The following is a 136990-nucleotide window of genomic DNA, read 5'->3' as shown; positions in this document are numbered from 1 at the left end:
AGTTTACATGCAAAACGTAGCGGTGTAAAATGTCTCCTCTGATAAAAGTTCAAGAATAGCTCTTTCTGTAACTAATGACTTCATTATCCTGTATAGACAAGGATGAAAGCTTAGCTGCATTGCTAGAAATGAGGTTTTCAGTCTCCTCTGCTCCTCTCTTCAACACAGCATTTTATTTTGGTGAAGGGCCAAGTTGGGGTTAAGTCTGACCGGCCAGAATGATGCAACACACAATTGAGCTTCTGTCCTGAGCCAAGCAGCTCTTACAGAGTGGTCCCTTTTAATTAGCTGCCCAAGATTTTCAGAACTTGGTAATTTCTGGATGGCATTCAGCCAATATCAGAAAGCCACATGGCCTGTTTTACTCTGGCTTTTGCTCAGTCTCATTGCAAGATGATTTGTACTTGGCACAGGTAGCAGCTTAGAAGAACCTGCCGTCTTAGGGGCGGAAAAGCACAAAACACATCTTCATATATTAAATCTCTGTATCTGCCCCACTAGTCCACCCATTATTCATTCCTCCTTGCAAGTGTTAACAACAAGGTTATTGATAAGTGTTGATAAAGGAAGAATTAGTGGTTAGTTCTTTACTAGCACTCTTGTGTGCACACACCAAATACCTCCAGGAGTAATGGAATGGACACTTTGCCTGGAGAGCTTTGGCAAAGGGCAGGCCCACAGCAATCTTCCCATGTACAAATTGAGCTCCCAAAATCTGTCTGAAACTATAGATGCCCACAGTGGTTTGAAGATGTTTTTCCATTGGGTGGTAGAATCTAATTTCAACCAAGTTCAAATGTCACGAGGCATTTCCATCTCCTGAGAACCAAGAAGACATAGGAATATGGTTAGCTTATTTTAGTCCTCTCAATCTGGGCAGTCCTATATGTACATTATGTAAATTAGTAATAATGTAAATCAGATTATGCTTGGGAAAGTATTTGCCAATCCACACACATACAGACCCACTCTCACATGAGTATGTGCACACACATACACACATCTGGCTCCAAATCACTCCTTTCAAAGAGATTTCTTTGCTAAGAAAAAAGCCAAAGTTTGTATTTGTGTTCAGTCAGTTTGGGACAACAGTAAGCTGCACAAAGCTTGCAGTTATAGTCCTAGGCCCATTTTTCTTTCATTATCCCCACTGAACTCAATGGGCTTCACTCTAAATAATAATGATAATGATAATGATAATGATAATGATAATGATAATGATAATAATAATAATAATAATAATAATAATAATAATAATAATAATAATAATAATAATAATAATTTTATTTGTATACCACCCTTCTCCCGAAGGACTCAGGGCGGTGAACAGGGCAAACATAAAAAAATACAAAAATACAAAAGTTAAGAAAGAATTAAACAAAATGCCCAAGTTATAACAATAGGTTAAAATACATTTAAAACAACAATAAAATCCAAAGCCATCCCCCAGCAGGCCAGGCCGGCTTGTTCGAATAAATAAGTCTTCAGATCGCGTCAGAAGGAGCGAAGGTCGGGCGCCATCTGAAGCTCAACCGGCAACCGATTCCATAAATCCGGGGCGCCCACAGAGAAGGACCTCCCCCTGGGGGCCCCCAGATGACATTCTCTGACCGGTGGCACCCTGAGGAGGCCCTCTCTGTGGGAACGCACAGGGCGGAGGGAAGTTGACGCCGGCAATAACTATTTACAGAATGTCAGTGTTTGTTTGATAGTGTAATCCTTAATTTACTTCCAAAGACTGCATGAAGTATTCTTTAAAATCTGCACCTCCTATTTTATATGCAAAGAATTCCTTACTGTATTTCTCTCTGGTGACATTGTATGATGTTTTTTACTGACTGTTTTAGATGGCCCGTTTATCTTCAATAATGACACTGTGGTACAGAACAATTCTGTTATTTAACTGCATGCAAACATTTCCCTAGCATTTTCAGAAAGTAAACAATTTTTTTTTGTTTCAGTGTACTTTTGGATATTGAGAAGGAACAGCTGACATCAGGTATTAGCAAGTGGGAAAAACAGCGAGATTAGATATTAGATCTCTGGTGGGTTGGATGGGATCCATTGGGATGTGTAAAGCTGATAATAGTTGTCTTATCTCATGCATCTGAAGGACCAAGCTAATTTAAGGATTCTTTCACTAGATGGAAAGGAGGTTAAGTTCTTTGCTCCCTAACTAAAGAGCTTTAGCAAAAGATAAGATTGTATATTTATAGGATTTTTGTTATGAAACTGACAGTGGCATAAATGCTTGAAAATATGAGCAGGGATTACCCAAGAAAGATCAGTGATAAGCACAATGAACTTTTGCCCCAGAAAGACAACATGGCTGCCTGCATGAAACGACTGCCAGATGCAGATTTACAGGCTAAGTATACTTTTATAAATAGAGCAGATTGTCATCATAGATAGAAAATTATTTTAAAAAAACCTACTCAAATAACAAAAGCAGTAGGGCAGTAGGAAACCTAGGGAATAAATCCCATCCCTAGCAATCTTCTGAAAGCCACCTTCAGGTGCCAGGTGTGATACAAATGTTTCCAATGAAAGGATTTCCGTAAGAAATGATAGCAATAATTTTATTTTATTTTTTTCTCATGTGCTCCTTTTGAATGCTTTCATAGACAATCCCAAGCTGCATTGAGTAATAATGGTTTAGTTTTAATCAAACACAAAGTTGGATCATTATGAATGAGAGACAAGAAACTGTGAGAGCTGGGAAATTATGAAAGTATTGTGTGTTTAAAAGATGCTTTAAAAATCACATCCTTGGGCCAAAATGGTTACAAGAACAGCTTTCAGAAGACCCATAATAACGATCTTTGTCTGAAGAATTACAATTCAAGACATAGGAAAAAAAGAGTTGCCAAATGGCCAAATCACAACCATTAACTCTTAGCTACTTAGTGACCCACTGTAGTTTTATCCGTTGGAGTATACCTGCCATCTCAGTTACTCTATTGTTTTTGCCTTGGACAGGGAATTATAAGTGAAGTTTAGAATCCTCAAATCCTATCTGGATGATTTCATTGCTTTATTTGTCAAATTTTATGGTACCACTTTATAATTCATACTACACTGGTTGTTAATCATCTCTTCTCTCTTTTGCAGCATATTACAGCATTTGGTTTTTAATATTGTTTTTAGTCAAAATTCTCCCTGTGAATTTCTCCTAATTATACTGCAATTGCTGATTCAGCTTCATATATTTGTATATTGTTTTTCTTTTTGCTGGTTAACAACCATCAACAGGGTTGGGTGGGAGGAGACAGGGATGAAAAGAGAGAAAAACAAGCAAATTCAGCATTCAAAAATTACTGAGAGGAAGTGACGGATGGGACTGGTTCCTTAGAAAGCTAATTAAGTAGAATTCACATTTTAGCTTGCTCTCTGCTATACCCAGCTAATCTTTTGTGAACCTTACTATGAATTTTCAGTGGCTCTGATGCTAAAATTTCCATTGGCTTTATATTATATTCTTCAACACAAATAATAATATATGAGGCAAGGATCCATCCCAACACATGTATACAAAAGCCAAATTTGCATAGTCCCTTTTTCTGAGAGAGAAGAATCATACAATTTGTGGTTCAGTGTGTATCATCACCTTCTACATAGACTGTTCTTCCCTTGCACTACATTGTAGACAAAATAGAGAGATTTAGAGTATATTGTTTTCTCTATCACACACTCAAATGAGATAATGAAATAATTGACTGTTGGTAAATGCCTTAACTGGACTGTTGTTTGCAAACCTAGCCTGGTAAAACTACCTCAGATAGCAAACAGTGTTGATTTGGAAGATACCAATATTGTCAGTTTTCAGAGATGCTTTTCAAGGATGCCTAACAATATGGTTCCTGTTATGTATTGGGCTTAATTGTAACACCACATGGTAAGCTGGAGCTAGCTAACAGCTCCCAGCAACTCAGACACCCCGTCTCCAGTGCTGTAATTGGCTGCCCCTAGGTGACAATGGGTTGCTTTAAACCTATTGGCTGCTGCCTAGGGGCCAGGCTATAAATTGCTGCAGGCTGCAGCTCAATTCCTCAGTTCAGATCCTGCAAGCAAATAAACATGTTCATTGCTGAACTCACTCACCTCGTCTTCATTCCTGCGCAATGAACTCACTACACAACACTGGCAACGAGGGTGGGATCCTGCTTCTCTGAAGGAGCTGAAAGTCACTAGGGGTGAGGCAGCGAACGCCTGGTGGGAAAAGCACTTCCCCCCCTGTGGTTGGCTAGCTAGACACGCTAGCAACCATGCGCTCAGTGGATCAGTCCCTGGGCAACGGAGGAGTGGGATCAGAAGATGCAGGAACCAGCTGTGAAGAAAAGAAGAATGCCCAAGGTTGGAAGGCTGCAAGAGTTCGATATCAAGCGACCAGAAGGATGGCCATCGTACCTGTCCCAGGTCGAAAACTACCTTCGGGCAAACCAGGTTACAGAGGATGGACTGAAGGCCGCCATGCTGCCCTGTGTGTGTGGCCCAGCAACATTTGAAAACCTGTTCATACCAACGCCACTGGAGCCAGTCTCCTATGCTGACCTAAAAAGAAGCTCGGAGAACACTTCCAACCGAAGATGTCAGTGATTACTTGGTGCTATGCTTACAAACAATGAATGCAGCAGCCCGGTGAGATGGTGTCGAAGTACATTGCAGCCTTGAGGCAGCCACACACCTGTGTAAATTTTCAGATGTCGAAGAGCGACTAAGGGACCAGCTCATTTGCAGCCTATGAAATCGAGAGCTGCAGCAGAAACTTTTTGCTAGAGCTAACCCGTCGTTCACTGAAGCCCAGGATGAAGTCATGGCAGATGAAGCCTCCAGGGGAGCCATCTGAACAATCCGGCCCGCCAAAACAATGCAGTGAGAAGAAACCATCCACCATGAGGACGCCAAATGCACCGAAGAATCAGATGAAGAAGATGCCAAAGTCGACAAACAACCCGACACTCAGCACCGTAGCAACAAGCAACAAGAGACTCCTTACAAGGCAGATCTCTTACCTAGATGTCCAGGTTGTGGCAGCCGCCACAAACACACAGACTGCAGATTCCGGTCAGCCACGTGCTGGGCCCGCAGCAAAACTGGCCAAATCGCAGCAGTATGCAGAGCTCGCCAGAGGGACCAGCCATTAAAGCGCCAGTCAGAAGATCTGACCAGGAGAGGTACCGGGGCCCAAGGGCCATTTAGTGTGGGGTTTTGTGCAAGACACAAAGGTGTATGCCGCACTGGGGCTCGATGCCTCCTCAGACCCAAATTTAAACTTCAGGTGGAGCTACAAGGCATCCCCTGTAAAATGGAGTTGGACACAGGCTCAGCCGTTTCCATCATTTCTCTGGACACATTTAATTTCGTGTGCAGTTGCAGTGGAAAATGGGCCAAGCTAAGGCCCTCTGACATAATTTTAACTGATTTTCAAAATGCTAAAGTCACAGTCAAGGGTGAAGCTACCTTGGCTGTTAAATTTAAGGGACTTTTTGGGCACCTGGATGTCGTAGTACTAGGGGGCCAGAGAATGAGTCTAATTGGACTCGATTGGTTTGATGCATTAGGCATCCAAGTTCATATCCTGCAAGCAAATAAACATGCTCATTGCTGAACTCACTCGCCTTGTCTTCATTCCTGTGCAACGAACTCACTACACAACAGTTCCTAACAGTGACATATTTTTGAACACTTCAGTGGATAGCTTTTTTCAGAATGCCACACACAGTGTTTTGAAAGACTCTGTCTTGTAAAGACTTATTTTCATGCGTATTAATGTGAAGTCATGATTTTGGTACACTTGGCAAATCTCACAGTGTCAGCCATCAAGTACTCTTAGTGTCAAAATTGGAGGGCAGCCAAAAATCCATCAGCTCCTTGGAAATGTACTCCTAGCAATTTAGAGATACTTTATTCCCAAGCTACCACAAAATGGGGATCAAAACCCAGCTTATATCTTTCCTGCATTGGCACAGTAGCAGTAGCAGCAATAACATGGAATGGTTCAAAATATAACTGTGTGTTCATGTAGAGAGACATTTCATGAGGAGCCAAAGAGGTTTAATTTCATTGGATACCCCTTTTTGTTGGAAGCAATGCCTTTTACAATACTTGGAAACAGCATAGACATTTTAAGAGCTAAAGGAATAAACGAAATATAATATCTGTAACTTACATAGGCTACATTACAAAGATGGACAATATCTATTTTTTCCTGCTTCTTTGTCATATAGTTAACAATCTGGCATCTGGAACTACATCAAAATCATGAGACAAAGAATATTTGTGACCAACTTTCCAAAATAAGCACTCTGCCTACTGACTACTAGGTAACCAGAGTGTAAACTTGCCATACAGCATTAACATATTTAAGCATACATTTTCCTCTAAGGAGTACAATACAGCCACATACCATGTTTCCTCGAAAATAAGACTCAGTCTTATTTTTTTCCTTCAAAAGAGGTACCAGGTCCTATTTTCTGGGGGTGTCTTCCACTCACCTCCAGCCACCCAGCCAGCCCACTTTTTCTGCAGACGAAGGAGCAGCTTCATTCTGTAGCTCAGGATGGAGCTCTGGCTAGCATTTCACAGTCAAAGGCCTCTCCAGAAGGTCTCTGCAGCTGAGAACCGAGCTATTGATTAGTTCTCAGCTGCATTGGCCTTCCAGAAAGGCCTCTGACTGCAAAATGCAGGCCTGGGGATGCCACAGAAGAAGTGGGCTGGCAAGGAGAGACCTGGCTGCAAGGTAAGTGTGTGGGGAGCCTTGGGCAGCTCCACCCACCACCCCCGCCCTAGCTTAATTTTTAGGTGTGTGCCTCACCCCAAAACTAGGGCTTATTTTTGGGTAGGACTTATATTAGGTCCACCCCCAAAAATCAAGCTAGGACTTATTTTGGGGGTAGGTCTTACTTTTGGGCAGTGCTTTTTTTTCTAAAAAAAAAAGGTGCCGGAACTCTCATCTTGTTAATCTTTTATTTATATAATTTTATTTATATATTTATTTATTTCTTAATTGGCTTATACTCTTTGGTTGTGCTGTGCCCTGTTTGCAATTCCGCTACTTACTGAGAGACAGTTGGTGAAATCGCTTCCCGGGGGCACAAAAATGAGGAAAGATTGCAGAGAAGTGCACTTACCTGTATACTGGCATTGTGAAGATTCTGGATTTCCCTCTCAGCCTTCCTATCCTAGGAAGATCCAGCAGAGGTTGACCAAAAAGTTCATCTCGGGTCTGAATTCCCATGCATTGAAAAGGAGAGGGCTTGCAACTTCTGGTTGTAGTTATCCACGTTTCTGCACACTGAGATAATTGGGCACTTGTACAAATACAGAGCCTATCATGCTTTTATATTTATATGGAACAGATACATTACCTGAAAATTTAGGGGAGAAAAAATTGTGTATATATGTATTTTGGTTCTCACTTTAGAAGCATTTGGCATGTCTGCAGTGCCAATTGTACTGTCAATTATATACAACACTTGTGACATAATTTTGGGAATGTGTAAAAAATTTGAACCAGCCCAGAAACTCATTTCCTATTGTGTATATATAGAAAGTAAACTCTGAAATAGATTTGGAAAGAGCAAGGACTTTGATTAAATGTAAATGTTGCTAAGCATAGAACTGTTGAGTTAATTTGCAGCTGTTTCTTCTGTTTTCTTTTTATGTGCTTATGATTTTACATCACATTTTAAAATCAGCTAAATTGAATAGGAATAAGATTGTGACTGAAAGAATACTAATTCTGAAATATAGTAAATATCTTTAACAAGTAATGTTAAATTTAGCTTTAGTGTAATTTGCTTGCTTACTGTAGCTAAAACTGGAAATTATATTTCTAAAGCATTAGTATGGATCATTGAAAAGAACAAAGATTTAATATTTATGATTCAAAAATATAAATGTGTGAGAAACATGTTTTTAAAGACCTTTGCAGCTTGTTCTCATATATACCCTGCCAAAGGAATAACTAAAATTATGAATTTTAGAATCTACCAAACTTCCCTCCCATAGACAGAAGACAATCCATGGGAAATGTGAATCAGTAATCCATAAGCATGATAGGCTCTGTATTTGTACAAGTGGCTGATTATCTCAGTGTGCAGAAACGTGGATAACTACAACCAGAAGTTGCAAGCCCTCTCCTTTTCAATGCATGGGAATTCAGACCCGAGATGAACTTTTTGGTCAACCTCTGCTGGATCTTCCTAGGATAGGAAGGCTGAGAGGGAAATCCAGAATCTTCACAATGCCAGTATACAGGTAAGTGCACTTCTCAGCAATCTTTCCTCCTTTTGTGCCCCCGGGAAGCGATTTCACCAACTTTCTCTCAGTAAGCAGCGGAATTGCAAACAGGGCACAGCACAACCAAAGAGTATAAGCCAATTAAGAAAAAGGTGTTCAAATATTTCCCTCTCTTCTTTTCTGCTTCGAGTGGTAGGCCTGCTTTCGGGGGGAAAGCGGAGGCATCTATTTCTCATTTCTCCTGATGCGAGAGCGGGGCTGCCTTTCCAAGTCGAAGCCCCTCATAGGAGAGAGCACGGTAAAGGCAAATGATTCCAGAAAAGAACCGGCACATTCGGGGTTGCTATAGCAACGGACTCCTCATTGGAATTCACGGCAGCCGAGAGGGTGCCAAGGCCATGCCCTGACAGCGCAGCAGTTTGACATTGCTGCGGGCTGGATGCTAAGGTCGAAATTGACATTTAGCCATGCAAGGTTAGGGATTCCTCTTTTTTTCCCAGCACTCGGAAATCAGCAGTCACACATTTCTACAAAAGTGAGGGAACAGAACACAGTGGAAGTGTGCATTGCGTTGAGGACCAGGCGCTGCAGGGCAGCCACTTAGGCATGCAGGGAGAGGCGACGGTGGCCCAGGTCCAGCACTGGGTAGGTCACCAGCCTGGCTGACACAGGTGAGCACAAGGAAGGAGTCCACATGAACTCTGCAGAACCCACCTCCCAGTCCTTGTCCTCACTTACCTACTTGAGATGGTGTAGAAGGGTGCAAAGTTCCTACCAACTCTCCTTTACTGCAGACAACTTGCCTGTCCAACGTTTGCTTGCCGGGTCTTTTGGCATGCTCAGCAGCATTTCCTATTGGCTTTCAAAAGCCAATAGGCTTTCAAAAGCCAATAGAGGAAGTAGCACAACTTGTGCAAAAACTTTTTTTTTATGCAAAAAAGGTGCCAGAACACCGTTCTGAGCATTCTATGAGAAAAAAAAACCCTGCTTTTAGGGAAACACAGTATTTTATTATCTCAACAAACTTGGTAATAATTGTTCAAAGATAAGTCAAGAAATTTTTGAACTAAAAAAAATAATCCTATCCTTTTATCCTACACTCTAAAACAACAGAATGGTTACAGCAAACTGTCATAGACAAAAATGCTCTAGGAGAAAAAAATCCTGAATAATTAAAACTTGGCAAGATTTGCTCTGAGTATATATTTCAATGTCACAGTTGTTATTCATGACTTTCCTTTGATAATCAAAGAAATGTTTTAAGAAAATTGAGGTTAAAATAAGTTTGTCAATTCTATAACACCCAAAATCAGTTTATACACAAGATATCATTTCTGCCTTTGTGTTTCTGTAGGAAAACTATATGAGGCAATTTCTTGGCACCAAGCAAATGTCTTAGAGTTTAGTTCTAGTTTACTAGCAGAAGGCAGTCTTTCTATATGTAATGAAAACACAATATGAACCATTGCTTACCTTCTCACTGATGTTTTGTTAAGTATGTTATCTAAATCTCTAAAACAGACTCCCTAGATTGACAGCAACCAAAAATGTTTATTTCATGAGGAATGCTGGCAGATTCCATTGTAGAATGCATCTAAGTCTTAGTTTTAGGTCCCTCTTTAATAGCTGGAGACTTATACTATAATAAAGTGAACAGTGGCTTCAGGAATTCAAGGCAAAGATACAGGTCAACCAAGGAATGTTCCCCACATTTTATTACGGTACTTATTTTGTATGTTTCAGGGCATCCAGTGATATGAGAAATATATGATAAATCATTCAACTGAAATAGGAGAGGAAATGTTTGTCTGCTATAACCCATCTAATTGGGGTATAATTTATTTTATTTTAGCCCTGTTCAAACATTCATCCTCATCATTTGGATGATCATATTTCCCAAATCTAGACCCTCAGTTACATTCATACTGATTGGACCTATATTCTGATTTTGACGGGATTGATTCCTTAATAATGAATGTACACATTTATTATTATTTTTATTTTATTTTTTTAATTCCATTTATATCCCGCCCTTCTCTGAAGACTCAGGGCGGCTTACAAGCTTAGCAGTAGCCTTCATTCTATGTATATGCCTGCTTATTAGGGCTTTCACACACACCCCAAGCGGCATTATTACAAATTCAGCTTAATTGCCCCCAACAATCTGGGTCCTCATTTTACCTACCTCGGAAGGATGGAAGGCTGAGTCAACCTTGAGCCTGGTGGGATGCGAACCTGCACTAATTGCAGGCAGCTGGTGTTACTTAAGGAGGCATTAGCCCACTGCTCCACCAAGGCTCTTATTTAAGGCATTTCCTGTTGTTCTGTTTTTTGCAAAGAAGTATGCTAAAAATAGGTTCTGAGCAAGTAGGAAGAAAAAGCACAGAAAAATTATCCCAGTGATTTGTACGGCACAGCATAGTTGCAGAGATTCCTTTTTAAATTCATTCATTGTTTTATTTTGAATTTTTTTTAAAAAATAGAATGTTTAGTCAATCTGAAAAAGTTGTAAACTGAGGCCTGGGAAACAAGTCCCCAAGGAAATGCTGTGGTTTTTAATAGTCATTCTTGTCAATGGAAAAACTGTAGATTACTCAATTCAGTTTAAAATTTAAAATATTTATACTGCAACTGATATATTTTTTTAAAAAATCAGACTAGTCCCATAAATGTAATGACAATACATGATTAAAGGAATCGAGGGGAGAGGGAGAGGGAGAGGGAGAGGGAGAGGGAGGGAAGGGAAGGGAAGGGAAAGGAAAGGAAAGGAAAGGAAAGGAAAGGAAAGGAAAGGAAAGGAAAGGAAAGGAAAGGAAAGGAAAGGAAAGGAAAGGAAAGGAAAGGAAAGGAAAGGAAAGGAAAGGAAAGGAAAGGAAAGGAAAGGAAAGGAAAGGAAAGGTCTAAGAATTCCCCAAGATCATTTATTTATAGACAAGTAAGTAGTAATATTTTTTTCACTGGAGTTGGGAGTTGGAGTTGGACATTTCATTATCTGCTAGGTTGGTATTTTTGCCTGCTAATATGCTGACACTATGTGTATTAATTCTAACATGGACCTTATATAGTCCAACAGAGTTACTTAAACTAAGCCTATGCAATGTCATTATGAGTTTCTCCAAGAAGACTTACTTGGGAAAATATTGAACCTGACCAAAGTATCATTACATGTTTTCAGATGAAGAGGGATAAAATACAAATTGTTCACTTTCTCTTCTAGCTAAAAGAAAGGGTGAGGCACAGGTATGTAGATGTGGTCAGAAAGCCAGGGGGTGGTGGTAGTGGGGTTCTGGATTAGATGTCTTCTTCACATATCCTTTTGGACACTGCACCCTTCCATTTTCCCCTCTGTCAACCCTTACTCCTGTTACTATTTCTCCTTCTCTCCCCTCCTGCTCATTCTGCTTCTCCCTCTTTCCTCCCTTCCTGCTTTGCTGGATAGTGGCCCAATCTTATTTCTTTCTCTTTCTAAAAAGTGGAGATCATACTAGGGATGATGCTATACAGCACCTTCATTTCTTCAGAGAGTGTCTAGGGGAAGGACCAAATGTGGATGTCTGTTGGGGGTCAAGGGGGGCAAATGATGTGACTTGAGTACATGTGTCCACTGTCATTATGTAATTATACAATTGTGCCATTTGCAAGATAATTTTTGTTTTTGAAATGGTAATGGCTTGTTATGAATGCCAATGAGTGCAACACAGGACATTTGCTACTGTTATTATTATAAGTAGGGCCCTGAACCTGAGAGGTCTGGACTGATGTCTGATGGCCCAGATCTAGCATCACTGCTGCATATAGGCATATATTTGACATGCTGAAGTTCCCAGGAATCAAAAGAAGTGACTTGGAGTGAAGTAAAAGAGAGAAGGTCAATCCTTAGAAGATATTGGGTGACCCAGGTTAGTGTGCTTTAAATTCTGTAGACCAAGCCAATAATCCACTATTTATAGCAGCATCCGAAGAGGACAAGATGAGAGAGCACCAGAACATATAGAATGATAAATTGGGAAGTTGAAAAAAAGACATCATGGAAGAAATTAATGGCAAGCTAAGATAACTACAAGAACATATTCATTTAGTCACCAGGATTTGAACTGAAAGGAGAACTTTCCACATAGATGGAATTCCAGCCTCTTTTTAAAAAACAGGTTTTGGGAAATAATCCAAAAATGAACTGCCTTTTGGAAATTCCAATATCTTTGCCTTTTCCATCACTGCATAGTTTGTTTCTCAGAGTTTGTTATGGTAAATTATCTTACATGATAAGTGAATCACCATTTAGTATTCTTTTCATTCTTTTTTTGACTTATTTTTTTAAAAAAATAAGTTGCACACTTCAAAAAACAATTTCTTAAAAACTGATAAGAGAACTCTTGGTAATTTTTTTTTAAAAAAGTCAGTTGTGAACAATAAATGTCTTTGAAATATATAGCCATCACCCAGCACCACTTTTTCTGCTACACGTGTTAGTTACAAAGGTATGTGGATCAAGGATCACATTTTATTCATGGTCGTAGAGAACAACACTTTGTGCAAAACATTAAGCAACAAACATCTAATAAACTATTAAGAGAAAAAGCAGCTAACTGTATTTTGACATGGAATAACCAGGTCTAATTTCATTAGAAGCAATTGTGCCTGAGTGGTATTGAACTTTGAAAAAGCAGGATAGGAAGGGTATTGATGCTTTCAAACTTTAGCTTTGGAGAAGACTTCTGTGAATGCTCTGGACAGAAAACAAAGAGATGGATCATCAAACAAATCAACCCAGAGCTCTCACTGAGGCACAAATGACCAGACTCAAATTATCCTACTTTAGATACATTATGTGATGATTCAGCTTCCTAAAGAAGCTTTAATGTTGAAAAAGGTAGAAGGAAAGAGAGAAGATAACCAACAGCAAGATGAATGGATTGAGGTACAGTGGTGATAAGCAGGGCTTTTTTTTCCTCATAGAACGCTCAGAACGGAGTTCCGGCACCTTTTTTGGGTGGAACCTTGTGGAGTAGGCAAGGCAGGTTGCATGACATGTGTGAGTTCCGGCACCTTTTTCTTTTGCAAAAAAAGCACAGGTAATAAGTACACCATTGGAGAACTGAAAGAAAAAAATAGGGACAGATATATTCACTTTCATGATACAGTTGGAGAAATTGTTAGTGATATATCAGTTCAGAGTACCATGAATGATATAATGGGCAGCTTAGCAGAATATGTGTTGCTGATTCAGTCCCACACTTCAACCAAGAGCAGATTTGTTTCTGTAAGGGAATGTTGCTATACCTTCCTTCTGGTTTCTTGATAGCAAAGCATTAAGCCTGGGAACAGTATAAGCTTTTCTGTTAGGAATGGAGATAATGTTATATAAATATTTAAGAGTAGATAAAGGCTTATTCCAAATGCCAAAATGACAGTGATCAGAAATTCTGTTCCTGTTTTTCTATAAGTCTGGATCTAAGATACATTACTTACTCTCTTGTAAGGCCCTCTCATTCTCTAGTGTTCCTGGTCATTGAACTGAAAATCTACAATAAGTCAAGGATGAGAGTTTGTTATTTTTCCCCATGAGTCAAATTCATAGACAAGGATTAACTAGGATAGAGATCAATATGAAACAAATAAATTTACTTAATTCTTCAATTGGAAAATCCCCATGCAGGTTTCTATTGATACACAACATAGTCTAGCCTTAAGTTTACACTTGAAATTCAGCAAGAGACATGCAATATTACTTACATTTTTGTACGACCTTATAAGTACAAATTTATGTGACATAAATATCAGGCTTAGTATTTTGGCCCTAAAAGTATGATTGCAGTGGGAAATATAATTGTTCCCTTGGTGGTTGACATGTCAAATTTTATTATGAATAAATTGTGTTATAAAGTGGAAAGCATGTGGACCTATCAGTTACCATTCTTTAAAATTTGTTTTGTTTTTTCAAAAAGCAGCTAAAAACTGCAAAGGAAAGCTCCTTAAAACTGATTAGAGAAGTTGAGTGAAAAGGTCAGTTGTGCACAAATGATGTCCTCACTACCAACATTTTTTTCTCTGCACAGGTTGCAGGGTGGCCTGCAATTTTTGTCTTTGCCTAAAGCATTCTAATAAAATAAAACAAAATAAAAGGCACACTGAAGTGGAAAAAAAGAGCCTGATAGAAATTTTAATAGAGAAAATAAGTCACAAGAGGGTCATAAACCTTACTCCTACAAACCAAAGCTCTAATCAGTTTTGCTGTCTTAAGCCACAGTTAATTTCTTCAAGAGAAACAAGCCTGAGAAAAAATGTACAACAAATACTGTCAGAAATATTCATTCTCCTGAGGAATAATCATAATAGGAACTTATGCCTCCAGTCCATATATAAGCTGCTGAGATAAAAAGTAAGGGAATAATCATTACACTGATTGATAAAGGGTTTTTAACAAGAGGAACCCTAACATGTAACTTGTCAATTCACTTGTTCTCAATGGGAAAAGAGATTTTTTTATTATTGTCATCAATTAGATATGGCTATTGGGTACAAAGCAGGGTGGTTTTCAGTGTCTTCTACCTTGAGTGGAGGCAAGATGGGGCTGGATGTTTTCTTTCAAACAATGCATCTTCATTAGACGGTTCTTAACTGCTTTGTCACCTTTGGCAAAGTAGCAAAAACTAATCACTCACCAGATTTCTTTTAATGGGAGGAGGAATGTGAGTATTCAAGTACTTTGTTTAAGGACCCAAATATATAGCACTAATTTATTTGTTGATAATTAAATGATTCATATAGCTCCTTATCTCACGAATGTGACAATTTACTGTTCACAGAAAAATGCAGAAACATCTAACCTTCCTTTCATTGGCTGCTCGCACAACACCTACTTTGGGTTTCCTACAGGGGGTTAAACAGTTTGTTGGAAACCTACATTAAAAGCAGTCATGCTGTCAGGAACAAATCTTGCCCATGATTGGGCAAGAAAAGACATCTAGAACCATCTTGAAACATGGTTTGTAATTTGTAAGGGTACATAAACATAAAATTGTCTTAGCTGGAAACCTCAGTTTCACTTAGTTTAAGCATACCTATCTTTATATAAAGCTGGCCTGTATTGTACCTACCGGTAACTAAATGAGTAGGGAAATATTACTGAAGTTAAGCTTTTCATGGTTATGCATACTCACACTGACACATTACTTGGTTTCCCAATGTAACCTCCAGAATGACCACAACACAATGCATAACACAAATGCTATCACACCATCAGTCAAGCCAAAACACTGAGTTCCACATCAATAAAGCTTCCCTCTGACACTGGAACACTGTGGCTTTGCATGTTATTTTAGACTGGCTGGGAAGGACAAAAGAAACCATACTCACATGCCACAAGAGCAGGACAGTCAAAGGGAATTTGTAGAGTTATATACACATCTGGACAACATCAACTTGGGGGGACTGCATTACATTGTAACATGGCAGGGGGTACAAGTCTAGTCTCCTTCTAGCAATAAAACTAACTCTATGAGAAATGGTTGTAGCTTTTCCTTCCATGGGGAATAGGAAATAAAAGAAAATTAATTTTCTCTTTTGAATTCAGTTTACCAATACTGAACAATTCCCCTCCACAAAGCAAGCTGCCTGACGAATCGTATATCAGCTGCAGATATTACCCAATGTACAGACTCTCCTTAAAGATAAATGGGGAACTCCCTGTCTTCAGCCCCTGATTTAAGTGTAAGACCACACAGAGAGGTGGGATTGGTGAGATCAGTTTCACATAATGATAAGCTTCTAAAGTTCCCATGGCTATCACAACCGGTCTGTTACACCTGGCCTGTGCAGAAATCCTGGGAGATAGTCATCTGTTTTGCTGATGTTGGCTGATATTGGTGTAGCTTGTTTCTTATCTAATGAATAGAATAATTTGTCCACTGCACAAGGAATTGGGGGGGGAGGTGTTTCACATGTGAGAAATGAAGCAGCTGCGAGATGAGTTCAGTGGAGCAAATGTGTAACTGAGATCAAAAATTGGCACATTGGTTCTAGACATTTGTGCATAGTGTATGATTTTAAAAAATTGTGGCTATTCCTCTTCAAAAAAAATTTTTTCCCCCTAAACAACCTTCTCCAGGCACTGAAGTCAGTAAAAGGTGGATATGCTTTAATGAATAACTGGGAGGTGCTATGCTTACATGAAGTGTGAAATGCTTTTTAAAAAAATAATTTCAGAATAGCTTTATTTTAAAATACAGTCAAGTTACTAGCTTAACTATAGAAGACAAATCGGTGGAGGAAATAGTCTATCAAGGATTACTACCTATGATACCGCTAGCCAAAAATAACTTATCCTTTCCCAAACCAAACATTCTGAGTCATTTACGCGAGTTTGACATGCCTGTTCTAGAGGGCAGCTGCTGTAATAGAAAAGGCACATTTTCTTAATCTTCACAATAACACTGTTTGATCTAAAGAACCTGATTAAACCTGAAGGGATCCATTGATATATCCAAAGTGTTTCATTGACATTCAGATTTGGGGAATCTAATTTAACACTACATTAATATTTTAAATTTTACATTTCTCCCAAGAAAATTGCTGTAATAATAACTAACCAGTGGTGCGATTCAGCTGGTTTGCACCACTTCGGCAGAACTGGTAGCTGATTTTTTGTTGCCCAGGCCCAGAATGGACTTCCGGAAGCGGCATCCACACAGAGAACCGGTTGTTCACACGTTTGAATCCCACCACTGTAACTAACCATAAAAGAATTGCAATAGAAATAACTCAGGCATATACATTAATGTCCCTTTAGATTTATTACAACTCCAGCATAAGAAAGATTCAAGTGTTTTTGAATATCTGTTTTAAAAATATAATATACTCAAACAAGTTGTTTATTTGATTAACCTAATTTTTAAATCCTCCAAAATATATTTAGTGTTCCTTAAAATTTGAGAACATTGCCATTGTTATATAGGTAAAGGTAAAGGTTCCCCCGCACATGCATGCTATTTGTTTCCGACTCTAGGGACCGGTGCTCATCTCCGTTTCAAAGCCAAAGAGCCAGCGCTTGTCCGAGGACGTCTCCGTGCTCATGTGGCCAGCATGACTGGATGCCAAAGGTGCACGGAACACTGTTACCTTCCCACCATAGTGGTCCCTATTTTTCTACTTGCATTTTTACGTGCTTTTGAACTGCTAGGTTGGCAGAAGCTGGGACGAGTAACAGGCGCTCACTCTGTTATGCAGCACTCGGGATTTGACCCGCCAAACTGCCGACCTGATCGGCAAGCTCAGCGTCCTAACTCACTGAGCCACCGCGTCCCTAGTGTTTTTATATAGATTATAACAATTTACTATTCCAAATTCCTTGCATATTATCCAGACAGGGAGATAGATAATACTGAATACTTTAGCTTCCACAAAAAAAAATATAATATAGTCAAAGGTACCAGAGTTTCAGATTTTGCAATAGCATCTGGGCCAAAAAATATTTTATCTGATATATAGCTATTCAATTTGGGGAAAATTTTATTCTTTTTAATATTTTAATATTTTCCAAAGATTTTCATAGTCTCAGTACTTATTAAGAGTAACCAGCTCATTTTCACTTCATGTTTTATTTTTGTTTCTTTTTCAACAAACAAAATAGAGTTATTAAAGTTATTATTAAAGTTATTTACTTCTATTTTTAAATTATTAATAATTAAATTATTCAGTTAAATTATTCAATTAATTTCTCATAATAAATATCAAATTTTAATTTGTTTTCCGATAAAGTCCAAATATGTCAAACTGTCTTGAGGCCTGGAATATCTCTGGAATTCTTATTAACACTGGAGCCAAGCACTTGCCAGCGTTTCAACAATATCAAATGTAATTCTCAAGTTAAACCCACAGTAGTATATATTTAATAACATTTTCCTTCTAATAAGTTATTGAAGTTAACAGCCTTGTTCAATGATACACTTTAAAATCAAGAAACTAACATCTTATCAATAGGTTATCAATTTACTTAAAATATTTAAGGAAAACCAACATAGGTACAGTTTTCAGAATAATGTATTAATTTTGAAACCATAGTCATTTTCACCATGTTTATTCTTCCTCACAAACTCATGGTACTTTCATCCATCATGTAGACCCCTTTTATCAGGGTAATACAGTTTGAAATATTAACTTTCACTAAACATTTACCTTCCAAATATCACTAGATATCATGAGCTAGTTTTATTAAACTTGCCAAGCTCTCCAACCTCAAATGAAGTATTAGAGTATTAAAGATCCTTCTTTGGTGCAAATTTCAGCAGAAGAGTTGTCATGTAACCCAGGGAAGGATAATGTTTTCCTGGTTTTCATTGGGTTTCCAGTCTTAGGGTTTATTTTGTTAGTTAGTTAAAACATTTTTATAACCACCCATCTTCTAACCAACTCTGGGCGGCTTCCAATCAGTTAGATGTTATATGCCCATTTGGATTACTTCAGTTTGCATCTTCTGTTCCCTCCACTGAAGGCACAGAGCAAATAAATTGTTCCGTAGCTGTAAGCATAAATAGGAGTTTAATGTTTTAGTGTGAGTTTGGGGAAGAGAGACTACTGAAGAGCAATTCTAATGCTGAGTCAACTATATAGTCTGTACAGACCCCAGCTCCCTCTTCTGGGTGAGCTCTCACTCCTACAAGGCAGCCAAGTAATGTAATTTGCCACAGCATTGAAAACTATGTCATGCCTTATAGTGTGCCAATTATTTTTTATTCTCATGTTTTTGGTTTAGTCAGCTAGTAAACAGGGAGTTCCATAGTACATAGCAGGTTAGCATCAAGGATTATTTTATATCTAAACATTTTTTTACTATTGTCTAGAGAAGTAATAGGTGGATGAACAACACATTTTTTGAAATCCTCAAAAACTTTTTTTTTTGAAAGAAAAATAAAGCAGGAGGCAAAAAAGGCCCCAAGAGATACCACCATTCACTGCAGCAAATGTTGCAGGTGAGTGTTACACTGATTCTTTAATGTGCATTTGGAAATAAGCCTCACTCAGGGCTTTGAAGTGGGATATGTCAGGTGGAACAGCTAGACACAATCCATTTCCAGCTGCCATTATAATAAATTCTTATATCTAGCTCATACTAAATCAGATTGACCTCCCCCCCCAAATCCCATTGCAACGCATTGGTACATTCCTTTCCAAGTAGTTTAATGCACTTTATTATATAATTTCTCCTACTTATCCCAATGCACTGCAAGCACTGTGCATGAGAAAGGTAATCTCCAAATCTGGAGAGTTCAGATTTACAGAAGGCCCTCCATAGCCATTGATAGAGACCTCTTTATGAATAAACTGGGAGGAAGGCAGAAATATTTGTTGTCAATATTTCCTAGTGTGTGGTTGTAGGAAGAAGGATAAATTCACAGAAAGATTCTCTCTCTGTGTCTCTGTCTCTGTCTCTGTCTCTGTCTCTGTCTCTGTCTCTCTCTCTCTTTGGTTATTCTAGTCTACTTCTAGTTGCAGAGTCCCTGTCTGCATGCAGACAAGGATCTCTACATCCTCTGTTGAAGAAACAATGATTATTTCAATGTAAGCGTGTATTGAAATAATTTCAATATATAGAGATGTCTACAACTTCGGGCCATTTTTAGAACTGTCTCTTCAAATTAATGTCCCAATGGCCAGCGAGAATGGCAACACTTAACAAATCTTTGCTGATTGCAAATGGCTTGTCCGCATATGCCCTCACTGTGACACAAACGTGTGTTGCTAACCATTCTTTAAGGACATGTGTTCATGATGTAGTCCTTGTCTCATATCCAGCGCACAGCTGAACCCCCTGCCTAATTCTATGAGAAGCTGATCAAATGTCAAAGTGGCATTTTCTATCCAGAAACATGCTTTACTATATGCTCAATTTTCAATGCTTTGGTTGTGGCCATGGTGATGATGCAGTCATGGACTGGGATCTGCCCAGCTTCGGTGGCTGATTTCAGCTGCAGCACAGACACTCACACTTTTCAGGCCCAGCCTGTGGGGTTTAATCTTTGGAAAGAAAGAACTATTCTTTTCCCTGGGCAAAATCGTCTCTTCCCATTTGTTAAACACTTCTGTGAAACAGTTTACTGGTTATAGGCTGCACACATGAACCTAGAATAATCCAAACCTTCCCACTTTTCAAAATCCTTTCTTTCTGAAGTGAGTGGTGCAGCTGGATGCTATTCTGGCAGCACAGGTGGTGGAAATGGCAAATTACAATGATGGAGCTAGGGAGATGGCAGAAATAGCAGGAAGTCTACCTTCCGATGACTATTAAGAGTCCACCTATCAGCCATATTTGAGAGAATGAGCAAGAACAAGCCAATGAGAAGAGTGCAAGAGAACCATCAACACGGACCAGGAAGGAAACCAAGATCAAGAGAGAGATAACAAGCAAGAGAGGTAATCTGCAGATAACAGAGGAAGAATGTGTATTGTAGCTCATAATCTGTGGATGAGCAGAGGCTTCTTGGCAAAGCAGGAGAGACCCATGACTCTAGACCTCTGTCGAAACTCATATTTTACACTAGCACCTCTACATGTTAGGTAGGAAGACCGACAGATCTTTTCCCTACTGGCAGGAAATCCAGCAAATGTAACATCCCACAAGGATGTTACAGCACCCTACTGCCTTGTTTCTGAGGGAGCAGTGGCTTCCGGGACGGGGAGCATTAGATAGCAGACAGCATTGTGATGCCCCTTTGAACATGCATGCAACTTCAGTGCATGTACAGAAAGGCTGGGGCCTGCATCATGATGCCACTCCTGCCATCTTACTCATTTTCACACATATACAGATGTCACTGTCAAGCAAATTGGGGTTTAACTGTCAGGACAGAGCAAATTATACTGGCATATTTTAGTGCTCCTTTACAAATGGGAAGGAAGCACATTAAAACGGCTGCCAGAATGAGGCCATACCTAAATTCACCAGAAAGAAATTGAGCTCAATTATTGATAGTAATTAAACCTGTATGCTGCCCAACTCTCGGTGACTGGGACTTTATCTTATCAATGGATCAAGATGAGATTTTTAAAAACTTTCAAGAGAATCAAAGCACTTCCAAACACTTCTGGTCAATGAAAACCAAGTGCAAGGACCTGCCTTCAAACAGAAAAGAATTACTTCACCCTGGCTTCTTTTTTCCCCCCTTCCATTTTAGTTTTTATTAATACTTTTAACCAGGGTAACTTTTTAAAAAGTTTATTCCCTCCCCGCACTCCATACCTTATACACATTTGCACTGAGGAATGGTAAGAGTTCAAATGTATGAAAAAAAAAATTTCTTTTCTGGTTCAGGCGGCTATCAGTCCTTTCTAAAGGCCAGAAAACCTATATGCCCTCTGCAGCTGCTGGAAAAAAGCACTTGCAGGGCTGAAGAGCGTAGCGAGCCCCGGGGTCCCGAAACTCCTCTCCCGTCCGCCTTTTCCCATACCTGCCCGCCTCTTTGGCTCCGCAGGACAAAGGCGAGCTAGGCGGACGGCGAGAGCAGAGCCCCGCCCACCAGCCACCTCTCCCATCCGAGCGCGCCGGTTATTCGCAGCAGCGGCAGGTGCGGGAGGGGCGGGGCCGAACTGACTGTCATTCAGCCGGAGCCGGCTGGTTACCCTCAGCCGTGCCGCCAAGCGGAGGTCCTCGCAGAAGCTCGCATGGGGCGACGGGCTGGAGAGAGACACCTGGCGCGCCAAGGAGCCTCCAGCCGTCTGTCCCATCCACGCCACCAGCAGCAACAGCAGCCGCCCCGCCACTTTTGGTCAGGCACCCTTTAACAGCCACTGGGCGTTCTCCTCGCCACGGAGCCGCCGCCGCAGCCGCCGGGAGAGAGATCTGTGCATTCCTGTCATTAAAGTCGCTTTAGGCTGCCTCTCTGCACAGCGCTCACACACACACACACGCAGATGCAGGTCTTTGCCACCCTGGAAGAGGGCTCCACTTCCCTTTCCAAATCAGGAGTCAGCCTCCCTCCGTCCGATTTTACCCACTGCTTACAATTCATCACTTCTCGGGAGGATGCTTTCACACAGCTTAGCGGGCCTGTGGTTTTGGCTTTTCTTTGAAATACAGGTTAAGGTACGTTCGCCCAGAGCAACTAAGGCTGAAGCCGTTGCCTCCCGGTTTTGTTTTGTGGTTTGTTTGTTTTTTTGTCGTTGCTTTGTTTTTGTTTTTGTTTTTTCTCGCATTAATGACGTCAAGGCGAATATCTCAGGGATGTTCTCTGAAACAATGTTAAAAGTTGTTTGTATGTTGCGTTCCCTGAACCTTTGCAAAATATTGAGGGTAGGGGAAAGATTGTTGCGCTCTGCCTCTCTTTCAAATTTGCTTGGTTTCTTCTTTTTTTAATTTCGTAGGGATGTGTGGGTCAAACAGCTGAAGGGAGCCAACATCTCCCGTTTTCCTCTTTGCGTTCAGAGTTGCTGCACTTCACAGATAATAGTGGTAAGTCAATAGAACTCAGGATATTTGTCAAGCACCTGAATTATACTAATTTCCTAAATGCTCAAGTTATGTAACCAAAGGTAGCAATACTGCATGTAAAGTGAGTTCCACCTGAGAAACAACCTTCTGACTTCCTTTGCAATCTTTTGCAAATGCACCAACTTTTCACTGATAGCATCTCCAGAGTATAAATGCAGTGCATGTTTACGTGGAAGTGAATTCCATAGTGTTTAGTAGTGTGGTTATAAGGAGTGCAATTTTAATGTGCTGTACTATGTTGTATGAACTTTCAGAGAAGCTAAACTAAGATTTTGTACATTAATGTGATCCTATGAGCAGTGCAAAAGCTTCTGTTTCGGAGCTAGGAGAACTGTAAAACTCGGGTTGTTTACATTGTTTAATCTTAAGCATGTTTGGCAATATATTCCAACATAATCACTGAGGGAAGTACACTTTCTTGGAATTTAGCCCCACCAAAATAATGGAACTACCTGTCAATTAAACTTGCATAATGTTGGCTGCCTCATTCTGTGGGGATTCAGATAAGAATAAGCTTAAATATTTAAAACAAACAATTAACCTGTTAAATCTAATTTATCCAGTTGTAAACCCACATGGGAGTAAATGATATTGAATTTTGAGACTAATTCCAAATAAAATGCTTATAAGTGGGCTGTTAAGAAATCTTGCTGCTTTTTATAGGTGCCAAATTCTGTATTTTATTAGTAAGGCTGAATCATTGAATTTATCTGCTGATATTTGGCAAGGTAATAATTGTGAAATGTGGGTTATATTTGATGTGTTTCATTGCTCTGTGTCAAAGGATTGAACATGACTTTCTTAAATTAAACTGATATATTTGTTACTGGCTTTTGTCCAGTCTAGAATTGCTGCCCTGCAACTTAAAACCTAACAATAATAACTTAATGGATGAGGAAATAACACCCACACAAACTGAAGCTAATGAATAACTGTTGCTCTCGGTGAGGTCTTATCACATAGCAATAGGAACCTAAATAAAGATCAGAGCCAATCAGTGACTTGCTCTGTTTGCCTTGCAAATATTTCAGAATAAGTGAGCAGCTATCCTGTGTGAGAACACAAACACATGCACCCTTTTCTCACATTCAGGATAGCAGGAAATCCAGCTTTTATTAAAGTCAAAAAACAACCAAGCAAATTAAATCCAACAGTAAAACTATCCAAATAGCAGTAAATAACAAATATACACAGATACCCACAGACACACAAAATATAAGTAACACCTGGCAGGTGTTAATATTAATGAATAGTAATATTTTTGACTACTCATCTGGTCACTTTAAGTGCCAAGGAGTATTAACCTAGTAGTGACTTCCAAAGGGGAGACCGATGCTTGCCCCATCTTCTACTGATATGCAGGAGAAGAACTGTGTCTTCCTTCTCTGGTATAAAAAGTGTTGAGATGTTCAGTCCTCCTCTCACAAGTCATTTTTAGAGTAGACAGAGAACAGTGGAATCTCCTTCTTCTCTGACAGGCGTAAATACCTAAAGCATTTATCTGTTGATAAATGCTCATAATATCTCCAATGTTATCTGTATTTTTATCATGACCTGCTCAGTTAAAGTCCTTGCAACTCACCGTATAAGTATGCATTACATCTGACAATGAAACAATGCTTTAAAAAAAAAACTTCACCCACTCTGTGAACTATGTTTGTAGAAGGTCAATAAAGAAGGAGCAAGCAAGTCTCAAGAGGCAAAGAGTTCAAGAGTGTGAGGCTAACCACAGAGAGGATTACTTTGGGGCTTACGTGTCTTACCCCTCTTGAACCCTATTCATGCAGGGAGGGAAGCCTCAGCAGCCCCTCCCTGCTTCAAGGATGACCTCATCCAAAGCTAACAATGGAATTGTTGTGAACTGGGGTGCCTCTGGATCAACAGCTACAGCATCTTTTCGGATTCAGTCTCAGTTTATTTCTTCCTATCCAGATCCTTACAGTTCTGGACAGAATTGTTGTTGTTAGCTGTGAAGTTGTGTCCAACCCATCATGACCCCATGGACAATGTTCCTCCAGGCCTTCCTGTTCTCTACCATCTTCTGGAGTCCATTTAAGCTCACGCCTACTGCTTCAGTGACTCCATCCAGCCATCTCATTCTCTGTCATCCCCTTCTTCTATTGCCCTCAATCTTTCCCAGCATTAGGCTCTTCTCCAGTGAGTCCTTCCTTCTCATTATGTGGCCAAAGTATTTGAGTTTCAACTTAAGGATCTGGCCTTCTAAAGAGCAGTCAGGGTTGATCTCCTCTAGGACTGTCCAGTTTGATCGCCTTGCAGTCCAAGGGACTCGCAGGAGTCTTCTCCAGCACCATAGTTCAAAGGCTTCGATTCTTTGGTGCTCAGCCTTTCTTATGGTCCAACTTTCACAGCCATACATTGCAACTGGGAAGACCATAGCCTTGACTATATGCACTTTTGTTGACAGGATGGTGTCTCTGCTTTTTAGTGTGCTATCTAGATTTGCCATGGCTTTCCTCCCCAGGAGCAAGCATCTTAATTTCTTGGCTACAGTCCCCATTTGCAGTGATCTTGGAGCCCAGGAAAATAAAATCTGTCACTACCTCCATTTCTTCCCCATCTATTTGCCAGGAATTGAGAGGGCCGGATGCCATGATCTTGGTTTTCTTAATGTTAAGTTTCAACCCAACTTTTGCACACTCCTTCTTCACCCGCAACAAGAGGCTCTTTAGGACAGAATTAGGACTGTCACAATTCCTACAGCCTGGCTTGAGGGGATGATGCACAAATGAAGGTTATCAGCAAAACTGATAATTCCTCAAACAGAGTTGGTGAAAGAGCTTCCCCAACAGTTCCATGTGGATATTAAAATGCAGGAGGAAGCATACCAAGCCTATAGTACCCACATTAGAGCACTCACTAGTTCAACTGCTTTCCCCTTCAAATGGAAATGTAGCATCTCCAACACTAGTAGGCAATCCAGCAAGATAGCATGGCCAATGATAACAAAAGCCATTGAGAGATCTGACAGGACCAAATGGGTCATACCCACACCATTGAGATCCTGGTATATTCTATTCCTTTATTTGGCTTGGTTTAGTTTGATTTTTATCCTGCTTTTATTATTGTTTATAAATAAGTCAAGGCAACAAACATACCTAATATTCTTTCCTCCTCCTGTTTCCCCCACAATAACAACTCTGTGAGGTGGGTTGGACTGAGACAGTATGACTGTCCAAAGTCACACTCTGGTATCCACAAGAGTAACCAATACTGTTTCTGCCCTGATCTGAAACCTGGCAAAAACTCAAATAATCATTTTCATCTAGGCTCCTCTATAACTAGGACATTGCAACTTTTTCAGCAACATTCACCAATAGGGGTATTGGAAACAACATATATCGAGGTATGGTTCTTTGAGAACACACTTTTTTCAAGGCTGAAGACATCACATCCTTCCCCCCAAAAAAACATAAATCATCTCTTGAATTCAGGCATGCATGCCTTCCAGATGGCTGAAGAGGATGTGGCTCTAAAGACATGTTGATTCATGCTGTAATCGTAGCCACTTCTCAGTCTCCACAATCTCAAATGAGTCCTATGTGACAGTGGAAGACTTTGCTCTGTGATTCATATCACATTCTATCTATGTACAATTTAATTACCAATGAATACGAATAATTCCATCTTCAGAAAACCTTGCTTCATTTCAATTCATTCATTCATTTCATTTTATTCATTCACTCATTCATCATTCATTCATTGTCTTCAAGAAAGTTACCAATGCCTTCGCCAAAGGCAAAGCACTCAATTGGCTTAATCCCAGGCACTCTTGTCCTTCTGTTTTGGGAACCACCAAACATCTGATCCTTCTTTATTAAGCTACCTACTAGTAGTATTAAGTGCCTACTAGTATTATAGTAGGCATAAATTCCCCTACCTGGCAAGAGTACATCTGGGCAGACAATACATGAACACATCTTGAGGACATCAGTCTTAAAAATATAGGACAGGAAGGATGATCAGAACCATGAATCGTGGCATTAGTATGTTACATCAACATAGCAAGAATTGGTGTTCTGCTAAGGATCCCTAATGTGAAAAGTCTCCAAGAGGGGTATTTATTTATTTATTTATTTATTTATTTATTTATTTATTTATTTATTTATTTATTTATTTATTTATTCATTCATTCATTCATTCATTCATTCATTCTTTCTGCTACTTATCTGTTCTGCATTTGTGTTACATATAAAACAGGGTTTCTCAACAACTTTAAGAGGTGGGACTTTAACTCCAAGAATTCCCCAGCCTGGGTTGGGTATAGAAATGTCCTCATCTTAAAGTTGCTGATATAGAGAAACATTAATGAAAATGTCTTTCATAACTGACGATAAAAGGATGTCTTCTGCATCTTTACTTTTCCTATGTGCTTGGCATGAAAAGCAAGTAAGCAAGAATACTTGATTTCTTCTCTGAAAAACATTGCTAGTTTGGCACTGCTTTATAAGAGTTTCTGGGGGGGGAAGGATGAACTCTCTGTTGAGAGTAAAAGGCAGACCAGTGAAAAAAGTTTGCAGTCCAATAACCTTTGGGTGATAATTTACTAGGATGTATTAAAGGAAAATAAATACAAATGGAGAAGAAATGTACCCTAAAGGGAGCTAAATGTGAATTTGTGTTAATATAAAGGAAAAAGAGAATGACATTGCCATAGGTGTACACTACAGACCACCCAACCAAGGAAATAGATTAACTTTGTGTTAATCAGTTAGCTAAGGTATGCAAGATGCATACTATAATAGCAATGGGGGACTTTAACTATCCTGACATCAACTGGGAGAGAAATTGCACATAGTGGGAGATCAGACTGGTTCCTGATGAACCTAACAGACAACTTTGTCTATCAAAAGATAAAGAAGGGAACTAGAGAATTGGCTATACTGGACTTAATTCTCACTAACAAAAATGAAATGATAGAAGGGGTTGACGTTATGGGAACTTTGGGAGACAGTAATCATCTGATATTGGAATTCAATATACTGTAATGCAGGCACAAGCAATAGAACAAAATCAAACTAGCTTTAAGAGAATTGATTTCAACAACTTAGAGTTTGGGCAAGATTCCATGGATGGTAATATTTAAGGGGAAAACGACTCAAGAAGGCTAGGAAACTCTGAAAAATGAGATTATAAAAGCCCAGTGTAGCACAATACTACTGAAAAAGAAGAATAACTGATCTCAGTGGAAACCAGCATTGTTACATAAAGAATTCTATGATAAATTGAAAGACAAAAAGGACAAGTATAAAAAGTAGAAAGAGAGTGATGTAACAAAGACAGAATATCAGCATATAGCCCAAATTTACAAAGAAGTCAGAAAAGCTAAGGACACAATGAATTAAGATTTGCAATAAATGTCAAAAATAATTTTTAAAAAGTTTCTTTCAATGTAAAAAACAAGAAAAAAAGTCAGAGAAATTATTAGTCTAATAATGGGAGGAGGTGACAAGACGTGACAGGCAGCACATAGAAAGTGGAACTGCTTAATTCATTATTTGCATCTGTCTTTACACAGAAGGGAAAAAAAGCAGTACAATGAAAGACAGATTACAAATGCAGGTCAAAACAGGCAACACCTATCCACTCTAGATAAGTTCAAATCACCAAGACCAGATGGATTACATCCTAAAATTCTGAAGGAGCTGGTAATGTGATTTCAGAATTACTGAACCATATCTTTCAAAATCCTGGAGCACTGGCTAATTACCAGCAGTTCATCTTCAAAAAAGGTGGAAAAAAATGGACCCAGGAAACTACAGACCAATGAACCTGGCATCAATACCTGGGAAGATCCTGGAAAAGATAATCAAGACACAGATCTACAAACACCTAGAAGCAAGCAAAGTTATAACCAGAAGCCATTATGGGTTTGTCAAAAAGAGATCATGTCAAGCAATTTTTTATTTCATTGTTTATTTCATAGTAGACCAACTTCTTGGTAAGGTAGAAAAATATGGGATAGACAGCATCACCACCAGATGGATTCCTAACTGGCTGAAAAACAACATTCAAGGTGTAGTCTTCAGTGGAACTCCATCTACATGGAAGCATACAGTAGGATACCCAAGATTCTGTCATAGGCCTAGTACTCTTCAACTCCTTCATAAATGATTTAGATGAGGGGATAGAAAGAGAACTCATCAAATTTGCAGACAGCACCAAGCTGGGGAGTACACAACACTTTAGAAGATAGGTTCAAGATCCAGAAGGATCTTGACAGACTTGAACATTAGGCCTTTTCCACCAAAATGCAATCCAGTGGTAAAAAAGAGTAAGTTTTACACTTAGGCAAGAAAAACTAAATGCACAGGTGTAGAATAGGTGATACCTGGATCAATAGCAGTAACTGTGAGAGGGATCTGGACACCCACTTAAAAATGAGCTAGCAGGATTTCCGGTTCTACCTTGTAGTGACATGGCTGAGGGATTACGGGGCTCCAGACCCCACAGCTGATTTCACCCTACCAGGGGACCCTAAAGTTGCCTTGGAGAGGCGACAAAGGAGGGCATCCTGATGATTGTGGAATGTTGACAGTTGATCTGCTAGATCTGGGGGAAGCCCTCCAACCTAACAGGAGAAAGGCTAGTTGCACATCAGTGTCTAGCCCAAACTACTAGCAGCCAAAGTCCAAAAGTATGAACCAGAACAACAGTGAACAGCGTGCTTGAAACTGGGTGAGAATATTGATCTTCTTTCTTCTATTTTGTAACTGATTCCCTGGAAACGATCCCCAAAACAAGAAATCCTTTGAAAGTGAGGGAGGGGACTAAATCCCCACCCCTTCGTAGACAGAAGTGGTGAATTAACTTCTAAGGGGAAAAGAAATATACTGAAATGAAATTAATAACACTATAGTCTGCATAAATTTGAAAATTAAGAAAACTGTTAAGATTTTACATCCTAAAGAGTTTCGATGAAATTATGGGGGAAAAATTTGTCTGAAAAAGTTGGAAAATAAATAATTACTGACATCCAGTGGAGAATTAGAACATAGAACAACAGCAACTCTGACTCAGAAATTGGCAAGATGCAACTATTTGGTAATCTGAGAAACTTATTTACACTCACTTTATTCACTTCAAGCTTTGGATCAAGAGGCATTTGACTAGTCCAGGGGTAGGCAACCTCGGCTCTTTTATGACTCATGCACTTCAACTCCCAGAATTCCTGAGTCAGCTGACTCAGGAATTCTGGAAGTTGAAGTCCATGAGTCATAAAAGAGCCAAGGTTGCCTACCCCTGGACTAGTCAATAAAATGCTTTGAATTACTAAGTCATGATTAAACTGGGCACAAGTTTGGACTGAATTTCTTTTCCACCCCTTCCACCATCATTCTGTGATTCTGTGACTTTGTTGAACCTTATAGCATTTTTTTATGTTCTTTCAGATAAAATGCTATATACAATCAGTATACCATAAGGTAGAAAATGTTTCATCCTTTATGCATTTTTGTTTTTCATTTTTCATCCAAAATGTTCATCCATTCTGCTGAAAATGGCTCAAGTGCTAATAATTGCCTATTTTCTGATTGCACATCTAAGTGAATCTCAAGAAAAGTTTAATGAAATCTTTTTGTCTTTGAATCTTGAACCTCCAATTTGCATAGAAACTTGCTATCTCCAGATCTTGATTTCAAACTTGACATTAGCAAGAGAGCATGTCTCTGTTAAGTTCAAACAACCCCCTTTAGAAAATCAGAATATAATTCCGGGAGTTCTGAATTAGAATTATTGCTTTATGAAATGAAATGAATAAGTAGTGAACCTGAAGATACCCCTATGCACCCAGTGAAAAAACAGTTTTCAATATAACACACACAGTTCTTTTGAAACCCAAGTTAGTATATGAATCATTTTAAGTATCTCCTAGTCTGGGATGGATGTTTTTCAATATAAGTAATATAACACAAGATTCTATTGCCTTTCAGTATTTACACTAATGATATATATTAACTAGTATATAACATTATATAAACAAATTTGTTGTGGTTTAATATTTTTATCCTCTATATTTCAATATAGGGTACATTCCAAATGAATTTTCTCTTGAAAATCTGCAGTGATTGCTGATTGCAGCTGAATGAAAGAGCTGCATGAACCCTTAAGCAGATCACTCTTTCCTCTTTAGCACTTACATCTCATTATCTCTGCTTTTTCATTGATATATCACTGACAGTTATCTGGAATTTTAATTTAATTTTAATTTAGATAAGGAGATAAGTTGCAAATTGAATTATATTTGTAGATGCTTTGAAGTGTGCCTGCATTTTGGGCCTGCCATTTGCAATCTGATTCTATGCCTTGACTGATTTCAGAATATGACATTGTGACAGCATATGAAGTAGACCAAAATGGAGATTATATAAGCCATGCAATTGCACACCATGAAAGAAGGAAGCGATCAACTTCAGGGAGATCAACTGATTCATTACATCTCCATCTCCAAGGATTTGGCCATGACTTCCAAATTGATCTTAAGACCTCCAATTTTCTTGTGGCACCTGGATTTACAGTACAAACTCTGGGCAAGGGGAGAATCAAGTCAGTACAGACATTCCCATCTGAAGACTTTTGTTTTTATCAAGGCATTTTGCGATTGCACAAAAATTCAACTGTAGCACTTTCAACATGCGGAGGCTTGGTAAGTAGAGATGTGACAAATGCTACAAATTAAGGGTATGTGAAAGTGAAATGGGAAAGAAAATGTTCTAATAAGTAAAATATTTGTGAGCATTTCAGTAGCAAATCATGCATATAATCATTTGTGATAAATTAAAAACTCTGTTGTCTTGGGTATACTGGACAAAGAAGAATTTGGATCATGACATGATCCAAATATATTTTGAATAGATTTTCATTTACCAGGAATAGTATTGAATCCTCCATGAAACTCTTCTTTTCAGAGTTGGAAACAAGACTGGATCTACTTAGATAAGCTCACCATCGTCCCACCCAAAAAGTAAAAAAATAATAATCCAAGAATGGTAGTAGTAATTGAAAATTAACCCTGTTTAAAAAGTCATGTTTCAAGCCTTCATTTAGGTAGAAGTTTTGCGGTATTTTTTTACCCTTGCCCATCCTAGCAGGTGGGCTGTTTGGTGCCCCCTTCTGAGCAAGCTGGCTCATTTCCATTTCATCTATGTTTTGACAATATTCAGATTTGTTCATTCCTTGCTTTTTACTGTCAGTGTGAGAACTAGTTCAGAAGAACTCTGTCTTCCTGTGAAGAATGGTCCTGTGGTAACCATGCCAATGCATTGGGGGCAGGACAGTTTGATTAGGTAGAATACCATACTAGGAAGTAGAAAAAGGGAAAGTATTGAATTTGGAAGTGACTCAGATCAGAGTATACTTTGTGATCAGACCACCGTTCATTCATTCATTCATTCATTCATTCATTCATTCATTCATTCCATTCATTCACAACTTCTTATGTGGGAAGGAGAACAAAGATTTGCAGACTGAAAGAAGTTCACAGTTTTATCAATCATTCCATCTTATTGTTACCTAGTCTCCCATCCTGAGCCCTTGCATGTTGCTAGCCATCTGATGCAACTGATTTGTTTTACGGAAAAGACAAGTGAGTTAAGTTCTTATTCCAGCTTTACTAGGGAACCACGAATTTAAGATAATTTCTCATAAAAAATATTTGACCACCCAGAAAACATAAATAAACAGAAATGTTCTGTAAACAGTCTAGCTTTCATAACTTGTTATTTAGAGTTATTAACTCCCACTGAGACCAGTCCTGGAGATTTTATTCCTCCAATTAATGTGTGCATGTGACATACTTGTATTGAGCTATCCATATGCACACTTACACTTGCCAGAATCCATGCTCCCAAAAAAGACAGGGCCAGCACAAAATATTAAATTACTATGAATTGTACTAATGACTGTCAGTTAAGATTAATTGCTTGTAAAATATAACTTTCCGTTTGCAAAATTAATTTAGCCCCATTTTTACAACTACAATCATTGATTCACAGATAAGCTATCCTCTCAACCACAAGTATGAATATTCTCGGAGGGACTGTAGAAATTAGAGTTCAGGAAAGCAAACAAATCTACATATGCTTACTCTTTGTTAAGTTATATTGACTTCAGCAGTCCCTATTCCCATTTAAGTATAGAAAGGGCTCTGCTACACTGGCTGTCAATCTCTTTAAGCTAGTGAAAACTGGGTAAGAAATCAGGTTTCATTTTCTCACAGTTTGCTCCCCCCCAAAAAAAAAAGTAGGGTCAAAAGAGGCATTGTAGTAGGCTTTCCCAATGCTGGATTATGATCAAACTAATTACTTTTTCCAGTTCCCACTCTATATTATGCATTGAGTTAGAGGGGATAATCTCTAGCACAGGGGTTCCCAATCTGGGGTGCAAGATAATATTCCAGGGAGTGTGAAAACTTGGGTTTTGAAAATTATAGTGTATATGCATAATTTGTTGCCATTATTTCAAACTTTTGTAAGGGGTGTGAGAATACATCAGAGGAATTCTAAGGGTGCGGGGTATAGAAAAAGTTAGGAGCCGCTGCTCTGATACAACCTGGGCCAGATATGGCCCACCATTTAGATTTGGTTAGTCATTGCAGTTACTTAGATGAAGTCCTATACTGACTAGTGTGCTAAGAGATTCCTATACACTATGAATGCAGTAGTCCTTATTTTTCTTTTTTTGCCCTTAGCAGGTGATATCTTCTATCTGGAATACTGACATTCAGATTGGAGATTATGGCTATATTCTTGATCCTAGTAGACTGATACTAAATGGAGCTAATTCTTGAAGTTTCTTTAAGGCAATTTCCATCACTGAGTATCTTGTGGCAGCAAATCCCCTAAATCAATTGTGAGAGAAGTAATTTTTTTTATCTGTTTGCAGAATAGTCATTCAAATCAGCAAGTAATCAAGTGCGATGAGGAAGATGGAAAATTTGCCTGTTTTATCTTCATTGTGCATAATTTTGTTAGTGGTATTGTTAGGGTTACACTTGTCTATACTGGGTGTACTGAAATTGGAATACAGACATGCCTTTTCATTACTTGATGACTTGATGACCAGAGGCATCCAAGAACCAAGATATGGTTATGGTTATGACTATGAAACTAAAGTTCTTGATTGACTGCCTGGCATCCTAACATCACATGAATATAAAAAGGGATTGTGTTTTTGAAGATACAATCATGACCATCATCCTGACATGTAGATGTTGACTACAGCATCAAACAAATATGATGTAATTTCAGAGGCTAATAGTGCATCCTAGTGGGGACTCAGCTGATATATTTGACTAGCAAATCATGGAAAATTAACTGAATGACATAATTTTTGAATATTATGTTCATACTTTATATGATACTTTGTTATATGGTTACTGAAGATATTGGCTAAAGTATTTGTGAACATCCATATATGGACCAGCATTGTGCTACCTATTTGTAACCAATGAATTGAAAGTAGGCATTCTACCTTAAAAAAAATACAAGTTGTCAGCAAATTCAGGAATTTTATCAGAGCACTAATAAGCCTGTTAATGTGTTTTCAACCTATTTGAAATTTAACTGAAATTCTTCACTTTCATAAAGATAATATTCTCAATCTTCAGTGGAGATGGGGAATTTCAGAAAAAAATATGTGTGTGAGGAAGATCTGCATGTTCTGCAATATATTATATTATGGTAATTATGAATTCATTTTAAAACAAAAAATGTTCTGCCCTTTCAGTCTCCTTGTACTGCATGTCTTTCCTGGAATTCTGGAAAATATAACATCACTTGACCCCATGGCAGCAAGGAAAGAAGTTGGTGCTCTGAAAGTTACTTCTATTTTAAGCTAAAAAGTTTTTTAAAAAAAAAATATTAAACTTTTTTTTTCTTTCTAGGACATCTTACTTTTACAATGCCCAAGGAATGGCATTATGAAATGGGCAGTACAAGAAGCATAGATGAGAAGAGATTTGTGAAATTATTCAGATTATGTAAAAAACTAACCCTCCCTTCATATTACTACATGTTATTCTTCAGTGTATTAATGAACTGCAGTTAGTATCCGTATATTAATATTAAAAACTAGTGAAGCTAGATTTAATGTTCTATAGGGAGATGACTTCACTTAATTACAGATATATTTTGACATGAGATAACATGATATCTCTTTATTAGAATGCCAGGATTATGTTATTTATTTTTACCAAAATCCCTTACTTCCACCCATAGGTTCCACCCAGGAAAGAAAGTCTAATTTATATTCAGAAGTGCTAAAGTTTCAGCTTATTATTTATTGAAACATAATGTTGAAGGTGATTTGGGACTTTTTCCACTTTCAAAGTATAAAAGTACTGTTACACCATAAAAAGGCAATCAATTAATTAGCCATCCCTTCCTACTCTTGGAGAAGATTTGTTTGAAAAGTGTTTCCTCTTCTTTGGTGACTATAAGTCAGTAAAATAGTTTCTTGCTCCCAGGGTTTATATTCTCAGTTTGATTACTTCATCTCAAGTTGTATTAATTAGAAAACTAAGGCAAGGAACTGACTTATGCTTAGTTGTAATAAGTTTCACAACTTAGTAAATGAGCTTCTCCATTTTGGATAGGGAAAAAAATGTCAGTGAATCTGTGATGAAACATCCACATAATGAAGGTAGTAATTAGTATTTTAGTAATAATAAGGATTTTGTAGTGTATCAAAAATATAGATAGCGAAGTACATCATTCACCACCATAGTTGGGACAGGAAAAATCATCATTAAGCAGTATGGTCAATAAGTGAGGCATCAAGTGACCTCACCTGATTTTACAGCCTTTTTTGCCCCAGTCATTAGGCAAATTACCATGGTCTTTAAAAAAGAAGATCATGTGACCACAATTTGCAACCTTCCCTGATGATTTTCCAGTGAATGAAGGCAAATGTACATGTCCCAGGATAATATTACAAGATCCAATCTGAGTCGGTCACCAGGACCAGAGATTTTTGTCTTCTGAGCTTTCAGACTTGTGCTAGAGCCCATCCTCAGAGAAAATCTCTCTACTGGAATATGCCGGACAGCTAAGAAGACTAAACCTCTGGTCCCGGTGACCAACCTAGATTGGGTCTTACTTCCCAATAACTTTACTTATCAGAAACCAACTGGAAAGGTTCCAAATGGCAATCACATCACTGCAGGACACTGCAATTGTCATAAATGCAGAGCCCAAATTGTGTTCTTGTGACTGCAGCGGTCTCATTATAAGTCACCATTTTCAGGACCAATGTAATTCGGAACAATCAGTAAATGAATAGCTATAAGTCGAGGACTACCTGTATGGGGAGGGAAACCCTAAACAATGAGCATAACATGGTATTATACGGACCAACTGGAAAATATATAGCAGAAAAAGCTTCTGAGTTCCAACATTTACATTCCTTAAGGTGGGCAATGAACAAAAACAGGAGGAAGAAGAGAAAAGGACAGGAAGGAGTTTCAAGACTAACAATTTGGGTTTTCTGCAAAAAAAATGTAGTAAAGAATCGATGGATTTGTCTTCAAAATTATTTGGATCATCTCTAGCATTATCAGAAAGTAAATTCCTTTGTAAATCTAGCACCTTAGTGTTCTAAAATGTCCTAAAAAAAATCTGAGGAACTATTTTTATTATTTACATGAACCAATCCTATGTCCAGGTAATCTTGTTCCTGAGTTAATTTACAATAGATCTAAAGACATACATGTACACCCATCCCATCTTGTCATTATTACTTTTAATGCTGTTAAAAGTGAATTCTTCAAATTTTGGACAAATATTTATGTATATGACATTTAATCTGAGGATGACCGCTTCAGCCTAGAAATATCTGAGCTATCTCATATCACAAGAACTAATCCAATACTTCCTGAAATCAAATAGTCTTTGGTTCCATTTGGAATATATTTAGTCAATCCGGATTTCAGGTTCAATTTTCTTTTTCTCCCTAGTCATATGTTTCCCTGGATATGGAACTTTCACTTAGTGTTCCCCAGTGCTTTTTTTGTAAAACAAAAAGGTGCTGGAACTCACACATGTCATACAACCCACCTTGCCTACCCTACAAGGTTCCATCCAAAAAAGGTGCCGGAACTCTGTTCTGAGCGTTCTATGAGAAAAAAAGCCCTGGTGTTCCCACACCATCATCAGGTGTATGCTAATAATGCAGCACATTGAGATCCATGATGTTTTGTAAGTTGTTATGGCAACACAATAACAAGTCTGAATCTTTCCTGATAAATAAGAGCTTGAAAACTCCAAAAGCTACTACAGGTTTGACCCAGCAAACAAAAGAACGCTTGACCTTATTATTATGAAATATAAATTCATAGTGGTCAGTGGTGCAAAAGACCTATTAGCTGGTTCACTCTTCCATTGTCATATTTTCCTTTGATAGGATTTTTAACACTGTCACCAATGTCATTTTGGAATTTCCAAATGACTAGGTTTCTACACTTTTCCCACTGCTCATATTAAATAGCCCTGTGCAGTGCTTCTTATTAAATTCCTAAACAATCCTTTGCACCAAACAAGGGCACAAGCAGAACATTTATCTGCTATATTTTAAAGCAGTTGCATTTTTTTTCTGGACCCTATGGCAGTGCATGGCTGCTTTTAAGTGTTGTAGACAGGTGGTACATTTGGACCCCTCACTCACTCTGGAAGGCCTCTTGTCAATCAAATCCCAATGGTTACATAACCCTAACATTACCATAATTATAAATATGAGGAAGATTCCTGCCACTTCAGTTTTCAGAAACATTAGATAACATTTTGCAGTAAATCTTTACCTGTTCCTGTCCGTTAAATGGAGAACAGATCTGCTACCAAAATTATGTTGCTCTGCAGAGCTTGTTAATGTAAGTTTGACCTAAATTCATGCCTGAAAATGATGTTAGATAGTGTTCCTTCTTCCCCACTGACAATAGGCATTGATATGGAATCAAGACAAAGAAAACTTATAATTCTGGAGATAACTTTGTAGTCAATATGTAATTGGTGGGTTCTGCCCAATTTGTTTTATTCTGAAACTATTCTGATTGCAGGTTAAAACCCAAGAAATACTACCTTAATCTGGAATGTTCTCAGATGTGATATTTGCCAAATTCAGGACACTATAAGAACAGACATGGTTATACTTAAGGCAGCTTTCACTTTTGGTCTTTCCTACTCTAGTAACAAATCTATAAAAAACATCATTGTGACCTTTTCCTGTACATGCTATGGGGATGTTTTCTGCTTCTCCTCTACAATTTCTGAAGCTGCCTTTCAGCTCCTTTGCCATCTGGTGTGCCATACTGCAGCAGGAATATAGTTGCTGGGTGGTAATCTTGGGCCTTACATGAGGACGAAGGTATGGTTACCTTTCATCACCACCAAAGGACATCTTGTATTTTTGAACACTATAAGAAACTAAAAGCTTACAAGAATCCTACCTTGCCAAACTTTGTTTTCTCCATTACACAGCTAGGAATCAAATAGGGCAAATCTTTGACATGTATCCTGTAAATCCACTTTGGGGGAACATAGCTCTTGGAACAGATCATATTAAAGAGAGGCTTTTCGAAAGAGATGCCAGTAAAGATGCTAGTACAGTAAATCTTCATTTTGGTTTTATCACTTTAGAAATCCTAGAAGTCTCCCTCAGTATCTGAAAAAGGCTTTGCCAACGTTTACATGCAGGCCATGCCTTCAGCATGTTTTGAAGGGAGATTTTGTAAGTGCCTTATTGAACGGTGGTGACAGTCGAGTGGAATATATTATTCACTACATCCTCCATTCTCCTATTTACAATAAGATTATGTACCAAATTATTCATGATAGGTTAACGCAAAGTCTCCAGCCTCAAAAAGTTGAATTATCTTCTTGGAGATAATGTAGATGTATTCCCACCTTTTACCAGTACAGTTGCTAATTTTGCATGTAGTCATTTAAAATACATGGAAAAGTAAACACATAAATATTTTTAAGGTCTTAATCATAGCCCTCCTTTTATCTTGTTTTACACTACACTACACTACACTACACTACACTACACTACACTACACTACACTACACTACACTACTGTACCCTAGTAATCTATTGTTTTGTGCTATGTTGCATCATTATGACCTATGATTAAAACAATAATGCAAGTCAATATAAACAACCCGGTCCTGTCCTTATTGCAGTTGCAGTCATAGCAAAATTTTCTCTTTTCTTGGCAGACTTCAAAATTTTCTCTTAACTTATCACATGTCTTGTTTCATGCTCTTCTCTTATACTCTTAACTGGGTAAGGGATGAAAGGCTATACATATTTGTCTCACTCCCATTGTCCCCCACCTCTGCCATTCCTCTGCCACCTTTGTCTCTGATCTTCACTTATTCAAAGTGATGGCCTGATGACAGCTTACACAAGTAAGAATTCCTATCCCATGGAAACCTAGAACTGCATTCAGGTGAATGCAGATAGAGTTCTCTCAGACCTTTATCCTCAAAGTGCAAAGATCTATGACTGAACTGGAATTGGGAGCTTAAGTGATACTCCAGATATCTTATATTTCTTACTATACCTTATTCAATCATAACACCTGTACAGAGCTACTGAAACCTGGGCTGGTGTAAATTGTGCTAGCATTGGAATAAAGATGTTAGATCATTATTACAAATAACCAGATAGTAAGAAAAAGTAGCTTAGAGAGGAGACAAAATTTATCCTTAGACTTTCTGCTTTGAAAATACTGGTTTGCATAGAGCCACCATGAGTTTTAAGAAATTTGTAAAAGGGGAAGCAGAAAGCTGAGCATAGGAAAAGAACTGAAGGGAACTTTCACTAGGATCATTAACAGTCACTGCCCTTGTTCCTAACTATGTTTTCTTTTTCCAGTCAGGTTTGATCAGGACGCAGGAAGCGGATTACTTTTTGAAACCACTACCTCCAAATATTGCACTTAAACATAACATTTCTGCTCCTGGTGGTCACCATACTCATGTACTGTATAAGAGATCAACTGAACCTAAACTAGTAATTAATAATAATGAGGTAATTGGGACTGATGAAAGTCAGCAAGAGGCTCACAATTATGTCTTTCAAGATAGCCAACCATCTCACAATTCTGAGTGGCATCAAAAACAGCACTTTTGTGGAAGGCGTAAAAAATGTATGTAAAGATGTCTCTTCCTCTGTTTATTACTTAATCTACGTATTTTAAGATTGCCAATTTGACATTCAGTTCTGCTTTTTCCAGCAAATAAATATTTTCCCACATAAAGATGTGATCTAGAAGTGAAGTTCAACTGAACATTTGCTACTGCTTTGTATAATGTAATGTAGCAATGGCTCTACCCAGGCTACTTGATGCCCTCTCGGGATTGGCGGTTGAATTTCCCAGATTTATGCTTCTGGGAGATTTTAATCTGCCTTCCCTGGGCAGTGCATCAGAGGTGGCCCGAGAGTTCATGGCTTCCATGATGGCCATGGACCTGACCCAAATTATTCAGGACCCGACTCACGAGGGGGGAAACATGCCTGATCTTATTTTTATCTCTGGGCAGTGGCTTAATGGTCTGGAGGGGGTTACTCCAACATCTCAACCCCTTTCATGGACAGACCATTATCTCCTGTGGTTGGGCCTCCGTCACATCACCCCCCACAGTCAGGAGGCAGAACTGACCAGATGGTTCCACCCCAGGCACCTGATGGACCCAGATAGGTTCCAGATGGCGCTTGGATTGATTCCTACCTCCCTCTCCCACAGCCCGGTCGAGTCCTTAGTTGATGCCTGGCAACAGGCTGCTTCGGAGGCTCTCGACCGCGTTGTGCCTTTGCGGCCTCTGACCCGGCGCAGGTCGGAGAAGGGGCCTAGAGAGCATTTGGAGAACCAGTCGGTCCGAGTCTGACCGAACACAGTTAAGATCCTTTTCTAGATCTTATCTTGTGGCAAAGGAGGTGGCAAAGCGTGCTTACTTCACCACCCTCATTGCATCTGCAGATAACCACCCGGCCGCCCTGTTTAGGGTGGCCCGCTCCCTTTTAAATCAAGGGACAGGAGAGGACCCCTTACGAGGACGGGCCGAGGAATTTAGTAAATATCTGGTGGACAAAATTGCTCAGATTCGGGCTGGTCTGGACTCTGACTAGACAGTATCTGACGAGAGGAAAATGATGAGTTTGGCCGAGAACATTTGGGAAGAGTTTGATCCTGTGACTCCGGATGAAGTGGACAGGATCATGGGGAAATTAAGTGCCGCCACGTGTTTGTTGGACCTGTGTCCCTCCTGGCTGGTCTATGCATCTCGGGAGGTTACATGAGGCTGGCTCCTAGCAGTTATCAATGCCTCACTGAGTGAAGGGTACTTCCCTGCCTCCTTGAAAGAGGCGGTGGTAAGGCCCCTCCTTAAGAAACCTGCATTGGATCCAGCTATTTTAAATAACTTTCGTCCTGTCTCCAACCTTCGCTTTCTTGCGAACGTCGTTGAGAGCATGGTGGCACGGCAACTCCCTTTGGTTCTGGAGGAAACTGAATATCTGGATCTGTACCAATCGGGTTTCAGGCCCGGGTATAGCACAGAGACAGCATTGGTCGGGCTGGTGAATGATCTCTGGCGGGCCCGAGATAGGGGTTATTCCTCTATCTTGGTCCTATTAGATCTCTCAGCGGCTTTTGATACCATCGACCACGGTATCTTGCTGCATCGTCTTGAGGAGTTGGGAGTGGGAGGCACCATTCTGCGGTGGTTCTCCTCCTACCTCTCGGGCCATTCACAGATGGTGTTGGCAGGGGTGCAGAGGTCAACCCCTAGGCCCCTTAGTTGTGGGGTGCCTTAGGGGTCGGTACTGTCATCTCTCCTGTTCAACATCTATATGAAGCCACTGGGAGAGATCATCCATGGCTTAGGGGTGAGGTATCATCAATATGCTGATGATACCCAGCTTTTCATCTCCACCCCGAACCAACCCAGTGATGCCCTCGATGTGATGTCCCGTTGCCTGGAAGCAGTACAGATTTGGATGGGAAAGAACAGGCTCCGGCTCAACCTGGCCAAGACTGAGTGGCTTTACGTACCAGCATCTCGTTTAGTCCAAGAGGTTCCATCTTTGGTTATAGGAGGAGAGATGTTACCTCCCGTTGATAGAGCACACAATCTAGGCATCCTCCTGGATTCACGACTCAGTTTTGAAGATCATATTGGAGTCGTGGCTAGGGGGGCATTTGCCCAGATTCGCCTAGTACGCCAGTTGTGCCCCTTTCTGGACCGAGATGCCCTACGTACAGTCACCCACGCACTCGTTACCTCCCGTATAGATTACTGCAATGCTCTCTACATGGGGCTGCCCTTGAAGACCACCCGGAGGCTTCAGCTGGTGCAGAGTGCGGCTGCACGGGTAGTGATGGGAGCACCCCGATACTCCCATATTACACCCCTCCTGCATGAGCAGCATTGGTTACCGGTTGCCCTCCGGGTGAGATTTAAGGTGCTGGTACTTACCTTTAAAGCCCTACATGGCTTAGGCCCGGGATACTTGCAGGACCATCTGCTACCGGTACGCTCACATCGCCCAGTACGCTCACACAGAGAAGGCCTCCTCAGGGTACCGTCGGCTAGACAGTGTCGGCTGGCGACCCCCAGGGGGAGGGCCTTCTCTGTGGGAGCGCCAGCCCTGTGGAACCAGCTCCCCCCTGAGCTTCGGATGGCCCAAGATCTCCAGTCCTTTCGCCGCGGCCTCAAAACACTCCTTTTCCACCTGGCTGACCTGGACTGACAGGGATTTTAATTATGTTTTTAATTTTTTAACTCTAATTTTTAATTTATTTTAATTTTAATTTATTGTACAGGGGCCTTTAATTTTAATTTTATCTTAACTTCTGTATTTATTGTTAGCCGCCCTGAGTCCTTCGGGAGATAGGGCAGCATATAAGTCCCAATAATAAATAAAATAAATAAATAAATGTGTGAAATGTTTGTTCTAATGTAATTCCGTATCAAATGTACAAGCAAATTGATATCACAGTATTTGTAGTGTAAACCTATTATCACGTTAAGCTTCACTGTTCAAAATTCTCTTTTCCTAATGCTTTAACTCCTTAACTGGGAACAAACAATCATGTCTTGAATCTAATGCTTTCTCCTAGTTTTTTCATTATTATTAGGGCCTTGAAATTTACATTGGCTTTTAAATACATTTGCATATTTCCCCATTTTTAATCTTAAGAGGAAATAACCTGATAGGAAAGATGTTTTGGATCCAAATCCCATCAGTCCCCAGCCAATGGGACAGAAGACATAGTTTAAATCACCTTGGAGGGGAAAAACAGACAGTCATGTTATACTTAATTTAAGTATCTTTGGCCCAACCCAGCCAAATAAAGCACTCTTAAGCTGCATTGATTTAACCAGGGAAAATGTATGTGCAATTTAAATCAATGGTAATTTGATTATCATTGGCCTATAATAATATTTCTGTTCTGCTGATTTCAATTAATACACAAAGTATGCTTTCTGTCTTTTGTTTTCACTTATTTTTCATTCATTTCATATGTTTAATGGGGGCTATTCAAGATATTAATTTACTTTGCAATTTCTATAACTGTTTGCAAAAAATTTTCACAATTCAACAAAATCAGGGGGTTTGCAAATGCCCGGACCAATCCTTATGCACATAACTTAAGAATACACTAAGAGGGCTCATCTTAATATTATAGAATGTTGAGATTTCTTTCCATAGCTTCCTTTCTATATCATTCAAGATAAATAAGAGCCTTGGTGGAGCAGTGGGCTAATGCCTCCTTAAGTAACACCAGCTGCCTGCAATTAGTGCAGGTTCGCATCCCACCAGGCTCAAGGTTGACTCAGCCTTCCATCCTTCCGAGGTAGGTAAAATGAGGACCCAGATTGTTGGGGGCAATTAAGCTGACTTTGTAATAATGCCGCTTGGGGGTGTGTGAAAGCCCTAATAAGCAGGCATATACATAGAATGAAGGCTACTGCTAAGCTTGTAAGCCGCCCTGAGTCTTTGGAGAAGGGCGGGATATAAATGGAATTAAAATAAAATAAAAAATAAATAAATAGAAACACACTGTGATTTTCTGTATACTTAGTATATACAAAGCATTGGTAGAAACAGGATTGCAGGTAGTCCTCAACTCACAACCATTTGTTTAGTGATCATTCAAAGTTACAATGGCACTGAAAGAAATAATTGTCACAGCATCCTCACAGTCATGTTATTAAAATTTGGGCACTTTGACAAACGATCTGTACTTAACAACAGTTGCAGCGTCTCCAGATCATGTGATTGTCAGTTGCAACCATCCCAGCCAGCTTCCAACAAGCAAAGTCAATGGGGGAGGATGGATTTGCTTAATGACTATATGATTCATTTAACAACTGCAGCGGTTCACTTAACAACCATGGCTAAAAAGGTTTTAATAATGCGGTATTACTTAAAAATGTTAAAAACTGTAAATTAGTGCAGCCACAAACTTGGGAATACATGTAGAGCTCCATATTATGACACTGTAAATCATAATATCCTTGACCTATCCTTGCTTATTTTCAGTTTGTTGGTTTGGTTTGGTCAACCTATATAACTGAGCGTTGTTTGAACATCTTTTGTCTTGTTCTTGCAGATATGCCTCAGCCTCCAGGTGGAGACACCTATATCTTGCCAGATGAATATAAACCTCTGCTGAGAAACAAGCGATCTCTTCTGAAAGTGCATAAGACCAAAGAGTTCAATGTTGAGACTTTGGTGGTGGTTGACAAAAAGATGATGCAAAACCACGGCTATGAGAATATTACTACTTATGTTCTAACTGTACTTAATATGGTACGGATGTTCCTTTAAGTTGATTACTGAACATTTTTACAGAATCCATATTCTAATTGTCTAAGACTCCTACATGAGAATGTATCTCCCCTTGCTCCCAGACAAAAGACTCTTCTTGTTGTGATACTGAAAACATTTGATTTCTGCGCTGCCCTTAATATCATGTCTGGGATATGAGTGACATTTATCAAGTATGTTGACACACCAGATCTTAAAGGTATAGCTTGAATACATAGCCCCACACTGATGCCTCACCTCTTCCTAACTCATTCCTCATGGCACAGTAAGATTCTTGCAATGACTCTTCTTAAACCTCAGCTCCCCTCCTACTTTTCCCTTTGAGAAAAGCAAGGAATGAGTACAGTCACTTCAAACCACTGCAAATCCTTGAAGCAGAACCTGCAGGGTCACTTTGACCAAAAGAAGGAGTCATGTCTCTAGGATTTTCATAACATTAATGGGTAGAAACAAGTATCAGGAAAAAGGAGGAACTTAGGGGGGGGGGGTTATCTGTAGCTATCATTCAGCTGGAAAGACATATCTTGTTTCCCATTGCTGACCTCAGTACACATGTGTGCCTGTATCTGCAGGTGGATGGACACAAGCACATGCAGGCATATTTTCAAATATCTTTCAATGAATAGGAACATAGTGATTGCGTATGGATAATTACAATGAAACATGGCCCTCTTCCATTGAAAATGCTATGTAAAACTTTATGTGTATTCATGTTTGAGTAACAATAACAGTCAATACACCCACAATCACACACACACATATACATCGTGTGTGTGTGTGTGTGTGTGCATGCACGCACTTTTTTCCTCCTTTTCTGTGCTGTTTAAATAAAGGCAAAAATGGGAGACTACATCAGAGCTATGGACAAAATCAAACATTATATTCTCATCATAATTTACTGATGCTATTCATTTAACAAAGTCTAATTGCTTCATGATTTCTTAAAAATATGTTTCAGGTTTCTGCATTGTTCAGAGATGGAACAATTGGAGGTAATATCAACATTGCAATTGTTGGCTTGATACTTTTGGAAGAAGAGCAGGTATAGCGTATTAAATATTTTAAAGTAAATTAAACTTGATTTTTAATCATGATCTTGGATTAAATTCTTGACATAAGTGCAGAAGCATCTGAGTAGCATTATAAGATTAAACCAATCTTTTCTTAACTTGGTGCCTGCCATATGTGTCAAATCACAATTTTTAGAAATGCATGCTGTAAGGCAACTTCAGAGAAATTATCTTTTATCATTGTAGTATTTGTACAATGTTGTATTTATCTTTATGCAAATGTAAATTTAAAGAGAATAAACATATGAAAAAGTATGTTCAGAATTGAGCTTGTTAGTTTTGTGTGCAGATACAATGTGATGAGAACACTTCTATACAGTGGGTGTGTGAGTGTGTGCATATTTATGTGTAAGTAAATAAGCTATCAATGGGCAGGACAGCCATTATATATGTACATTTTTAAGCACTTAGATGGAGAAAATCATAAATGGGCATTTATTTATTTATTCCACAGGTGTAATCATGACCCTTCCTCCCATTCTATTTCATCCATACATTTTTCTTTTGCCTGCATGTCATCTACCTTTTAATACCCCAATTATGTTGTACAATTAATTTGTATGTTTCAAATTACTCATTCCCATCATAAGAACTTGCCTTCTTTTTTATCCTAAATATTTGGTATTGAAACTTGGTCTTCGTTCTCGGGGAAGCTGCAAGCTCAATACTTCATCCACTGTCCCAGTTGAAGCCAAATGTAATCTTCTTGTCAAATTAGAGGCAGGGTATCAAGTATGGTATGGACATATCTCCCATCTCCTTGGCTACACTAGATCATTCCTCTGAGCAATGCACAGTTGGAAAGGAAGAGGCCAGGATCCCGGAGCACTATGCTTGTCAGGGCTATGGAAAACTAATTTTTAAGTGCTTTCAGGGTAAAGGAGTCCCATTATGACAGATCAAATTAAGCTGCTTGGCTCTTCTCTCATAAAAGTATCGATTTAAAAGCAAAAGTGCTTAACAATGTTCAAAGGATCTGGGCCAGACCACAGCATCACACATTGGCTGCTTCACAGAAGTGTTTAGCCAGAATCTTTTTAACCACAAGTCAACAAATAATTAGGGACTGATTCACACCTCTGGCTCAACTACGATGTGTGATATTTCACATCCAGTAAAGCCTGGAACAGACAAACCTCAGTATGGCTTTATGTCTTGTACGAAGAGCCATTCTCTCAGGGGTTAACCCAGGTCAGATTCTTTGTAGTCAAAGTTCAGAGAGAACTAGATTTCAGTCCAGTGAAGCCAGAGGTGAATAGGGCAGCCCTTAGCAAAAAGAAGAGTTAATTTGTGTAAGCAATAACAGTCAAGCAAGGTATCAAGTGTCAAAAGCTGCAACTGAAATTCAGCATAGCTAGAGGGAAACAGAGAACACCAGGGCAGGGGTCAAGTTCCAAAGGGAGAGACAACTGGGGGAAAGGGAATATCACCAGGTAAGACTGTTTCTCTGAGAAGACAAAAAAATGCATATTTACGTTGGAATATTGTAGAGGTGATAGAATCATGTTATGATTCAGAATTGGTTGACAGAGTGGATCAGAGTCAGTAGTGGGATTCAGCCGGTTCACACCAGTTCAGCAGAACCAGTAGCTAATTTTATGTTGCCCAGGCCCAGAATGGACTTCCAGAAGCGGTATCCACACAGAGAACTGGTTGTTCACATATTTGAATCCCACCACTGGTCAGACTGATGGGCTTCTCTGGCAGAAATGCTGCGTGATTCAAGACTTCTAGGTCAGTTCACTCACAGTTCCTCCTCATTTCAAAGACCATTTTGGCCTCTCTCATTCTAGGTTATGAGAGATTGCCACTTCTGGACTTGTTTGAATCAGAATTGTTAACCATGTTTCATAATTGTCATGCATCATGATTAACCATGGTAACATCACAAGCATGAAGGAATTTCAGATTTATTACAACCCTACGGCCAGATACAAACTTGAAGGAAAAATCTCCATATTAATGAGGAAAGAATAAGTTTATGGCTACTATTCAATTGCAATTGAAGGACTATATATGCATAGCCCCACCAGGAGACATGTTTTACGGTAAAAGAAAAGCCAGAACTTTTTATCTTCTTCCATTGACTTTAATGAACATTTTTATTCTAAGCGCATTTCTGGAGCATCCAATGAAATACTTGAAGGCACTAAAACGTGTTAGTTTGAGGTATCATCCTTTCCTTGTTAAGCCATGAAAGACAAACTTGAGATTATCATCATTCCAGCTGTTACAACTGTGTTGATGGAATATTAAAGTCTATTTTCCCATCATTTATTTCTCTTCTTCCTTGGTTTTTTTTTTCTTTTGAATTGATTCCAAACTCCTGTGCAGTAGAAAACTCTACTAGCAATGTAATGCTTCATTTTATGTGCTGAGCGATCAGGTTCCTAACTTGACAGCTTAATTACACTGAATGTTTAGATTTTCATGCTTGGACCATGTCCAACCTGAAAAAGTAGGAAGAATAATCTTTTGATCTTACACCTGTGACATAATTTTCCTTTATATCTCTGGCTTGGAAGTGCTACTTCTCTAAATCTTTTGCTTGCTATTCTGTTGCTTTTGAGACTACCCATAACCATATTTGTGCACTATTGATCATATAAACAAAGCAAAAGGAGCTAAAAAATTAACTAGCAAATGGGAAAAAACTTACAGTTCAAAACCAACCAAATTTTATAGTTCAGCTTTGAATTGATTAATCACTTAGAATTATACATTAGAAAATGCCTTTGGGTAGATCTTTCTCATTGTTTTTCCCTATTTTTTCTCTCTACATGTTATTCTAAGAGAAAGAAATAGTATTGGACAGACATAATATGATAATCTCTTCAGAGATTTGTCTATCTCCCTCCCTATAAAGACATTAAAGATTTATTTGACATTCTTTGCTAAAGTGAGGTGTGTCTTCTGGATTAATTTATGATTCAGTGTCTATGCATTAGCTTTAGTCTAATGCTCAGAAACCATACATTTTGGACTTGATGCTTTGGTAGTTGACACATTTGGGAAACAACTGATTTTGCTGTATAAATTACATTATGCTAATATGGTGGAAAAGATCCAGCAGTAGATGTGGCCAACTTTTAAGAGCTCTTAGTGGCTGATACAGATATATGTTCCTCAAAAGGCTTATTTCATAAGTACCAAGGGCTTGAATAGGTACAAAAATACCAATAAAGTGTCCAAACATGTCAATCTGTTTTATTGGAATTCTAGTCTTTAAAGTTAATTAACTCTTCATAAAATATTTTCTTTCTTATATAACTTATTCATAAATACAGACATTAACCCCATTTATGCAATAATGCTTTCCAAGATATTTGAACAAAATTCCTAGATAAAATGAAGTTCACTTCACCTCTTCTCCATGTAGCCAGTCGTCTTGCTTCAGTATTAAAGAAGAAGATGGCAATGGCTTCATATATCCTCTCTGCACTCAACACTCTTCTCTTCTAATCACAGATATTTCAGGTATTTAGGTATACAGAACAGCAGGCAAAGAGAGAAGAGAAGAGATAATCTCAAACCCAGTATGTTTTTCTTCCAGAGTTTTTGGAGTAAAACCTGAATGGCTTTAATTACCATAGTCAGCCATCAGCTGTGAAGGGTGATATCCTAAACAAATGGAGGTACCTGATCTCTTAACATTGCTTTTGAGAACTATTTCACAAACCTGAATCATGAGTACAAGCAAGCATAGAGGGATTAGCACCACCCTATCTGGCAGTCCTAATCTCAACATTTCTTTGCCACCTAGCCATATACAGGATACTGTGATACTCCATTTTTGGGAGCATGGTCCCTTGTCCACTATTATTAAATTATAGGTGAATGCTGGAATTTCCTTATTGATCAAAAATGAAATTATTTAGATTTCCAAGGAGAAAGCAAATAGTCCACTGCAATCCAGGTAAACTGTACATATCACAAACCTCACTGTGCATATACAATTAGCTAACAAAGAATTAGAATCTGTTGGAGTCTGGTAATTCCAAGGATGAAATTATGACTTTGGAAAGTCAAAATGTTTTCTGCAGGAAGTTTCTGGTAAATATCTGAAAATGGTGGAATAGTTTGTTTGTTTTCAATTGAGGAAAGTGAAGGTTTGCCACTAATCTTGTAAAAATAATAAAGATTCTAGAATTCCATACCTATTATCTCTTGTAATCATATTTTTCATAATCTTCATTAGTACTGGGTGATGGAAGGGTTCAGTGGTTAAGATGCTGGGCTTGTCGGCTGGAAAGCCGACAGCCCAGGTTTGAGACCCGAGAGTTGTACAATGGGGTGAGAGCCCATTTTTGCCTGGCTCCTGCCCACCTAGCAATTTGAAAGGATGCAAATGTGAGTAGATAAATGGGTACAACTTTGATGGAGAGGAAACAGCACTTCATGTCATGCTGGCCACATGACCTCAGAAATGTCTTTGGACAGCGCTGGCCCAGTGGCCTTGAAAAGGAGATGAGTGCCGGCCCCTATAGTCAGCCATGACTTGCAGAGTAAAATCTGCAAGGACTCCTCTCCTTTTCCTTTCCTTATGAACACTACATCATTTGGTGAAGTCAATGGCTGCAGTTTAAAAATACTACTCTATACTCTTGTTTCTCTGCTTCTAGTGGGGAAAAAAACTGTTGAGTAACTTGTAATATCGGAAAGAGAAAACAACAACAACGAACAAAACAACAAATATTCTGTGTTCCAAGATGCTCTATCGACCCACTGGATAAGCCATAACAGAGAGTTAATGAATCAGCTGAAGAGAGTTTGGGCAATAGTAATCAATGCTGAATTGTTTATTGATCACTTGGCAGGAGGCAAACCAGGCTTACCAATCTGGGTGCATCCAAGGCAAATACTTTTGCTAGGCAAGTCTGGTACTTTACTAAGTGCTTGGTAAATATACTGGTTTTCCAGTCCTAGAAAGACCTCCTGTATGAAGGCTCTGATGGATTGCCTGGCCTTGGCTGGTGAGTTGCATTAGGCAACACAACCCTTTCTAATGAGTTTACATTAACAATAGGTCTTTGAAGTTCCTAAAAATGTCAGGTTGATTTTGCAAAGTAGACCAAAGCGTGGGAGATCAATTTATTTTGTCTAAGCTGTTTTTGTGGAAGAAAAATATTGGTGTTCTGTTGTTTCTCAAATCTTTCCCCAAAGTGCTGGTCTGTTTTTATTCAGTTGCAAACTGTATTTTAAAAAAATAATAATCCCTGCTCATTTTTACTTTCCAATTAAAAAATAAAACTGAGTGGAGGTGCTTTTTTATTTGACTTGTCTGCAGCCAGGCCTTGTGATTAATCACCATGCTGACCATACCCTGAGTAGCTTTTGTCAGTGGCAGTCTGGGCTGATGGGAAAGGATGGCAGCCGCCACGACCATGCAATTTTACTGACTGGCTTTGACATCTGTTCCTGGAAAAATGAGCCTTGTGATACTTTAGGTAAGTCCTTTTATTTATTTATTTTGCTTGCATTGGACCACAAATGCACCAAGGAGCCTTTGGCAAGACTAATATCTTCAAATGCAGGTCCTGAATACCTACAGTCTGCAGAACGTAGACATCATCTAAGTCCTGATGCTTAGATGATGAGAAAAGCAGTATTCCCATTATTTAAAATATTTTTATACCTTTGTACAATGATAACAATCCAGCGATTGCAGTTCCAAACAGACGCTAAATAATGTCAAGTACATAGAGATTTCTCCATGCTCTCCTTGTGATGCTGCTTGGAGTAGCAATATCTGATAGGAAAGGACACAAATCTTATTAATAAATGAGAATAATCTGCTCCAGCATCTTTCTACTCAAAGACAAATCTGGTTTGTAATGCATCATTGGGACTTGTAATACATCTCAGTTGAAGCTTCTAGGGATTGCAGGAAATAAATAGGTGAATCAAACCCAATGGCTATATTAAATTTTACCACCTTTTGTGATTAAAAAAGGGAGGAGTCTTAATTGTCTAACCCCAATTCTTTCCCTAAGGCATGCTGTTTAATCTTTTTTCACTTAAACTCTCCAGGATTTGCACCCATAAGTGGCATGTGCAGCAAATACCGCAGTTGTACTATTAATGAAGATACTGGACTTGGACTTGCTTTTACTGTTGCTCATGAATCTGGACATAAGTAAGTCTGTCAACCTGTTTTTGGAAAAATGAAAGAGTTTTAATCTTTTTTTTTCCTGCCCAAAAATGACCAATAGATGATTCTTTTAGATATCCAACCATGCTATGATTTCCAAAAACTAGGATTACTGCTTACATTTTAATCACAGTTCGAACTTTAAGTATAAAAGGAAAAATACTGAGGCTATTGATCTGCCCCATGTTCCACCTTCTTAGCATTTAGGGTTGTCCTTTAGGGTGGCTGCAATGGCTATAACTAAAATATTAAAAAAAATCCTATTTAAACTATAGATACTGGCTCCTGGCTCTAATTTGCCATTGACATCTGTTATAAACACCTCAGTAACATATCTTAAGATTTTTACTGATTTTTTAAAAATATAATTCATTCAATTGTTATACTTTATCAATATGTAAAATCTCTGTCTCTTACATCCACAGCTTTATTGCAGAACAAAGCAAAAAATTAGAACAACTTGTGCCATTGTATCTGTGCTAGTGTATAAAAAGTGTTTTAAGCCATAATCTTGTCTGTCTGTGACTTAATGTATTTTGCAATCACCAGCAGTTAACCCTCATTAAATACACCATTGGATATCAGGTTTTATGATCCAATGCATATTATTAAACAAATTAAGCCAGCCCACTTAATGCAGGTTACAGTTCTGTAGGTGCAAATAAATCAATACGCTTGTCTGTCTAAATTCTTTCCTTCCTAAAATTATTTATAGCCTGTAAAAACACAAAAATTGATAAGCATATATAAAACTATGTAGTCAAAGCTCTAGGTTTATGCCGAATGAAATTATTTAGATAGAATGTTTAAAGGGCCCCTAGAAATGTATTGGAAAATCATTGTGTTTCATAAGTATATCCAGATTAATACTGAAAACAATAGTTAAGATTCCTCTTCTGCTCAATTTAAATTCTGCCATTATGCCACAGTACTTATAAAAGTATAAAGTTAACATTTTGCCTCTTACAGCTTTGGCATGGTCCATGATGGAGAAGGAAATATTTGCAAAAAGTCTGAAGGTAATATTATGTCACCCACACTAGCAGGACACAATGGAGTCTTCTCCTGGTCAGCTTGTAGTCGTCAATATCTCTACACATTTCTAAGGTACATGTGCCAAGTGAGTGATTTCAGTGAGGAAAAAGCATAAGCTATGAGAAAGTTGCTTTTGTCCCTTAAAATGAGGAAGTTTCATTATTGAAAGCTGTAGGTACCTATATACATGCAGTGAGATCTGGTGAGTTTCAGACTCAGGTTTAAAATTACACAAGGTGATAAATTTAGTATGATTCTATGGTCCATATAGAATGGATTGATGGATTATATTTCCTCAGTTTATTTTATTTATTTATTTATTTTATTAGATTTATATACCGCCCTTCTCCCAAAGGACTCGGGACAGTGTACAGGGCAATTAAAACATGGCATACAAAGTTAAAATAAATTAAATTAAATTTAGCCCCAAACCAAGTAAATCAAATTCTAAAATTTAAAATCCCAATCCCTCAGTCCAGGCCAGCAAGCTCGAATAACCAGGTTTTCAGGTCACGGCGAAAAGAGCAAAGGTCGGGAGCCATCCGGAACTCAACAGGGACCTGATTCCAGAGGACAGGCTCGCCCACAGAGAATGCTCTCCCCCTGGGGGCCGCTGGCCAGCACTCCCTGACCAACGGCACCCTGAGGAGGCCCTCTCTGTGGGAGCGCACAGGATGATGGGAAGTTGATGCCGGCAGAAGGTGCTCCCATAAATAATCTGGACCCATGTCATTTAGGGCTTTGTAGGTCATCACCAGCATCTTGAATCTCACCCGGAGGGCAGCTGGGAGCCAATGCAGCTCGCGGAGAAGAGGTGTTACATGGGAGTATCGGGAGATACTCCCAATACTGGTGCATTCTGCACCAGTTGGAGCCTCCAAGTAGTCCTCAAGGGCAGCCCCATGTAAAGAGCATTGCAATAGTCTATTTGAGAGGTCGCGAGCGCATGAGTGACTGTACATAGGGCATCTCGGTCCAGATAGGGCCACAACTGGTGCACCAGGCGAACCTGGGCAAAAGCCCACCTGGTCACAGCTCCTATGTGATCTTCCAAACTGAGCTGTGAGTCAAGGAGGATGCCCAAGTTGCGAGCCCTATCTACGGGGGGTAACACCTCACCCCCCATAGTTAAAGATGGAATAGGCTGGATTACTTAAGATGCCGGTATGTACAACCACTCGGTCTTGTCGGGATTAAGTCGAAGCCTGTTCCTCCCCATCCAGACCCGAACCGCCTCCAGGCAACAGGACATCACGTCGAGGGCATCACTGGGTTGATTTGGGGTGGAGATGAAAAGCTGGGTATCATCAGCATACTGGGGTATCATCACCATACTGATGATACCCCACCCCAAAACCACAGATGATCTCACCCAGCGGCTTCATATAGATGTTGAACAGGAGGGGTGAGAGGACCGACCCCTGAGGAACTCCGCAAATGAGAGGCCTCGAGGCCGACCTCTGCCCTCCTGCCAACACCGACTGCGAACGACCCAGGAGGTAGGAAGAGAACCACTATAGAACAGTGCCACCCACTCCCAACCCACTGAGGTGCCACAGTAAGATACCATGCTCGATGGTATCAAAAGCCGCTGAGAGGTCTAATAGGACTAGGACAGAGGAACAACCCCTGTCTCTAGCCTGCCAGAGATCATTCACCAGCGCGACAAATGCCGTTTCCATGCTGTACCTGGGCCTAAAACCCAATTGGTATGGGTCCAGATAGTCAGCTTCCTCCAGGAACAGAGGGAGCTGATGTGCCACCATGCTCTCAACAACCTTTGCAAGAAAGCGAAGGTTGGAGACCGGACGATAGTTGTTCAAAATAGCCAGGTCCAGGGCAGGCTTCTTGAGGAGGGGCCTCACCACCGCCTCCTTCAAGGTGGCAGAGAAGCTACCCTCCCTCAAAGAAGTAGTTATTACTGCCTGGAGCCAGCCCCATGTCCCCTCCCGAGCTACATACACTAGCCAGGAGGGCTACACTTATTCTTTTTAAGCTTGAGGCCTGCTTCGCGCAGCATTTGAAGGATGGCTCTAAGCCTCCTTGCTAGTACCTCAGTGGACTCACCAGCAATGAGCACATCATCAAAATAGGGGCAAACCCCCAGAATGCCCTTGAGCATCCACTCCATAATGCCTTGAAAAATGCCAGGGGCTACGCTGACCCTGAATTGCAGGCATTTCACTTTAAATGCCCCCCTGTGGATTACAATTGTCTGTGCCATGGCTGTGACCTCATCAACAGGAAGCTGCTGGTATGCCTGAGCCAAGTCTAATTTTGCAAAAATTGTACTGCCTTGCAAGGACGCCAGGATGTGGCTTACTACTGGTATCGGGTATGCATGCTGTTTGAGTGCACGATTGATTGTGCATTTATAATCGGCACAGATTCTGACCTCCCCATTGGATTTTAGTGGTGTTATGATTGGGGTCTCCCATTCACCCCCATCTACTGGCTGCAGTACTCCCTATTCTACAAGTTTATCTAACTCAGCATCTATCTTGTGTTTGAGAGCAAATGGCACTCTATGAGGTTTAATCCTGACAGGCATTACTGTAGGATCTAGTTTAAATGTTATTGGTGGGCCCGTGTACATCCCAAGGGCTGAGTCAAACACATCTGCGAATTCCTCGCATACTGTCGCTAGACTCACGACTTGCATCCGGTTGATTCCAGTTACTTGGATGCCTAGTGCATCAAACCAGTCGAGCCCGATCAGGCTCGTTCACTGACCCCCTACTACGACAACGTCCAGGTGCCCAGAAAACCCCTTAAATTTAACAGCTAGTGTGACCTCACCCTTGACTGCGACTCTGGCATTCTGGAAATCAGTTAGTATAATGTCAGATGGCCTCAGCTTGGCCCATCTCTTACTGCGACTGCAGACGAAATTAAATGTCTCAAGTGAAATAATGGATGCGGCTGAGCCCATATCCAGCTCCATCTTACAGGGGACCCCTTGCAGCACAACTTGAAGTCTAAACTTCAGCTTAATAGGGCAGCGAGCTCCCGTATGGCAAATGCTTCTGCCGCTGGAGCAAAACCCTATGCTATACTGTCCCGGGGCCCCAGTACCTCTCCTGGTTGGGATGTGCTACTGGTGATTTGATGGCCGGTCCCTCTAGCGACCTCTGCAGATGGACACGATGTGGCCAGTCTTTCCACAGGCCCGGCACATGGCTGTCCAGAACCTACAGTCCATGCGTTAGTGGCGGCCGCCACACCCTGGGCACCTAAGGAAGGGATCTGCCCTATAAGTCGCCACTTGTTGCTTGTCGCTGCGACACTGTTGGTTGTTGTGTCTTTGTAGCTTGTCAACTTCTGTGTTGTCTTTGGGGTCTTCTACGTGTTCGGCGTCCTTGTGCTGGATGGCTTCCTTGTGCTGTGCTGTTTTGGTGGACCGCATGGCTCATATGGCCCTGGTGGCGGCTTCGTCTGCCATGATCTCTTTCAGTGCATCTGGAAATGACAGAGTCTCTTTGACAAAGAGTTTTTGCTGTAACTCTCAATTCCAGAGACCACAGACAAGATGGTCTCGTAGCCTCTCCTTGACGTCGGAGAACTGGCACAGGCATGCGGCCTGCCTCAATACTGCAATAAATTCAGACGGTGTTTCCCCTGGTTGCTGAACTCTCTGTTCAAATGCATGGCGCCAAGTGATTACCGATAGCTTGGGCTGGAAGTGGTCTCCGAGCCTTTTCTTCAAGCCCTTGAACATTACAGACTCCAATGGCGTTGCCACGAACAAGTTCTCTGCAATTTTGAACGTGGCTGGGTCGCACACACACAGGAGCGTAGCAGCCTTCAGGCCGTCCTTGGCAACTTGATTCATGCGTAAATAGTTCTTGACCCTGGATAGATACGAAGACCATCTTTCTGTGTGAGCTATGTCAAATTCTTCCAGCTTTCCGACCTTTGCCATTTCTGCTGGTCTTCACAGCTGGGGCTCATTGTCTTCTTGTCCTGCTCCTCCGTTGCCCAGGGACTGGTCCTCTGGGCGCGCGGTCGCTAGCGTGGCTATGCTAGACTGACCTGGGGGGGGGGAATAGCTTTCCTGCCAGGCTTGTTCAGCCTCTCCCCTAGTGACTCTTCAGCTCAGTTGGAGGAGCAAGATCCCACCCTCATCGCCAGTGTTAGATACTGGGTTTGTTGCTTGATTAATGAGACAAGGTGAGTGAGTTCAGCAAAGATCATTGTTTATTTGGTTGCAGGAACTGAACTTACAAACAGGGCTGAGAATGCAGCAATTTATACCCTGGCCTCTAGGTGGCAGCCAATAGGTTTGAAGCAACTTGTTGCTGCCCTAGAGGCAGCCAATGGCGGCGCTGGAGACGGGTTGTCTGAGGAGCTGGGAGCCATTAGCCAGCTTCCCTGCTTAAGCAACCTTCCAGCAATTAACCCCACGTGATATTCCAAAGCAAGACAAAGCCCAATACATTACAGATCTGAGTCATTTAGCAGAAAAACATACATCTTCTACATATGCCTCATCCCAGACTTGGCTGCCTCCTATTCCTGCTTCCTTCCATTTAATGGACATATGTAGAAGGCAGAGGAAATGTTCTTGAAGGACAGTAGAAAGGAAATAATTAGATAAAAGGGGCAGGAGCCTGAATCAAGAAGGTAACATAAATAAATATCTCAGAAAAGCCCCTCCCTATTTTTCACAAGATAAAGGATTAAAGGGGAAAGCACACTAAGACTTGCAAGATTCTCTTATTATAATTTTAGAATAAAAGTAGTACTACCTATATGTCACTGGTTTCCTGGACTGGTCTATCTTGGAAGGCTGATATCATGTTATACTGAATTTCTATGCAGTTTGTGATCTAAAACTGTCCTCTTTCAGAAATGACTAGCTATTAGAAGAGTCACTGTTAAATCTGAATGTGATATAACCAAAGATGTCTTGTTTGGATCTCTTTAGCTCTCCTCAGTCCTTATGTCTTGCTGATCAACCTAAGCCTGTGCAGGAATACAAATATCCAGAGAAGCTTCCAGGGGAACTTTATGATGCAACTATTCAATGCAAATGGCAGTTTGGAGAAAAAGCTAAGCTATGCATGATGGATTTTAAAAAGGTATATCTATCTATCTATCTATCTATCTATCTATCTATCTATCTATCTATCTATCTATCCATCTATCCATCTATCTCAATATCTATATCTCTATCTATCTATCTATCTCTATCTGTCTGTCTGTCTATGTCTCTCTCTCTCATATATATATATATATATATATATATATATATATATATATATATATATATATATATATAGAGAGAGAGAGAGAGAGAGAGAGAGAGAGAGAGAGAGAGAGAGAGTCTTATTCTAGATTAAATTTAGTAAATTATTTAACCTAGGGCAGGAGTGTCAATCTGCCGGCCCATGGGCTGGATGCATCATGGTGAAACCACACCCACCCCATTGCCAGCAATGGAAAAAAGTCACAATAGGTCATGACACGTGACATTGCATATGTGACCCCTTGATCTAGGGGCTCAGAATAATGTATGTGTATTATTAGATCTTCTTCCTCATTTTATTCCCACAGGAAAGTGTGAGATACTTTAGTTTGAAAATAGTGACTTTCCTAATTATCATAAACTATTATTCCACCCAGATTAGAAATTAATAAACTGATTTTGATTTATATATTTATTTGCACGTATAAATACATACTATCAGATTTCATACGACTTCCCCATTCAAACTAGTTTTTAGATCAGCTTAAAATAGTGCAATAATGACAGAGAAAATAAAAACTAGCTAACAGTCTGAGATTTTCCAAAGTATTCATTTGTGCTGCAAAAGGCCTTGAAATAAGTAGTGTCCTGGGAAAGAGCAATCCAAAGTTGGACTGACATCCCTGGGGAAACCCCTTTCCTAATAGCTTTGTGGGATAGAAATCCAGAAAGAATCTCTTCGTTTGGTCTGAAACATTTGTATTGATCCTGTGTACAATATTTGGATAGAAAATCCGTTTACATGTAGTCCTCAACTTACAAGCACAACTGAGCCCAACATTTCCGTAGGAAGTTGACACAGTTGTTAAGTGAGTTTTGCCCCATTTTACAGCCTTCCTTGCCATCATTGTTAAGTGAATCACTGCAGTTGTTAAGCTAGTAATATGGTTATTAAGTGACTCTGGCTTCCCCATAGACTTTGCTTGTCAGAAGGTTGTAAAAGGTTATCATGTGACCCTGGGACACTGCAGCCATCATAAATATGAATCAGTTGCCAAGCATCTGAATTTTGTTCATGTGACCCTGGGATGCTGCAATGGTCGTGAGAAAAACAGTAATGTCACTTTTTCAGTACTTCAAACAGTCAGTTAATGCACTGTTGTAAGTCAAGGACCATCTGTATTTCAGTAACATTTCTTGTCATCAGGGAATTAAAATTCCATGGATGTTATACATGCAGAGGTTCTGTCGTTGCCATTGTTGCCCCTCCATGTAGTTCTCATCCTGTTTTAAGACAGACAAGAAAAAAACAATTCTGTATGTAGACGTTGTATGGTATGTACCTACTAACAGAATGACTTTGCTTCCTTCTATAGGCCATTTTTTGTTCTAACTATTCTTAATGCAGTATTTCTGTTATTGCTATTTTTCCATCTACTCTTTTACTCCACCAGGATATTTGTAAAGCATTGTGGTGCCATCGAGTTGGTAGAAAATGTGAAACCAAATTTATGCCAGCTGCAGAAGGTACAATCTGTGGTTACGATATGGTAAGAAAATATTTGATAGATGTTATTTATATAAATAAATGGTGGAAGCTATGAAGTGGAAGTTATGATGAAAGTGAGTTGAAATGGGAAATAAAATGCCCTGCATCATTATTTTAATTGAACTGAATGCAATTGAATATTTTTTTGGCCACATCTGCTAAGATATAAGGGCATTTAATATCTGTTAATCACTTTTAGTACATCTGAATCATTTGAATTTAGATATGTTTGTTCCTTTCCTTGCCTAGAGCTTTTCATATTATCCTATGAATAATGAGTATTCTTTTAATTATTGGATGTATTGAAGAACCAGACCTGCATGTTCATAATTCATGGAAATCCTCTTTCCTCAGTAATGCCACAATTAAAAATGTAAGATGCTGGGTAGGCTTTCCTACAGCTGATAGAAAGTTTGGACTTCCCCAAAGGATAGACTAGATTCTATGGAAAATCATTTTATTAGAATCACTGCACCCTTGGGATCAGGTTATGGTCCTGAGTATCCTCATGTGATCTTGGAAGTCACATCGAAATAAAGTTTAAATATCCTCTTAACTCCCTAAGCTCTAGTTGGCTTCTGGTCATTTTTGGTGAAAGAACACATCTATGAATATCTTATCACTGATTAATCCCAGGCTTTGTAGAACAAAGAATAGTTTTTCAAAGAAAAACTGCATGAGAAGAAGTCTGGAATAATCAAATGATAAGCATCTGTTTGGGTTTTTATTTAAAAATCTTATATTCTGCCCAATCCATCAGTGGCTCTGAAGATTCTTTTTTGTACATTGCTTATTTAAGAGGGCAAGGTCACAATAATATCAGTGAAAAGCCATGTTTCTTTCTTTTCATTTAACAATTCTTCCCCTCTCTTTAATCTGTTCAGTGTTAGCACTCAATCCTCCAACTTCTTCCCCCCCTTACATACCTTTTCTCTACATGTTATTTGCCATGGGGGGGGGTGGTACCATTACAGATCTCTCTGAAGTTATTTAGCTATTAATTCACCCTACCTTTTCCTAACTTATCTCCAATTAATTTTGCACCTTTGTCCTCCTTCTTTTCCAAATTCCATATCTTCCTTCTCTTGCTTTAGGACAGAAACCTCTCTGCAATCCCAATTCTCTTTTCCTTCCTGCCTGTCTGTCTATCTTCTTTTTGTGTGCCTATCTCAAACGGCTTCTTCTAATCTTAGTTAAATTTTAGTAGCATTCTCCCAGTACTTCTCAATAATTCAGCATCAAATATCAGATGTAAGTAGTTTAACCCAGATTGGACCCAGATAAGTAAGGGGAGCTGGCAGAGGGTTGGGGGAGTCTTAAACTTGCAATTTATTCCAGAAGGAGCTTCTGTTTACATGTGTGGAGGTTTTCATTCTAATGCAAGTAGCAGGTGTGGAGAGCTGATCTGTACCAAGATTACAGCAGAGAACAAAAATTAAAAACCTCTTTCCGTCATGGCATTACAAAACCATTTGCAAACATATTATTTGTGTGAATTAAATAATAAGGCTGAGCCTCAAACAGACATGCTGTGTAACTGCAACAAGCTGCAAACACTGCCTCTCAGAATACACAGATTTAAAAAATTAAATTTGTGAGGTGTAAACATTGTTACAAACAGTGGGATAGGAGATTTTTACCCTTCAGAAGTTGCTGGACTCCAGTACCCATCATCTGAAGATAGTATGGTCAATGAGCACCAGTGATGGAAGATGTAGTTCATTGTCATAGAGAGAGTCATAGGTTGCCTATCTCAAAGCAGCCAATCGTTTTCATTATGATTATTTTTAGCTTCAATTCTTAGAAGAAGAAATATCATATCAGGCTCTTTTTCCAAACCAAACTATAGGGTCATTTGACTCCAGACAAGATTTCAAGGATATATCATAAACAAGGAACATATCAAGTTGAATGCAGACAGACTCAGTTTAAACTTTCACATCAAAGCCAGTGTGTACTTTTAGGTTAAATGGGGTGTAATCCTGACTGACAGTCCCAAGAGATGTGCTGTGTGTGAGTGTGTGTGTTTGTCCAAGAATAACAGACAGGAACAATTAATCTCAAACAAATGACTTCATTTATAAATCAGATAGCATACACGATCTCTTTGCTTTCTTTACTATGTGCACATTTACTATTTTTAACATGTCACTTGCCATAAATCATTCTCATAAATATAAGGGGATACAATCTAGAACAATAACATAAAATCTGACAAGATGACTGTAGATAGTCTCTTTGAAATATAAGATTTTAAACACAGTACCCTGGTCCAAGCGGGGAAAAAGCCAGGAATCTAATATGGAAGCAGGCTGCTGTGTCCACCTAAATACATACTCAAATACTCTATACTCTTTTTACAAAGCATCCTTTTGAATATACAACAAAACAAACACTGAGCGTAACAAATAGCACCCATTCAGGTGTGCATCAGATTCAAATTCAATCTGATACATATGCAAAATCCTGCTTTTCTGCATGATTTATTGCCTCCATCCAGGATCAGAAATATTCCCAACAATGGTTAAAAAATAAAAAATAAAAAATAAAAACACAGAATATATTAAATGACTTATTTTTGTGAATGAAACATGTCTTTTCCTGCAAAGTGAATAAAATAGAATCATGGTCCACCTCCAGCTCCTTCTGTTGTTAAATTATCTCATAAGTATATATTATCTGATGCCTAAGCATATACAGTAAGATTAAAAAGATTTTCCTGGTTTAGCTGATGTGTGTTGATGTTATCCACTTTGTCTGATGCATGGAAAAATCTCACATTTATACTATGAAGCTTATGGGATAGAATTTGAGATATGGAGCTGCTTCAGACCTAAGTGCTTGATAGCCAACTTCAACTGTTAAGATGAAACTCACTCTCAGCAAATAAGCCATTAATTTCTAGTGTAACATTAATGCTTTGCCTTCTAAACTCTCACGATGTATAATACAATAGGCCATATTCACTCTTTTCTTTTTTGACTTTTAAGGGAGAGCATTTTTTATTTCACATATAAACTAATTCATTTCATGGATAAGAGGCAGAAAGCATTTAGTCGATACTCACTGTATAACTGGAAATAAAATATTATCTTTTCAGTACCTAGAAATTATTACCACAAGTAATAGATGAAGATAGGAACATATGGATTCGTGCAAATTTGGTTGAGGCAGTTATATCAATATAATTCATCAGTGTCAATGTGGGTTACAAGTCAAGAAACAGAACATTCAGCAATTATTATATAGAATTTTTTCCATAATATATTCATTTTATATTTCATATGTACATATTATGGCATATTATTACATATTACACAATTTTACATTGTTAAGTTATGTTTGCAGTAAGGCTATGATTATTCCAGCAATAACTCCAGGTTCTTCTCTCACTGTATATTGCAATGTTTGCCTGGCTAGTATGTTACAAAAATTTAGATAGGCTAGATAGAAGCTGCAAGAAATAGCATGAAAAAAGCACAAGATGATAGGAACCATATTGTTCAAGTTAATGTATTAATGAACCAAACATTCATTCATTAATATGAGGAAATTACAGGTGACAAGACAAACTTAAACAGAAAGTAATGATCTAAAGCAGGAGTGTCAAACTGCCAGACCATGGGCCGGTTATATCATATGGAGGCCACGCCTACCCCAGCTCCGGCAATGCAAAATAAGTCATGATATGTTGCAACATGTCACTTGACACGGCAAGTTTGACATCCGTGGTCCAAAGGCAATCAACTCTAGTCAACATCTGACTGGAATGAACTATTCCAGCCTTTTCAATCTGGTAATCTCCAGATGTGTTGAGTCTTCAACTCCCTAAATTCTCAACCAACTGTATGAGACATAGATATTTTCTAAGATTTAACTCTTTTATCATTGCCGGCTAAGATTTCTTTCTAAAAGAAAAGTGAAATATAGATATTGATAGTAGCACCAAGACTTTTTATAGACTGAGATCTAAAGTCTGAAATATTTAAACTGAAATAACTCTTTAAGTAGTTGACAAGAGTACTGAGTAGTCAAAGACCATAAAAAATGAATGTACATTTGAATTGTTTTTCCAATTGTTGTTTTTCTTCCTTTATTGCCATTTTAAAAATACTTATCTTTTCATATTTTTAGCATAGGGAAAAGTTAGATAATATACAGTAAGACACTTATGTTGTGTTTGTTGCATACCAAGGTATCTGTCTTCAAGAAAAATAATGTGCACCAACAATGATTTCATTTTAGAAGTGGTGATATATACAGGAGTACTACTTTTAAATTCTCACTTCCCAGAATTGACATTCTGGGCATTAAGTTTAGGAATAACCATAAAGATACAGAAATTAAAATCAACATTGACCACTATGGTAATCTATTTTTACACCAAACATGACTGAAGTCGAGACAATGGCAGTAACATCTCAAATGAAGGTGTGGATATAGTGAAAAGAAATGAAGTTTTTATTGTTTTGTCTACTGGACAAGCTGTGTGACCTTGGACATGCTGTAGTTTGTCACAAAGACCAGGTGTCTCAGGGGAAAACATAAATCTTCTTGCAAAAATGAACTAAACCCCAAGCATCTCATGTTTTTAGTTATTGCTCAGCTGAAGCAGGAATTCTGAATTGTAATAAATCAGTTTAAATGAGCCTAGCTTTTCAAAACCTTTTACATTAGAAATTAGGTATAGAACTTTTAAATTTTTTGAATATCGATGAGTAGTACTTGCTCAACATAGACATATCACCAAACATAATGCATATATTAGGACTATGTTTAGCAGCCAACATTTGTATTAATACTTGCTATTTCTCATGTTTATGTGTAAACCCATCCTTGAGAGAGAGATGGGCAGTCTACAAACATGACATATAGAATAAATAAATAACAAAATAAAGAAATAATTAAATAAATCAATAAGCCTTTTTCATGTTCTGTCACAAATGCATGAAGAGGAGAAAAGTGGTAGAGCAGAGACTTTTATTCTAGTCTACTTATCTTTTGTCACATGCCTTCATGCCTGTTGTGGGCATACTAGGAAGAGACTGGCACAAGTTGCTCTAAAGCTTTCTGCTCTTTCCACCTCCCCCCCCCAAAAAAAAATGCCTACTTGAGTAAAATGATGCCTGAAAATTAACAAAATGATTATATAAAATGTCTCCTATAACTGACCGAGGGCTTTGTTCTGCTTAGGAAACTGATTAAGAGTAAAGTGCCTCCCCCCCCGCATTTGCAAACATCATTATAAAGAATTGTATAATTATTTTAATATTAATATTAATTGTATTATTTTTATTGTTATTGGACTGCACTATTTAATTCCTTTTTAACTTTTGTATATTGTATTTTTATTGTATTTGCCCTGTACACCGCCCTGAGTCCTTCTGGAGAAGGGCGGTATAGAAATTAAATTAAATTAAATTAAATTATTATTATTATTATTATTATTATTATTATTATTATTATTATTATTATTATTATTATTATTATGAACTACTTCATAGCAAGAAATGAATTAGAAACAGGTTAAGAAACTGTTATCTTTTTTTAATAATTGCATGGTCAGAGGACTTCTTCACATGCGATGTGTTTTTGTATATACCTAAAATGAAATTTACCATACATGAGCAAACATTATTTTTTAAAAAGAAAAGTCTTTGTTTTCACTTATTCCCAGTGCTTTTTTTGTAAAACAAAAAGGTGCCAGAACTCACACATGTCATACAACCCGCCTTGCCTATCCTACAAGATTCCATCCAAAAAAGGTGCCGGAACTCCGTTCTGAGCGTTCTATGACAAAAATGCCCTGCATATTCCCCTCCCTACTACTCCATCATGGCATCAAGCTCATGAAAGGGCATTAAAGGCCATTGAAACAATGTGCCTTAGGACTTCCAGGAGACTTATGGTGTTTCACAACAATGGCTGGGCTTCTGTAAACCATCCAAATGTAATTTATCTGGTTCCTGACTTTTCTAATAATAAGTACATTGTTATTTATTCCCACTAATTCTAGCTAGAAGGAGCAGTGTAGAAATTTGTCCTTGGGCCTGTGTCTACTGATAGACAGCCTTATGGAAAAATCAAATTATATTTGATTTGGCTTGTTACAGGTTTATTATTAAGATCTCTGCTGGATCTAGGCAAAACTTGGACTTAGGTCAAGTAGAGAGCCTTAAATTGTGATACGCAAAGGAATAGAGTTGATACTCTATTCATTACAATTAGACATGCATCTGCCTCTTAATACTCTCAAATTCTTTTACAACATTTGTGTGCCTTCAAATAAAGAGTGTTTACACTGCATATATTAATGTTTTACCCTCAGGGGTGTCAATGGGGTGTTTTGTTTAACATCCTCTGCCAAGTTGTTTATATTCAGTCACTGAAATTGAATCAGTAGTTTTGAATTGCTTCATATTCTTGGAGATCATAGTTAATATCCCCTCTGACTCAAATTCTGTCAAATTTTGTACTGTAGTAATAGCTGGGATACAAACAAAATGAAGTCATTCTATGTTTAGTTTTTGCTATGAACTGTTGTTTTTAACGTTAGATACTTAATATTGGAGAGTTTTGTTTATGATTGTACACAGATAATATTAACAACTCAAATGCTGTAAATCCAGCCTAGATTAGACTGCAGGTTTTACAAATAAGATTGATTGATTGATTGATTGATTGATTGATTGATTGATTGATTTACTTTTAAAACACTTGTTCTTTGAAAAGTCCACCTTATTGCAAAAATCCAATGAGTGGGGGAAAGGTGTATGAAAATAATTGCATCTTATCTGTACGTTTATTAGAGATGTAAGATTACCTTATTTGCATGTTGATTGTAACTTAAAAGTAAACTCTTCTTTAAATTAAGCTTAACCCCTAGTGATTTCAGGAACAGCATTCATTAATATTCTTGGTAACGTCTGGAAGTGATTTGCCAATCTAGTCTTCCACCTGGCAAAGTTCACCAGACCCAACCTTGCCTAGCTTTTGAGCCCAGATAAAGATGCCTGGGTGCTTTTGCCAGATGATTATAAATTGGGTAGTAAGCTGGGCTTATTATAATTTTTTTCACTATTACATCAATGCATTGCATAGCCAAAACCACTTAATGCACTTTAAGTTGAGCCATCTCAAAAAAAGTCCAAAATCTGCAATTACTCCTGAATGCAGTAACTAGTCTGCTATCAGATGCTTATAGGTGGTATGGTATTATTCCATTACTGTTCAGTGTCGGAGGCCCCCATGTTGTTTCCAAGATAATTCGAAGTACTGCCAGGCCCTATATTATTTGAATTTGCAATCTATTAATAATTGCTTAATCTCACCCAAACAAATTTGTTGTACATTATAGTGGTGCCGTGGCGGCCAATGTGTGAAATATGGTGATGAAGGACCGAAACCAATCCATGGACATTGGTCCGAGTGGTCTAGCTGGTCATCCTGTTCTAGAACCTGTGGAGGAGGTATATCTCATCGAGAACGAAACTGTTCTAATCCAAGGTGACTGAGTATTACCTTGTTTTGGGTCTAAGCGCTATGATCAGATCAGCCAGTTTTGAAAAAAGATATATATATACTAAAATTGGCAGAGCTTTGTCCATTCTCCATCTGACTGTCATAAGTGAATGGAAAGGATACTTTCTCAACATCTTTGGAACAGTTTCACCACAATGAAACCTTAGCAGGGGGTTGGACTAGATGACCTCCAAGGTCCCTTCCAACTGATGATGATGATGATGATGATGATGATGATGATGATGATGATGATGATGATGCTAAGGACACAAGTGACAATAGGGAGCAGGAAATGCTTATATTTTAGTTGAAGGTGGCACACTTACAATATAATATACAGTCCACTTTAATAAGCTTCTCACTTGACTTTCCTTGGCACAAGGAGCAATAGCTGAAGAACATTTAGCACATTCTCCACACCCCACCCCACCCCCTCAACATGACACATACTTAACTGGAGAATATATATAGATGAGTTAATGTCACAACCAATGCTCAGGAATAAAACTTTGCATATCATTTTTCCTTGAATTGTATGGCTTTCCATTTCATAGAAAAAGAATCAATTCATGATGAAAAGAGAAATTCTCAATGTAGTGCAACACCAACATCACCTCTCAAAAAAAGAAATGAAAATTACTGACAGGTTTTTTCTGGCAAGGAAAAATGATATGCAAAATTTTATTCCTGAGCAAGTATCCTGTCATTGCACCACTTGAAGGTGCTAATTTCCCAACTGTCTGCAGCCTGTGAATTGGGTGATAAATTAGGGGCAATCATTTTGGCCTATTTCTAGATGAATCATGCTCATATGGAAAACAGTGAGCAGAACAGTGAGGACCCAGATTGTTGGGGGCAATAAGCTGACTTTGTAATAATGCCGCTTGGGGGGGCTGAAAGCCCTAATAAGCAGGCATATACATAGAATGAAGGCTATTGCTAAGCACATTGGTTTGTGCTTAGATTGTAAGCCGCCCTGAGTCTTCGGAGAAAGGAGGGATATAAATGGGATTTTAAAAAAAAAGAATGTGAGTAAATGGGGAACTGTCCTGTGCATCTCTCGCTGAACCTTGCAAATTTTATGCAGACAGCAATGACTTTGTAAAACTAATTTTTATCATAATTATATGCATATTATAGGGACGCGGTGGCTCAGTGGGTTAGGACGCTGAGCTTGTTGATCAGAAGGTCGGCAGTTTGGCAGGTTGAATCCCGAGTGCTGCGTAACAGAGTGAGCGCCTGTTACTCGTCCCAGCTTCTGCCAACCTAGCAGTTCGAAAGCACATAAAAATGCAAGTAGAAAAATAGGGACCACTACGGTGGGAAGGTAACAGCATTCCGTGCGCCTTTGGCATCTAGTTATGCCGGCCACATGACCACGGAGACGTCCTTGGACAAGCGCTGGCTCTTCGGCTTTGAAACGGAGATGAGCACCGGCCCCTACAGTTGGAAATGACTAGCACGCATGTGCGGGGGAACCTTTACCTTTTATGCATATTAGGCTGATGGGATAAGAACATTTCAGTCACAAAGCTTCTTCTGTGTGAATGTCTCATGCATTTTCACTGTCTGTTGGGTTATTTAAATTTATGTTATTAATAACTGATTTGAGGTAGCTTTTCCATTAATTTGTAGACCTTCGCATCGAGGGAAATTCTGTGAAGGTTCCTCTCGGGTGTTGAAGCTTTGTAACATTCAGAAGTGTCCCCCAAACAGCATTAGCTTTAGAGCTGCTCAGTGTGCAGAATTCAACAGCAAGCGGTTCAGAGGCTGGCACTATAAGTGGAAACCATATACTCAAGTAGAAGGTGAGTTTAAATATGTTTGAAAGTGTCAGAAGAATGACATTGCACATGTGATAGGACCAGCCCCCCAACCCAAGAAATCAGACCAGCTGCAGTCAGCCAGAGGGCTTCAGATTGTACACATTTCTGTTTTTAAATTGTGAAATAGTTCATTTTGCAAATTTAATTGTTAAAAATCAAGAGAATGCATTTTATAAAGATGACCTCTAATATTAAGCATTCTATCTAGGGAGTGTTTGGGATGTATTAGATGCACCACCACAAGGAAAAGCATAGAAGGAAGATCACAATCTAGGAGTGTAAAAGTTGTTGCCTTCCAGGAATCTCATGCATTTGCATATGTTTTTTCTCTCTCTCTCTTCTCTGCTTTATTTATTTAATAAAAGAGGACAAAGTGAAAAAGAATAACATAAGAGGAAAAGAAAAAGAATAAAATAAAGCAATGCAACAACATAAGCTTTGTTAATGTACCGTATATACTTGAGTATAAGCCAAATTTTTCAGCCCACTTTTTGGGCTGAAAAATTCCACTTTGGCTTATACTCCAGTCAACAAAAAAACTTACCGAGGACTTATGCGCGGCCGAGGCTTTGGTGCTTCCGGGATCGCGCGCACCTCTCCCAAGCCACCGCCGTCCGAGACCTGCCGAAGTTTGGGGAGGTTTGGGGAGGTGCGCGCGCACCTCCCCAAACCTCCCCAAACGTCGGCAGGTCTCCGTTCCTCCGCGCCCTGCCTGCCTGCTTCTTTCCGCAGCGGAAAGAAGCAGGCAGGCAGGGCGCGGAGGAACGGAGACCTGCCAACGTTTGGGGAGGTTTAGGCGCCTCCCCAAACCTCCCCAGGTCTCCGTTCCTCCGCGCAGACCTGCTGACGTTTGGGGAGGCCATTTAGCTGCCATTCAAAACAACCAACACCCCAAAACTACAAATAACCTCTTTCAAATTTATGACAAATGCAGCACTCCAGTGGTCATTCACACTTACCACAGACCCTGGGGATGTTGCGCTGTCCTCCCCTGCCCGTCTTCCCCTGCAGCACTTAGGCCTGCTCCCCAGGACTCCTGGAAGCAGCTGCGAACAATTCCTTGCTAAAATGGCGGCTACTTTCAGAGCCTTCTCCGCTAATCAGCTGTCTGCCCATCAGCTGTCCATAGGGATGCTGCAAAGCTCTCCTTCTCTAGGCCTTGGACTCCCTCCTGGCTGAAGAGTAGATGAACCAAGCCAGCAAGGAGACAAAATGTTTCTGCAGCTGTTTTTCCTCTGACTTTTTTTTTGTTTTTTGTTTTTAAAGTAATCTCCGAAGGTTATGCCAGAAAATGGAGGACGCTGGGTCTTTGCAAGCTTTAGCTGTCCGCCTGGCTGCCTGAAGGCCGCCCTTTTCAGGCAGTCTGACAGACAGCTAAAACTTGCAAAGACCCAGCGTCCTCCATTTTCTGGCACAACGTTTAGGGATTTATTATTATTATTCCTACTACTACTATTACTACTACTACTACTTCAGGAGTAAAAAGTTGCAGAAAAAAATTCTCTCCTTACTAGCTTAGTTCCTCTACTCTTCCATCTGGAGCCAAGGTAAGATTTTAAAAAGGGATATTGGTTGGAAGGCAGAGGGAGAGTTTAGTTTTAGCATCTAAAAAAAGGGGGGGGAATCAGCGAGTACATCCCAACCAGCTTTTTATGTTTTTGTTATTGAAGAAATATGGGGGAGGGGGAGGGGTTCTGGGGTGGGTTGGGGAGGGGATAATATTGTAACTTCAATAAAAATTTTCAATAAAAAAAAAGAAATATGGCTTTCTGGGGGAAGGTGGGGAGGGCGTTAAGGAAGGAAAGGGTTTTTGGAAGCTCGTCCTGAAGCTGCCTTTTGTGCAAGGGGCCTTTTCTCAAAGCCTAGAGAGGCAGCTTTGTTGCCTCCCCGTAGACAGCTGATGGGCGAACACCAAAAGCTCCAAAAGGCTAGGGAACTAGTCCCAGAACAAAACGGAGACCTGCCGTTTGGTTTGGGAGGCACCCAAACCTCCCCAAACGTCGGCAGGTCTGCGCGGAGGAACGGGCGTGTTTCCTCGCCTGCTGGGCGCCGCGATTTGCCCGGGGAACGGGCAAATATATACGGGTATATATAAGAAAAATATGTTTTAATTCTTCTTCTGAACATACATGGCATGAATTTGCATAATGTTCTTGGTTTAATGCCATTGTAATGGTTTGCCCTTTTCCCAACAGCTTTAAAATTACAAATGCATTTTAAAATCAAGACTTCAATGTATCCTTATTTAAATGTATTTATTTTACAATAAATAGCACTAAAAGCAGGGTAAAAGCCCTTATTCTTTCATTTAGGACTTAATCCAGCCAAATGTAAGCACTTCTTTAGCTAACTTATTTCATTTGGAGATACGCATGAGGTGAAATTTCTCATCTTTTAAGTTAATAAACACTCAGCTTTCAATTTCATCAGGCCTTTGATTTATACATATTCCTTCTTCTGTTTAGAGTTATTTTAAGTATTAAAAATCACAAATGTAAACAATCAGAAAAGCAGAAAGGCACAATTTATTTCAGTTACCAGGTTTACAATTTCTAATAAATAACTTTTGAAAATTGTCCCATTGGATCACTTGCAGTCTTTAGGTAGCTTTAGGTTTATTCATATTTTACTTCCAGCAATAGTGATGTAGAAAAAATAAAAGAAGGCTTCTTGTTCTCTTTCCATTTCAGATCAATATATGTGCAAACTATACTGTATTGCGGAAGGCTTTGATTTCTTCTTTTCTTTATCAAACAAAGTAAAAGATGGGACACCCTGTTCAGAGGATAGCCACAATGTTTGTATTGATGGTATTTGTGAGGTAATGATGAAATCAGGTACTTTTCTTTGTTGTTACTATGCATTTTGTATCTCTAATTAGTATTTACAGAGTCAGTTTGGTGTAGTGGTTTAGGCACCAGGCTAGAAACTGAGAAACTGTGAGTTCTAATCCTGCCTTAGGCTTAAAGCAGATGGGTAATCTTTGGCCAATCATTCTCTCTCAGCCCAAAATGTCTGAACCAAAGTCTCTCTTTGGTTCTAAAAATAACATTGATGATGATGTCATCCATTCAGTCATGTCCAACTCTTGGTGATTCTATGGGGCAGGTCTCTCCACATGTTCCGATCTTGCATGATGTCTTTGAGTTTTTCTATGGACTAGCTGGTGTCAGCTTTCATAGTATCCAGCCACTGTGTTCTTTGGTGGCCTAGTTTCCTTTTATAGCTAAATCTTTCAAACATAATTGTTTTCCCCAATGAATTCCTTCACATGACATGTCCAAAATAAGTGAGGCGCAATTTTGTTATTTTGCCTTCTAGTGACATGTCTGGTGTTATGTGCTCCAGTACTTGCTTGTTAGTCACCTTTGCTGTCCAAGAAATACACAGTAGCTTCTCCAGCACTGCAGCTCAAATGAGTTAATTTTCTTTTTGTCTTGCTTTTTAAAGTTCCAGCTTTCATAACCATAGGTAGCTACAGAGAACACAATAAAGTGGACCAACCTACATTTGGTTTCCAGGCTGATGTCCTTCCTTTTCCATAGTTAGTTCATGTTCATCATTGCTGTGCAACTGACATTGTATTTCTGGGTTGCATAAAAATAACATTACAAAACAGAAATAGAGCCAAATCACAAAGGAAACAGGGAGCCCACAAATATAAAGCTAGAATTAGGAAAGCAAAAAAAATTAAAATGAACTGAAGTTGGTGAAAGACACTGAAAATAACAAAAATGGTTTCCATAGATATTTTCAAAATAAAAGGAAATGGCAAAAAACTACATGCCAGCTGCTATTGAAGAAGACAAAATGATAACAAGATATTATTAACTTCTGATGAGAAATTAATTAAGAAATTGTATAATTTTTTTGTTAACTTTAGAGATGGAAAGTGAACAAATTAAAGGGACAATGATAAGGTGGGCAGAAAACTTTGGTTATAATATAGAATTAGAAAAATGGCACAAATTGTGGGAGAGAAATCATAAATTGACAATGTCAACTGCGTATAAAGAAAATTTGTATAAAATGTTTTATAGATGGCACTTACCTCCAGCTAGACTAGCAAAAATGTTTAAAAATGTATCAGGTAAATGTTGGAAATGTAAACATAACACGTACATACAGTATTATCATACCTGGTGGACATGTGACAAGGTAAAGGCCTATTGGGGAAAAATTCATGCTTGGCTAGAAAAAATATTAGGAGAACATGTAGTATTTAATCCTGATTTTTTTTATTAGGTATAGTACCAGAAAAGATTAATAAGCAAAATTTATACTTGGTTTATATTTATATTGTAACCGCAGCAAGAATACGCTATGTGCAATGTTGGAAAAATGAACAAATACCTTCAGAAGAAGAGGTAATAAAAAAGATACTGGAATGCGCAGAGATGGACAGATTAACTATGAGGCTGAAAGATAAAGAAGAAACGGAATATTACCAAAGCTGGAATTTATTCTACAAATGATTAGAAGAGAGAACCAAAGAATAGGATTTGATTATGTATTAGCATTTTATGAATCCAGATCGCACACTGTTTGAAAAACTAACATATGTATGTAGAGGTTAAAAAAAACTTTATACAAAAAAGAGTCAAAATGAAAACAGAGTACAAAGAAAAGGCAAAGCTCCTCAACTTCTACGTTGGTTCAGCTGTCTCCAAGAAAAAAAATGTGTCTTTCACTAGAAAATTGTGAAGAGCAGGAGGAAGGGCAGGAGTGAAGCTTGAGATGGATAGAAATGTGGTCAGACAATATCTTTTTACTTTGAAAGAGCTTAAATCTCCATGATCAGATGAAGTTGTTCAGTTAAATCGAATACATAGGGGATACCAGGAAAAAGTTCTTGGAATATTAATTGGCTACAAAGAGAATCTGAGTCAGTAGTGCAATAGGTACAAAAAAGGCAAATGTACTTTTAGGTTATATCAATAGAATTATAATTTCCAATTCTTGGGAATTAACCATTCACTTTACAGGTAGTCATTTAGTGATGATTCAAAGTTATGGTACATCCTCCAAAAGCTATTTACTACCCAGTTCCAGAGTTTCAACGGCTGCACACACCCCTGAAATCACATGACCACATTTAAGGCACATGGCAATTGGCTCACCTTTACAGCCAGCTGCAGTGTTCAGCAGTCACATGACTGCAAAATACTGTGACTTGTGCCAGTTTCTGGCCTTTTGGGCTGGTTTCCACCAAAAAGAAAACACTTATAGGAATACATTAATTTGCTTAAAAATTGTAGCATTTGCTTAACAACTGCTGGATTCACTTAATGACTGTGGCATTCAGTAAGTAACCACCACAATCAAAGTTATAAAATCAGGTCCAGTCACATAGATGCCTCAACTTATGGCCTCATGATTTATAAAATTCCAGGCTCCGTTATGGTCATACAATGACTACCTGTACACTGCTTGGGTTCTAAGCATCACAACCAAAGGACAATTCTAAGAAATTTGAATAGGCTCAGAGAAGGGCAACAATGATATAAACTAAGTCCTGTGGAGAAAGATTGAAGGAGCAGGCTATTTGGAGACATGACTGAGCACATGTAATTGCATTCTTCACGTACCTAAAGGATGTCATAGAAGGTCAAGACCTCTTCTCTCTCATTCAGAATTAGGACTCAGAATAATGGATTTAAGGTGCAATGATGGATTCATCTTCATTGGGTATGTTCAAGGAAAATATAGACAGCTCTGTTTTTGGGATGCTTTAATTTGTATTTACTTTCCAAGATTTTTTATTTATCTACTTTGTAATTACTTTGTTCATCAGTTTTGAAATTGTGTTGATCCTTTAATGTTGTTATATGCATGGATTTTTATTGTCCTTAATTGGTGTAGCATAAATTTAAAACAATTAAAAATGGATTCCAGCAATGGCAGGGAACTGGATTTAAGTAGCCCTTACCAGCACTATGGGCATGCAAAGAGCCATCTCTATTGTTCTATGAACAAACAGAGAATTTAACTTTCAAATTAATGGTTATTCCTATTTATTTCACAAAAACTGCTGTTTTTATAACTCAGAGTTCAATTCAATTTCAAAGAATTTCAGAACACCTACCATAAAATACCACATAGAAGGAGTCAACAGTCAACAGTGGAACTACTATATTTTTAATAGTAGGGGCTACGTAGAAAACAGCTAAGGTCTTTGTCCAGAATCCTGCTCCAAACTTTTACACAGAAGAGGATAAAAATAAAAAAAAATGGAAGTGTGAAGCCTCCATTCCTTCTATCAATAGCATCTCTGCAAACCCTTTTCCTCAAATATTTTTCTCCAATTTAGCTATTAATTAAGATAGGGGGAAAAATACTGAAGAAAAATACTCATGTAGGGTGAGGTCCTTTGGAATGAGCAGGGAATGGCGAAGGTATTAGCTATTTCTCTGTTAAACGGTAAATGAAATGTTCCGCACTGCGTTCTATTTTTTTATTTTTCTTTCACATTTAGACAGCCTAAAATGGCAAGAAGGGCCAGGTAAACACTTTGAAAAGACTCACAGTATATGCAAGAGGGAGAAGCCATATTTTAGATGTAACACAAATGAAAATAGTTTGGTATTAATAAAATATAGGAAAATATGTAAACAATGGGGATAATACATAAACATAATGCAAAAATATGTAAACAAAAGATGCAGGCTTTTTCTCCATAAGATTTCTTATATACCAAAATGTCCAGCAAAATGAAATGTTTTGATTCTTATCTGTAAACCTTTAGATTAAACTACTGTATGTTACGTAACTTTAGATGCATCAAGGGAGTCCCTTTTTTGCAGGTGGTTGGCTGTGATCATGTCTTAGGCTCCAGTGCTGTAGAAGATGCTTGTGGAGTATGCAAAGGAGATAATTCAAGTTGCAGAATGTACAAAGGGCAGTACACAAAACAACACACTACGAATCGTAAGAATTTAAAAATATTTTCAATATAATGAATAATTAAAACTTATCTACATGAAATTATTAGAGGAAAAATATTCCCATGCTTATTTACAGAAAAAGGCATACATGTCTATATAGATAAGAATGATAAAAACAAATTAAATGAGCAGTTTTATGAAGACTCAGCACATGATTTACTTGCATAAAAGTGACAATAAAGCTGCTTTCTAAACATTTTTGTCCTTTCTTCTCTGAAGGCTAGAAAACTACATTTAATACATGTCTGGGATTAAAGGTAATGACTTGTAAAAGATCTCTCCACCACCCAACTGGATAAAGACATTAATGGGTCTACTGAGGAATAGAGAGGATGAAGGGGTTCAGCTTTTTCAGTTTGCTTTCTTTTAAATTGGTCTGTTACTGATCATATCCTTGTAGCAGCCAATTATGCAAGCCAAATAGGGCAGTGCTTTTTACTGAAATTCCACAATATGCTTCCAAAAACATCAAATGAATCTGCTACCCTATGAGCTTGTACAGCCCCATGTGATACTGTAGTTTCCCTACTGTATTTTCATATTGACTCCAGGTTTCTGTTATCTTTTATCAAATGACATGATGCGTAATGCTCTTGGTAGTTAGTCCGTTATTAAGTTCTTACCCCTCTTCCCTGCAGAATAAGAGGCAAGAACATGGTTGGTGTAACACTGTGCTCAAGGCCCAACACCATTTCTTGCTGTCATAGGAGGCTATGAGCTTATCTGTTGGTTTCATTGTTGAAAATAATAGAAAGACTTGTTGTTTTTCAAGTATCTCCAAGACCCAGTATCCTTTTGAGAAAAGGCTGCATCCTTCGGGTACAGAAACAGTGCGAGATTCTCCTCCATGTTGCCTCTGTAATTTATGTGCCCAGCAAGATGATGAGTCTACAGTATTGCTATTTGAAACTTCAGGAATAGATGGCGTGTTATCCTGTTTAGAATATCACAGTTTCAAAACAGAGAGAAATCTAGGTCAGGTTGGCCTCAACTGAAACACTATGTTTCAGTTTTGCAAAAAAATAAATAAATCAAGGACAGGCTTTAATCCCACTCCAACATAATTGGTGTTGCTTTTATCCCATTGTTATTGCTTATCTACTTAAGAGAAACAGCCTATTTTTGAGGAGGCTTTAAAGGACGCTTATTTTTCCCAACAATGTGGCACTTCTTTCTAGATCTGCTTTCCAGTGTTTAACTAAAAAGAAAGAAAGAAAGATGATTTAACATGCATGTCTATAAACTTGTTTCAGAACCTGACTTCAGGATGGCAGGATCAGGGTTGAGAGGAAATTTGACCAAGACTTCAGAAACAGACTTCTCGGGATTTATTTCCTTATCCTCATGTAGGCTCTGCATCACCTTGGAAAGGGATTTATCTGGAGGACTGTAACCATTATTCGCAAGAATCAATGTCCTATATCTAAAGATGCCTTTAAAGTCTGAATTCATGCAGTTGAAGTAGCTCCCTGTAGAATGCTAAAGGGATGACTTTGGAGAAGCTATCATATGTAGCAACAGTTACAAAAACCTACTTCAAGCCTGGGAAATGAAGAGAGCATTATAAAGAAATTCACACTAGCTCTGCCCTAAGTCCTTGGGCTATAAGAGGGAGAGAAAGGAAAACAGTGAGACTTTCAGGATAGAAGCCCTTTGAGATACAGTAGATCGGATCAGGAAACAGACTCATCTAGAATATATTGATATAAATCTTAAAACTTGTTTTTGTAATGGTTATAATATAATTTCTACAGGCTCAACAGTGTTGGCCCTCTGCCTGCTAAAGCTGCAATTCTGAATATATCTCTCAGTGAACTCTCTACTGCAGGGGTGTCAAACTCACAATGACACGTGTCGTGACGTTTCACGACTTTTTTGCCATTGCCGGCAATGGGGTGGGCGCAGTTTCTCTATGATGTATCCAACCCACAGGCCAGCAGTTTAACACCCCTGCATATAGAATTTAATATAAAAGAATAATTATATCATGAGGTCTTCACTTTAACTCTCCAGATTCCTAGCAGAAACCTAAATTGAGGTTATTAGATCTTTATTTACTTATTTCTTAGTCCATAGTTTCATCTGGACCTGGCTATTGCATTATGAAGTGTCTCTGTTCTTCCTTTATCTAGAATACTACACGTTAGTCACAATACCTGCTGGAGCAAGAAGCATTCATGTGTATGAGATGAATGTATCCAACTCCTATATTGCTGTTCATACTTCCAGTAAAAAATACCACCTCAATGGCTATTGGACTGTTGACTGGCCTGGGAAATACAAATTTGCTGGGACTCTGTTTGTCTATCAAAGACCACATAACCACCCAGAGACATTAAGTGCTTCTGGACCTACAAATGAAAGCATTGTAATAGAGGTAGGTGATATTGTCATGGAATATTGTTCATTGTAAAAAAATAATTAGAATTCCTGATTTGGGAAGGACTCAATTTTTTTAATCATATCGACTAAGAAGTCCAATGCATGAATAATGCAGGTTAAGAAAACCTGATCTCCCTTTATAGCCTCTCCATTGTTATTGTTCTGTACCAGCCTGCTACTGGCCCTGCAGAAAAAGCAGGGACAACCCCTTTACAAACGGCAAGAGGCTGGAATAAAGCCTGCCAAATTTATTAACATAAAACAGACACCAACCATGAAACAGGAGCTATGAAACAGGAACTATTCAAGCAGTTGCCTTCAGCAAACCAGCCCTCCCACACATTCCCCTTTTATACAGTTCAGGGCGTGGCTTCTCTCTGCCTCCTTCTGAGGTGCCCCATTGCCTTCCTCTGTTTACTCCTGATTGACTGCCTCCTGCGTCGGGTGTCCTTGAACAGGGCCAGCTGTGGGTCATCTTCATCCACGCTGTCAGGCTCACACAGCTGGGTCTCCGTAGTGACCAGGTGGGAGGGGCCTGGCTGAGGGCTCTGCGGAGTCTCAAGGCCATCATCAGCAAGCTCTTCAACACCCCCCTCCTCCTCCTCTGAGTCGTCCGACCCAACTGCCAAACCCACAGGCTGACCCTGAATCACAACAGTTATTCACCCTGGAACAGTCATAATACAATACTGGAACATAGCATATTGAGTAAGAAACATAATTTTATTGGGCTTCATAGCTCTGTTCCTTCTTCCTGAATTGATGACTTATTGCAATTTAACCTATACTATAGCAAGCCATGGGATATTTATGACTGACATTATGGCTTTGTCTCGGAATCTGCACTGTAGTCAAAATACAAGCTTCAGCAATTCCTAATGTTCTCTTATAAATATTATGTAGAGTTTATACAGACCTAGAGAAGAACTTAACTCCCTTCCTCCTTTCCTGCTGCTGCTAGACCAAATCTCAGTGAGAAGACAGAATGAGGTCACAAAGAACATAAAAGGAATCTGATCGTTTTGTACACTTTCACATGTTGTTGGAGCACAATCAATTCCTGACTGTGAGAACAATTAACCGGTGGAACAACCTGCCTCCAGAAGCAGTGAATACTCCATCACTGGAAGTTTTTAAGAAGAGGCTGGACAGCCATTGGTCCAAAATGGTATAGGGTTTCCTTCCTGAGCAGGGGGTTGGACTAGATGACCTCCAAGGTCCCTTCCAACTTTAGTAGTAGTAGTAGTAGTAGTAGTAGTAGTAGTAGTAGTAGTAGTATTTATAATCTTGGAATAATCCAAGTTTTCCCCTATTTGGGGAATTTAGTTTCAATTTCAATTAGTAAGATAGAGTATACTTATATTATTTGTTTGATAAGAAGGACTGGGGATATCTATGGACAAAATCTCAAAACAAACAAAAGGCAAATTAAAAACAGAGCATTCAAGTAAAAGGAAGGAAGGAAAGGAAGGAAGGAAGGAAGGAAGGAAGGAAGGAAGGAAGGAAGGAAGGAAGGAAGGAGTTCCTACTCTAAAATCCTGAGAAGCTTGGGCCAACATAGATTATTCCAAGAGAACATAAAACACTGAAGCTGAAACGCTGAACTAGCGCAGGGATGTTATTTTCAAAAACATATTTCTGAGTAATATTTCTGAGATTTTTTTTTTCATCACCTCACCCTCCAAGCAACAACAACTAAATTATCCAATTTTCTACACCTTCAAAGTTGTTGGGGGAGTTGCAGTTTTCTTTCTGTGGTGCCCTTGAATAGTAATAAGCTTGGATAACTATGGAGAATGCAGTGGAGGGGTAGGATGTCCATACATTTGTTTCTTCTGGAAATCTATTTATTTATTAAACATAATTCTATGCAGCCATCATTAAAGTTATTCCCAGAAGCTTATACAGAAAAATGCAAAGTAAAATATGCCCCATAAAAATGATAGGATACATTTGATTAACTCATTAAAATAGTACCAGCTATATTATAAGATAAGCAGTAATTGCAGTAATGAAATAGTCCATTAAAATTCTGTGCCATAAATGTTCAAGAGTGATTAGTTCCTTCTTACAAACAATTTGGATTTTGGGAGGGTGGGTATATTCCTGTTCTATCTGCCTTCATTAATTTATAACCTAATTGCTCTACAATTCAGAGATTAACTCTCTGTCTGCCAACAACAGTATTGCTTCTGCTAAAATGACAATGTGGTTATCTTATAATATAGCTGCTGCTAAATTCCCCAACAAATTAATCAAGGGTTGTAATCAAAACTTAGCTAGAAAAACCTGGATCTTCTTATTTTGTTTCATTTTCTTTCTTTAGTTATCTGTGCAAGGTACACAAATTCCATCTCATGTTGTTCCCTTGGCATGGCAGCCCCTATGCCAAATCCTTTTTAATGATCCTGAGTCACCTTGGAACTTACATTTCTTCAACAGTCTGCATGTATCTAATTCCCACAGTGCATGCCATCAAATACTTGGGAGGTTGTTGCTATCAATTTATTTATGCTATGCATACTAATTTAAATACCAAAATTAACTTGCCATAGCTTGTATTGGAATGGCATACTATAAATAAATTTACCTTATTAAAAGAGCTCTCCTAAATCAGTGCCACTAATTTTTTTTAAAAAAAAAACAGTTCTCTCCACTTCTTGTTCAGTGCTAAGCAACTGGAAGATTAGTCAAACTGGATGGGTGTCTTGCACTTACTCAGCAAGCTGTCCTTGTGGGTAATGGCTTCCTTCAGGCATAGCCAATTAGATATTCAACACATTTCCATGACCTGAGGAACTGTAATAGAAGAAAAGAATTCATTAGTCATATCTAAAACTGTGAACAGACAAGACGGATTCCGATGGCATAAGATTTTATTTGTAAAAAAGAGAGTCGTTAATATATATATAGATCGATCTTAACTCTGGCTGTTTCATGTGATTTTTTTATATATATGTTATGATATTTAAACCTGTTTTAATGTGTCTTATCACTTTGTAGGGAATGTAATGGGAATAGCCAGACAACCAGCAGGCTTCTAAGAGTACCTACCATATGCTAATTGTACTAATGTGCTAATTGTGCTAATGCAGCAGCTCAAGTCATTCTCCCTATCATGATGTGATCTAAGTCAAAATTTGCTGCCAGAGAAATAGAAATGTGAAGGTCAGGTGGTATGGAGCCAATATTTCTGCCTGATATCATTTGGGTCACTCTGTAGTCTCCAGCTCTAACAAGCAGTTATTGGCTAATTAGCTGAACTTTCTCAGGTGTTAAGACTTTCATCCATTGGCCACACCATGATCAGTACCTCTTCCCCAGAATACTGCTGCCAACTTGAATTATTCCATCCTCCCAAGAGCAATGAAAACAGCATTTATGGATCACCCACAACATTTCTGATTATAGCCACAGGATGATCAAATCAAATGGTTTAATTTTATACACATTTCCTTAAGTATAAAACCTGGAGATCTCAACAAGATATTTACTAGTTTGTGCTGATGGACCAGATCTAGTCACTGGGAGACACTTGCCCTACTTTGCTAAGCAAATCCATTTTTCGTGAACTAAAAGAGACAAATTAAGATCCTTACTTCTATGCCAGAGATTTGTGCATTTTGTACTTTCACAAATATTGTAATTCTCTAGATTCACCTCAGTTCTACCTGAACCATTCCAGATATTTTCCAAGCATGATTTTATGTTGTATTTATTTATCTGGCCAGGAATTCCTAATTATGGAAGCATTTATATTTTAGCACACTCTAAGCATGAACTGATAGCTTCCTTTGTTTCCTTTTATCAGCTTCTCTTACAAGGTAAAAATCTAGGAATTGCATGGGAATATTCTCTTCCTAAATTGGAAACCGAAAAAACAAAAATATTAAAACATAACTATACATGGGCCATCATCCGTTCTAGATGCTCAGTCTCATGTGGAGCAGGTAAGATATCTCTGAAATGTTTTAGAATATAGTTTTATTGCAGACTACAAATTGTTCCATTTTCAGAAATCAGACCTTCCTAGGCTCATTCAATCAATTCTGAAATATAGTCCACTTGGATAATAATCTCCTTAATGAGATATTTATGTCAGCTACCTCTTAAGTTTATCTTAAATATTAGAGACAAAGGGAAAGTCACCTGATATTTTGTTATGCTGGTCATTTTTTGTTAACAAACTGAGAAAAATAATACCAATAACTCAAAATATTTTTACATGTCACCCCAATACTATTTTTTGAACAGGAAATTGATGACAAAAGTTAAAGAGTGTAGTATGTCTATATACCGGTAATAATTTTAATAAAGATAGAGAGAGAGAGAAGTGAGTTCCTATCTTCATCAATAGAAGTATAAATAATTTTAGTAACTCATCACATCTTAAAGTACAATAAGTGGCTTCTTCTTTCCGTATCCCATTTCTTATCTACAAACAAATCCATAAAGCATTGTCATTTCAGTCCTGGCGTCAACAAAAATCCATTTAAGGTTACCAGAGATAACAACATATATATTCCTTCCTTTAACAACTGTAATCTTTAGTCCATTCAAATCATGTCTTAGCACTTGCTTTTTTTTTCATTTTTCTTTGTTCCTTCTCATGAGGTTCTTCAAAATTTTAATGTCTCTTTTCTAAATTTTCTAAATCCAATGCAGGAAAATTATCCAGGTCACTTTCTTGGTTTATTATTTGTATATCACTTTTAATTATTAAATACCAGCCAGTTTCTTTTGCATGTCCAATACAGCATCTTTTTCCATGTCATTCTTGCAGCCTGACCTTCGTAAATCCTCTTTCAACTTAGTCTCAATCTTGTCAAGTAAAACTTGTTCCTCTTCGATAACATCTTTTACACACAGTCCTTCCTGTGAGGCAGGTGTCTCTGTCGACACTATAACATTAATTTCTGAGTTCATTTTCCAAAAACATCCTTCAATATGTCATATGTTAGATTATTTTGTTCACTTCCATAAATGTAATTCAGATTTGTGAGTTCTTCTCCTTTAATTGTAATTGTCTTTAATTGTAATTTTACACTTAGGCAAAAAAAAAACCAAATGTGTAGGTATAGAATATGTGGTAACTGGCTGGACAGCAGTAACTTTGAGAAGGATCAGGAGTCCTAGTGGACAATTACTTAAGTATGAGCCAGCAGTGTACTGTAGCTGCCACAAGATCCAATTCAGCAATGTTCTGTAATAACTTCTGCCTCTATTGCCTAATTTTTAAATCTTACTTTAAAAAAATCAAAACAAAAATATTTTCCCATGGGAAGGATTTATTAGAATTAATTCCAAAATTTTATTTCAAATTTATTTGGACCCTTATTCCATTTATAACTTTCTGAAATCAAAGTTTTAGGCACTCTTTTGTGAATTATTCCAATTTAAATTCTTATAGTTAAAACTTCCTTTACTAAGGATTGAAGGAAACTCACCCAGTTCTATGTAACCATAAATCATAATTTGATTTTTTTCTGTTTTATGCAAAAAGTTTATAAGGGGTTTCCAGTAACAAGCAATTTCCAAAAGTGATTAGAGGAGGTAATATGTAAACTGGTGTCCTTTCAATGGCATTGACTTTGGTTTGAGCAAGATTCCCTCATCTCACAGAACTCTAAACCCACAGAGGCCATTAATCTTATGGTCTCCTTGTGAGCTATCTGGAGCACTTTTGGGCAATCTCAAATCATCTCCTTGTCCAGAGAGGTTTCAAAGAGCCAGTTTACTATCCAGGTCTTCTTCCACTGCAATTTTTGGGTCCACTTTTCATGGAGTAGTCTTTAGTCTGCTATTTCTTATCTGGAAGTTCAAAATTAAACAGTACCTCTCAAAAGGATTTACAAATAGTTATTTTTTATTCAACTTAATGATAACTTGGATTAGGTCTGCAGTGGCAATAGTCAGAAACACTTCATGTGTGTATCTATTTATAGTGTATTTATCTACAATGTAAATAATAATAATAATAATAATAATAATAATAATAATAATAATAATAATAATAATAATAATAATAATAATAATAATAAAGTTGGAAGGGACCTTGGAGGTCATCTAGTCCAACCCCCTGCTCAGGCAGGAAACCTTATACCATTTCAGGCAAATGGCTGTCCAGTCTTCTTAAAAACCTCCAGTGTTGGAGCATTCACCACCTCTGGAGGCAGGTTGTTCCACTGGTTAATTGTTCTAACTGTCAGGAAGTTTCTCCTTAGATCTAGGTTGCTTCTCTCCTTGACTAGTTTCCATCCGTTGCTTCTTGTCCTGCTTTCAGGCGCTTTGGAGAATAGCTTGGCTCCCTCTTCTTTGTGGTAGCCCCTGAGAGTTGTATCTATTTATAGATCTGTCTAACTGAGCAAAATTTTGAGTTTTGGATTCAAGGCTGAAACTAGATTTTTGTTATTCTTCAAAAGACAGTAATTTTCTTTTTTGGCATTGTTTTATGTTACTGAAGAAGGAAATTAAAGGACTCTGTTTTGCTTAAGGTATAATAATGCAAAAGATGAGATGCTTGGACAGACTGAGAACTAGATGGTAAAACTGGAGGCTCAAAATGACCTCTGAAATAGTTAGCTGCTTTCCTCTGTTCCAGAATAATATCCCCCAATCTATTGCCTTTCAGGTGTATTGGTTTACAGCTCTTGTTATTGCTTTGTGGACTGAGATAGAGTTAAAGTTCAACCTAATCTGAAAACAGGGTGGGGAAATCTGTGGTAAGAGGACCCCATGAAGACACATGCCTATTATTATCCATTTAAGATGCTGTCACCTAGACTAGTCTGGGTAGCTACCAATGACTGACAAGATGAAAATTACATTGTTAGAGGCCAGAATCTGCATCTGAGCTGTCTGTTTATGGGTGAATAATCCCCTACTGCTTGTTCTGGGTAAACATCTGCCACCTGGAGGATGAAGAGGTGATGTCATGTAAAAGGTAAAGGTCAAAATGACTGTGATCCTTAAAAACTGAAGCTGATCTTTGTCTCAGCAGCTTCAATACAGTTACCTCTGCCTTTGACCTAAGAAGGTTATGCTTGTCAAACTGTAGCAGAATTTTAAAGTGATCATTTGCCCTTCTTCAATCTTTCCTTTTAATCTCATTTTAGATTTTTTTAAAAAAAATTATTGGTATGTGTTAGTATCACCTGGATGGATTTATTAGTTAACCATTACTAAATTACATATTGCTAAGGCTGGAATTAAATGCTTAGTAGGGAGTGTTTTTTCAGAAAATTTCTGCTGCAAGTATAAAAAGAAAAAAGAATGGCAAAAAAGCAAACTTCATCCTGAGCCCAATTTCATTTTGGTTGTAACAAACATCCCTCCCCCACCCCGCCCCCAATAAGTAGGAAGCTTCAGTGGACAAACAATGGAATCCAATGTGTTACATGCACACACATTTCTTCAGTGAAGAAGCACAGCTGGACACACTGGCAGCTGGATATTTATTGTTCCAAGTGTTTTATCAGTTTGTTTTTTCTTTGTCCATTTAAGCTTAATGTCAGGACCCACCCTAAACCATGTCTTAGGAAGACAAAATTCTTGGAGTCAAATCTATTCCAAAAAGAATCTTTACTACAACATGCTTGGTTGTAGGAAACGAGACAGGACTTAATATTATTCCATGAAGTAAACCCTTATAAAGAGTTCCCGGTTTAACCCCCCTTAACCCCATTTGGTCAGTCCCCCATCCTTTATCTCGTATCATCCCTCTCGTGGGAAAAAGGAACTTAGGACCCTTCATGTTTATTGCTCTCTTCCGTGACAAAAGCCAGATGCTAGCCCCCCCTTTTGTTTCCCCAGTTCAAAAGGCTTCTCCTTTCCTTTGAAATGCCTAATACCGGTTCAATACACATCTATTCTCTTCTCTTCGGGAGATGGCAGAATCCATGGAATAATGTTTGAAACATTCCATTTATGAATATGATATAAATGGATTCTGACACTTCCAGAGATCTACTCATTTCAATAAAATGTAGGTCCACTGATGCAATTCTGAACTTTGTAAATTGTAGCAATGTCCATAAGTCAGTGCTAATAATTTTTAGCTTGTTTGTTCATCTCAATAATTGTATGGTGTTATAGTAACACTTCAGACAGAATAGCGACAGATAACCTTTTGTTGTCTGAGAGCAACACTTAATATTACTTTCCTGGCCAAGTGTTCAATGGCTTCAGTGATACATTGGGTGGAGAAGGTGACAATTATTTGAAAGCGAGTGGGGCAGAATTTTCTAAAAAAAAATATTCCAAGAATTATTTAAAATCAATGCAGTGTAGCTAAACAAAGAAACATTACAGGTCACACAATGGCCTTGATAATTACTCCACTAGATTTAAAAATACAGTAGTCATGGAAACAACTCTAGGGTCCAGAACTAATGAATTACAACTTATGAGATAGAGCTTCATTCGAAATTAGTTTCTTCCTATATCAGTTTTAAAAATGATGATCCATATTTTATTATTTTGGAAGCCAATTCTTCCCCTGAATGTTTGTACATATTTGGGGGGGGGCGAGAGAGTCTGATTTATTTGTCAAACTGAAAAGTTGTTGCCTTCTTCCCAGTTCAGAGTCACTCACCTTGCTGGGAAGATGACATGCTGCCAGCTGTTTTCTGAGCTTCTTGTTAGTCACTGCACAGACAGCATGTGATGGGCAGGTCCATAAAATGCATGACTAAGTTGTCTGGACGTCTGGCAGGCCATTTATTATGTAACTATCAAAAATAGCAGAGTCTGCATGGGGAGACTACATTGGTAAAGAGACTGATAATAGAACTAGAATAAATTGTAGAATAGAGTCCTTCCAACTCTGAATGTTAAATGGCCACCATTGCCCTCACTCACTCTTTGTATTAGTAGACTGATATAAATTTACATCAGTCGTGCAAAATGTTATGAAAAAAAAGTACATACACAAAAAAAATTAAGGAAAGGATAAACTTACACTGAGCGAAGTGTTCATAGAAGGGATGAAGAAACAGGGAAACTCCCACAATAGGGGGAAAGGAGAAGATAAAAGCTGAGGAGAGTAAGTCTGCCCTATGGATCTCCGTACCCACCTTAGTATTCTGAGGTGGTTCCCTTCAGGCAAAGTCTCCCTCGTAGCCATTTTATAAAGGCCCTGAGACAGGTTTGGAGGATTAAAAACAGGAGATGATGAGTGTTCATGTTTAGAGAAGACTTGAACTCAGTGGAGAAGGCACCAAATAATGACAACTGGGTTTCTTCCAGCTGAAGTTGACATAAGTTGAAACCTGCCCCATCTCATCCTTTCTTTCTTCTTCATAGAGCATCAGTGGATTCTGTAACTATAATATGGTAATTCCCTGCATTGAGAATCCTTAAAAGACTAAAGACAAGTTTGAACTGTAGGAGCTGAGTAACATGGGGAAGTAGAATGGTAATGATTCTGCCCACCAGGCCATTGTCTATCTCATCCTAAGGCTGTTTACATACAGTTTATCAAACTATATATAGCAGAATGTAAGTTTAAACATGTTAATGAAATGGGTCAAACATTCCTTCAGACTAGTAGTGTGTGTCGGACCAAACTGTATTTTGCTTTTACAAATTTTATGAGGGTTGATCACTATGTAGCCTTCCATATATTATTTTAAGGCATAAAAAAGTACTCAGATTTGCAAAGAAAAAAACTCTAAATTGGAATCACAGCTACTCAGAACAATAAAGCAGTTGCCTGCACTGAGCTAAATGCTGCCTGAATTAACACAATGGAAAATTTGGAGTAGATAGATAGATAATCCCTATTTGCAAACTTCAAATCCAATAATCTAAACTTTTATCTAATTCAAATATAGTCAACAAAATTGTTCTCATGATATAAGATCTATACAGTTGTTCTTGAACTCTGCATCCTACATTTTTGTAGTTAGTTGATTTATAAATTAGCAGATGCTGTTTCATTTTATTACCTTTTTCTGATTTTGTTGTCTTTTCATCCTTTGGCATTACTTTCTGATATATTTGAGAACTGGTATGTGCTCAGATTATCAGTTTCCTGTTCATTTTTTCCTTTAAAGTTATCAGAATCATTATAAAACATCAGTCATTATCAGATCACAAAATATGTTTTGTGGTGTGATTTAATTAGTGCTTGACGCTGAGCTTGTTGATCAGAAGGTCGGCAGTTTGGCGGGTCGAATCCCGAGTGCCGCGTAGCAGAGTGAGCCCCTGTTACTTGTCCCATCTTCTGCCAACCTAGCAGTTCGAAAGCACGTAAAAATGCAAGTAGAAAAATAGGGACCACTACGGTGGGAAGGTAACAGCGTTCCGTGCGCCTTTGGCATCTAGTCATGCCGGCCACATGACCACGGAGACGTCCTCGGACAAGCGCTGGCTCTTCGGCTTTGAAACGGAGATGAGCACCGGCCCCTAGAGTCGGAAACGACTAGCACGCATGTGCGGGGAAACCTTTACCTTTTTATGTAGTCATATCTATTGATGATTTATAAGAATAGGGTAAGAAATGTAAACTGAGCTGTAACAAACTGCAGACATTGTCTGACAATAAAATTTAAAAATGGAGTGATGGATTAATAAGAAATAATCCAGAAATAAAATCAAAACATTTGAATTGGTAGAACTTTGTAAATAATCCCCTTGTTTCCTTTCTCTGAAGAAATTTGTCTGAATTATACATTCCTGTGACTGAAAAAGGAAGCTGCATCCCTTTTCTGCTAATACAGAGCTAACAACAAGCTAACTTGTGTAGACACAACTGAGTTTACATTTTAGCAAAGAATCGTGGATGGAAATTTAAAAAAAAAGGCTGCAGAAAGGAAAAACAACTGTGGAGCAGCAAATAGGAGCAAATGATACGTCATATTCCCAAGAATTGTTTGTCAAATAGTCATGAGAATTAGTTAATACGTAAGGAACAAAGCATGTCTTTGACCTGGGAAATCAAACCATGGGAGGTAGTCATATAAGTGTGCTTATTGTTTGCATAGGATTGTGTAAGATGGACACCATGGCTTGAGATAATCAAAAAATGGAGTTCCAAATGTAAACAGTTGTTCATGATTTTGTATTTGCCATTTATGCTGTGTTATATGCAGGTCAAATGGTGACAAAAGAAACCTGCTACAAAGATTTTCAAGTACAAGTCGATATGTCTTTATGTGACCACAAGAGTCGACCAGCTACTGGAGCCATCCCTTGCAAAATGCCACCTTGTCCTCCCAGGTAATAAAATGCACAACAAAGTGTATATTTCCTAAAAAAAGTATGAGGCATTACATATACCTGTTCAATGAATTTGCAACACCTTTCAACTGCAACTCTGTTTGGAATGTATTTGTAATATGCACTGGCTTCCAAGTTTGTTTCCAGGGATGGTTCAAGTCCTGGTCATTAAGGCTTTTGCAAGTGAATGAATATATGTACTTCTTGGTGTGATAAGCTTTGGGAAGTCTAGGCTGGAATATATTACCAATAGCAAAACATTTTCTAAATCTTTGGACTGAACATTCATGCCAAAGCTGGCCATGAAAAGCCCTGGTGGCACAGTATTGCAGGCAAACATCCTGGAGTTTGATCCTGACCAGCTCACATTTGACTCATCTTCCATCCTTCCGGGATCGGTAAAACGGGGACTCAGATTATTAGAGGCAATATGCAGAATGAACCCACCCAGAGAATTCTGTAAAGCGCTATGGGGTGGTATTTCTATTTGCCTTTCTGGACCCTGAAAGGCTTTCTGCTTAGGCTGGAACCTTTTCTGTAGAACAAACTGTTCTTGACTCTGCTGTGTTGCTATGTGCCCTTTCTGTCTTCCTCCTGCTTTTTCTGCAGTTACATTTTCTATTATTTGGTTCTGACTAGTACTTGTTCCTTGAGTCTTAACAATTTGTCCCTTGGCTCTGACCTCAAGTTCAGTTTCTGCTTCCCCATCTTCTTCTCACTATCATTCAGCTGATGGTCTACATCAGGGATGTCAAACTCAATTTCATTGAGGGCCGCATCAGCATTGTGGTTGCCCTCAGGGGGCTGGGTGGGTGTGGCCTGGGTGGGCGTGGCCTACTGGGTGGGTGTGGCTAGAGTGCAAATGGCCTACTGGGTGGGCGTGGCCAGCTCTACATCGTTCACATCAAGGGTGCCTATGGGGGCCTGGGCAGGAGTGGGACAGATCTGAGGGTCTCTGGCAGAAGGAGGGTCTCTGGGCCAGGGCCAAGGCAGTGGGGGCCGTTCCCTCACTGTTTCCAGGATGGCTTCACGGGCCACATAAAACCACTTCGCGGGCCGGATCCGGCCCCCGGGCCTTGTGTTTGACATGTCTGGTCTACATGTAGGATAGAACCTTTTCGCTTAGGTCACCTAAGCTGTAAGTGATAACTTAAGTCACCCCTTCCCCTGAAGCCCATTTGCCCTCACTATTAGCATTTAAACATGCTATGGATAACAATTTAAGTTCCACCCTATCTTAAACTTCACTTAGCTCTTTAACTCCTATATTGCTATGCAGTCTTATGGCTTTGCATTGCAACTGATGTTTATTTTATTTATTCTACTGATTAATGCATTTGTTTTCAGTTAACACTCTCTACCTTCTTGCAGTCCCATATAAGAGTATAATAGTAAAAAAATAATCTTTACCAGTTAGGTGTGGGGGGGGTGTTCTTCCCCGACTGTGATGGATTTTGTAACTCAAAAGCTTAACAAAGATTACTGATCATTAATACCCTAATCATCCATGAACAACAATAAAGCCTTTCATTAGAATTTGAATGGACTAATGTAGGTCATATTGTATAACTGACCCCAGTCATATCATAAACTGGCAATTTTTTCTTGTGTACACTAGGTTGGAGGCAGGTACCAGGGCATTCAAGGACATATTATTTCTGATAAGGTGTATCTCAGAGAACCTGATATAGGTGTTATGGGATAATTTCAGTAACTTCTATGTATCAAATGAAATAGTGGTTTCAGTAAAAATAGGAGATTAATTTCTTGTCCTTAATTCTCCTGTCTGTACAGTCCGATAGGTTTGAAATTATTCTTTTTTTTGGCAGAGGAGATGGTTTCCACCTGTCCTTTTCTTTGGTAATGAACTAGTCTGGATGTAGATTGTTTACCTGCATCCCCTTATAAGAATTTTCTCCGTCATAATCTCAATGTAGATCAAGAAATGCCATAGAATTCAAGCCAATGAACTAATATTTATGGAGTGCCAGTTCAAAACTCATGTTAATTTTGGTATTTTGTTGAGCATCTCTAAAGTTATTATTCCTAAGTTTTATCCTTCTCTCCAAGGTAAAATAACGAAATAATATAATACTTATAATAGTAAGGATGACTATCACCACTTTTGGTGCTTCAACAGCTTCCCATCCTTAGATGTACCTTGGCTGTACCCCAATAGTGGAAATCCAAGGGTAGTGTTGAGAGAGATAAAGAGAGAGAAAGAAAGAGACACAGAGAGAGAGAGAGAGAGAGAGGGAGGGAGGGAGGAAGAGAGGGTGAGAGGGATGGAGAGAATATCCATATGCAGATCTTTTTATCTTGACTTGTGATGCCAAGCATGTATATTTGCATGTGTCTTTGTGCCACTCGTAGCTTTTGTATTGATTGTGAGGCTAGTGTCCATGTTTCACTGGCATATGTTAGAACTACATTCATGTTTTCAAGTAACAGCAAGTAGCAATACCTAACCAGTTTTTGCTGATCACAAAAAAATTTTTTTTTAAAAAGTATTGTTGAACCTTGAATGGAAGTTCCATCAAGAAATTCTAGGGATATGGATTATATTGGGAAATTGAAAGCAAAATAATCCAGAAAGAAGGTAAAGGCAAACTATTTTAGTACTACTTGCAAAAAAAGCAACACCACCTTAAGAGGACTTGGCCTTTATAACATATATGAGAAGCTATTACTTGAGCTCCTATCAGAAAAACTGCATAGTCAAGATTAAGTGCTTTGGTGTAGCATTTTCTTGGAGATACAATTTGGCTCCAGCAGTGCTGGGATTAAGGAAAGCTATTAAAATCTGGTTAACCTTTGGGCTGATATATCATGAGTCTGTACCCACTGGTAGTGGGGTTTAACAGTGTCTTTCATGTTCTTGATGCATAACAAGACTTGCTATTTTATTCTTACTTGTTATTATTTTATTGTTTTAATCTTATTGGCAGATAACAAGTATGTGATCTATTCAATGATAGGAGTGGCATATAATTCCATGAAATTAAATAAATATAAAAATAAATAAATAATAAATAAATAACTGAAACAGTTCCTACCTAGAGCTGTTAGAATTCCTGTTTAAGTAACATATGACCTGTTTAATTTTTAGGTTCTTGAACTAGTTGTGCAGACCCTTCTAATTTCATTGAACCCGAGTCATCATAGTAAAATAGCTATTTAGTTGCAGCACATACCCGAAATACCCAAGCAGTTATTTTATGGTTCCTTATGCAGATATAGTGAGTTACCTCATTTAGATGCCGTCTGTCAAGTTAAAAGAGACATTGCTATACCGTCTGGAACCTCCAGACATCATTTCTCTGTTGTGCATAAGATATTTTGGAATTCATGGCCACAAGCTCCAAAGTTGGCTGTAATCCCAGTTTTGAGCATTTAAACTAACTGAGCTAACACATTAAATTTATAAATATTAGATTTACACTAGCTAGCCTTAAGCCAGTTTTTTTTTAGCTGTTGAGCATGTCCCAAAAATGTCTACCATAAACATTTATGTTGTGTTCTCCTCATGCAATATTACAAGCTGAAGATAGAATTCCAATTAAATCCATTAGTGTTGCTGCTGTGCTGCTGCTGCTGCTGCATGATTGACAGCTACAAAAACATGCATTCATTTCAGAGCTTTCTTGGGTCACTTCTGTGTTTGCCCGATATATATTTTGTAGCCTAATTTTAACTATGTTCATTTAAAAAAGTTCCATTTTCTCCTGCCCACTACCCTACAGGTTGAGGCAAGATTTCCTCATGTCTAATTCTTCCTGAGAACTCCTTTCTTTCTTTCTTTCTTTCTTTCTTTCTTTCTTTCTTTCTTTCTTTCTTTCTTTCTTTCTTTCTTTCTTTCCCACGATTATCAACATAGAGATCATCACTGGAAGAGGAACTAGAACATCCTTCTATCACAGATGGACCTGGCTTCAGAGAGGGACTCCTCCATTTCTATGACATGAAGGATTGTAGTAGAAAAGGATGGGAAAACCTTGTTCTGAGTGTGTGCATTATAATATATTGCTAATTTTTAGAAAGTGTTTTAATATTGCTCTTCATGTCACAGCAGAAGAAAATTAAATTCATTTTAAAATGGGTAAAAATAAATCAATCCATCTTAGGATGCAACAATAAAAGGCAAATATAAATACTGTAATAATTAAAACATCTCAAATTTTTAGCCAACAAAGTTGAAAAAACCCCAATAAAATTTCAGTGTTAGTTGTACTTTAATAATATGGGTGGGGCAAGATGGCAATCACAGTTTGCAATCAAAGCTTCATTGCACTGGCATCATACCCTGTATCAAAGTGGCAGACTTTAATCATAATGTCATTTTGCCTCATTTTGCCCACCTTCCACCCCTGGTGAGTACTGTTGCGTGAGCTCAATTCCTGGTGCATTCAAAAACATGCCTGTTCTGATTTCTTGGTGGTGGTAGTTTGTCATTGTGCCTTCTAGGCTGTTTGGGATACCCAGTAATCTAACCTACTGTCCTGAGTATCTCTGATCTTTGGAGAAAAGCTTTCCCTAATTATTTTAGAAAGGCTCAGATTTAAAAGAGAAGAGCTCCTTGAGAAATGTGGAACTCGAGTTATTTAAGGCATTGACAGTATGGAGTATGCATCAGCTTCTCTAATTAGAACGTTGTGAGAACATAAATAATTGTGGTCAAACTGTATCACTTCTCTAGCAAACTAAGTGAGACTGGTGGAAGGCATTCCTAGCCACCGAGGCTACTAAGCCCATGGTGGCGAACCTAGCCCCAGTCCTACGCCTTCAGCTGGGTTTTATAAAACCTTTTCACTTTAGGCCTCCGCCGCCGTCTACAAAAAAAAGGTTCAGTAAATCAATTTCAACTTCTCATGGGGAAAAAAGTTCTCACAAAGTTGGAATTGATTGGTTGAACTTTTTAGTCCCACCCAGTCTGCCATTACCACTGTAGCCACGCCCACCCAATGGGCCACATCGACCCAATTGGCCAAACCCACCCAAAGGGCCATGCCCACCCGGCACCCGATGATACATAAGTGGGGTTTGGGTTGCAGTTTGGGCACTTGGTCTCTAAATGGTTCGCCATCACTGTACTAAGCCTCTCAAATGGCAAAACTAAGTCAAGCTATTCTGGGAAAGTTCATCTCCATCTGGAATAAATTGAAGTTCTGATCTAAGAATCTCTCATTCAGACAACTCTTGACAGGATTCAGCCTTAGTTTATTGTCTCAATTTTGACCATTATTGAATCTCGTCACTGGTGGAGCCCCAATGATCAACATATGTGATTTAGGAAAAAGATGAAAATAATCTTCTCAGCTTCTTTTCAATATCTTAATCCTTTAATTCTTTTATCATCTAGCAATTCAGGCAGTTTCTTCATTCTGCAATTTTGTTAATTGGGAATTTTTTTTAAAAAAAACAGTTCTGATCTTAAAATGGTATTAACATCCTGTATGTATTTCAGGACTCTTTTTCTGCATCCTTTATTGTCATCTTGCATTTTTTTTCGTACAACTGTGGAGAAACTCTTCTCTAATAAGTTCCTTGAAGCTGATAACTCTCTTGGATACTTTGTTATTGTATATTAGCTGAATATCTATTACTGTGTTTTTCAGTATACACAAACACACACACACACACAGGCACACAAACACTGAGAGAGAAAGAGAGAAGGAGAGAGAAATTTTATAAAGACATCTGATTTATCAAGTTGTTTGGCTCTAAGCCAAAATTAACATAATGTTTTAACTTACTGATACCGCAAATTCATAGAAGGAAGGAATGTTCACGTATTGCATTGCATTCTGTAGGCGCAGACAGAGCATGGTGCTTTTTTTCTGACTGTTCCATACTTCTTCCACCACGTCAATCTATTCCCAGGCTAATCTTAGGACTTCATTTTAAAAAAACATATAAAATCATATAGATCCTATTAATTTCAATTCATTTTCTTTTTTGTAAATATGCATATGAGTTTAGACTTACCATAAAATTTATTAATCTGAAATTGATCTATATATTAATATAGATCAGACATGTCAAACACAAGGCCCGGGGGCCAGATCCGGCCCATGAAGTGGTTTCATGTGGCCCGCGAAGCCATCCTGGAAACAGTGAGGGAATGGCCCCCCACTGCCTTGGCCCTGGCCCAGAGACCCTCCTTCTGCCAGAGACCCTCAGATCTGTCCCACTCCTGCCCAGGCCCCCATAGGCACCCTTGATGCGAATGATGTAGAGCTGGCCATGCCCACCCAGTAGGCCATACGCACTCTAGCCACGCCCACCCAGTAGGCCACGCCCACCCTGGCCATACCCACCCGACCCCCTGAGGGCAACCACAATGCTGATGTGGCCCTCAATGAAATTGAGTTTGACACCCCTGATATAGATCCTAAAAGTCACTTAAATACAGTACCATTTTTCCTCTATGTTTAGCATACAGGTATCTGATAGCTTGAATAGCAATTTGCAAGTAACTGAACATTATTATAAGGTTTTTGATGATGCCAATATTCTGGTTGCATTTTACTACATTCATATACAGTATATTTAAAACATAGCATTGTGTCTGAATCTTCCTCTATTGCAGAATTTACTAGCATTCCCAAATCAGCTTTTTAAAAAGGATATAAGATAAAGATGTTGAGATTAATGAAATAAAACAGACAGCCCAGATCTATGGTTTGGATGAAAATACAGATAGCCTCGACTTACAACCATAACTGAGCCCAAAATTTCTGTTGCTAAGTAAGATATTTGTTAAGTGAGCTTTGCCCCATTTATGACCTTTCTTGCCATAGTTGCTAAGTGAATCACTGCAGTGGTTAAGTTAGTAACATGGTTGTTAAGTGAATTTGGTTTCCCCATTGGCTTTGCTTGTCAGAAGGTCGCAAAAAGTGATCACGTGACCCTCAGCCATTGCAACTGTCATAAAAATGAATCAGTTGCAAAGCATCTGAATTTTGATCACATGACCATGGGTATGCTGCAGTGGTCGTAAATATGAAAAATAGTCATAAGTCACTTTTTCAGTGCCGCAGATTTGAATGGTCACTAAATGAACTGTTGTAAGTTGAGGATTAGTTGTACTCTGTGAGGTTTTCTATAGCAACACGAGCCCCTTTCTAACGACCTCTTTGGTTTACAGCAGGGGTAGGCAACCTTGGCTCTTTTATGACTCGTGGACTTCAACTCCCAGAATTCCTGAGCCAGCACAATTTCCACAGCTGGGAGTTGAAGACCATGAGTCATAAAAGAGCCAAGGTTGCCTACCCCTGGTTTAGAGCCTCAATAGAAAACTGTACAATCTGAGGTCATAAGACGGTATTTGAGCCCTCAAAACTGTGAATCCTTCCCTCAGAAAACATATACCTTATGTTGTCCTCATAAATTGCAGGATGGGTTTCTCTTCCACGTCCTAGCATTTCCCAACATTTTCTAGTCACTATTAGAAGCGGGGGAAAGGTGCACGGGTCCTGAACGAACAGCAGTCACGTAAAGCTGTACCTATCAGTCTTCATTCTCATCTGAATGTCCCATCAACAATTATTCTAAAAACATATTTTACGGGTAATCAAAGATATTAATGGATGGGTGGGTGGAACAAAGAGAGGGAGTAAGGAAAGGCTAGCTTGTTTCTTCTATCTGAGACCTGGAAATACTAACAGTTCCAATCCTTAGTTCATTTATTGTAGTCCACAAAATACAATGTGTTGATAGAAATCAATAGAGAGCATTCACAAGCTTTATCAAGTGCACAAGCAGCTACCCATTATAGGGTACAAGCGGACTAAACTGTTAAAAATAAAAAGGAACTGTGAAGAATCCAACAATGTTGATGGGAATGTTTTAGATCACTAACGGAGGGCTCGTTCCAGGAGTCTGCCTTTCCACGCTCTTTGCCAATCACCTGTCATCAACCCCCGTCTTTTCCATGCCAAGGTTTGATATTGGGCAGTAACTTGGGAAAAGAGAAAAGAGCATAAGCAGATTCCTGGGGGAGTCTGACACCTGCCCCTAAGGTCAATAAGTTGAACATCTGTTCAAACAGAAGAAATGGGGAAAATGTGACAGAAGCGGTATCTTCTGCTTTGGTTTGGTTTTTCCTGCAGTTGCATATTCATTCCTTTATACAGCAGCAAAAGCAGAATATGGATGAGACTATTATATGTAGCAAAACAAGTCTGAACCCTGGTAAATCTACTCACCAATATATGATGAAAGCCCTGTCAACAATTATAGATAGTCCTCAACTGACAACAGTTCGTTTAGTGACCATTCAAAGTTACAATAACCCTGAAAAAAGTGACTTATGACTGTTTTTCACACTTACGACCGTTACAGCATCCCCATGGTCATGTGATCAAAATTTGGATGTTTGGCAATAGCTTGTATTTATGACATTCTCTCAGTGTCCCAGGGTCATGTGTGATCAGCTTTCGCAACCTTCTGATAAGCAAAGTCACTTAACAACCACGTTACTAATTTAACAACTGCAGTGATTCACTTAATAATTGTGGCAAGAAAGGTTATAAAATGGGCCCAAACTCACAAAACTCACTCTCACTTAGCAAAAGGAATGTTGGGTTCAATTGTGGTCACAATGACTATCTGCATTTCTCCTGTAGCAAGACTAGGATGAGGCATAAACAATATAATCTGTATTTGATTTCTATGATGTTGTCTTTGAAATCACTAATAGTAAAGCAACCATATTTTGTGTTTTAAGAAATATTATAGGAAGAGAAATGCCTTGGTTTTTTTTTCAATTAGGAGATACAATCTCCTTCAAATCCAGCCTGACTCTAGATGGCTGCATGGACACGTTCTTCTGGTTTTCTTGGAAACAATACAGAAGGGTTTTGCTGGAATTGTATTTTCAGACTCCCAGTGTAACCTGCAAACTTTGGATTTTCTGATAGTCTTCCACTTACATACTTACCAGGCCCAACCCTACTTTGCTTTCAGATTAGGCCAGATTAGCCACATGCTGCCATCTGCTGAGGCATCCTTTCTGTTACTGGACTGCATATAGTCATCCAGTGAGTTCATATACTGTATAAGAAGAAGCTGGCTCAAGGATGTCTGGCTCTCAGATCATGCTCTTAATTGTGTACACATTATATCATTCATTGGGGTAAAGTATCTGAACATATTGTGATTGCTATTAGACTATAATTATTGTCAAAAAATTTCCTGCTTGCCAAAAAAAATCTAAATTAAAATATTGCTAGGGACAAAATGAATGATTTAAATCAAATTACATTGCTTTCACTATGTAGAATCATTGCCATATATTAATTTTCAAAATACACTTCAGAATGTCAGAAATATTTATGTTTAGAAAAGCGACATATTTCCATCATTAAAGAATAATAATCTATATCTGCTGTGTTCTTTCATTCTTTCTTTTGTTCTTTTTCATTCTTCTCTTCCCCCACTCTCCAAATCATATGATGTGAGTGACATTGAAACAATGGAAAGCTAAAAACAATCTGAAATAGCATCTGAGGTTTCAGGTTTCATGAACCTATGGAATATACTGAAAGTCGGTGTCTTTTACTTACTCTCTTATCATAATGAGAAAATAACATACAGGTAGTCCTTGACTTACATTAGTTTGCTTAATGACCGTTCAGAGTTACAAGACCACTGAAAAAAGTGACTTATGACCACGACCGTTGCAGCTCCCCCATGGTTATGTGATTAAAATTTGGATGCCTAGCAACTGGTGTGTGTGTGTGTGTGTGTGTGTGTGTGTGTGTGTGTGTATACACACACAAACACACAAACACATATATTATTTTTTTACAATAACAATCCTTAGTGCTTAATAAACAACACATTGTCTGGGTTCACATATTTAACATTAATAGTAATACAGTTTCCATTCCTATACTTGATTCCATTTTTCTTGCCATTTATAAAAATTATCCCACATTTGAAAGTATTCTGAATCTTGTTTACATTTCATTTTCAATGTAAACCGCAACTGGCATGTATTTATGACAGCTGCAGTATCTCAGGGTCATGCGATCATCTTTTACAACTTTCTGACCAGCAAAATCAATGGGACGCCCAGATTCACTTAACAACTGTATTACTAACTTAATAACTGCAGTCAGTCACTAAGGCAAGAAAGGTTCTAAAATGACACAAAACCAGTGGTGGGATTCAGCCGGTTTGGCACCACTTCGGCAAAACCGGTAGCTAATTTTTTGTTGCCCAGACCCGGAATGGACTTCCGGAAGAGGCATCCGCACAGAGAACTGATTGTTCACATATTTCAATCCCACCACTGGGCAAAACTCACTTAAGAAGCACCTTGCTTAGCAAGAGAAATTTTTGGCTCAATTGTAGTTGCAAATCGAGCTCTTAAATGTTTGGAGAAAAGCTGTGGTACAAATGTGATTCCCTACAAATAAATCAAATTCCCCTTATGTTGTGTTAGACAAGCTGGTCAGATCTGCAAGTGCAAACTGTGTTTGTTTGTTTTTTGTTTTTTTTAATCCTCTTCTAGCTGGTCTGTTGGGAACTGGAGTGGGTGCAGCTTGACTTGTGGAGGAGGAGAGATGTTTCGGGGTGTTCACTGCATGCAGAGAATTCAATACGAGCCAGAAAGGGTATCAGACTCCCTTTGTCAAATCCCTGCCCCAATCACCAGAGAGCTATGTAACACTCAAAGATGTCCGCCTACATGGAGCACCGGGCCATGGTCTGAGGTACATTAAATTCACACTTGTATACTTCACAATTACATCCAACAGATGAATAAATAACTACATGCATTTCAGGGTAACTTTGATTTCTTGGATAGAATTTGTAAGAAGACCTTTTATCATAATTGATAACCAGTGAAACTTTGGTAGACTTGAACATCAATCTACTGGAAGTGTGTAAAAAGGGAAGTTTCCCCCCCACCCCACCCCCCATCGGTATGAGAGATACAATTCAGGGAAAGTTATATAATAATTCATTACTGGAAATGTAGTTTGTCATCAGATATTACACACATGTAAGTCACCTGCAACTTTTAACAGCAATTAAAATATAATACACTTTAGGTAGAAATGGGCCTATACTCTGCTATAATCATTAGAGTGGATTTAATTCCAGTATGTTTTAAAATATTTTTAAACTAAGCATTTTTCAATTTAAAAGAGATCAGACTAAGAAACAAGAATTAGTACCGTTTACATTTATATGCTGTAATATAAATTTAGAACTAATGTGGAAAGATTAGTCGTCCTGACGCCATGCTTGCACACTTTCCTTCCATATGAAAATGGACTAAATGGGCACTTGATTCTTCTTCAATTCTATTCTAAATATTATGAGAAGGTAAGAATATTCTGGTGGAAAAGCAAAGTATACAACACACACCAAACTGCTACATATTTTATTTACTTCAAATTCTTTTCTCTTATTTTTGAGAAACATTTTGCTATCATGTGCGTTGTCCATTCTACACTCCCAGTGCTCTCGAACATGTGGGAAAGGCTGGAGGAAAAGAAATGTTCTGTGCAAAAGCTTCTCTTCCTCTCACTGGGATCAAATTTTACCTGATGCTGCTTGTGCCACAGAACTGAAACCAAACATGCAAGAAACCTGCCTCCTGAAACGATGCTATAAAAACAAGAAACTTCAGTGGTTTGTGTCTGCATGGACCGAGGTGAGAATACTTTCTTTTTTAAAAAAAATATGTATGCTACTGAATATACAATCGCTTCCATTCATGATGGATAACTTTGCAAGTAAGATTTACTACTCTTGAGGATTCAATTACTATCCTGAAGAATGGGCTCCTTGGTGCTCTCTGAACTTGGTTGTTTCCTGCAGATCTTTCATTACCCAAGTAGGTAACCTCATCAGTTTAAGTTGGTAATGAAGTCATCAGTGCAACTCAGTGCTAGTAAAACATCTGCAAATAAACAACTAGGCTCAGAGAGTACCAGCAACTCCACATTCAACTCTGAGGTACGCATATTCTCTTCTATTGGAACAAGAATGTATTTTTGCCCCGGGGGTGTGGGAGGGCAGACCCCTGAGCTCAGGCTGGTTTATTTGAATGCCAGGTCTGTGGTGAATAAAGCTCCCCTCATCCGGGAAGTGATCGAGGAGGAAGGCGCGGACCTGGCATGCATTACGGAAACTTGGTTGGGCCCAGAAGGAGGGGTTCCTCTGATTGAATTGTGCCCACCAGGTTTCCGTGTGCTGCACCAGCCTCAGGCTCAGGGTAGGAGCGGTGGGGTGGCAGTTGTCATTAAGGAGGCCTTTTGTCCGTGGGAGGCCTCTGCCCCTCAGATAGACGGGTGTGAGTCTCTCCTTCTGAGGTGGGGCCCTGGAGGTCAGTTGGGCCTGTTGCTCGCATACCTATCTCCCAGCTGCATGACAACGGCCCTGCCTGGGCTACTCAATGCTCTCTTGGGGTTGGCGGTTGAGTTTCCCAGACTTATTGTTCTGGGTGATTTCAACCTACCTTCCTTGGGGGGGGCGTCGGGTGTGGCTGGAGAGTTCATGGCTTCCATGATGGCCATGGACCTGACCCAGATAATTCAGGGTCGGACTCATGAGGGGGGAAACGCACCCGACCTTATTTTTATCTCTGGGCAGTGGCTTAATGATCTGGGTGGGGGTTCCCCAACTGTTCGACCCCTTTCATGGACCGATCATTATCTCCTATGGCTTGGCCTCTGTTATGCCACCTCCCATCTCTGGGATGCAGAACCGACTCGGTGGTTCCGCCCCAGGCGCCTGATGGATCCGGAAAGGTTCCAGATGGCGCTTGGGTTGATTCCTGCCTCCCTTTCCCACAGTCCAGTCAGAACCTTGGTGGACGCCTGGCAACGGGCTGCCTCTGAGGCTCTCGACCATGTTGTGCCTTTGCGGCCTCTGACCCGGCACAGATCCCAGTTAGCCCCTTGGTTCTCCGTGGACCTGAGAGAGATGAAGCACCGGAGAAGGGGCCTAGAGAGCAGTTGGAGATCCAGTCAGTTCGAATCTGACCGAGCACAGTTAAGATATTTTACTAGATCTTATCTTGTGGCAATGGAAGTGGCGAAGCGTGCTTACTTCGCCACTTTCATTGTATCCGCAGATAACTGCCCGGCTGCCCTGTTTAGAGTGACCCATTCCCTATTGAATCAGGGGATGAGGGAGGACCCTTTGCGGGGACGAGTTGAGGAATTTAGTCAGCATCTGCTGGACAAAATCGCTCAGATCCGGACCGGCCTGGACTCCGAATGGGCAGTATCTGACGGGGGTGAAGCGACTGGTCTTGTTGATACCATTTGGGAGGAGTTTGACCCTGTGACTCTGGATGAAGTGGACAGAATCATGGGAAGACTGAATGCCGCCACGTGTTTGTTGGACCCGTGTCCCTCCTGGCTGGCGTATGTGACCAGGGAGGTTACACGAGGCTGGCTCCAAGCGGTTATTAACACTTCTTTGAGTGAGGGGTGCTTGCCTGCTGCCTTGAAGGAGGTGGTGGTGAGGCCCCTCCTCAAGAAGCCTCTCCTGGACCCAGCTAATTTGAACAACTTTCGTCCTGTCTCCAACCTTCCCTTTATTGCGAAGGTTGTTGAGAGCGTGGTGGCACGGCAGCTCCCGCTGCTTCTGGAGGAAACTGAGTATCTGGACCCATGCCAATCGGGTTTCAGGCCTGGGTACAGCACGGAGATGGCATTGGTCGTGCTGGTGGATGATCTCTGGCAGGCCCGGGATAGGGGTTATTCCTCAGTCCTGGTCCTATTAGATCTCTCAGTGGCTTTTGATACCATTGACCATGGTATCTTGCTGCGACGTCTCGAGGGGTTGGGAGTGGGAGGCACCATTTTACGGTGGTTCTCCTCTTACCTCTCGGGCCGTTCTCAGTCAGTGTTGGCAGGGGGGCAGAGGTCAACCCCGAGGCCCCTCACTTGTGGGGTACCTCAGGGGTCGGTCCTCTCTCCCCTCCTGTTCAACATCTATATGAAGCCGCTGGGTGAGATCATCCGTGGTTTCGGAGTAAGGTACCATCAATATGCTGATGATACCCAGCTTTTCATCTCTACCCCAAACCAACCCAGTAATGCCCTTGAGGTGATATCCCATTGCCTGGAAGCGGTATGAGTCTGAATGGGGAAGAACAGGCTCCAACTCAACCCAGCCAAGACCAAGTGGCTATACGTACCGGCATCTCAGGTAATCCAGGATATTCCATCTTTGGTTATGGGGGGAGAGGTGTTACCCCCGGTTGAAAGGGTGCGCAACTTAGGCATCCTCCTGGATGCACGACTCAGTTTAGAAGATCATATAGGAGCCGTGGCCAGGGGGGCATTTGCGCAGGTTCACCTGGTGCACCAGTTGCACCCCTATCTGGACCGAGATGCCCTATGTACGGTCACTCATGTGCTCGTTACCTCCCGTATAGACTACTGCAATGCTCTCTACATGGGACTGCCCTTGAAGACCACCCGAAGGCTTCAACTGGTGCAGAATGCGGCTGCGCGGGTTGTGATGGGAGCATCTCGATACTCCCATATTACACTCCTCCTGCGTGAGCTGCATTGGTTACCAGTTGTCCTCCAGGTGAGATTTAAGGTGCTGGTTCTTACCTATAAAGCCCTACATGGCTTAGGTCCGGGATATTTGCAGGACCGTCTGCTGCCAGGAACAACTGCCCATCGCCCTGTGCGCTCACACAGGGAGGGCCTCCTCAGGGTGCCGTCGGCCAGACAATGTTGACTGACGACCCCCAGGGAGAGGGCCTTCTCTGTGGGGGCACCTGCCCTTTGGAATCAACTCCCCTTGGAGTTCCAGATGGCCCCGGATCTCCGTTCCTTTCGTCGCGACATTAAAACATGGCTTTTTGAACAGGCCGACCTGGACTGATGGAAGGGAGGTTTTCTTAATTTTGTTTTACTGTGTTTTTAATCGGACTATTTATGGGATAATTTGATTTAATACCTTTTAATGTTTGTATTTTGTGTTTTTATTGTTGTTAGCTGCCCTGAGTCCTTTGGGAGATAGGGCAGCATACAAATCCCATAAATTAAATAAATAAATAAATAAAAATAAATATGTTTATTTTTTACATCACGAAAGCCCTGTCCAAGGGAGAGTTTTACCCATTAATGCTAAGCAACAACCCTATTTCCATCTCACTACATGACAACATTGCTGGAATCTTTTCATTAACTTTCAGTGAAGCTTGCTTGTTATTGCAACATTTTGTTGCAATGAAAAAAAGGAAATAAATATTCCAAACCAAACCTGTCCTGTATATCAAACATAATGCAAACTACCACTATAACTACAACATCAGTAGCAGGTAAATGCAACAGTCTAATGTATTTAAATATACAGCATGTTCCCAGGTTAGAATGGTTCAAGATGCTTACATAATATTTATACACAGAGCTTTTTTTGTAAAGAAAAAGGTGCCAGAACTCACACATGTCATACAACCCGCCTTGCCTACCCTACAAGGTTCCATCCAAAAAAGGTGCCAGAACTCTATTCTGAGTGTTCTATGACCAAAAAAGCCCTGCTTATACATTATTGTACAATAATACTGCTCCAACCTATATACAAATTCACCTTAAGGACAAATCTTGGGAATGGATCTTGTTCTTAAACTGGGATCTAGCTGTACGTGGGAATCTACTTTCAGTTGCCCACTGCATGAAGATATTAAGCATATGCCCATTCAATCCATGCCCAGAAATCTTTGAATACTACCATAAGTTTCACCAGATGTAATAGTAGCTGTATGCCTATTGCCCTTCTATGTTTGGAACTTGGTTTTGCTTTCTATTGAGACTCACATGAGAAAGACAAAAATGCCAGTTATTTTGACCCACATATAATGGCTGTAGAATTGAAAAGAAAAATGGATGATCAGCTGGAATGGAGTATATTAGAAGAAGATGTGTTGTTTGGAACACATAACTCGTAATACGTGAGTTGAAATGTGATCTATTGCATTTGGAATAATTCTGAGGTTGTCCACACGTCTGATCAAAGACAAAATAAAGGCAAGTTTATATCGACTTGAAAAGGTCAAATATTTCACATGGAATAAAACAAGGGACTACCTTGCTTTGCACTAATTGTTGCTATTAAATTCTCTTTTTTGAGTGTTCTGTGACATGTGGAACGGGAATACAGAGGAGAAGCCTGAACTGTGCTGAAAAATATCTTTCTGGAAAGTACCGAGAACTTGTCCCTAAAAAATGTTCCTATCTTCAAAAACCAAACATAGAGATGGAAAAAGTTTGCATCCTACATCCTTGTTACAAGCACTCTGCATATTTATCAATAAATCAAGGCAGCTGGTTTTCCTCCTCTTGGTCTCAGGTAAAGGACATAGGTAAACTCTGAAATATTTTAAGCTTCATATCAAGTCTCGGTTACCTTTTTTTTTCTTTCAATGCTTCCAGTGTCCTAGATTCATACCTGTAGCACAAATGCATTCTATGGAGAGAGGGGGGGGGCTCTGTGGTTCAGAAATGAGCGCTTTGAGCTCTGGAATGTTTCAGTTCCTTCATATATATATATATATATATATATATATATATATATATATATATATATATATATATATATATATATATATATATATATATTGTTGTTGTTGTTGTTAGTTGCGAAGTCGTGTCCAACCCATCGCGACTCTATGGACAATGTTCCTCCAGGCTTTCCTGTCCTCTACCATCTTCTGGAGTCCATTTAAGCTCACGCCTACTGCTTCAGTGACTCCATCCAGCCACCTCATTCTCTGTCGTCCCCTTCTTCTATTGCCCTCAATCTTTCCCAGCATTAGGCTCTTCTCCAGTGAGTCCTTCCTCCTCATTAGGTGGCCAAAGTATTTGAGTTTTAGCTTCAGGATCTGGCCTTCTAAAGAACAGTCAGGGTTGATCTCCTCTAGGACTGACCGGTTTGATCGCCTTGCAGTCCAAGGGACTCGCAGGAGTCTTCTCCAGCACCAGAGTTCAAATGCCTCAATTCTTTTGCGCTCAGCCTTTCTTATGGTCCAACTTTCGCTGCCATACATTGCAACTGGGAAGACCATAGCCTTGACTATACGCACTTTTGTTGACAGGGTGATGTCTCTGCTTTTTAGTGTGCTGTCTAGATTTGCCATGGCTTTCCTCCCGAGGAGCAAGCGTCTTTTAATTTCTTGACTACAGTCCCCATCTGCAGTGATCTTGGAGCCCAGGAAAATAAAATCTGTCACTACCTCCATTTCTTCCCCATCTATTTGCCAGGAATTGAGAGGGCCGGATGCCATGATCTTGGTTTTCTTAATGTTTAGTTTCAACCCAACTTTTGCACTCTCCTTCTTCACTCGCAACAAGAGACTCTTCAGTTCCTCTTCACTTTCTCCCATTAGAGTGGTATCATCTGCATATCTTAGGTTGTTGATATTTCTTCCAGCAATCTTAATTCCAACTTTTGACTCCTCTAGCCCTGCCTTTCTCATGATGCATATAAGTTAAATAGGCAAGGCGACAGTATACAGCCTTGCCGGACACCTTTCCCAATTTGGAACCAATCAGTGGTTCTGTGTCCAGTTCTCACTGTTGCTTCTTGGCCCGCATATAGGTTTCTCAAGAGACAAATACGATGTTCTGGTACTCCCATCTCTTTAAGAACTTGCCACAGTTTGTTATGATCCACACAATCAAAGGCTTTACTGTAGTCAATGAAGCAGAAGTAGATGTTTTTCTGGAACTCCCTAGCTTTCTCCATGATCCAGCATATGATGGCAATTTGATCTCTAGTTCCTCTGCCTCTTCGAAATCCTGCCTGTTCTTCTGGTAGTTCTCGATCCACATACTGCTGGAGTCTAGGTTGTAGGATTTTAAGCATAACTTTACTAGCATGAGAAATGAGTGCAATGGTGCGATAGTTTGAACATTCTTTGGCACTGCCTTTCTTTGGAATTGGAATGTAAACTGATCTTTTCCAATCCTGTGGCCACTGTTGAGTTTTCCAAATTTGCTGGCAAATTGAGTGTAGCACTTTTACTGCATCGTCTTTTAAGATTTTGAATAGCTCAGCTGGAATACTGTCACCTCCACTAGCTTTGTTGTTGCTCAGCTTTTCTAAGGCCCACTTCACTTCACATTCTAGGATGTCTGGCTCGAGGTCAGTGACCACCTCATTGTGATTATCAGGGACGTTAAGCTCATTCTTGTATAGTTCTTCTGTGTAATTTTGCCATCTCTTCTTAATCTCTTCTGCCTCTGTTAGGTCCCTGCCATTTTGGTCCTTTATCATGCCCATTTTTGCATTGATCTCTCCAATTTTCTTGAAAAGATCTCTGGTCCTCCCTATTCTATTGTTTTCTTCTATTTCTTTGCACTGTTCATTTAAGAAGGCATTCTTATCTCTTCTAGCTATTCTCTGGAATTCTGCATTCAACTGGGCGTATCTTTCTTTTTCTCCCTTGCCTTTTGCTTCCCTCCTTTCCTCAGCTATTTGCATAGCTTCCTCAGACAGCCATTTTGCTTTCTTGCATTTCTTTTTCTTTGGGATGGTTTTGGTTGCTACCTCTTGTACAATGTTGCGAACCTCTGTCCATAGTTCTTCAGGCACCCTGTCTATCAGATCTAATTCCTTAAATCTATTTGTCACCTCTACTGTATATTCAACGGGGATATGATTTAATTCATACCTGACTGGCCTGGTGCTTTTCCCTACTTTCTTCAGTTTAAGCCTAAACTTTGCAACAAGAAGCTCATGGTCTGAGCCACAGTCAGCTCCTGGTCTTGTTTTTACTGACTGTATAGAGCTTCTCCATCTTTGGCTGCAGAGCATATAGTCAATCTGATTTCTGTGTTGACCGTCTGGTGATGTCCATGTGTAGAGCCGTCTCTTGGGTTGTTGGAAAAGAGTGTTTGCTATGACCATCGTATTCTCTTGACAAAATTCTATCAGCCTGTGCCCTGCTTCATTTTGTACTCCAAGGCCAAACTTGCCTGTTATTCCCGTTATCTTTTGGCTTCCTACTTTAGCATTCCAATCCCCCATGATGATAAGGACATCATTTTTTGGTGTTAGTTCTATAAGGTGCTGTAGGGCTTCATAGAACCGGTCAATTTCATCCTCTTCAGCACCAGTGGTTGGGGCATAGACTTGGACTACTGTGATATTGAATGGTTTGCCTTGGATTCGAACTGAGATCATTCTGTCATTTTGAGGATTGTATCCCAGTATTGCTTTTCCTACTCTTTTATTGACTATGAAGACTACTCCATTTCTTCTGAGGGATTCTTGCCCGCAGTAGTATACCTGATGGTCATCTGAATTAAATTCACCCATTCCTGTCCATTTTAGTTCGCTGATACCTAAGATGTCGATGTTCAATCTTGTCATCTCTTGTTTGACCACGTCCAGCTTGCCTTGATTCATGGATCTTACATTCCAGGTTCCTAGGGAGAAAGAATCTTTACAGCATCGGACTTTCCTTTCACCACCAGACATATCCACAGCTGAGCGTCCTTTCAGCTTTGGCCCAGTCGCTTCATTCTTTCTGGCGCTACTAGTACTAGCCCTCTGCTCTTCCCCAGTAGCATATTGAACGCCTTCCGACCTGAGGGGCTCATCTTCCAGCGTCATATCGTTTTGCCTTTTGGTACTGTCCATAGGGTTTTCATGGCAAAGATACTGGAGTGGGTTGCCATTTCCTATGCGCAGAAGTAAGCAGAAGTCCACAGCATCCACAGTTCATGAAATAGAACCATTGGCAATGATGTATACTTTCCAATTCAGAATCAGAGCTTCTAGATAAAATAATAATAATAATAATAATAATAATAATAATAATAATAATAATAATAATGACTTAATATATGTTAAGGCTGTAAATATGACTGATGCCAGAAAAGATTTGATTCATCATTTGGGAAACAAGAGATATTTTTTTTTTGGAACTATTATCTTCCAACTGAATTGGATTACAGCTTTTGCCATCCCTGGTCAGGAAGATACGGTACATAAATGGGTGACTTTTTCAGCCTGGAGACTACCAGTGGCAAACCCTGCTTCAGGGCTCCAGGTGGCAAGCTGATGGTTCAATATGTTACCAGAGTGAGTAGAGAAAAGACCAGGAAAGGTTGACTAGAAATTTCACTGGCAAGGGTTCTTCTAAAGCAGACATGTCAAACACAAGGCCTGGGGGCCAGATCCAGCCCGCGAAGTGGTTACATGTGGCCCACGAAGCCATCCTGGAAACAGTGAGGGAACAGCCTGCACTGCCTTGGCCCTGGCCCAGAGACCCTCCTCCTGCCAGAGACCCTCAGATCTGTCCCACTCCTGCCCAGGCCCCCATAGGCACCCTTGATGTGAATGATGTAGAGCTGGCCACACCCACCCAATAGGCCATACACACTCTAGCCAGTAGGCCACGCCCACCCTGGCCATATCCACCCGGCCCCCTGAGGGCAACCGCAATGCTGATGCGGCCCTCAATGAAATTGAGTTTGACACCCCTGTTCTAAAGTATTTACAGGAAGCTGCCCATCAAGTTAAACCTTTGGATATGTTCTTGACTGGCTGGCTGCAGACTTGTTAGCCCTTCTACCAAGGATTTCTCCTTTCAACCCAATTCTAGAAAAAGTAAGAAGCTGAACAAATCTTGTGCTATAGTTTTGCATATGTGGGAAAACTGATGGGAAAATTTTTCATTCAAAATGTCCTATAAGGCCAAATCAACCTGTATTAAAGAGTTACTGGGAAAGGGGTCATATAATGAAATACAGTAAAGTATCAATCATATGAACAGAATTTCAAATAAAATAAACACAGTCTGTCTAACTGAATTAAGTACTTGCTATTTGCTTGCACAGGAACTTGGATTTTAGTGTAAGTCCCAAGTTCACTTCAGAAAAATAGTTGAAGAGGGAACATTTAGGCCTTTAGCTTGGATGGTTCATGCTAGGCAATTCTGTGCTGTTGTAATATTTGAAGAAAACTGTTGCTTTTTTGAATTAAGTACATTATTTTTAAAAAATATATTTTATTGATTTTTTACAATAACAATATTTGGTGCTTAGTAAACAGCGTGTTGTCTGGGTTCATATATTTGAAAAACATTTAATAGTGATTAATAGTAATTCTCCTTTGTCAACATTAGATAAATATGATTATTAATATTTTCAATGTATATAAGGTTGGATATAAACATTTTTTGTGTTTGTACAAATAACAATGACATACATATCTTTTCAAGTTAACTTATGTTTAAATTGTATTTGTAAAAGTCATCTTGTTAGGTCACTATGTGTCCTGTTTTCAAAATTCTTATTTAAACTTAATTTCTCCTCAGTATTCAAACCATTCTTATCAGTCATAGTTTTCTCAAAATTGATTACCTAAATAGCCAAACTTTCCATTCACATACCGGTACATCATCCCAATACTTTTCATTTACATACACCATCCCAATATTTTCATATTTTATATATTATAAAAATACTATACTACTTATATATCCTATAACATCCAGATGTAACATCTTTTCTGAATGGCTTATATTTCAACTATATTTGTAAAAGTCATCTTGTTGAATCATTATATGTCCTGTTTTCAAAAATTTTATTTAAGCTTAATTTCCCCTTGGTATTTAAATCATTCTTCTCGGTCATAATTCTCTCAAAGTTAATTACCTTTAAATGTCCAAACTTTCCATTCACATACATCATCCCAGTATTTTTACATTTCATATATTGTAAAAAATACTATACTACTTATATCTCTTATCCCTCTTATTATAGGGCCCGTTTATATCCAAAATTATCTATTCTTTTAACCATTATTCAAACAAATGTTTAATCATGTAGTGCTCCATCTGGTAAGTCGAATTAGATCTCTTAAGTCTAACTCTAGCCTTCTTTGGCCAAATAGCTTTCCAGGTTAGTATATTCTGCTTGCCAGGAAGTTCCTGTATTTTTGTAAGTGTTGTTGGGAGCGAGAAGGACAAGTTGAGTAGGATGTATGCTTTTTGTCTCCCACACTCTGATGGTTTTTCTGGCAGCTCTATAATACATTTTGTTAAATCTTCTTTCTTATCCTCAAATTTATTTTGAAGTCCTGACTGATAAAATATATTTTCCACTTTTATTGTTGTGGTAAAATCTTGTAGATTTTTTTCTGTTTGTGTTAAGTTGTAGTTCTCTTCATTCTCTATTAACTTCCTGACAGGGAGGACAATTAACCAGTGGAACAGCTTGCCTCCAGAAATTGTGGGCGCTCCATCCCTGGAGATTTTTAAGAAGGTTCTCCTGCTTAAGTGGGGGGCTGGACTAGAAGACCTCCAAGGTCCCTTCCAGATCTATTCTATTCTATTTAAGTCACTTTCTTCTAATTTGTGTTCTGTTATCTGTTTATTCATTCTTTATCATTGTTTTCTAGAGTTTTTTAATTGTAAGTTTAGATTGAAGATGTGCTCTTCTATGTCTTCAAAGTTGTTTTTGATCTCATCGTGGTTTGAAACTATTGTCATTTGAATCTGTCATAGCATTGCGTACATTTCCTCCTGAAAAGTACTTGTCTTGACTTGGAGTATTACTCCTGCAGATCTCTGATGTTTCAGGCTAGGTCTTTCAGAAGGGAATATTAGGTGTTGTTTCCTGTCCCCTTTAGATAAATATGCAATGTCCATTTTCTCTTAATTAGCCTTATCAAACCAGACAATCTCAAAATCCAAACAACCACATCTTATAGTGATGCGACAAAGGGATCACGGGGCTCTGCACCCCACAGCTGATTTTGCCCTACCAAGGGACCCTAAATGGGTCAAAGTCACGCCAGAGAGGCAACAAAGGAGGGGTGCCCCAAAGATTGTGGTACGATGGCAGTCAATCCGCTTGATCTAGGGGAAGTCCTCCAACCTGACGGGAGAAAGGCTAGCTGCACATCAGTGTCTAGCCTAAGTTACTAGCAGCCGAAGTCCAAAAACATGAACCAGAACAAAGGTGAACAGCATGTTTGAAACCAGGTGAGAGTATAGATCTTCTCTCTTCTATTTTGTAACTGATTACCTGGAAAAGATCCCCAAAGCAAGAAATCCTCTGAAAGTGAGGGAGGGGACTAAATCCCCACCCCTCCCTAAACGGAACTGGCAAATTAACTTCTAAGCGGGGAAAATATTCTGAAATGAAATAAATATCACCATTGTCTGGATAAATCTGAAAATTAAGAAAACTGTTAATATTTTACACCCTAAAGAGTTTTGATGAAAATAAATAATAATAATAATAATAATAATAATAATAATAATAATAATAATAATAATAATAATAATATTTTTGTTTGAAAAAGTTGGAAAATAAATAACTACTGACATCTAGTGGAGAACTAGAGCATAGAACAACAGCAACGCTAACTCAGAAATTGGCAAGATGCCCAGAAACGAATAATCTGTTCCCTTGAACTTTAATAACCTTCAGCCAAATAGAAAACAGCTGGGAACAAAGAAAGAAAACATACCATCTATATAAGCTTAAAAAGTATCTGCAGGAAAAGAAAACTTTAACTGTTAAGCTCAAGAATTGTTTTCAGAAAAAGAAAAACTTTGACTCTTGGCAAATCTTCTAGGGGGGGAATTTACTAGAAGGCTACAAGGTGGCTGATGCCTTGACAATTGGAAATGCATTGGATTGCAAAAACCATATATAAAGATATGAATTAAGTACATTATTATAATTTGTCACACAGTATTTACTGATGTTTGGACTAGATTTGGCATTTTTATCTACTTATCAAGTCCTTCCCAAGGACTTGGGATAGACAGATGCTGTTTGATCCTGTTAAAGGTATCTTCACAGGTAAGAGGGTAAAGCTGCCTTTTGCAATCGATTAGTGATTTTGTCAACGCGGATGGTATTCAAGCAGTGCTCCAGATGTTTTGGAATTGCAATGAAGGCACCTATCACTAGTGGTACTATCTTTGCCTTCTTTTGCCACAGTCATTTAAAACATAAAGCATTGAACATATAACATATAACAATAACAGTAATATTGTAAAGAAATCATTGTGTTACGTGTAGCATCTTCTTTCTCGCTGAACTATACAGAATATGTGTAGAAAAGAAGCAGGCTGAAAGAAAAATCCTAAAATTTGCCCAAAGTAAATTCACTCTAGATTCAAGTGGAGCTGCAGCTGTTAGAGGTTGCTGAGAGATGGGGGGGAGAGAGAACAAGAAGGATGAAGGATTTTGGTCTCCCTAGATTTTATTCTTTGCATAGAGGAGAAAAACAAAGCAAAAAAGTTATTGGCAGAAATAGCAACTGATATTCCAGCAGGTTAATGTTGCTAGTTGCACCTAAAAGTAGGAGTGGGCTAGTTTCCTGGGGAGATTTTGGTATTTCTCGTAGCCAAAACCGAAATGGCCCTGGGCAGATGGAAGCAGCAGCCCTTCCACAAACCAGTTGGAGCTGTGCTGGTCACCAGCCTGTGAATCCCAATGTTTGTGTAGAAGACTATATTGTATTTTCTAACTTTCCGGTTGGATCCCTCCAATTTAGCTTCAGGATGACTGAGAGGTAGGCTAGCACTGAGATGGAGGCACAGCCTAGAGGGAGCTCATTCTAATCCATTCAGTTACACATTTTCAATGCTGGAGTGCAGATCAAGGTCTAATAAATGTCTCTTTTCCCCAGAACTGTCATCACTTTCATTCCCCTTTTTTCCTTTTTTTTCTTTTGATATGGAATAAAATAAGATGCAACAGCAACCCTTTTCTATCCAGTGTAGGCAAAATGCTATTAAGGCTTCTGGAGAATCCTGTGCCTTTAAGTGAAACATTTCCTCTTGGCACCTCAACTAATTTAATTATTTTGCATGAATCTGATTTATGGGACTAGTGAATATTTTTTTCTTTGAATAGTTGCTATATCTAATGGCCCAAATCATTTTTTCCGACATTATGATAGCATTTCTCTTTGTAAGTTAAAGTAAGATTTAGATTTACTTACTTTCAAGCTAGAATTGGCAGCTATTTAAACTGTTGGGCTTCAAAGCTGCCAATCATCAAGCAAAGAGTCATTTCATTCATAGGGAGGCTATTCAAATGTCCAACTACTATGGGATGCTCAAATTACATTTAAACTACTGTTAGATATTAAGAGGGAGACTGCAACCTTGGCTTTCCCTCAGTAGGCCAAGTGTTTCATTGGGCTTCATTCTTGTTTGCAACAAAGGACCTAGTCATATCTGTAAGATATCTGCCAAATATTAGAGATTTTTTGAGTCTTATTGCAGTATTCTTTAAAAGAAAAATTAAGAACAATGCTTGGAAGTTCAGAATCAGAATAGAATAGAGCTGGAAGGGACCTTGGAGGTCTTCTAGTCCAGCCCTCTGCTCAAGCAGGAAAACCTATACCTATACCATCTCAGACAGATTGTCCAGTCTCTTCTTGAAAATGTCCAGGGATAGAGCACCCATGATTTCTGGGAATAAGCTGTTCCACTAGTTGATTGTCCTCACTGTCAGGACGTTTCTCCTTAATTGCTTCTCTCTTTGATCAGTTTCCAACCATTGTTTCTCGACCTTCCCTCTGGTTAGTTAGTTATATTGGTTCTGTTATTCTTAGTTTAGCTTTTAGGAATAAGTTCTGATTCCAAGATTCAGTTTGGGATTCATTTGGAAAATAACCCAATTTAATTAGGATTGTATCAAGATAAACACGTCAATTAAAGCTCAGTCTGAGACCACCATAAATTATTCTAATATTTTATTTTTTGGAGGTAATCAAAGTATAGGATATCATTTGTAGGAACAATAGGCAATTCTGGGGGATAAAGACTGTCCAGTATCAAGGCAGCAGGTGCAACAAAACCAGATTCCTTTAAATTTTGTTTTGGTCATGCTGTATAAGTACTTCTTGACTTACAACCATAATTAGGAGCAGAATTCAGTGCAGTCATAAGTCATCACACGGCCAAACTCGATTTTATAACCATTTTTATGGCAGTCGCAAAGCAAATCACCTCAGTTGTTAAGCACTCATATGGTCATTAAGTAAATCATGTGGTCATAAAACAAATCCACCTTCTAATGGACTTTTTTTAAAAGGGTTGCAAATTGCCAGTGCATGATCACAGGACTCTGCAACCATTTATGTATGAAGGTAATCGCCAAGTGCTTGAATTGCAATCATATTACCACAGGGTTGGTATGATGGTCATAAATGCAAATACAAATCACAAGACACTTTTTCTGAGGCCACTGTAAATTTGAATCACCATTGAGCAGTCATAAACTGAGGATTATCTGTATGTTTTGTTTTATTATTTTATTCTATTTATGCTTGCAACTTTGTTAACTTTGACCAGAATTATATGCTATTTGCAGTTGTAGTTGCTCCAGTACTATAAACCCTTCTAACATTTTGAGCAGACAAATTGAGGAGACATTATGTGAAGGAAGATAGACTTCAGGATGAGAGAATCTTCCCATTTCCTTACTTACTGTAAATGAGCAATACTGATGAATTAAGAGAGAAGGCAGGTTTCTCAGCCCATTACAGGGACCATACCAACAATTTCTGGACTCTTCTATTGGAAGCCCACTGGATGTAGAGGGAAAATTTTGTTTGTTCCTCAACTCATCTTGCTTAAGATCACTGAAAGGATGGAGCAGAATTGCTGGGAGGGTGAGTTATCTATGATGAGCCTTTGGATTTAGACATGGTTCCTAAATCTTCCATCGGTAGGACAATTTATTATAAAGTATGAGGAGATATTTTTAGCAATATATTCATTTGAAGAATTCTAATTAGAAAGCCTCTGCTGAACAATTTTTCACTATTAAAAAATAAGATCTGCCCCTCTCTTGATTTTATCTTTCTCCTTTCTTTCACTTCCCAATCTTAGATTTTATTTTTCTAAAAAAAATGTAGTTGGCTGTTTATCAACTCAACAGATGGCTTTCTAAAGAACTGAATCATCCCCCAACCTCTTGACTTTGGGCTGATATGAGATTCAGCTTCACCTCATACAATGACAGGTTTGGCTCAAAGCTGCTGGCTTTTATCTTGTTATTCAGGACTCATAGGAATCGTTGCACTCCATGCTTTTATTGCATGTTTTCTTGAAAGTTGTTGCTATCAAATGAGCAAAGTTAAAATTAAATAATTCCCCTTCTCTGTGAAATAATAGCTGATCTGATCTAAATAATTCTCCTTGACACTGTTCACACAGAAATCAGTGTTCCTCTAGACTGGATCAATAACAAACTGTAAATCTGTCTGAGGTCGCAAATGTTACACTTTTATTGCCCAGGAGTAAATTTACACAAGCAAGCATTGCAAAATAATCCTGCCATGGAGAAGAGCATGCACGTTACCTGAATAATGTATTAAACACTGCAGATTCTCCATTTCCATTATTGAAAGAAAAACAATGCAGTTAAACAGTATTGAAAGTCCTAGTGTGGAAATACTTAAGGCAGCTTGTATCTGTTTGGGAAGGGCAACATCTGTGCCTTGGCTAATACAGTTTAATAGCACTTCTGATTTCCCTCTTTCACTTTCTGCCAATGCATTCTCCTCATCACCTTTATTCCCTTAAAGATGGTAATTTTAGACTGGACATTTATTGCACAATTCTCCTGTTTCATTTGCAGAATTTCACAAAATGCTTAGGCATGTTGTATCCTTCCCTTTTCCCACTGTGTCCCACATTGTGTGTGTGTGTGTGTGTGTGTCTGTGTGTGTGTGTGTGTGTGTGTGTGTTGTAAAATAATACTGTGATAGAGCAGAAGGGAGATATGGAATAGCTGGCTTGGTACAGTAGTACTAGAAGAAGAGGAAGCACCTGTGTGCAGCAGAGCACTGTGCTTGTGGTTATTGGGTCTAAGTGGAGAATGGATACAGGAAAATCATGTTTCTCTCAGTTCCAACCACTCAGATTTTACAGGAGAAAGGAGGTTCCATTATTTTAGGATCCCTGCAGTGTACATTTTGAGATTTCATGACATATTTGCTTGGAAGGGCATGATAGGTAAGCATATGAAAAAGAGGTAGCACTATCTTAAATAAGTAATATCAAGAAAAATCAATTTAACTTAAGGAGGTTCTAGGTTTAGTCATGTATTCCCATGCAAACACACCAAGGCAATGTCGATGATTGACATTGTCGATGATTGACAAGTTAAGTGATTCCGGAAAAGGCATATTTTTTTTAACACAAGAATCCTTTTTCTAAGACAGATGGATGCATTTGCTTCAGTGAATATTTTGTTTTCCTCAGAAGGATTATTTTAGTCATGTGCTCATTTGCAGAAATTTAATTCATTAAAACCCATGTGATTAGTTGTACAATATTTATTTTATTAAGTGACAGCTTAATAGGTTTGTAAATATTAATATCTGAAATTGAACCATGCAGGTACTTTTGAAGACAGCTGGGACTCCAATCAATAATTGTGTACACAGGACCTTTCTGGCTATCTATGTGACAACATGCATAAGATTTAGCTTTTATGAAAAGGCTTTATTGTGGAAATAAATAGTTGAATATTGTCCAGAACCTCTTGCTGAAAATGCTTTGATGAACTCAGCAGAGATTTATAATCTTGTATTGGTTGTTCTACTTCCATATGGAGATTTTCATAAGACTTTCTGTCCAGTTGTAGTTAGCCATATTGATTAACTTTGTTGTACCCTGCAGTGCACAGTGACCTGTGGAAGTGGCATGCAAGTGAGGTCCGTTCAGTGCCTAGCAAATGGGAGATCAGCTACCGGATGCCTCCTGCACCAGAAGCCCATTACATCGCAAGCCTGTAATATAAACCTCTGTCCTCTTCCAGAAGCAAAAGGTATAGTCAAACTGTTTCTTTTCTTCTGGACCTCCATTTTTGTCTTTAAAGGATCCCTTCCTCAACACTATCTTTTGAATTCTACTTGGGAATCATGAGATGTGCAATCCCAAGGATCAGATTGAGGAGGGCTGCTTTAAATTTGGTTCTAAAGATCTTGCTTAAAGATATTGTGAGTATTCCACCAGGACTGCTTGGCAAAGAGCATTTAGAGACTTCAAGTACAATCATTACCTTCAAGGGCAAATCCAAAACCAGAAAGAATCTTAGATAGTAAGTTAGTAAGTAAGAGTAAGTTATGTATGTAATTAGTTGCAGAACAATTTAGTTTAAAACAATTCAGAGGGAATTAGAGAGCATCTTTCAACTATTATTTGAAGAAAGATGGAGACAATTTTGAGAGGAGTTTCCCAACAGAAAAAAAAAATTGAGATTTACTTTCTTCAAGAATATATTTCAAACTGTGAAGATCAGTTTGAAATTACTTCACTTATCAAATGGATGAACTTCTGCACAGAACACTGTAAACAGCATCTCAAGCATATTCAGGGAGAAAGAGAGAAATTCATTATGTGAACACTTTCATCTTTCCCTTCAATAGATGGACATACATCATGAGAATTGGGGTATAAATGCACACATGTACACACAGAGAGACTTGTACAGTACATATATAAATATTCACATGTATATAGAGATATATAAATACCCACACATACAGTATACAATAAGTCATGAGTTGCATATGACTCACCTTTAACTACATCACAAGTCTTGAAGCTGAATGATCTTATATGATTGTCTAAGAGTGTACACTTGTGTGTTTTTCAAAAAATCTTTAGCAACATTTTTATTATATTCATGCAATGTTATATCAGTATATATAGACATATATACACCTCAGGTCCTTGTTTTCTTATTTTCATAACCCATTTAAATAAAAACACCAGTCATTGAATTAAAATGTTCTATCTCCCAAGCTTCAAGCAAATCAAGTCTTTTTTATTTTAAATGCTGCATTTACATTTATTCAATACACATGGAAACCCAACTCTTCATGAAATGTATATTTGACTACATTCACAATGTCTTTTCTTTTCATTATTTCTAGATGTCTTCTGTAAGGATTATTTTAACTGGTGCCACTTGGTTCCCCAACATGGCGTTTGTAGTCATAGTTTCTATGGGAAGCAATGCTGCAGGTCTTGTATCAATTCTAATTTGTGAGCATTGCCTATAAAATATAAGGCATAGCTCTGAATGAGCTTCACCTCTTAACTGGCATCCAAGCTGATAAACAAGAGGATCTCAAGAGCGACTGGAACACTCTGAAGCATCCTTCTTGGCAAGCAATATGACTCCAGGTTAAAAAAAAACAGCCAAGAATCACGTGCATGGCGGAGGTCACATCCCAAATCCTTTTCGGTATTCTAATGTGACCTGAGGGAATACCTAGTTCTTAAAATAAACCAAAAGAAGGGGCTTTTAATGTAAACAGGGCATGGTTTAGTTTTCCCCAAGAAAGTTGGAAGGAAGTTGATTGTTGAAAATATAACCAATTTCTTTTTGAGGAGCTGATGAGAGCAGAACATCTATGAACAACAACAGAGCTATTGGTTGAGACTGAGGGTTGAGTATTCTTTATACCTCAGTTTCTCCTGCTAAATAAATACTTTGGGCACTGTTGACCAGCAGGTTTTTCTGACATGAGTCCTGTTGAAATTAGCAAGAACTATTAAAGTACACTCTTGTAGAGGAGCATATTAGTGGGGGTCTCACGGAAGTCCCCGACATTAGTGGCCTTGCTTACTCCCAGCCACTTCACTGAAATCTTGTGAAGGAGATACTAGAACTAGATTGCATGGTTCACCTGCAGTTTCCTGCTTACAAAGATCCTATAAGAATAAATACGGTAACAGATTGCAGCAATTGAAACATGCTTAAGGCACTACTGCCCAAAAATAGAAATTAATTGATTTACTTAGATTTAAAGCTTTTGTTGAATATGCAGGATGCAGAGAAAAGCAAAGCCTAAAGATTCCTTTCGCTTTTTCAAAGTGTGTTGGATGATGAGATCTTTTATATTTGTCACTGTCAAATGAGCAACCATATTTAAATGTCCTTATTTTATGCTTTACTCTTAAATATAAAAAGAGTGTTCTGCTATCAGTGTTACAGAAATGGCTGATTATACCAAAAGTATGTTGTTTGTATTTAAACACAAGGTACTGTCGTGTTAGATTTCAGCACCAGAATAGCATAATAACCATGATTTTTTCCCCCTCTTCTTTTCTGGTTATAATGGCTGTTCAACATAACCGGAAATTATTTTCAAATTTAGAACTACACAGAACATCAATACTTCTGCTGACTGCTGGCTGACTGCAGTTTGGCAGTTCAATTCTCACCAGCTCAAGGTTGACTCAGCTTTCCATACTTCCGAGGTCGGTAAAATGAGGACCCAGATTGTTGGGGGCAATATGCTGACTCTGTAAACCGCTTAGAGAGGGCTGGAAAGCACTGGAAAGTGCTACATAAGTGCTATTGCTATTAGAAAACAGGTGTCTTGCAACTGAAAACATGAACACCCAAAATACTAGTTAGAGCACTGAGGACTTTAGTTTTCACTAAACAAAGCAAGTTTCTGGTCCTCATGACTGTAAAGAAATATTCAAATGCACTTGTACAATCCATTTGAACAATCTTAGACACCAAGCAATGGCTGGTAGAATTGAATAAAACGTGTCTTTAATTTCCTACCACATTACAGAAATTAACAAAAACTGAATACAATTGACAGACTTTTTTAAAATACAAATATGGACTACTTACAATAACATAGACAAAATCAACTTTTCTTTGTCCAAAATTATTGGTGCTTTTCTCTGTCCAGAATTATTGGTGCTTTTCTTTGTCCAGAATTATTGGTGCTTTTCTTTGTCCAGAATTATTGGTGCTGTCCTCAGATTTTTTTTAACTTTTTTTCTTTTTGGTGCTGCCAATGAAAATGGGAATTTGAAAATTTATATTACCTGATATTTAATAAAAAATATTTCTGTATTATCTCATTATTTATTTCTTTGATCATATTGAAAGATTCATTTGGAAGTATATATTTTACCATTTTATTTCTGATACTATGGTTGCATTACTGTATTCATTTTCTTGCTTCATTTATTATATGCGAACATTAAATCCCATTAGATATTTACATAACACAGGCCCACTTCCAGAATCCATAGCAAAATAATACAGACATAGAGACAAATTGAAACGTGTTGCTCAGTAATTATCATGGGGCAAAATAAACTGAAGTAATGGCAGCTGTGTATGTACGTAGATGTAAATTCATGTAGACTCATTTTCTTTAATAAATACATATGAATATATACAGTATATTCAGTTTCTATTCACAATTCCTCAAAGCTTGAAGACTCTCTGCCATAATCTTCTATATGCTATACACGGCACTCAAAGAAGCATTACCCCACCCAAACTCATACATGTTAACAAATATCCCTTACCCTGAACCCCACATAAAAGGGATCTAAAATAAATTGTGGCTTCCCATCCCATCCACATAATGACTTCATATTGTGTTAATTTATCTTGCTAAGCCATAAATAAAATCCTAGTGATTCCTGTGAGGGAGAGCTGAAAAGATCTCAGGCTACCCTTCCACTTGAAAGATCTGAAGTTCAGGAGCGAAAGGACATGCTGAATTAGAAATTATAGCCAATGGAGAAACAGACCTGCTCAGCCTTAGGGGAACTAACTCTACCTTTATTCTGGCTTCAAATGTACTGCAACTGAGCCAGAAATAAATCAGCCCAGCTCTCAAATGCACTGTCAATGTTGTGGGATTACCAAGGTCTGGACCAGCACACATATATGGGAAAGTTTGCCAAGCATTTAAAAAAGGTATGTGAAAATCTACATTAAAACCCATCTACCTCCTGAGCCTTATTACATATTACATCAAATATGCGGCAAGGGTTTTGGACATGGATAGGAATGCAGTTTGTTTCTTTATCCATATTATAATATCTTTTCTACTGAGAGTTCAGTTGAGGGTTTGTTTGTTTGTTTGTTTGTTTTAAACAGGCAGGATTTGCAGCTGCTTAAAGTTAAAAGAATAAATTAGTAAAGCAACAAAAAGTAGCTGAGCCTCTTGAGTCTCCTTTTAACTGAGAAAATTCTAGCCCTCGTTGTTGCAAAGATATTCAGAAGCCACAGAATTGCTGAAGATTTTCACAGTCAGATTGAATACTTCTGAGCAGGCTAGGAACTGCAAAATAGACGGAGCTATATCAGGCATGTAAGAAAGGTGGAAACTACAAATATTTTAAAGATATTTGTTATTGTTGCTTTTTAACTATGATGACTTTATTTTAAGGCATTTCAGTTTTCATCAATACCCAGCCTCAAAAGAAAATAAACTTTCAGTAATCATGACCAGAGGAGATTTAGAAGGCTGCAAAAAGAAAAGTTGTTACTTATCCTTTAGGTTACGTTTTAATACCTTGCTTTCAATATACCACGTAAAAGGTGCTGGTAATTACCTTTAAAGCCCTACATGGCTTAGGCCCGGGGTACTTGCGAGACCACCTGCTGCCATTGTCAACCTCCCATCGCCCGGTTCGCTCCCACAGAGTTGGCCTCCTCAGGGTTCCGTCGGCTAAGCAATGCCGGCTGGCAAGCCCCTCCGGAGCTGCGGATGGCCCCTGACCTTCGGTCCTTCCACCGTGACCTGAAGACATGGATGTTCCAACAATCGGGCCTGGACTGACTATAGTTTTAAATTTGGTTTTATTGGGTTAATTGTTATGTATTTATTATATTTATGGTTTAATTCTTTTTTAAATTTTGTATTTTATGTTTTTTAACTTTTTATTGTTGTGAGCCAACCTGAGTCCTTAGGGAGAAGGGCGGCATATAAATTTAATAAATTCAATTCAAATTCAATTCAAAAGCCAACAGAAAATGCAGACAAAACCGATGAACCTAACAAATAGGGAATGCATAATTCATATATTAGTCATAAGTAGAATAATGATTATTAAAGCTACATTCAGCTAAATATAACAACAAATTGCCTTTCCATAGAACATACAATGCAAAATGTGTCAGAAAATCTATTAAATAATGGAAGCTACAGGAAGGATCCATCCATCCATCAAACCTTTATTTCAGCCATTGATCAGAAATCCAGTGTACGTAATTAATAAAAATCTAATACATAATAAAACATTCAGTATATTTTCACATGCAAGCAAGGTTACCTCTGCAGATAGTTATTTGGTCCGACGGTATATCTGAATTGTTAAGTAGCAATCATATTGCCTTTCTTGCTTTACAGATAGTCCTTGACTTATAATCACAGTGAGTTTTGTCACATTTTATGACTTCTACAACTTTTCTTGCCACAGTTAAGTGAATCACTGCAGTTGTTAAATTAGTAACACAGTTGTCAAGCGAAACTGCCTTTCCCATTGAATTTGCTTGTCAGATCATATGTAGTGATCATATGACTCCAGGACACTGCAATTGTCATAAATATTAATCAGTTGCCAAACATCCTAATTTTGATCACATAAACATGGTGATGCGGCGATGGACGTAAGTATGAAAACCGGTCATAAATCACTTTTTTCAGTGCTGTTGTAACTTTGAACGGTCATTAAACAAAATATTGTAAGTCCAGGATTAACTATGTTGCTTCTTAGTAAAAAAAAAAACTACAAAAATTCAACCAAGTTTTTCATTATTGGTTCTGAGGCAATTCTTGTTCTTGTTTGATAGGAAGGCTAGTATAGAAGCAGTGTAGGAATAATGTTTTTTAAAAAAATCTTTTTTTTCTATTGTAAAAGATCCATAGTAAATAGGAACGTTCATATAACTGGGCATTTGGACAGGGGCTAGGAGAGCCAGTCCATTTTAAATTTTTATATAACAGCTTTATAGCAGGAAAGGCGAATATATGGATTCCAGGAAAGTCAGCTTTATATTTTAAAGATGCTAAGAACAAAGTTCCCATTTCTGGTGCTGGTGATGACCTATAAAGCCCTAAATGGCGAGGGTCCGGGATATTTGAGGGAACACCTGCTGCCAGCATCAAGCTCCCTTCGTCCAGTGCGCTCCCACAGGGAGGGTCTTCTCAGGGTGCCGCCGGTTAAAGATTGCCAGTGGGTAACACCCAGGGGTAGGGCCTTCTCTGTGGGTGTGCTGGCCCTTTGGAACCAGCTGCCCACGGAGCTTAGGACTGCCCCAGACCTCCGTTCATTCCGCCGGGACCTGAAGACCTGGCTCTTCGAGCTCTCTGGCCCAGGCTGAGAATTTTTTAATTTTTAATTTTAACTGGGTTTTTATTTTTTCTCAGGGTTTCATTTAATCTTTTTTAATTTGTTTTAACGTTTGTATTGATTTTCTTTTAAATACCCTGTAAACCACCCTGAGTCCTTCGGGAAAGGGCGGTATATAAATCTAAATAAATAAAACAAATAAATAAATTTCCCATTGCTTAACAAATATATCATCTCTTTATTGTTCTTAATTTTTACTGCGGTATGTGTTCAGTGTTTCCGAGTGGAAGAAACCGATCCTTCCATGCAGCTATTTGTTCTTATGGTTTTCCATGTAGGAGGCTTCCCAGTTTTCCCATTTCGTGCCATGACAAATTTATAATCAAATGTAGAATCTCAACAGAAGATTATAAAGAGCCTGTCAGGAGTCCCATATTTTCCTCTCCCCTCCCCCTCCCCCATTTTTCCCCTTTTCTTCCTCTGTCCTCTGTTCTAATTCCCTGTCTCAGCCCATTCTGTTCTGCCTAGCAACTGTCTCCTAGCATTATTCGTTGGAAGTTTTCTACTGCTCAACATTTCACACTTCTGAAACTCTATTATGTAATATCCTAATTCACGCTAAGCTACCCTGCCATGAGAAGGGGTTTTCAGTTTTTATTAAATAAACAATGCAGTGTGGGAAAGAACACTTAATTCTTTTCCAGCCATAGTGTTTTTCCAAAACTATACCACATAGGCATGCACATGTATCCTGAAGTTACTGTAAGTCACATTGGCATAAACATTACAGACAGAATCCAGATTTCTTCATTTTTCCATACTATGAATCCAGTAGCATATTAGAAGACGGTTACATGCATCTGGAAAAAGGGCTAAGGCACTGTCTTAATGTTGCTTCTCTAAATTGAAACCAAAGTATTCTTGCCTGTTTTACTCTGTTTTAGTATCAGGTGGCTCATGGATTACATGTGGCTTCAGCCTTTTTGACATCTAAGAACATACACTGAACCTCTGGGCAAATTGGTAGCATCTCTCTCTCTCTTTCTCCTTCTCCCTCCCCCCGCCCCTGCCCTGCATTAGATGTGAATAGATTTGACTAAAGAGTTTGGATTTGACTTTCCAACTGCATCACTATCACCATCACCACCCCATAATTCTTCAAGGGCAAAAAATGGGATTCCCAACCAGATGAAAAGTATCCATCTTCTCTTTAAAAACTCTGTACGTATCTGTGTATGTGTGCCTATGCATATACACATACATACACACCACAGACACACATACTTATGCAGACTCCTACATAGTAGCCTGTATGCTAGTATTTTGTTTGCATGTATGATCTCCAGGTCCTGACACTTGCCTATAAGACCAGAACCCAATCTGTCATATGCTGAGGTGACTGTGGTATGTTAGATTTTATGCTTACAATGAGAATATATAGTTAGTAAAGCAAGAGTGTTACTTGTGTTACTTCCTATTTTCCTATCAGAAATTCATCCAGTGCTGTTTTGAAATAACTCATGAGCTAACCTTTGTAAATGTCTGAGCAAGGCATTAGAGAGGGTAATTTGAAGTCAGAGGCCTTGCTGGTTTGCAAGTATTGGTTCAATATTTATATTACTCCCGCAATAGTAGTACTATACTTAATCCATGATGTCTTTGTCCTCCACCACATTAATATACCGGTTACTAGCCAGCACTTCATGAATATTAGGTTCTCATCTTTGTTCAGCAGTGGTGAGCATGGATTTAAATTTGTTATAGGGAAAGTGACAGCAGCTACAGAGAAATCACAAGACTGCCAAATAACTGCCAAGAACTTATATTGCTAAGAGGAAATTATTTTTGCTTTTATAATTGCTATACCATCAGGTTCTCTGTTGTTGATTCTGAGCAAACCATTTAAGCCAAACTTAACAGAATTTGCATCCCCCTTGTGTCCTTTGGGATTCAAGGGACATTGCCTACTGGACATCTCAGACACAGTGGCAGTTGCAGGAGCAGTAAATTTTTAGAAATCATTTACCATGTTCAAGTTGAACAAAGTTGAACAACAAGTCATCTTAACCCCAGCTACCTGAAATCCAGCTAGCTTCATGATTCTGAATCCAGTCCTATGTAAACATCTGACTCATCCACCCACAAGTATCAGGACTTGGCAGAGAATAATACCTTTTCTGTAGTTGAGGAATTCTGCTGCTCTCATCATTTTGGGGCCATTTCAGGTCCTGTCCCTAGTTATGCTCTCGAAAATGTTGGAATCCTGCAATAACTAAATGATGGCTAAGGTCAGGAGGGGAAAGTGAAAAGCATAGATTTACTCATCCCATTCTCTGCACTGAATAAATATTTCCACTTCTCTCCAAACACAGAGATAATTATCTATTACTAAGAATTTAAAACTTGTTTTCATTCAAAAAAAAAAAAGAAAATATTTTGCAGTAGTCAGGGCACACACAGAAACTATTCCTGAGTTGGATAAGATAAGCTAATCTTTATTGTCATTTTTTTTTACTGTGGGCACAACGGCACACATCAAAAATGAAATTTAGTTGCCCGCTCTCAAAGTGAAACACACACATGACACACACCTAAAACATACTATATACAACATATGTATAAACCCACACCCCTACATATACATAACAATAAAATATTAAATACTGTCCATCTTGAATATATAACGGAAGGGAGAGTTCACAAGGTTAATGCGGTGTGGAATGAAACTGTGGCTGAATCTGGATGTTCTGTTAAGGATACCACTTTTAGCAAGCTTTGAAATTAGAAACAGCCCTTCCATGTAGACCTTCTTCAACCAAAACCACTAAGGACAAGATAGAGAAATGACAGTAGAAACAATTACTTTAATAGTTCTGTAAAGTATCAAGCATTGGTTCAGAGTAGAAAAAAGTACAGCCTCGGGGCACTTAAAAACTCAGTTCCATAGCAGTCTTACACACACGCATGCACACACACACACAAAGCATGGCCTAGAATATCTCTCATGTATAGAACATACTGAGAGGTCCTTGGTGCTCTCTGAGCCTGCTTAATTTTTTGCAGATATTCCATTACCCAAACTAGGTAACATCATCAGGACTAGCCCTGATGATGTTATCTAGTTTGGATAATGAAATGTCTGCAAGAAAACAAGCAGGCTCAGAGAGCACCAAGGACCCCTCATTTCAATCCTAAACTACAAATATTCTCCTTCATAAAAGACACTGCGTGACAACATTGATCATCCCTCCCCCAAGTAATGAATTAAAGGAATAAAGGTGACCTTTGATATGATTCCTTGAAAAGGAAGAAGGGACTAAAGTATATCATAAGTTGATAGAAGGGATGGTGAATGTTCCTCTAATGCAGACATGTCAAACACAAGGCCCAGGGGCCGGATCTGGCCCGCGTAGTGGTTTCATGTGGCCCGCAAAGCCATCCTGGAAACATTGAGGGAACGGCTCCCACTGCCTTGGCCCTGGCCCAGAGACCCTCCTTCTGCCAGAGACCCTCAGATCTGTCCCACTCCTGCCCAGGCCCCCATTGGCACCCTTGATTCGAATGATGTAGAGCTGGCCACACCCACCCAGTAGGCCATACGCACTCTAGCCACGCCCACCCAGTAGGCCACGCCCACCCTAGCCATACCCACCCGGTCCCCTAAGGGCAACTGCAATGCTGATGCGGCCCTCAATGAAATTGACTTTGACACCCCTGCTATAATGCACACTTTTTTCATCTCAAATAGCTTTTAGATAGAGATAGAGATAGAGATAGAGATAGAGATAGAGATAGAGATAGAGATAGAGATAGAGATAGAGATAGAGATAGAGAGAAAGACAGACAGACAGACAGACAGACAGACAGAAAGGTAGAATGGAGAGCATTTGCCTATAAAATCACGAAGAGTCAGACATGGCTAAATGGTAAAAACAACAATAAATAAATGATAGAGATAGAGGGATGGATAGACACAGACAGACTACTGATGTGATGCTTTACAACAGGGGTGTCAAACTCAATTTCATTGAGGGCCGCATCAGCATTGTGGTGGCCCTCAGGGGGCTGGGTGGGTGTGGCCAGGGTGGGCGTGGCCTACTGGGTGGGCATGGCTAGAGTGCGTATGGCCTACTGGATGGGCATGGCCAGCTCTACATCGTTCGCATCAAGGGTGCCTATGGGGGCCTGGGCAGGAGTCGGACAGATCTGAGGGTCTCTGGCAGAAGGAGGTTATCTGTGCCAGGGCCAAGGCAATGGGGGCCGTTCCCTCACTGTTTCCAGAATGGCTTTGCGGACCACATGAAACCACTTCGCGGGCCGCATCCCGCCTCTGGGCCTTGTGTTTGACATGTCTGCTTTACAATATCCCATCTTATCATATTATTGATGTTCAGTAGAATACCTTACTGTCCTACCTTGTGTTGTTGCCAATTTTTGGAGAACAACTGTCCAAAGAGCTGAAGATCATGCAACAAGGAGAAAATAGAATGTAGGAGTTTAATATCTGTACAAAATTAGGAACTCTGCAAATATATGTTATCAGCGAAGGAGCAGGAGCTGAAATAGCTTCTCCTGCACAATAGTAAGAGACATAGGAGCGTCCCTCCTCCCCATATCTGTAACTATTTCATCTTGTGTTCATTTAAACATAATTACATAGGGCAATGTTTATTCTATCACAGTTCTTATTTTGATTTGCTTGCTTCTACTTCCATAATCTCAAACATAACAGGTCATTAGAACAATAGAGACATCAAAGTTATTCTTATGCAGGTAATTTTATACTTCATATAGACACTAAGGCTCCATTTATCCCTGCAGTTCATCAAAAGCTATCTTAGAGCAACTCTAAGAATATTTCAGGCATATTTCCAAAATTTTACCCCATCAAATGGAGTAATACATTTTTATTTCATTACATGAAATAAATACCATGTATTATTTCTCTGAGGTTTTGATTAATTAAACAGAGCTGCCAGTTTTTCAATTATTGCTATGAAGTATGCCACATTCACTCCGTCTGCTTCCTAATTGCAGGATTCATACTCTATTTCCAGCTCTGCAATCCCCGTCTGCTGCTGCTTACGTTGAACCTGCCATGTCCCTGCATCATTAACTCTATCGAAGTTTAAATAATGCTGCAGTGCTTTGCCACATTTTGTGCCAGCACAGTCATGTATGGAAATATAAGTCTCTTTTCCTGTAGCTTTATTTTACTGTGGCTAAAAAAAATCATCAGATTTTAATACTATTAATAAATCATTTCATTTATGTTCATTCATATTTGTAGATTTAGGTTTATAACAAGAAGGGATTATAAAATCTGCCAGGTTCAAAATAAATTCAAATATTAAAATTCATCTCCCATGCTGCTTTCACTTTCAATATTGCCCCATATTACGTTTCAGGCATCCATTTAACAAGAAAGAGAAGAAAGAAAGTAGGAAAGAAAGAAAGAAAGAAAGAAAGAAAGAAAGAAAGAAAGAAAGAAAGAAAGAAAGAAAGGAAGGAAGGAAGGAAGGAAGGAAGGAAGGAAGGAAGGAAGGAAGGAAGGAAGGAAGGAAGGAAGGAAGGAAGGAAGGAGGGAGGGAGGGAGGGAGGGAGGGAGGGAGGGAGGGAGGGAGGGAGGGAGGGAGGGAGGGAGGAAGGAGGCTGACTTTAAAGTAGACTACTCTTCAACATTTGAAAAACAAGTATCTATCAGTTTTGTTTGAAGCCACATACTTGTCTGGATCCTTAATATTGTGTGATATTTATTGAGATCATTAAGAGATGATCTCTAAATGCTGCAATATAACATTAAGGAGAATTAGAATGGACACCAAGCCTGAATGGATGAAACATCTCTTAATAGGGATTATTAGATTACCAGGACTTCTTTATAAGCATTATTTTGCCTTCTTGGTGTGTTTCTAGATTGACTAGAGAAATCTGCATAAATTCATTATGTACCTTATTGGAAAAATAAAATCAGTACAGTTGTTTTTCTATTTCCAACATTCTTAAACAAGACATACCTTCAGGGTTACAGAATATAAGGAAATGACTTTCCCCTACATCAAGACAAGAACAAACTTAACAACTTTAAATTTGTTTTATGAAAGGTCATAAAAGGGGGCAATATTCACTTAACAACTGTCTTGCTTAGCAACAGAAATTTTGGGATCAATTGTAATCGTGGCTAGCTAGGGAATTCTGGGAGCTGAAGTCCACAAATGTTAAAGTTGCTAAGGTTGGACACCTCTGCCTTAAAAGAACTGAAGGAAAAGTCAATGTGGGTTTACTGTAGGGACACCTGTGCATCAGCCTAGAAATTCTACAACTGGTTGTAATGTCCAAAGACATAATTTCTCTACATAAACTGATACATTGTATATCTGCATGAGCGATACTGGCATTTCTGCAAAAATCATTTATAAAAAATCAAGCTATTGCTAGCTTTCTATTTATTTTGGCAGAACACTGTTTTATTTTTACTACAACACATTCTGCTTTATAGGAAAAGGCATCCAGCAGAATTATGTGTATAACTTGCATCTATCACCTCTTAACTTTTGAGCTTTGGCCATGAAGAGACAATAAACTTTCAAACCCAGCATTCTGATGTTATTCTTTCCCTAGCAATAAATGAAATGTCTTGTAATTTATTTATTTCAATTGAGGCATTTTATCATAGAGTCAGACTCATAAATTCAGTGGTAGGTATTCTGCTTCTCTGCAGAAGTAAAATACTGTGGTTTCTTAAAAGCCAATCCATTACATTTTCAAGATATTTAATAAACACTACTATGATCATACATTTTCAAATATCATAAATCTTTTAACCACAGGAATAGACTCTGTGAAAAAGAGAGAGTAATGCAGGCTCTAGTTCCCCCCATCTTGCAGATATCTTGGACTTAGTCGATCATTTCCAAACCAGGACCCTCTTCATCTTTTGCTAGAATAGATCAACATATATAGAGGGCCCCAGATTGAAGAATGCTGGATAACAAGAAAGTTAGAAAGCCTGAACATAAGCAAAATCACATGACACCTAAATTCTAAGTGGCATAAAATTTCACACTTTGTAAATCTGGTGGAGGAGAACTAGAGAAGAATGAATTAATGTAGAAACTCATCATCTATATGGGTTAAATCCATGTACTATGGCAGGGGTAGGCAACCTTGGCTCTTTTATGACTCATGGACTTCAACTCCCAGAATTCCTGAGCCAACATGGCTCAGCTTGGAAACCTCTCCCTTTCCCCTCAGCATGGCTGGCTCAAGAATTCTGGGAGTTGAAGTCCACAAGTCATAAAAGAGTCAAGGTTGCCTACCCCTGTATTATGGCATTAACCTCCATCTATAGGTTAACTCCACGTATTACATTGTTATGTGAGCTACTATAAACCTTGGTGGAGCAGTGGGCTAATGCCTCCTTAAGTAACACCAGCTGCCTGCAATTAGTGCAGGTTCGCATCCCACCAGGCTCAAGGTTGACTCAGCCTTCCATCCTTCCGAGGTAGGTAAAATGAGGACCCAGATTGTTGGGGGCAATAAGCTGACTTTGTAATAATGCCGCTTGGGGGGGCTGTATGAAAGCTCTAATAAGCAGGCATATACATAGAATGAAGGCTACTGCTAAGCTTGTAAGCCGCCCTGAGTCTTCGGAGAAGGGCGGGATATAAATGGAATTAAAATAAAATAAAATAAAAAAATAAACCAACAGCTTTTTAATGCTATTCCTTTTGGTAATGTGTGGGCAGCTGTATTATGGAGAAGAGCGTACAGCTTCCAGACTTGTTTCAGAACAGAAGATATGATTTCATGTGCTTCATACCCTCCTCCATAGGTGAATCTATTGTTTTCAATAGAATGGCTATGGTAATCTAGAACAGACATGTCAAACACAAGGCCCGGGGGCTGGATCCGGCCCGTGAAGTGGTTTCATGTGGCCCATGAAGCCATCCTGGAAACAGTGAGGGAACGGCTCCCACTGCCTTGGCCCTGGCCCAGAGACCCTCCTTCTGCCAGAGACCCTCAGATCTGTCCCACTCCTGCCCAGGCCCCCATAGGCACCCTTGATGCGAACGATGTAGAGCTGGCCACGCCCACCCAGTAGGCCATACGCACTCTAGCCACACCTACCCAGTAGGCCACGCCCACCCTGGCCATACCCACCTGGCCCCCTGAGGGCAACCACAATGCTGATGCGGCCCTCAATGAAATTGAGTTTGACACCCCTGATCTAGAAGGAGGGCTAATATAAATTCAGGGCACCATTGATAGAAGTAAAGGAAAGGTCTTCAAAATTTAATGTTGAAAGAGAAATTTAAAATTGAATTTGCTGCAATGGGAAGTTACTGCCTGGACAAACAAGCTTACCAAATACTATAATGGTAGGGAAACAGGAAAGGATAGCATAAAGGCAGGATGTAAGATAAATATGTAGGCAAAAATTAGCTGGGTCTTAGAGTGGGAAAGGAAGAAGACAAGCTATAAAAACATATGTAAGAGGAAATGGCTAGCCAGGAAAACTTAACTAAACTGAAAAACAGGAAAGAACATATTGTTCTAAGGGGCCCAGAACTCAAAACCAACAATTGAATATGTCTAATATTTTATATTATTAATGTACATGTGATGTATGATAAGAGTGTAACCTCATAGTACCTCAGCCAATGGGTAAAGAGGAGGGATGTGGTGGCTGGGACAGGGCTGTATAAAGAAGGGAATATTCTGGGTTAAAACTTTGGAGAGAACCAAGCTTTGATATCTTCTCTCCCCGCTTATTGCAATAAACGAAACAAAAGGCCTTCACTGTGTCTTGGCTGGTTATTGGTCAGGCGAGCTTGCCTCTGGTCACGAAAGAAAGTGGTCAGGAGCCCATAACACCATGAATGGATCAACAGGCAACTCAGCAGAACATGAGTTGTTGATATCCTCCAAGAAGGATCATATTAACCACTAGATCAAACTGGCTCTAAAGTCATCCTTTGCAGTTGGAGTGTTCAAGTCCTCTTTTCCATTTTAGGAGCACAACAAGCTATAGCAGTTTTGCTGTGGCTGCTGTCAATTTCAGCAACTTTTTAGTCAATGTCATAGTCATGGGTTCCCTGGAAAGTGCAATCAGCCTAGCATGTACTCATTTAGACTCATGGACATTCATGGACACCTGATCTCTGTCCCCTGGTTCCTCAGCACTATCTTCCATGACTATTCTATTTCAGGTAATGGGGAAAATCCAATTCTTCCCACCTGGGCTCTTCTCCTGTACTTGGCTCAGCTTGAACTGTGCTCTCTTTGAAGGCACCCAAGCCAAACACTTGCATAAAACCAAAGCAAGTTTTGACAAGCAAACCTTGTCTCAGCCTACCTTAAATAGAATGCTGGATCTTTTTTGCTGGTTGATTATGTTGGGGAGGGGGAAAATAAAGCCCTAGGAACTGACCTTGAAGTGTCCTATAGCTAAAGGAAGCACCTGTGACAGGACAAAGAACACCAATGAGGGCAATAAACTTTATAGTTCTCTGAAAGGACTGGTGGATAGAATTTTAATTCAAGTCTAAGCTAAGAGCCTAAGCATCACAACTGGTAACCATTGATAGTAAGTAGCAGCCACTGAAAATGGTATCCTTCATGGTATTTATGATAAAGGGCAATTGGACCTGTAAAATGCTTATATAGGAATTTCTGTATGGGAAGCTAGTAGGAATCCTGAGAATAAAGATGATGGCAAGAGATGGTGGCATCTAGGCATAAAAAAAGCACATTGGACACTCAGGGAATTGACTCTTATTTTCCTTAATGTCATATTAAGCCTATCCACATTTTATTTCTTACAACTGGGTATTATGTCACTTACACAGAGTGACATAGTTGTTAAAATAGTTTTAGTATCTCCTGCAAAAGTAATTTTGTTTGTGGAATGTCCTGGAGGAATAAGAGCAATTTGCACTGATTATGAGTCATAGTTGGAGGCCAGAGAAGGCTCTGATTCATGTGGGATTACTGAATTACCAAACTGATAGATTCAAATTGGACTGTTGTTGTATAATAATGTGAGATAGATCATCTCACAAAAGGGATACTGTTACAATATGCATTATAACATAACCTATGAAGTGTTTGCTTAGACCAGGCTGAAGAGCTGTCTTCCAGTACATTGCTCAGCGTAATCAGACCTCTTGGAGAAGTTCAAAGTCAAGAATAAAGGCATTTTTTCCTACTATATGGCCTCACATTCACAGGTACACTACTTCTGAACATATAGACGATCCATTTAGATATTATAGCTAATAGATCTCTCAAAAAATATGAATAGATAACAGACCTCTCAAAAATTATGCATTTTCTGAAGAACTCAGCAGACCTTAGCCAAAAAAGCCAAAATGAGGCTTTATTGTACAATTATCTTTCTCCAGTTGAAGAATTCTAATAGGGCAGCCGGAATCACATTATTTTCTCTTGTAACTTTCCCATATTTTACCATGTTCCTGTCTATTTTCATTGAAAAAGAAAAAAATAGCTTTTTATAATACTTTTTGCTAGTAGCACTAAAAAGTCCTATATCTGGAAAAAATTTCAGGTGTATTTTTTCCTTCTCCTGATAAATAGAAATAAATACTGGGTTATTGTTATGTCTTGAACAAACTGACCAAACTAGCATTTATTCAGCTCATTCATACTTTGGTTATTTCCACACTACTAACTTACAGCATCTATAGAGCATCACCCAGCCATCATTACAATGATATAAACCTAGTTTCATTACCATTGTTGTTGTTGTCAGTTGCGAAGTCGTGTCCGACCCATCGCGACCCCATGGACAATGTTCCTCCAGGCCTTCCTGTCCTCTACCATCTTCTGGAGTCCATTTAGGCTCACGCCTACTGCTTCAGTGACTCCAGCCACCTCATTACCATTAGGTAAAGGTTCCCCCGCACATGCATGCTAGTTGTTTCCGACTCTAGGGGCCGGTGCTCATCTCCGTTTCAAAGCCGAAGAGCCAGCGCTTGTCCGAGGACGTCTCCGTGGTCATGTGGCCGGCATGACTAGACACCAAAGGCGCACGGAACGCTGTTACCTTCCCACCATAGTGGTCCCTATTTTTCTACTTGCATTTTTACGTGCTTTCGAACTGCTAGGTTGGCAGAAGCTGGGACGAGTAACAGGCGCTCACTCTGTTACGCGGCACTTGGGATTCGACCCGCCAAACTGCCGACTTTCTGATCAACAAGCTCAGCACAAATATGGTTGGATGGTTCTAGAAGATGCTACAAGTTCCTACTGAAGAAATGTCTTTCTAATAAGTAAAATATATGCTAGGACTGGACTACTGTGTGAAGATATAGGAAGGCACCTCCCCCCAAATCCAGCAGCACATAAAGCAGTTGCAAAACAGTGGATCAACTTAGGCCTATGATCCCCCTTTTCTTCTATCCTCTTCCTTCCTGAAGAAAGTAAGTAGCCTAACTGTTGCGTATCTAAACTTTTAATGAAGGAAAATAGAGACGGAAAGGATACCAAGACAGTGTCTGAAATGTAGTGAGGGAAGGGAAAAAAGGGGGGCAGAAAGAGCAATCAGGAGATGGGAATTATAGATGGGGTGCTTATGTATGCCAAGAAATCTAAGCATTGCAGAAATTTTGCCAAGACACTTTCAACTTTGGCAGCACTAATGAATACCCTAGAATGCTGGTGGTCCTCTTTCTTCTTTCAACTAATCCTCTCGTTAAAAAAAATGGCTAAATCTGATTTCGTTGAACTTTGGGATCAGTTTTTCATGCCTCTATAGTTCAGCTTTCGTTGTATTGTATCACTGAACCAAGTGATTCTACAACCATTATATTACCATAAGGCAGGGGTGCCCAATCCCCAGGTCCACTATGGGGCCTTGAGTCCTTTGAAACTGGGCACCGGAAGTGGTGGATGAGCGCAGGCATGTGTGTGCCCTTCCCCACTTGTGCAAGCAGCCAGCAAGTGTGGGCACCCACGCTTCATTTGCATGAGCAGCAGGCAAGCAGGAGGGCACACACTCTATTTATAGGAGTAGGTGTGCATGCCCACCACTCGTGCAGAACCATCCCTTCTCACTGCCTCATCCCCAGCCAGTTTGCAAAGCCAGAAAGGTTGGGGAACTTTGCCATGAGGTAATTTTGGCCGCAACTTAATATTAAATTGTTCTGTGCCATCTTGTCAACTCAACAACACTTCAACTGTTTTTTCTCAAATTATGTAAATGGGGTCCAGTGACCTAAATGTACATTCAGTCAATGTGAATTCAACCGAAATCATCCATAACCACATTTTCTCTTTTGGTTACTTCCAGATTTGGGACTACAGTATAAATCCATTTTGATGTGATCTTTGATTCAGAGAACAATAATGTATCTCCAGGACTATAACATTCTATGACATTCAGTTAGTGTAATTCTGTC

General features: G+C 39.0%; 1 protein-coding gene across 1 annotated transcript; it reads left to right on the top strand.

Moving 5' to 3' along the window:
• Positions 1-22258: 22258 nt before the first annotated feature.
• Positions 22259-119501, top strand: ADAMTS16 (ADAM metallopeptidase with thrombospondin type 1 motif 16; the record flags this gene model as incomplete). Its single annotated transcript, XM_083360296.1, has 23 exons — positions 22259-22318; positions 22597-22684; positions 31060-31385; positions 39611-39884; positions 44355-44554; positions 45531-45614; positions 50930-51089; positions 51673-51778; positions 52763-52900; positions 57756-57909; positions 59471-59566; positions 66923-67071; positions 68722-68894; positions 71603-71733; positions 75716-75839; positions 77989-78233; positions 82050-82188; positions 89332-89458; positions 99978-100179; positions 100935-101129; positions 105578-105796; positions 118119-118266; positions 119378-119501. The coding sequence occupies 23 exons, from the start codon at positions 22259-22261 to the stop codon at positions 119491-119493; spliced, it is 3654 nt and encodes a 1217-aa protein (XP_083216422.1). The 3' UTR covers positions 119494-119501.
• Positions 119502-136990: the final 17489 nt, after the last annotated feature.

Source organism: Vipera ursinii, assembly GCF_947247035.1.
Source record: "Vipera ursinii genome assembly, chromosome: 3".
NCBI lineage: Eukaryota > Metazoa > Chordata > Lepidosauria > Squamata > Viperidae > Vipera > Vipera ursinii.
The sequence above is the reverse complement of the archived record's forward strand: the minus strand, read 5'-3'. Positions and strand labels throughout refer to the sequence as shown.